The 139,838-nt window shown below is 36.7% G+C and overlaps 9 protein-coding genes, 3 long non-coding RNA genes and 3 other non-coding genes across 26 annotated transcripts; 5 read left to right on the top strand and 10 right to left on the bottom strand.

Annotated features, from left to right (window-relative positions):
* Positions 1-242: 242 nt before the first annotated feature.
* Positions 243-3,892, bottom strand: LOC128236443 (uncharacterized). The gene is made up of 4 exons (XR_008261357.1): positions 3,758-3,892; positions 3,320-3,424; positions 2,266-2,616; positions 243-931 (listed from the first exon to the last, which is right to left on the bottom strand). It is a non-coding gene; the product is annotated as an uncharacterized LOC128236443 (long non-coding RNA).
* Positions 3,893-4,487: 595 nt separating this feature from the next.
* Positions 4,488-8,340, top strand: LOC128236442 (uncharacterized). Its single transcript, XR_008261356.1, has 3 exons — positions 4,488-4,621; positions 5,533-5,660; positions 5,963-8,340. It is a non-coding gene; the product is annotated as an uncharacterized LOC128236442 (long non-coding RNA).
* A 684-nt stretch (positions 8,341-9,024) lies between these two features.
* On the bottom strand, positions 9,025-10,811 carry LOC128236444 (uncharacterized). 2 transcript variants are annotated; one of them, XR_008261359.1, is made up of 3 exons: positions 9,881-10,811; positions 9,587-9,676; positions 9,025-9,458 (listed from the first exon to the last, which is right to left on the bottom strand). It is a non-coding gene; the product is annotated as an uncharacterized LOC128236444 (long non-coding RNA). The 2 variants fall into 2 exon arrangements; XR_008261358.1 differs by having other exon boundaries at positions 9,025-9,676.
* Positions 10,812-21,678: 10,867 nt separating this feature from the next.
* LOC128236491 (protein CEPU-1-like) lies at positions 21,679-24,040 on the bottom strand. The gene is made up of 2 exons (XM_052951376.1): positions 23,886-24,040; positions 21,679-22,989 (listed from the first exon to the last, which is right to left on the bottom strand). Exons 1-2 carry the CDS (start codon positions 23,932-23,934, stop codon positions 22,076-22,078), a joined length of 963 nt encoding a protein of 320 aa, XP_052807336.1. The 5' UTR covers positions 23,935-24,040; the 3' UTR covers positions 21,679-22,075.
* A 3,819-nt stretch (positions 24,041-27,859) lies between these two features.
* LOC128236536 (opioid-binding protein/cell adhesion molecule-like) lies at positions 27,860-30,399 on the bottom strand. Of its 2 annotated transcripts, none has more exons than XM_052951453.1 (2): positions 30,271-30,399; positions 27,860-29,037 (listed from the first exon to the last, which is right to left on the bottom strand). In XM_052951453.1, the coding sequence occupies exons 1-2, from the start codon at positions 30,305-30,307 to the stop codon at positions 28,097-28,099; spliced, it is 978 nt and encodes a 325-aa protein (XP_052807413.1). In that variant the 5' UTR covers positions 30,308-30,399; the 3' UTR covers positions 27,860-28,096. The 2 variants fall into 2 exon arrangements, with proteins under 2 accessions (XP_052807413.1, XP_052807414.1); XM_052951454.1 differs by lacking the exon at positions 30,271-30,399 and adding an exon at positions 29,524-29,547.
* Positions 30,400-34,120: 3,721 nt separating this feature from the next.
* LOC128237818 (cytoglobin-2-like) lies at positions 34,121-34,627 on the bottom strand. Its single transcript, XM_052953402.1, has one exon. It carries the CDS (start codon positions 34,625-34,627, stop codon positions 34,121-34,123), a length of 507 nt encoding a protein of 168 aa, XP_052809362.1.
* Positions 34,628-40,554: 5,927 nt separating this feature from the next.
* LOC128239232 (T-box transcription factor TBX15-like) lies at positions 40,555-56,139 on the bottom strand. Its single transcript, XM_052955780.1, has 8 exons — positions 55,618-56,139; positions 53,836-53,935; positions 53,315-53,431; positions 52,818-52,974; positions 52,390-52,527; positions 43,626-43,690; positions 42,013-42,107; positions 40,555-41,305 (listed from the first exon to the last, which is right to left on the bottom strand). The coding sequence occupies exons 1-8, from the start codon at positions 55,823-55,825 to the stop codon at positions 40,725-40,727; spliced, it is 1,461 nt and encodes a 486-aa protein (XP_052811740.1). The 5' UTR covers positions 55,826-56,139; the 3' UTR covers positions 40,555-40,724.
* Trnai-uau (transfer RNA isoleucine (anticodon UAU)) lies at positions 47,498-47,589 on the top strand. The gene is given in 2 exon segments: positions 47,498-47,535; positions 47,554-47,589. It is a non-coding gene; the product is annotated as a tRNA-Ile (tRNA).
* On the top strand, positions 49,835-49,926 carry Trnai-uau (transfer RNA isoleucine (anticodon UAU)). The gene is given in 2 exon segments: positions 49,835-49,872; positions 49,891-49,926. It is a non-coding gene; the product is annotated as a tRNA-Ile (tRNA).
* A 2,965-nt stretch (positions 56,140-59,104) lies between the features above and the next one.
* On the bottom strand, positions 59,105-68,387 carry LOC128238482 (uncharacterized). Of its 4 annotated transcripts, none has more exons than XM_052954444.1 (7): positions 68,339-68,385; positions 67,719-67,765; positions 67,050-67,233; positions 66,691-66,832; positions 66,201-66,330; positions 64,898-65,037; positions 59,105-61,386 (listed from the first exon to the last, which is right to left on the bottom strand). In XM_052954444.1, the coding sequence occupies exons 3-7, from the start codon at positions 67,219-67,221 to the stop codon at positions 61,254-61,256; spliced, it is 717 nt and encodes a 238-aa protein (XP_052810404.1). In that variant the 5' UTR covers positions 67,222-67,233; positions 67,719-67,765; positions 68,339-68,385; the 3' UTR covers positions 59,105-61,253. The 4 variants fall into 4 exon arrangements, with proteins under 4 accessions (XP_052810404.1, XP_052810405.1, XP_052810403.1 ...); XM_052954445.1 differs by having other exon boundaries at positions 68,306-68,366; XM_052954443.1 differs by lacking the exon at positions 67,719-67,765 and having other exon boundaries at positions 68,339-68,387.
* A 3,295-nt stretch (positions 68,388-71,682) lies between these two features.
* Positions 71,683-74,625, bottom strand: LOC128237817 (uncharacterized). Its single transcript, XM_052953401.1, has 2 exons — positions 74,621-74,625; positions 71,683-72,391 (listed from the first exon to the last, which is right to left on the bottom strand). The coding sequence occupies exons 1-2, from the start codon at positions 74,623-74,625 to the stop codon at positions 71,683-71,685; spliced, it is 714 nt and encodes a 237-aa protein (XP_052809361.1).
* Trnai-uau (transfer RNA isoleucine (anticodon UAU)) lies at positions 74,218-74,309 on the top strand. The gene is given in 2 exon segments: positions 74,218-74,255; positions 74,274-74,309. It is a non-coding gene; the product is annotated as a tRNA-Ile (tRNA).
* A 2,296-nt stretch (positions 74,626-76,921) lies between the features above and the next one.
* Positions 76,922-90,070, top strand: LOC128238157 (uncharacterized). Of its 3 annotated transcripts, none has more exons than XM_052953760.1 (19): positions 76,922-77,062; positions 77,240-77,295; positions 78,912-79,012; positions 79,723-79,751; positions 80,003-80,453; positions 80,656-80,681; positions 80,806-80,892; positions 81,647-81,766; positions 82,055-82,177; positions 83,077-83,154; positions 83,587-83,711; positions 85,716-85,802; positions 85,969-86,058; positions 86,367-86,429; positions 86,595-86,796; positions 87,258-87,407; positions 87,664-87,758; positions 88,311-88,387; positions 88,549-90,070. In XM_052953760.1, exons 2-19 carry the CDS (start codon positions 77,260-77,262, stop codon positions 88,625-88,627), a joined length of 2,019 nt encoding a protein of 672 aa, XP_052809720.1. In that variant the 5' UTR covers positions 76,922-77,062; positions 77,240-77,259; the 3' UTR covers positions 88,628-90,070. The 3 variants fall into 3 exon arrangements, with proteins under 3 accessions (XP_052809720.1, XP_052809722.1, XP_052809721.1); XM_052953761.1 differs by having other exon boundaries at positions 76,974-77,062; positions 79,728-79,751; XM_052953762.1 differs by lacking the exons at positions 87,664-87,758; positions 88,311-88,387; positions 88,549-90,070 and having other exon boundaries at positions 86,595-87,061; positions 87,258-87,396.
* An 18-nt stretch (positions 90,071-90,088) lies between these two features.
* Positions 90,089-120,596, bottom strand: LOC128238156 (EF-hand calcium-binding domain-containing protein 6-like). Of its 5 annotated transcripts, XM_052953756.1 has the most exons (32): positions 120,511-120,572; positions 119,555-119,598; positions 119,093-119,218; positions 118,520-118,638; positions 117,209-117,328; positions 112,942-113,072; positions 112,613-112,679; positions 112,029-112,165; positions 111,576-111,694; positions 111,097-111,218; positions 110,558-110,706; positions 110,011-110,121; positions 109,766-109,886; positions 108,992-109,162; positions 107,501-107,575; positions 107,103-107,263; positions 106,327-106,494; positions 105,090-105,261; positions 103,806-104,066; positions 102,529-102,764; positions 102,173-102,269; positions 101,819-101,937; positions 101,368-101,601; positions 100,643-100,798; positions 99,964-100,159; positions 99,377-99,565; positions 98,819-98,872; positions 96,931-97,158; positions 96,222-96,410; positions 95,124-95,304; positions 93,399-93,589; positions 90,089-92,665 (listed from the first exon to the last, which is right to left on the bottom strand). In XM_052953756.1, exons 3-32 carry the CDS (start codon positions 119,214-119,216, stop codon positions 92,387-92,389), a joined length of 4,677 nt encoding a protein of 1,558 aa, XP_052809716.1. In that variant the 5' UTR covers positions 119,217-119,218; positions 119,555-119,598; positions 120,511-120,572; the 3' UTR covers positions 90,089-92,386. The 5 variants fall into 5 exon arrangements, with proteins under 5 accessions (XP_052809716.1, XP_052809715.1, XP_052809717.1 ...); XM_052953755.1 differs by lacking the exon at positions 119,555-119,598 and having other exon boundaries at positions 120,511-120,596; XM_052953757.1 differs by lacking the exons at positions 98,819-98,872; positions 119,555-119,598 and adding an exon at positions 98,705-98,719 and having other exon boundaries at positions 120,511-120,596.
* Positions 120,597-123,136: 2,540 nt separating this feature from the next.
* On the bottom strand, positions 123,137-134,353 carry LOC128239062 (uncharacterized). Its single transcript, XM_052955503.1, has 2 exons — positions 131,574-134,353; positions 123,137-128,809 (listed from the first exon to the last, which is right to left on the bottom strand). Exons 1-2 carry the CDS (start codon positions 134,019-134,021, stop codon positions 126,563-126,565), a joined length of 4,695 nt encoding a protein of 1,564 aa, XP_052811463.1. The 5' UTR covers positions 134,022-134,353; the 3' UTR covers positions 123,137-126,562.
* Positions 134,354-139,838: the final 5,485 nt, after the last annotated feature.

Here is a 139,838-nt window from a genome sequence, read left to right as displayed (position 1 = left end):
CTCTTATTGTATTGATTTTGATGGTGATACGGTGCTAGCATCGCATCCCCGCGGTGATATGGTGATACGGTGCTACGGTGTTAACTTCACGCACATCAGTAAAACCCACTGCAATGAGTGTACTGTACCAATAATTCGCCCACTTTTGAAAATTATAAATATTTAAAAAATAAAGGCTTAAATAATGTTCCCGACTAACAACAAACTTTTTTATTTATTTCTATTATCTATAAAATGTTACATGTTGCTCTTTTTGAATGATTATTTTTGGAAGAAACTCTTTTAATATGATGAGAGTTAAAAAGAGAGATATTCAAGTTCACAGGCCCAACCTGGTTCAATTTCACTATTGATGATAAATTGCTCATTTTCAGAGATCAATATTAGATTTCCTAATTTGAAGCTTTGGAACACAAATTACTATTTATATGAAAAGAAACCATAAGGAATTTAAATGCTAGGCGAATAATTGGTGAACAATTTTAAACAGTCGGAGCTGGTTTCTTGTTATACACAATATAAACAAAAAGACAGTTACAAATAAATGATTATATAGTATGGTTCGTATAAAGAGCGAAATCTCCGAAAATAAAAACAACTAATTTCTTAAATATTCTTTTCGTAACATACTGGTGGAAACGAACGACCCATGTCTGTCACATTGATAATGTTGTCACCATGTCTGTCACATTGATAATGTTGCCACCATGTCTGTCACATTGATAATGTTGCCACCATGTCTGTCACATTGATAATGTTTCGAGTCGAGCAGATATTAATCAAATCTTTACATGTCGGCCATCTCCGGTAAAACAAAGCCGATCGGGATCCGATTGGGATGGTCCTCAGTTTTGCTGCCCTCCGATCAGCGCCACATGCAGGGGAAGCAGAACAGCTATCACCAGCGACATAGAAGGGCGGCTTGCTGGCGCTGGAATATAGACCATGATGTTTACATTTTATTTGCCATGTAACTGGCGCCCTCCGATCAGCGCCACGCATACCAGGGGAAGCAGGACCGCCCCCAGAACAATAGACCGGCGGCTTACTTGCGCTGGAATATAGACCATGATGTTTACTTTTCATGCGCCATAAAACTCTTTTTTTTTGGAATCCACGAAGCAGCAAATATACGTGCATCTCTGAATCATTGGCTTTCAACGCGTTTACTGAATGTAAATTCCTTACTTGTAAGTATTCCAACCCCAGGTGTTAATATTTTTAACTCCGTCATTACATTTAATGTATTATGCTTATACTGTGGATACAATGACCCCTAGGCTCATAAACAGACACAAGACTTTTAAGTGTATTTTTATTTAATCCAAACATAGGTGATACTATTAGCCAAAGATTGGGATATGTCTTGATATGATGATATGCATAATTATTTAATATACATTGGCAACCATTTTCGTTAAAACAACTTAAGAAAAGGAACACACTATACATTTCTATTTATAACTTATTTTCTTCTGTTTTAACTTCATGTTATCCGGTTTAATACTTGAATTTGCTTTGTATTGTTATATCTATCTGATCCCTATTATGACAATAACAATCGAAACTTTGTCATTTGTAAGTGTCTATTTTGAACAAATAACGTCCCGTAAAAATGTATGTGCTCATGATTGGCTCTCTATTGGCCCGCATCCGTTTCCGATTGTTTTCTGCAAAAGAGAATTAATACGCACTTATGTTTGAAAGGCCCAAGATCCGCAAACGAGGAGGAAATACCGGAAGCGAGGAAGAAGTACCGGAAGCAATATTTTTTATCGTAATTCTCATCATCAAATTACAAAAATGGACAGCATAGTTTTTTTTTATTTCATTTAATCAAACGCTATGTTACATAACAACACAGGGGCCAGAAACAAATTATTTTTGTTTATTTAAGCCTATATGTATATATAGAGAACAAGAGAATATAAGAACAAGCTCATACACAAGTCAAGTTGTTCAGGTATATGTAAATGCAGTCTTATTCACTAAAAATATTTCAAACCCTGGATGGTACGTTTCTTTGTTTAAACATTACCATTCACAATGTTAGGCATTTTGTCGCTAATTAGGGCCGTGGCCCCATTCACAAAATGGTAACAAGCTTTATTACGTAACCTTTCTCAACCTGGTTCCCATCTTGAGCCTTCACGTTTTACCCCGAGGGTGTTTTTTCCAATGGTAAATGAAATCGTTTATTTAATAAGTTCAGCAAAATTCTATCATTTTTAACAAGAACAGCGATAACTGCAATGTAATATTTACCATTCGAGCCAAGACCATCTGTATGCGTCACACAAACACCCGATCCAAATGCACAGTTGGAAGACGTAGTTGATGGGGTAGTTGACGTCGGTGACAACGCAGTTTTGGACAAACTTGATGAAAATGTTGATACACTCGATGACGTGGTTGATCGTGTGACTCCAACCGCTGGTGTCTGTGATGGTGGGATCATTGATAATACGTCTATGTAACCTGTCAATATCGTAGTCTAAGAGTTTAAAGACTCATTTGAGGACGCAGTTGACGTCGTTGAAGAGGTAGTTGGCATAGTTGAAGAGGCAGTTGAAGTCGATGACAACGTATTTGGTGACACACTTGATGGTGAAGTCTCTGTTAAAAAGTGAAAAAGTTGACATTCAAGTAAACGTTTTATCATATAGCCATAATACATTACCTTTTCAACATGTTTCCACTCTTTCAAGTTTATGTTTGTCCTTATAAAGAAAAACCATAATTAATATTCAATTGAAATTTGGATAATTTGGTAAATAAGTTCAGGAAAATACGATCATTTACATAAATTGCATTTAAAGCGGGCTTAAGACTACAGTGACGGTTACACGAGTTGGTCTTAAAGGAAAGGGAAACATAGGAGCGCGACCAGGGACCTGCGCCCTTCACACAGAACCGAAACAATACATAGTTTAAAGTTAAATGTAATTATTTTATTTCTGAAATGGTGCAGTCCAGTGTATTTTATTTATGCCAGTGATATAATTGGAATTGTTAAAAAATCTACCAAGACGTCGGTCAATTCCAGAAGCTGTGCAATGCGACAAAAGTTAATTTTGATGGAAAATTGGTTTACGTCCAGAGGCGGTTACTGGACTGGATGTAAAAAGGTGTGGGGTGCCGTACATAAGGCGCGCACCTTAAGACTTGCGTCCACTCCATAATACCGACATATAGTGTCACATGTGGTAAGGGGAGAGGAGGTTACCGCCAATAACATTTAAGCATTTATTTGAGATTTAAGGAAGTGAAAAGACCAATCATAACATTATTTATTTACCAGATCAAATTTTCAACATACCGTTACAGGGCGGAACATCGCAATATCCCCATTTCACGGATGCGAAACAGTGGCTCCAGCTCTTTTAGGAGCTGTGTATAAAAAGGATCCAATGACACTTCCGAGCTAGACCAAAAGAACGGATATCATCGTAAAACGTAAGTATGACTCGTTATTTTATCTAATATCACAATTATGAGGGCTCATTTGAGAAATCGGGGAATGCAGTGCCATAAAAATATGTTTAATCTTCACACGTATTTGGGTTATTTTGTAAATATATTGTTTATGAAGTTATTAAACCGATTCTCCCATCAAACACATCAATGTTTACAAACGAAAGTAGAACATTTTCACCAATTTTCAGCTGAATTTTACTCAAGAAGCTTACATTTAAGATAAAGTCAGTATTATCGAGTGCTTTTATTTTGTCGGGAATAAAAATGACCGCCTGATTACCGGAATAAGCATGTTTATACTCCTATTCTGGTTTGAGCCAAAGCCAGGGAGCTGGAGCCAAAGCGTGGAGGCTGAGCCAATACGCTGTATAATAATGCATTCAACTGGTCTTATTTGGAATAAATTCAGATTTTTTATTTATAACTAGTATTAAGATAGTGTTGTATTTTTTAAATATATAATTATTTATGATTATTTAATGCAATTCATCTGATAATGGGCGTTGCAATCTCAGAAATGCCGATGGAGCTAAACAATCCTTTCACAACATCTGTATAATTATATGGTTACTGTTTCATCATGTGCCGGAAATGTAAACATTCGGAGGAGTTCCGAATGAAATGTAAAATGTGTGGACCGGTAATTATGTGAATGGGAATAATTATGTTTCATGTTGTTTTGTTATGTTTACTGCATTAATAAACCATGAGGTAAGCTGTTTTCTTTAATTTAATCTATATTGGAATTAAATGTTTACCTAACTTTATTTGTTAATGTGTTGAAGGTGACATTAGTAAAATTTTATTACGATTGCCCCCGAGTTGTTTTATTTTTAGAACACTACACATATCCGGATGTTGCTATTTTTAGAACCAGAAGGTATTTCCCCGCTATTCATAGGTCAATAATGGAATTTCTACGTCGTTGATTAATAGTTGGAAACTCGTAGAAGTTTTCTCATGAATATACGTTTAAAATAAGTAAACACTAAAAGTGTACACTGACAGTTGATTACGATACATCTAATTACAGTAAAACATGGATTATAAGTGAATTATACGCGTAAGAGAAGATTTTCTGTTGAAAAAACTAATGTCAACAATCAGCATGGAACTGGGATATTCGTATCAAAGGGCTATTCATGTAAGTATCCTTGAGTAGTTGTGTACGTTTATGTGTTCAAAAATGTTTTGTTTTTTTAATTTATCTTTGGAATACTTAAATCATTTTTATTTGCTAAATGTTAAGACAGCGTTGTACTATAAATATATATGTTACATACTTTACATCTACTTATAATGCACCAGTCAATTGTCACCATGCCCCCCCCCCCCCCCCCCCCCCCCAGGTCCGAGGAATAGCTGGGACTTTTGACTTTCGGTCCAGCCAACCTCGGGTAAAATCCTCGTCCTGCGGGGATGAATTGGTGGTCAAATCCTCGCCATATGTCCCCGTACCCCAGGGAGCCTAGGTAAGGCATATTCCCTGCTATAATTTGCTCAAAGACAAAACCACCGCATTCACCCCGCACTGCGATGCCACCTGAAAGGTAAAAACACAGCCCATTTCCCCGACTATCCCTGGCATATCCCCAGACCTGGGGAGCCGTGGTTACAATTGACTGGTGCATTATGTACATGTACCATATTTTTAAATGTACTTATGTGCATCATTTATGTATATGCTATGAGTATGTAATCTTTTATTTGATTGTTTTATCTTAGAAAAATATTAGACTTAAAAATACCCATTATTTGTTTACAAACTGCATATTTTCAAAATAAAACTGTATTAAAAGATGTACATGGTTTCGGGCTGGAAGCCACGACAGCTTGGACACAAGCGACATTCATTTGCTTGGTGTAGGTCTCGTTGAACGCCATACTGTTGTTCATTATCAACCATATGCACAACAACTACACATTTGTGCCTACCAACCCTTACTCCTGGCTAAAACGGTTATTAGTGCAGAATGTATAAGTAATACATGTGCATTTGTATTTTACGGTTGTAGTTTTCTGTTGGTTGATAATCAGAAGTCTAATTTCTTTCAGGCAGGAAAATGACTGAATATTACTATTATATGAAGAATTCCAGCCTGCATTAAATACTTTGTTGGATCATTGAGACAGATTTGACATCCATGTCTATCCACAAGGCAGTCACATCTGATAGAGATGATGTGAGTATTTCATATAAAACATATTTGAGTTGGTGTTTGTTGTTTTATAAACTCACTGTATTCAATAATCCAGTGGTGGTGGTGGTGGTGGTGGTGTTGGTGATGGTGGTGGTGATGATGAATTTTATTGATAAATTTAGTAATTTTCTTTATATTATATACAGTCATGTATGTATCAGCTTATTGTTGTTGTTTTTAAATAATGTTGAGAAATTTTAAACTGTTTATATTTTATTTTGTATATGTATGGCAGTATTATTATCTATACAAATTAGTTAGAAAGTACTTTTTTTCTTTTACAGCACTAAACATTCTAGATGGGTAAAGAACCTGAAGGGGCATGAAAACCAAATCAGCATTGACTCAGCATTGAGTAATTATCATCTGTGCACACACTACAAGTACAAACGCATGGGAACAAACCAAACTTCAAATGTTGAAGAGTGAAGAATTATTGTGAAAGATTCTAAATGTTAGAATACCATTGACTAAATAAAACAAATAGACATCGATTACCAACAAAGACTGTTTACATGTTATAATATTAAAAAGACATTAGTTGAGAACTTTCACTCTGACATTTTTGGAGGGGCATTACCGCATACTTAGTGTTCTTGTTTCTTTACATATTTTAATTTACATTTAAAAGTACATCCATTGTTTTTAAATCTGAATTCTGAGTTAGTATCATAAGTAAAATTCATTCATTTGAATGATTACATTTTATGAATAAGTCCAATTAAGCTTTATCAATTTTTACAAGAAAAAGGTTGATTTTTAAGCATTTTATTAGTTATAAAAATGTATATTTACATGACATTATGTATATTTTCTTCAAAACTGAACGGTAAACTATCATAAATTGTCTTTTAAATTGTTCATCAGACATCATAGAAAATATTTAAAATAATTTCAGCAGGTTGTCTTATTATTAACTTTTTTTATGAATTTATAAAACTGCAATATATTTTCAAACATCGAAATACTGCTCTGTTCCTAAGACTCACAAGATCAATCAAAATGATTTTTTTGCATGTGTATAAATAATGCTGTTTGGTTGAACTTATGTTTTCTGTTAACTGAAGTTTATTTCACCAAAAACTGTTGTGTTTATTTAATAAGCTCTGATAAAATATTTAAATAGGCAAAATATTTTTAATTCATGGTAAAAAATCTTCAAAATTTGGATAAAAGTCCCATAGTGTGCCATGATAATAACTATGTTGTCAGTAAAAGCTTTATAAAAGAGTGTATTACTTATACCTTAATTCAGTTTAAATAATTATGGCCTTTAAGGATTTGTGTTTTCATATAGAATTCCTGTTATATTGAGCTTTGTCGATTTTTGTTGTTGTTTTGTATTATGTACAATTACTACTTCTATTTCCTAACTTTTGTCTCATTTGTCAAATTGAATTGTTACATATTTAAGTGAAAAAAACACACACACTATTTTCAAAGATGCACTCTTACTCCCAAATAAGACTTATCACAATTAATATTATTGTATTATTGTTTTGATTTTTTTTAAAATGGGTTGATAGATGTCAACAACAATGTTTCTAATGAAGGATCTTGAGTTCAATTTGCTAATAAGAATGAACATAAAACATGCTATTTCTGCCTTGAGATACTATAGTAGACCACACTAAATCTTTAAGCAATCACCAATCATTTAATATTTGTCATGCTTTCTGCTATTATAAACAGGGTCACAAGCTTGTTATCAGTAAACAATATTTCAGTAAATACATTATTTAGTAAGTAGTTATTGTTTTATCATTCAATTTGATGTGTGTTATAAATACAATTATATGTATTGATTTCAAATTTCAAAGAGTTTCACTTTGAAGATGCTCATTTACGATAATGAACAGACACACAAAAACTAGACACATTTGATACTAATTATATGAATGATTATTGTTTAGGTGACCTCTGATTTGTTTTGGAGATATTCATAAATGAGTGTTATTCTTTATTGTCTTCAGTTTCTTATACATTTAAGGATTTTTATAATTGCTTTTCTGGTATATATTTCAATGTAATTTAATGCAAATGAAAACACACTTTAAACTACACACATTTAATACTAATGATATAAATGATTATTGTTTACATGTACTCTGATTTGTTATGAAGATATTCATAAAGGGGTGTTCTTCATGTTATTATACATTTTGGACGTGATTTAGTATTGCTTTTCTGGTATATATTCATTTAATGCACAAAGAAATTATTTTAAGTGTTCAGTATCACTTTCACACATTGTTTACTATTATTATTTTTTGCATATTTGGCCTATTTATGCTTATATGTGCATTGCTGTATTTCAAAACCTTTGTGAAAAATAGAAACGGTTTTATTTCTTTCATACATAGTCTGATACATATTCAGTTTGAATGCGTTATTTTTATCATATTTGAAAAATTTGCCATTGTCCAATAAGACACATGCTGTTTTTGTGTTAATATCGTCTAAAAACATCCATTTTCAACTCTTCTTTACTATGTACATTTTAGTATTATTAAACAGCTAAAAACAAGGCATGTTATGTTATAAATGCATTTCATCTAGTAAACAATGTTCACTTTTTATATAACAGTTCAATAATTATGTTCTATTTATGTTTGCAACATTCAGACGAAATGATAATGTTTATTAAAGTACTACAAAAATTGTTAAATTGTTATTTCATATCACTTTTTCATGATGAGGAAACTTATTCTTCCCTACAAGTTGTCATTCCAGCATGGTGACGTTGCCCCCTCCCCCTATATGATTAGAACTGCAGTGTACATGAACAATAACTCTATTTCAGCGTATTGCAAGAGTTATTCCCTTTGTATCTTTCCCTGTCCGGAACATAACTAGAAAACTACTTTTTTGGAATTTCATTAAACATCATTCAATGGTATTTAGCACAACGAGAGGAAGTGCAGTGCACAATGACTATAGCTGTTTTTAAGCTAATTACATAATTATTGCCCTTTGCCGTTTTGTCTTGACCAGAGCATTACTTTAAAACTGCTTATGGTATTGAAATAAAACTTGGTATATGGATAGGTGGCAATGACAAAAATTACAGTGCACAAGCACCCTAATTATGTCGTGTTCATTAATGTACCCCACCCCTAATGAAATGTTCAACTCTTCAATTTCAATGCTTTTGCCTACGTTGTCAAGCAGAATACTACAATATTTTGAAAATTTCATAGATGCGGTTCAATGCATCATAATATGCTTGTTGGCCTTGACATTCCTTGTTTTTCAACATATAACAAATGCATAAACTATTAAACGGCGCCCTTTGATGCTTTGCATCAATGGTCTTTCTTGTCTTAAATGTAAGCTTCTTGAGTGAAATTCAGCTGAAAATTGGTGAAAATGTTCTACTTTCGTTTGTAAACATTGATGTGTTTGATGGGAGAATCGGTTTAATAACTCCATAAACAATATGTTTACAAAATAACCCAAATACGTGTGAAGATTAAACATATTTATATGGCACTGCATTCCCCGATTTCTCAAATAAGCCCTCATAATTGTGATATTAGATAAAAATAACGAGTCATACTTACGTTTTACGATGATATCCGTTCTTTTGTTCTAGCTCGGAAGTGTCATTGGCTCCTTTTTATACACAGCTCCTAAAAGAGCTGGAGCCACTGTTTCGCATCCGTGCATTTACCGCCAAGCGTATAACACCACAGGTAGCCACTGTCGCTTGGGTCCCGACAAAAGTTTGCCGCCGGGAAAATTCGCGTCACCATGGTATTCATGTGCGTGTGGAACATTCTGAAATCGAGGTCACATTCGCGAGTAAAGATGTTATGAATGGGTTGTGCATTGCCGAAATTAAAACAATCAAAAAACGAAATACAGCTCATTTTCACCTTTAGATTCATTAATAAAATATATCATACCCAAATCCAATTCTGACACGGGCTCCCCGTTATGGTCACATTCACCGTCCCATTGTAGAACTTGAACGTTTCTCCGACATTCCTGCATATCTTGTTAGCCAAAGTAAGAAAAAGTTTAAAAGCTTGAATTGAATCACTGGAGTATCCATTGCAAAAAATAGACAAAACCAATTGATATTCCAATAAATCAGTTTAACACTGAATGTCCACGTGAATAACATATCGATTTTTAGTAATTCATTTTTAAAGAAACTGTGCGAAATAACCGCATGGAGATTTTATTTACGTCCAGACCTCGTAAATAGCGTCTCATGAACCCCCTCGCTCGTAGATAGCTTTGGTTCCGATCTCGTCCTCGTAGACCGCGTCTCATTAAATCCCGAGCTCGAAGTTAGCGTCTCTGTTATTCCCGTGCTGGCTGATAGCGTCTCCATCGTTCCATTGCTGTCTAATTGCGCAATGTACGAGGTGGAGTTTATGGACGTGGGAGAGGCTACTAGCCCTCCCATCAAACCTAAAATCATTAAAATGAAGAATTATTGCGTACAAAATATATATTTGATTTTAACCGTTCGTGTTTGTGTACAATGCTTTATTGCATTAACTTGATGTATCGGTAATATATAACTATTTAGTGGCATAGTTTTGATCAATACTTCGATCGTGTGGAATAAATGTTAAACTCACCCAGTCGTATGCTGTAAACCTAGCTTTTACTCGTTCTTTCAAAATTTGAATGTAAACGTATGCGCATTGCATTTAATGTTTTGTCTGTATGTTTTTGCAAAACAAGTGATTGTAACACAAAATCATATTAAAGAAAGAACTTACATAATACAATTAGGCATGTACAAACACATGATATCTTCATACTGTTGAATCCGGAGTTCGGTCTGAAATAAAAATAAATATATGCCCTTTTTGGTATTTCAAGTAGATCCGTAAAAACCTTACGTAATGAAAAACTACAGCCACATCCGTTTTTGGGATCTTGGAAAACAACCAATGAAATTTTAATAATTCAAATTACAATTTGTCTTCTTTGTTTCAATTGATTATGAAATCGGAAGTGATATGACCGATTTTCCAATCTTTCAAGTTTCCAAAACGTGATTATGGGGTCACAGGGCATCAAGAGTTCACATTAATTATTAAACTCCATTGACTATATACATATATATGTATGTGTGTGTACATATATTATTTTTGTATAAAATATAAATAAATATTGAGCATGTTTAGAATTGTCAATATTTATTGATCATGGACCTGTCTGTTAAGATGATCATGTGGAAATCGTGTCCGTTTTACCAGGTTTTTTTCCCTTTAATATATTGTTCATTTACTTACCAAACAGCGTTTGGCATAACATGTATCTCTGGTACCCGTTTGGCATAACATGTGTCTCTGGTACCCGTTTGGCCAAACATGCATCTCTAGTACCCGTTTGGCATAACATGTGTCTCTGGTACCCGTTTGGCATAACATGTGTCTCTGGTACCCGTTTGGCATAACATGTGTCTCTGGTACCAGTTTGGCATAACATGTGTCTGGTACCCGTTTGGCATAACATGTGTCTCTGGTACCCGTTTGGCATAACATGTGTCTCTGGTACCCGTTTGGCATAACATGTATCTCTGGTACCCGTTTGGCATAACATGTGTCTCTGGTACCCGTTTGGCCAAACATGTGTCTCTGGTACCAGTTTGGTCATACATGTGTCTCTGGTACCCGTTTGGAAAAAATGTGTCTATGGTACCCGTTTGGCATAACATGTGTCTCTGGTACCCGTTTGGCAAAACATGTGTCTCTGGTACCCGTTTGGCACAACATGTATCTCTGGTACCCGTTTGGCATAACCTGTATATCTGGTACCCGTTTGGCATAACATGTGTCTCTGGTACCCGTTTGGCCATACATGTGTCTCTGGTACCCGTTTGGCATAACATGTGTCTCTGGTACCCGTTTGGCCAAACATGTGTCTCTGGTACCCGTTTGGCCAAACATGTGTCTCTGGTACCCGTTTGGCCAAACATGTGTATCTGGTACCCGTTTGGCATAACATGTATCTCTGGTACCAGTTTGGCATAACATGTATCTCTGGTACCCGTTTGGCATAACATGTGTCTCTGGTACCAGTTTGGCCAAACAGACATCTCTGGTACCCGTTTGGCCAAACATGTGTCTCTGGTACCCGTTTGGCATAACATGTGTCTCTGGTACCCGTTTGGCATAACATGTATCTCTGGTACCAGTTTGGCATAACATGTATCTCTGGTACCCGTTTGGCCATACATGTGTCTCTGGTACCCGTTTGGCATAACATGTATCACTGGTACCCGTTTGGCATAACATGTGTGTCTGGTACCCGTTTTGCCAAACATGTGTCTCTGGTACCCGTTTGGCATAACATGTATCTTTGGTACCCGTTTGGCCAAATATGTGTCTCGGGTACCCGTTTGGCCAAACATATGTCTCTGGTACCCGTTTGGCATAACATGTGTCTCTGGTACCCGTTTGACCAAACATGTGTCTCTGGTACCCGTTTAGCATTACACGTGTCTCTGGTACCCGTTTGGCATAACATGTGTCTCTGGTACCAGTTTGGCATAACACGTGTCTCTGATACCCGTTTGGCCAAACATGTTTCTCTGGTACACGTTTGGCATAACATGTGTCTCTGGTACCCGTTTGGCATAACATGTGTCTCTGGTACCCGTTTGGCATACATGTGTCTCGGGAACCCGTTTGGCCAAACATGTGTCTCTGGTACCCGTTTGGCTAAACATGTGCCTCTGGTACCCGTTTGGCCATACATGTGTCTCTGGTACCCGTTTGGCATAACATGTGTCTCTGGTACCCGTTTGGCATAACATGTATCTCTGGTACCCGTTTGGCATAGCATGTATCTCTGGTACCCGTTTGGCATAACATGTGTCTCTGGTACCCGTTTGGCCAAACATGCATCTCTAGTACCAGTTTGGCAAAACCTGTGTCTCTGGTACCCGTTTGGCATAACACGTGTCTCTGGTACCCGTTTGGCCAAACATGTGTCTCTGGTACCCGTTTGGCCAAACATGTGTCTCTGGTACCCGTTTGGCATAACATGTGTCTCTGGTACCCGTTTGGCCATACATGTGTCTCTGGTACCCGTTTGGCATAACATGTATCTCTGGTACCCGTTTGGCCAAACATGTGTGTCTGGTACCCGTTTTGCCAAACATGTGTCTCTGGTACCTGTTTTCCCAAACATGTATCTCTGGTACCCGTTTGGCCAAACATGTGTCTCGGGTACCCGTTTGGCCAAATATGTGTCTCTGGTACCCGTTTGGCATAACATGTGTCTCTGGTACCCGTTTGGCCAAACATGTGTCTCTGGTACCCGTTTGACATAACATGTGTCTCTTGTACCCGTTTGGCCAAACATGCATCTCTAGTACCAGTTTGGCATAACATGTATCCCTGGTACCAGTTTGGCATAACATGTATCTCTGGTACCCGTTTGGCATAACATGTGTCTCTGGTACCCGTTTGGCCAAACATGCATCTCTGGTACCAGTTTGGCATAACATGTATCTCTGGTACCAGTTTGGCATAACATGTATCTCTGGTACCCGTTTGGCATAACATGTGTCTCTGGTACCCGTTTGGCCAAACATGTGTCTCTGGTACCCGATTGGCCATACATGTGTCTCTGGTACCCGTTTTGTATAACATGTATCTCTGGTATCAGTTTGGCATAACATGTATCTCTGGTACCCGTTTGGGCTAACATGTGTCTCTGGTACCCGTTTGGCCAAACATGTGTCTCTGGTACCCGTTTAGCATAATATGTATCTCTGGTACCAGTTTGGCATATCATGTATCTCTGGTACCCGTTTGGCATAATATGTGTCTCTGGTACCCGTTTGGCCAAACATGTGTCTCTGGTACCCGTTTGGCATAACATGTGTCTCTGGTACCCGTTTGGCCATACATGTGTCTCTGGTACCCGTTTGGCCATACATGTGTCTCTGGTACCCGTTTGGCATAACATGTGTCTCTGGTACCCGTTTGGCATAACATGTGTCTCTGGTACCCGTTTGGCATAACATGTGTCTCTGGTACCCGTTTGGCATAACATGTGTCTCTGTTACCCGTTTGGCCATACATGTGTCTCTGGCACCCGTTTGGCCAAACATGTGTCTCTGGTACCAGTTTGGCATAACATGTATCTCTGGTACCCGTTTGGCCAAACATGTGTCTCTGGTACCCGTTTGGCTTAACATGTGTCTCTGGTACCCGTTTGGCATAACATTTTTCTCTGGTACCCGTTTGGCATAACATGTGTCTCTGGTACCAGTTGTGCATAACATGTATCTCTGGTACCCGTTTGGCATAACATGCATCTCTAGTACCCGTTTGGCATAACATGTGTCTCTGGTACCCGTTTGGCGAAACATGTATCTCTGGTACCCGTTTGGCATAACATGTGTCTCTGGTACCCGTTTGGCCAAACATGCATCTCTGGTACCAGTTTGGCATAACATATATCTCTGGTACCAGTTTGGCATAACATGTATCTCTGGTACCCGTTTGGCATAACATGTGTCTCTGGTACCCGTTTGGCATAACATGTGTCTCTGGTACCCGATTGGCCATACATGTGTCTCTGGTACCCGTTTTGTATAACATGTATCTCTGGTATCAGTTTGGCATAACATGTGTCTCTGGTACCCGTTTGGCAAAACATGTGTCTCTGGTACCCGTTTAGCATAATATGTATCTCTGGTACCAGTTTGGCATATCATGTATCTCTGGTACCCGTTTGGCATAATATGTGTCTCTGGTACCCGTTTGGCCAAACATGTGTCTCTGGTACCCGTTTGGCATAACATGTGTCTCTGGTACCCGTTTGGCCATACATGTGTCTCTGGTACCCGTTTGGCCATACATGTGTCTCTGATACCCGTTTGGCATAACATGTGTCTCTGGTACCCGTTTGGCATAACATGTGTCTCTGGTACCCGTTTGGCATAACATGTGTCTCTGGTACCCGTTTGGCATAACATGTGTCTCTGTTACCCGTTTGGCCATACATGTGTCTCTGGCACCCGTTTGGCATAACATGTGTCTCTGGTACCAGTTTGGCATAACATGTGTCTCTGGTACCCGTTTGGCATAACATGTGTCTCTGGTACCCGTTTGGCATAATATGCATCTCTAGTACCCGTTTGGCATAATATGTGTCTCTGGTACCCGTTTGGCCAAACATGTGTCTCTGTTACCCGTTTGGCATAACATGTGTCTCTGGTACCCGTTTGGCATAACATGTGTCTCTGGTACCCGTTTGGCATAACATGTGTCTCTGGTACCCGTTTGGCATAACATGTATCTCTGGTACCCGTTTGGCCAAACATGTGTCTCTGGTACCAGTTTGGCATAACATGTGTCTCTGGTACCCGTTTGGCAAAACATGTGTCTCTGGTACCCGTTTGGCCAAACATGTGTCTCTGGTACACGTTTGGCTTAACATGTGTCTCTGGTACCCGTTTGGCATAACATTTTTCTCTGGTACCCGTTTGGCATAACATGTGTCTCTGGTACCAGTTGGGCATAACATGTATCTCTGGTACCCGTTTGGCATGACATGCATCTCTAGTACCCGTTTGGCATAACATGTGTCTCTGGTACCCGTTTGGCGAAACATGTATCTCTGGTACCCGTTTGGCATAACATGTGTCTCTGGTACCCGTTTGGCATAACATGTATCTCTGGTACCTGTTTGGCATAACATGCATCTCTAGTACCCGTTTGGCATAACATGTGTCTCTGGTACCCGTTTGGCCAAACATGTGTCTCTGGTACCCGTTTGGCTTAACATGTGTCTCTGGTACCCGTTTGGCATAACATTTTTCTCTGGTACCCGTTTGGCATAACATGTGTCTCTGGTACCAGTTGTGCATAACATGTATCTCTGGTACCCGTTTGGCATAACATGCATCTCTAGTACCCGTTTGGCATAACATGTGTCTCTGGTACCCGTTTGGCGAAACATGTATCTCTGGTACCCGTTTGGCATAACATGTGTCTCTGGTACCCGTTTGGCATAACATGTATCTCTGGTACCCGTTTGGCATAACATGCATCTCTAGTACCCGTTTGGCATAACATGTGTCTCTGGTACCCGTTTGGCCAAACATGTGTCTCTGGTACCCGTTTGGCATAACATGTATCTCTGGTACCCGTTTGGCCAAACATGTGTCTTTGGTACCCGTTTGGCATAACATGTGTCTCTGGTACCAGTTTGGCATAACATGTGTCTCTGGTACGCGTTTGGCATAACATGTGTCTCTGGTACCAGTTTGGCATAGCATGTATCTCTGGTACCCGTTTGGCCAAACATGTGTCTCTGGTACCCGTTTGGCCATACATGTGTCTCTGGTACCCGTTTGGCATAACATGTGTCTCTGGTACCCGTTTGGCATAACATGTGTCTCTGGTACCCGTTTGGCATAACATGTGTCTCTGGTACCCGTTTGGCATAACATGTGTCTCTGTTACCCGTTTGGCCAAACATGTGTCTCTGGCACCCGTTTGGCATCACATGTGTCTCTGGTACCAGTTTGGCATAACATGTGTCTCTGGTACCCGTTTGGCATAACATGTGTCTCTGGTACCCGTTTGGCATAACATGTGTCTCTGGTACCCGTTTGGCATAACATGTGTCTCTGGTACCCGTTTGGCATAACATGTGTTTCTGGTACCCGTTTGGCATAAAATGTGACTCTGGTACCCGATTGGCATAACATGTGTCTCTAGTACCCGTTTGGCATAACATGTATCTCTAGTACCTGTTTGGCATAACATGTGTCTCTGGTACCCGTATGGCCAAACATGTGTCTCTGGTACCCGTTTGGCATAACATGTGTCTCTGGTACCCGTTTGGCATAACATGTAGCTCTAGTACCCGTTTGGCATAACATGTGTCTCTGGTACCCGGTTGGCATAACATGTATCTCTGGTACCATTTTGGCCATACATGTGTCTCTGGTACCCGTTTGGCCAAACATGTGTCTCTGGTACCCGTTTTGCATGACATGTATCTCTGGTACCCGTTTGGCATAACATGTATCTCTGGTACCCGTTTGGCCAAACATGTGTCTCTGGTACCCGTTTGGCCATACATGTGTCTCTGGTACCCGTTTAGCATATCATGTATCTCTGGTACCAGTTTGGCATAACATGTGTCTTTGGTACCCGTTTGGCATAACATGTGTCTTTGGTACCTGTTTGGCCATAACATGTGTCTCTGGTACCCGTTTGGCATAACATGTGTCTCTGGTACCCGTTTGGCCATACATGTGTCTCTGGTACCCGTTTGGCCATACATGTGTCTCTGGTACCCGTTTGGCCATACATGTGTCTCTGGTACCCGTTTGGCCATACATGTGTCACTGGTACCCGTTTGGCAAAACATGTGTCTCTGGTACCCGCTTGGCAAAACGTGTGTCTCTGGTACCGGTTGGGCATAACATGTGTCTCTGGGACCCGTTGGGCATTACATGTGTCTCTGGTACCAGTTTGGCATAACATGTGTCTCTGGTACCCGTTTGGCCATACATGTGTCTCTGGTACCCGTTTGGCAAAACATGTGTCTCTGGTACCCGTTTGGCCAAACATGTGTCTCTGGTACCCGTTTGGCATAACATGTGTCTCTGGTACCCGTTTGGCCAAACATGTGTCTCTGGTACCCGTTTGGCATAACATGTTTCACTGGTACCCGTTTGGCATAACATGTGTCTCTGGTACCCGTTTGGCATAACATGTATCTCTGGTACCCATTTGGCGTAACATGTATCTCTGGTACCTGTTTGGCAAACATGTGTCTCTGGTACCCGTTTGGCGAAACATAAGTCTATGGTGCCCGTTTTGCCTCAATTGTTTCTCTGGTACCCGTTTGGCATAACCTGTATCTCTGGTACCCGTTTGGCATAAAATGTATCTCTGGTACCCGTTTGGCATAGCATGTTTCTCTGATACCCGTTTGGCATAACCTGTATCTCTGGTACCCGTTTGGCATAACATTCATCTCCTGTACCCGTTTGGCATAGCATGTTTCTCTGGTACCCGTTTGGCCTAACATGCATCTCTGGTACCCGTTTGGCATAACATGTGTCTCTTGGGCCCGTTGGGCATAACATTCATCTCTGGTACCCGTTTGGCATGATATGTGTCTCTGGGACCCGTTGGGCATAACATGTGTCTATGGGACCCGTTTGGCCAAACATGTGTCTCTGGTACCCGTTTGGCATAACATGTATCTCTGGTACCCATTTGGCATAACATGTGTCTCTGGTACCCGTTTGGCCATACATGTGTCTCTGGTACCCGTTTGGCCATACATGTGTCTCTGGTACCCGTTTGGCATAACATGTGTCTCTGGTATCAGTTTGGCCATACATGTGTCTCTGGTACCCGTTTGGCGAAACATAAGTCTATGGTGCCCGTTTTGCCTCAATTGTTTCTCTGGTACCCGTTTGGCATAACCTGTATCTCTGGTACCCGTTTGGCATAAAATGTATCTCTGGTACCCGTTTGGCATAGCATGTTTCTCTGATACCCGTTTGGCATAACCTGTATCTCTGGTACCCGTTTGGCATAACATTCATCTCCTGTACCCGTTTGGCATAGCATGTTTCTCTGGTACCCGTTTGGCCTAACATGCATCTCTGGTACCCGTTTGGCATAACATGTGTCTCTTGGGCCCGTTGGGCATAACATTCATCTCTGGTACCCGTTTGGCATGATATGTGTCTCTGGGACCCGTTGGGCATAACATGCATGTGTCTATGGGACCCGTTTGGCCAAACATGTGTCTCTGGTACCCGTTTGGCATAACATGTATCTCTGGTACCCATTTGGCATAACATGTGTCTCTGGTACCCGTTTGGCCATACATGTGTCTCTGGTACCCGTTTGGCCATACATGTGTCTCTGGTACCCGTTTGGCATAACATGTGTCTCTGGTATCAGTTTGGCCATACATGTGTCTCTGGTACCCGTTTGGCCATACATGTGTCTCTGGTACCCGTTTGGCATAACATGAGTCTCTGGTACCCGTTTGGCATAACATGTATCTCTGGTACCCGTTGGGCATAACATGTATCTCAGGTACCCGTTTGGCATAATATGCATCTCTAGTACCCGTTTGGCATTACATGTGTCTCTGGTACCCGTTTGGCCAAACATGTGTCTCTGGTACCCGTTTGGCATAACATGTGTCTCTGGTACCAGTTTGGCATAACATGGATCTCTAGTACCCGTTTGGCATAACATGTGTCTCTGGTACCCGTTTGGCCAAACATGTGTCTCTGGTACCCGTTTGGCATAACATGTATCTCTGGTACCAGTTTGGCATAACATGTGTCTCTGGTACCCGTTTGGCCATACATGTGTCTCTGGAACCCGTTTGGCCATACATGTGTCTCTGGTACCCGTTTGGCAAAACATGTGTCTCTGGTACCCGTTTGGCAAAACATGTGTCTCTGGTACCATTTGGGCATAACATGTGTCTCTGGGACCCGTTGGGCATTACATGTGTCTCTGGTACCCGTTTGGCATAACATGTGTCTCTGGTACCCGTTTGGCCATACATGTGTCTATGGTACCCGTTTGGCAAAACATGTGTCTCTGGTACCCGTTTGGCCAAACATGTGTCTCTGGTACCCGTTTGGCATAACATGTGTCTCTGGTACCCGTTTGGCTTAACATGTATCTCTGGTACCCGTTTGGCATAACATGTTTCTCTGGTACCCGTTTGGCATAACATGTGTCTCTGGTACCCGTTTGGCCAAACATGTGTCTCTGGTACCCGTTTAGCATAACACGTGTCTCTGGTACCCGTTTGGCATAACATGTTTCTCTGGTACCCGTTTGGCATAACATGTGTTTCTGGTACCCGTTTGGCCATACATGTTTCTCTGGTACCAGTTTGGCATAACCTGTGTCTCTGGAACCAGTTTGGCATAACATGTGTCTCTGGTACCCGTTTGGCCAAACATGTATCTCTGGTACCCGTTTGGCAAAACATGTGTCTCTTGTAACAGTTTGGCATAACATGTATCTCTGGTACCCGTTTGGCCAAACATGTGTCTCTGGTACCCGTTTGGCATAACATGTGTCTCTGGTACCAGTTTGGCATAACATGTGTCTCTGGTACCCGTTTGGCATAACATGTGTCTCTGGTACCCGTTTGGCATAACATGTGTCTCTAGTACCCGTTTGGCATAACATGTATCTCTAGTACCCGTTTGGCATAACATGTGTCTCTGGTACCCGTTTGGCCAAACATGTGTCTCTGGTACCCGTTTGGCATAACATGTGTCTCTGGTACCCGTTTGGCAAAACATGTATCTCTAGTACCCGTTTGGCATAACATGTGTCTCTGGTACCCGGTTGGTATAACATGCATCTCTGTTACCAGTTTGGCATAACATGTGTCTCTGGTACCCGTTTGGCATAACATGTGTCTCTGGTACCCGTTTGGCATAACATGTGTCTCTGGTACCCGTTTGGCCAAACATGTGTCTCTGTTACCCGTTTGGCAAAACATGTGTCTCTGGTACCCATTTGGCATAACATGTGTCTCTGGTACCCGTTTGGTATAACATGTGTCTCTGGTACGCGTTTGGCATAACATGTGTCTCTGGTACCCGTTTGGCCAAACATGTGTCTCTGGTACCCGTTTGGCCAAACATGTGTCTCTGGTACCCGTTTAGCATAACACGTGTCTCTGGTACCCGTTTGGCCATACATGTGTCTCTGGTACCCGTTTGGCCATACATGTGTCTCTGGTACCCGTTTGGCATTACATGTGTCTCTGGTACCCGTTTGGCCATACATGTGTCTCTGGTACCAGTTTGGCATAACACGTGTCTCTGGTACCCGTTTGGCATAATATGTGTCTCTGGTACCCGTTTGGCATAACATGTGTCTCTGGTACCCGTTTGGCATAACATGTGTCTCTGGTACCCGTTTGGCCAAACATGTGTCTCTGGTACCCGTTTGGCCAAACATGTGTCTCTGGTACCCGTTTGGCATAACATGTATCTCTGGTACCCGTTTGGCATAACATGTATCTCTGGTAACCGTTTGGCATAACATGTGTCTCTGGTACCCGTTTGGCAAAACATGTGTCTCTGGTACTCGTTTGGCATAACAGTTATACCTGGTACCCGTTTGGCATAACATGTATCTCTGGTACCTGTTTGGCATAACCTGTATCTCTGGTACTCGTTTGGCGAAACTTAAGTCTATGGTACCCGTTTTGCCTCAATTGTTTCTCTGGTACCCGTTTGGCATAACCTGTATATCTGGTACCCGTTTGGCATAACATTCATCTCTGGTACCCGTTTGGCATAACATGTTTTTCTGGTACCCGTTTGGCATAACATGTATCTCTGGTACCCGTTTGGCATAGCATGTTTCTCTGGTACCCGTTTGGCATAACCTGTATCTCTGCTACCCGTTTGGCATAGCATGTTTCTCTGTTACCCGTTTGGCATAACATGCATCTCTGGGACCCGTTTGGCATAACATGCATCTCTGGTACCCGTTTGGCATAACATGTGTCTCTGCGGCCCGTTGGGCATAACATTCATCTCTGGTACCTGTTTGGTATGACATGTGTCTCTGGGACCCGTTGGGCATAAAGTGCATCTCTGGTACCCGTTTGGCATGACATGTGTCTCTGGGACCCGTTTGGTATAACATTCATCTCTGGTACCTGTTTGGCATAACATGTGTCTCTGGTTCCCGTTTGGCATAGCATGTTTCTCTGGTACCCGTTTTGCATAACATGTGTCTCTGGTACCCGTTTGGCATAGCATGTTTCTCTGGTACCCGTTTAGCATAACGTGTGTCTCTGGTACCCGTTTGGCATAACCTGTATCTCTGGTACCCGTTTGGCATAGCATGTTTCTCTGGTACACCTTTGGCATAACGCAATCGACACGAGGTTATTCAAACTCACGTATCAGCCGACTAACTAATATTTCTCTCATATACTAGTAATATAATGATGTGACTTTGATAAACACGAAACACCCTCATAAAAAAACATTTTTATTTAAAGGCTCTTACTTATTGACAGAAATGTTATCGGTTTAAAACTGATGATTTTTCGAATATACAAATTATTCTGATAGTACTGGGTCAAAAAACCAAAATGTTCATTTTACAACATCTCGTGAACAATAATCGAAAATAAAATACATTTTAAGGCATGTTTACTTTATTTTTGATCTTTAGTTAAAACGCTTATAATAAAACAGGCTAAGTGTCTCAATGGTCCTCAATCCTGAATGACTCCCTGACTTTTCCAAAGTTATGCAGTTAAGTTAGCGACATCAAATATATCTTAGTCCAGCTTTTGTAAATATTTCTAAAACGCGACCCATGTCAGTCATATTTTATCACATTTCCGTTGTTGGTGCTAGCTGGTGCAGGTTATTTGGATTCCTTAAGTTCTACGACCTCCACGGTTGCCCTTGCCTCGTGCCCCTCCCCTTCCGCCACGCATGTGAACGTTCCAAAGTCGTGAGCGGTAAAGGTACCCGGTTTGGTTTCCAGGGTGACGAACTTGGCCGGTACATGTGCACCTACGGGCTCCACGACAAACTTATATTTCCACGGTGTTGCTGTCACCTTTGTTCCACTGTTGTCAATCCAGTACGTGTCGTACAACGGTGCCCCTTGCGCGAAACACGATAATGTAAACACACCTCCTTTCATGACCTTAATGGTCTTTTCCATAACGTCAACTTCGACAGGAAACTTCACGGTAAGATTCATAGTATAGTCCTCGTTGTTTTTGACGGAATTTTCTCCACGGCACGTGTAGACGTCGGTAGCGTAACGCTTGACGTCACGCAGAACTAGTTTTCTTCCCGTGATGCCGGTTGCCTGTTTGTCGTCACCCCTTAACCACGTAATTCTCGGAACCGGCTCACCAGTAAACGCGCACGTGAGCTCCACCGTGCCGCCTTCATCGACGTTCACTACCGGTGAGCTTGTACCGCCAAAGTCTATCTTAGGAGCGACCAAGATTAGCAGCTGCACGTTAGACAGCAGTACTTTTTGGTCAGCCATGCACGTGTAATTTGCCGCGAATGTGTCCGTGGCGGACTTAATCAGAAGATTCCATTCCATTTTGGACATCTTGACGACCTCAATCTGGTTCACGTATTTGAGGACACGTAAACCGGAAGTGATGAAAGAGTCCTTTGATGAACTCCAGCGTACGGAAACGTTGTCGGGGTCCATATCGGAATCCAGGCTGCATGGCAGCAAAACTTCCACCCCGCGGCGGGCGGAGATTGTAACCTCTATGGGTTTGGCGTCGCTACCGGACAGTAGCAGAGCTGAAAGCGGATAATGACAAGATAAGCATCATATGAATAAGTAATTCGTAGTAGGAACAGTAATTGGTTGTATCACATACGAAAAACCCCAAGTTATCTGGTTATAAAAATGTTTTTCTTTGAATAAGTTTTTCCAGTTACATATTCAGTAACAGTAAGCATGAACAATACCTATATCCCTTGAATCGAATTATTTCTATTAAAAAGTCTACCAAACCAGTATAAATACACGATTACATCTGCAGGATCGCTTCAATCAGAGATGCTGTATAACCAGATAGTATTTTGTGTCTATAACTCTTACTTTACCTTCTGGTGATTATGTTACCAGCAATTTATCAGAAGTACACTCAACATTTAGATTGATGCTGTTTGATCTAATAAAACTTTGAAATGTTGTGAATGGGCGAGAAACAATAACTACTTTCTCCAAGGTCAAGGCCGGGTCGAACTCGTATGCCGGATGAAAGGAAAACGTAACACAAGCTTTGAATGAAAATAGGGCATTTATCAATTCCATAAAAATTAGACCCAATAGCATGTGCATTTTAACATTTCCCTAAATACATATCTGCGTGAACCAATCCGCCCATATAGGAAATATTATTATGTAAAAAGGGGTGAACCTGACAATACTAAACTAATGTTAAACTCATGTTTGAACAATGCTATAAATAATTTAATGTTAAAATACAATCTTATTTATGAATTGTTCAAGGTCAAGGTACTAGGTCTCAGGGTCGAACTCGTATGGATGAAGGGAAAACGTCATAGTGGATCTAACTAAGAAGCAATGCCAACAATTGTGTCGTATTTATAGAAAACTTTATTAGAACGAATATAACAGTTATCTTTAAATGCTAAAAGAATAAAAACAATTCAGCACAGTTTCTTACCAATGAGGAAAAATCCAGCCAACAAAACCCTCTCCATATTTATTCCCATATTTCTTGTTTCTAAGCCATCAGATCATTGTTGTGAATGAGTGATTGTTCGGAGTCCTTCTCACTCCAGGCAAATGACCTTTTCCGGGATACTTCACAACAACGCCACTTATGTTGTTGATATGCTCACTTAAGATGTTCTAATCATGATTTGCATATTGAACTTGGAAGGCACTTAAGCATTGCACTGCATAATCGTTTATGCAATACTGTCTACTCAACTATAATATATTTGACATTGATTGTGAATATCATGCCTTTTTTCTTTGTAATAGATATACACATATAAGGAATCAATATTTGTTAAATTGTTATGAATCTAGTGGTGATATGAATAGTTTTTATGTCCTATTATTCACAAATGACTTTAACACAATAAGAAAATTAGCAGAGTACATATTTCTTCTTAAGAAATGTATAAAGGAATAAGAATAATTATTCTTTTTGAACACATTTTCATCTCATGTATTATGACACAACTATAAGCATTACGTATGATGTTTATACTAGTTTGAAATATATTTTGGTCCGGTGGCCTTTATTTACAAAATAAATTCTTGACTTGACTTGACTTGACTATATTGTGATAGATTGCACCATACTGCAAAGTGTTTCCTTTGTTTTCGTCCTCACATTAACTCAAATATCGGAACGGTAACAAACGGAATTGACTTAACCGTTCATTAATTATCGTGTGGATAAATTACAACGCGTATAAATTTACACTTATAGTTATACCGCTCGCTTTTTATTAGACGTTGCCCATGACAACATTGCCAGTACAAAACAGTTACCTGCATCCCTTTAAATAATGTTTTTGTGCTGAAGCCCTCGTGTATAATTTCAATAACGTTGTGTCGTCACTTTATCAAGTGGTAGGATCTCAACGGTGCAATAACCAACTTGCGTACACATATCAATCACCTACAACTTAAAGTAAAAACTCGCTATGTCGAAGTCGTTGGGACCTCTAACATACGTCGAGGTAACAGACATTCGATATAACCGAAATATATAGAAAGTGTATAATTTAATCGAAAATCTTGCAAAAAGTTCGACATAACCAGGACATCGAGATAACAGAGTTCGACATAGCGAGTGTCGACTGTGTATGCACGCTTGTGTTTTTTAATTTATCCCTGTTCATTATCTAACCTTGTCCCCTCTCAATAGTTTATTTCTATGTTTTACACGTTTAATAATTTCAATATAAGAATGATAACCAGTAGGTTTGGCGTAACCGTTCATTAACTCATGGGTGGAGAAATTACAACCGTCATACTTCACGTGACTTTGCCTTTATAAAATAAGTAAATTATATATAGTCATCATTCGTTATTCCGTTATGTCTCATAAATGTCATGCATACCGCTACCGCTGGTTCGAACTCGCTTGGCTCGAATTGGATGTAAAGGACCGAATTCTATATATTGAAAGTAAGAATTCTCACTCGGCTCGAATTATCCGGGGCTCGATGTATTTTCGAAGGTCCCTGAGTGTTCGAGCCAACGGGGATCGACTTTACTATATAAATATCAAATGCAATGGAGGGTGATAGAATATTTTGTTCACCCCAAAAAAGCTAATGTCAACCGAGGCTATGGAAAGGTATTGAGGCAAAAATCACATCTTGCTTACTGACTTCTACATCCTGCATTCTGAGTTGTACATCTTGGTGTTTTACTTGTAACAGTACACCTTGCTTTCTTACTTGTACACCTTGCTTTCTTACTTGTTCATCCTGCTTTCTTACTTGTTCATCTTGCTTTCTTACTTGTACATCTTGCTTTCTTACTTGTACACCTTGCTTTCTTACTTGTTCATCTTGCTTTCTTACTTGTACACCTTGCTTTCTTACTTGTACACCTTGCTTTCTTACTTGTACATCTTGCTTTCTTACTTGTTCATCTTGCTTTCTTACTTGTACTATTGCTTTCTTACTTGTTCATCTTGTTTTCTTACTTGTACATATTGCTTTCTTACTTGTTCATCTTGCTTTCTTACTTGTACATATTGCTTTCTTACTTGAACATCGTTCATTCTTACTTGTTCATCCTGCTTTCTTACTTGATCATCGTTCATTCTTACTTGTTCATCCTGCTTTCTTACTTGTACATATTGCTTTCTTACTTGAACATCGTTCATTCTTACTTGTTCATCCTGCTTTCTTACTTGTACATATTGCTTTCTTACTTGTTCATCTTGCTTTCTTACTTGTACATCTTGCTTTCTTACTTGTGCATCTTGCTTTCTTACTTGTTCATCTTGCTTTCTTACTTGAACATCTTGCTTTCTTACTTGTACATCTTGCTTTCTTACTTGTTCATCTCGCTTTCTTACTTGTACATCTTGCTTTCTTACTTGAACATCGTGCATTCTTACTTGAACATCTTGCTTTCTTACTTGTACATATTGCTTTCTTACTTGTACATCTTGCTTTCTTACTTGTTCATATTGCTTTCTTACTTGTACATCTTGCTTTCTTACTTGTTCATCTTACGACTTCTTTTCAAAAAAATAGTTTGTCATTTCTGTGTCCAGGCGGCAATCGGGCGTATTCATCACTCCTTTGAAGGCTCTAGTTTTTAATGTTTAATATGTCACCCCTAATGAATGGGGGGAGACATATTGTTTTTGCCCTGTCCGTCCGTCAGTCATTCCGTACGTCACACTTGGTTTCTGCTCAATAACTTGAGAACGCTAACACACAGAAACTTCATACTTGGTATGCATGTTAGTCATGACCAGTAGATGAGACCTATGGATTTTGAGATTAAAGGGTCAAAGGTCAAGGTCACGGTGACCTTGAGGTGAAAACACGGTTTCCGTTTAATAACTTTAGAACACTTGTATCCAGGATATTCATACTTGGTATGCCAGTTGAACATGACTTGTTGATGACCTGTATTCACTTTTGGGATCAATAGGTAAGGTCTAGGTGACCTTAAGATGAAAAAAAATGTTTCCCGCTGAACAACTAAACAGCGCTTGAACAAGGAACTTAATACTTGGTATTCCAGTTGGTCATGACTAGTTGATGACACCTACTGATTTTGGAACCAGTTGATCAAAGGTCAATGTCGCAGTGACCTTGAGGGAAAAACAGTTTCAAATACTAACTAAAGAACACTCTTGAACCCAGGAACTTAATACTTGGTTTGCCAGTTGACCATGACTAGTAGATCATCCCTATTGATTTTGAGATCAGTAGGTCAAAGGCCAATATTGCGGTGAACTTTCGGTGAAAAAACGGTTTCCGCTGTAACTAAAGAATACTTACACCTAGAAACTTCATACTTAGTATGCCAGTTGGTCATGACTAGTTGATGACCCCTATTGATATTAGGATCAGAAGGTCAAAGGCCAAGGTCGTTGCATAGGTCGCAGTGACCGTGAGGTGAAAGAAAACGGTTTCCGTTCTACAACTAAAGAACGCTTGCACACAGGAACTTCATACTTGGTATGCCAGTTGGTCATGATTAGTAGATGACCCCTATTAATTTTAAGACCAGTAAGTCAAAGGTTGACCTTGAGATAAAATAACGGTTTCTGCTGATTAACTAAAGAAAGCTGGTGTCCAAGAACTTCATACTTGGTTTGTTAGTTGGTCTCGATCAGTAGATGACCCGTTTTGATGTTGAGGTCAGTAGGTCAAGGTCACAGTGACCTTTAAGTGAAAAACAATTTGTTGGTCAGCAGTCCATACGTATTTCTTTCCGCTCAATAACTTTAGACCGCTTGGACCCAGGATTTTCATTCTTTAAGCCCTGGAACTCATACATGGTTTGCAGATTGGTCATAACCAGTAGATGACCCATATATTTGTTCGATTCTAGTCCAAAAGTATAAAATTCATGTCCATCATTGATTAATTCTCACCTACGACCACACAATGGGGGAGACAAGCGCTTTTCAAAAAAAACAAAAACAATCTCTAGTTTACTAAAATATGATCACGAACAATTATCGAAATAACATGTTATTTTTTGAGACATGTTTACTTTATTTCTATTTTGCATTAAAACACTTTAATAGTGAAACAGTCTAAAGTGTCCTCAATCATGAAACTCCTTGACTTCCAAAATGATCTAGTTAAGCCATCGACTTCAAATTGACAACTACGTCTACTACGTTTCAGCTTTTTTTAATATCTTAATTGCAAGTCAGTTATATTTGATCACATTTTCATTCTTGGGGTTAGCTTTGGAATCCTTAAGTTCAACGACCTCCACGATTGCCCTGGCATCAGGTCCCTCCCCTTCCGCCACGCATGTGTACGTTCCGAAGTCGGAAGCGGTCAAGTTATACGTTGTACCCAAGGTAACGAATTTAGCCGGTACATGTGCACCTACGGGCTCCAAGTCAAATTTATATCTCCACATTGTTGCCGTCACCTTTGTTCCACTTTTGTCAATCCAGTACGTCTCGTGCAACGGTTCCCCTTGCGCGAAACACGATAATGTAAACATACCTCCAGTCGCGACCTCAATGGTCTTATCCATAACTTCAACTTCGACAGGAAACTTCACGGTAAGATTGATAGCATATTCCTCGTCTCTGACAGAATTTTCTCCACGGCACGTGTAGACGTCGGTAGCGTAACGCTTGACGTCACGCAGAACCAGTTTTCTTCCCGTGATGCCGGTTGCCTGTTTTTTGTCACCTCTTAACCACGTAATTCTCGGAACCGGCTCACCAGTAAACGCGCACGTGAGCTCCACCGAACCGCCTTCATCTACGCTCACTTCCGGTGAGCTTGTACTGCCATAGTCTATCTTAGGAGCGACCAAGATTAACAGCTGTACGTTAGACAGCAGTACTTTTTGGTCAGCCATGCACGTGTAATTTGCCGCGAATGTGTCCGTGACGGACTTAATCCGAAGATTCCATTCAATCGTGGACGTCTTGACGACCTCAATCTGGCTCACGTATTTGAGGACACGACTACCGGAAGTGAGGTAAGCCTCCCTGGATGATTTCCAACGTACTGATACCTTTTCAGGGTCCATACCATCAGCCAAACGGCACGGCAGAATGATGTCCTCCCCGCGCTGGACGCTACGTGTTACCAGGGTGTTGGCGTCGATGCAAGACTGTAGCAGACCTACAAATGGAAATCAGGAAAACATCATTTCAAAATTAACAAACAGCACAGAAATGTATAGTATTAATAAGAGTTGGTGTGTGTTTAAGATATAATGCATGGAGCAACTTTAAAAAGCATACAAGTACAAGTATATACAATTGCATTTTCAAAGCACCATGGTACCTAGTGAATTTTTATATCAAAACTTGCTGAAATGGATCCAACTCTTTATCTCGCTTCATATGTGGTTTAATTGAAAGGTTTTAAAAAATCCCTCAAATGTCTTTTTGATAGAAAATTGTTCATTTGAAATCCATCCTTCATTTTGAATAGAAACTAAAATGAAAGATCAATATTTCTCCTAATCGACCTATCAAATGTTTTAAGCCTTACGGGATGTCTAAGTTATGGTTAGATGATATGAAGTAAAATCTTAATTATTAAGAATGGGCGGAGTAAGCTTAGTTAAATCATAAAGATTTTACTTCAGATCATCTTACTGACTTTGAATTCAACCTCATTGGTTGCCCCACTGCCAACGCAAACTCCGACGCAGGGAGTATGTATCGGATGAACCTGAAAACACCCGCGAAAGTTTTGAAATTCTGAATTATTCAGCCAGTAGTACTTAATGAATCCCTATCTGCATTTTCTTTGGCTGAATGTGGGTTATATTCTAAGGATTTTTTTTCGTAAATTATTCATTACAGTTTTATTATAAAATTTGTTTCTTTTAATGTTCTTAAATTTTGAAATACTTCTTTCACTGATTTCATGATTTGATTATATGATTACAAATTATATTATTAATATTTGAATGGTGTTAATTTTACTAGTATAATGAATCTGTTCCTGGATGATTCTTATTTGAACAGAAATAGTTATGAAGTTTTAGCGTAACTCACTGTGTCTAACTCTTTTCGGTGAAATGGAGTATATTCTGTCATATATTTAAATATTTAAGAATAAAATATTAAAATATAAATCAGATCTTCTTATGAGGACTTACCATTGTTAGGAAAGTTTTACAATACTCAAAATCATATTGTTTTTTTACCTGATGGACTGTGAGGAAGTTCCTTTAAACTATTTTAAATTGATGAGCAAGCTACAGCGAATTTAGCAGCCAAAGTCGACGATTGTTGTTGTATTCATATTTTAAAATAAATAAATTAGAATGGATCATTTTAGTTATAACGTTTTTTACTTTATTTTTTAAATGTCAAAATAATATAAACATTTTTTTCATACCAACAATAAAATATCCAGCTAACCAACATATCTCCATATTTATCTCCACATTGCATCAGACCATTGTCTGTTTGAATTTCGTCCCGCCGCGGTTTAAGTGGCTTTTTCCGGAATGCGTCATTACAGTGTCTCTACAAGTATTTGGTACTTAGGATGTATGCATCACAAGCACCATGTCCCGGCAGAACACTTTCAAACATAATCTTGTTGTCACAGTTTTGTCATTTTTTTCATCTATACAATAATAACATATTAGAACCATGCCCAAGTCATCTACGAAAATCTTAAGGTTGGCTTCCGCAAATGCGTCAAAGTATTCCGACTTGCCGCTGGCCGATATTGACTCACAGTGGGCCCATGGTGAACCCCGAACAGTCAATACTGTCAACGGTGGCTCCCACCACTTGCACGATCCCCTCTCCGGCTCCAACATGAAGCGGAGGTCATGATTAGATATTAATGAGATTGGGTTCTTCCAAGCGAAATGTTTAGGTGTGTATGAGCTCCCGAGAACCTAATTTAAACAATTTACGTATTATAACCGTAGACAATGAAAACGAGTTCAAAATTACATCCCTGTCATTGTAAAGAGAGTTAATAGAACTGTAATATTGGAGGCTTATATGCAAGGTTACCTACTTCAACATGCCATACTAACTATTTCTAATGAAGATATACACAAAATGACACCGGTATAAGTATTCTTCAATAAACTCTTATTTATTATTTAGTGAAATAAATCTGAATTTCACAAACCAGATGTACAAGCTATACTCAGAAGCTCCTTGTTTCCAAAATAATTAATTCAGTTTTTTTGAATGACAATACAAGTAAAGAACAGTTTAAATGAATATGTATCATGTTCAATTTAATTTCATTCAGTAAAAAATAACATAAGTTGTATCACTTTAAATTATTTACAAAACCGAATGGTTCCTTTCCAGAAAATCAGATATTTGCAATACACACTAGAAAAAAAGTTCTTTAAAACCTATTTTACATTTGTCCATAACCATTTTCAATGTAAGCAGATGAAATGGATTGTGAACATAATGGATTGAATTTAATGCATCAGGACACATACGTTTACAAACAGCATGGTCTGTAACACAACTTAATTACAAACAGCACGGTCTGTACCACAACTTAATTACAAACAGCACGGTCTGTACCGCAACTGCATTACAAACAGCACGGTCTGTACCGCAACTGCATTACAAACAGCACGGTCTGTACCGCAACTGCATTACAAACAGCACGGTCTGTACCGCAACTGCATTACAAACAGCACGGTCTGTACCGCAACTGCATTACAAACAGCACGGTCTGTACCGCAACTGCATTACAAACAGCACGGTCTGTACCGCAACTGCATTACAAACAGCACGGTCTGTACCGCAACTGCATTACAAACAGCACGGTCTGTACCACAGCTGCATTACAAACAGCACGGTCTGTACCACAGCTGCATTACAAACAGCACGGTCTGTACCACAACTGCATTACAAACAGCACGGTCTGTACCACAACTGCATTACAAACAGCACGGTCTGTACCACAACTGCATTACAAACAGCACGGTCTGTACCACAACTGCATTACAAACAGCACGGTCTGTACCACAACTGCATTACAAACAGCACGGTCTGTACCACAACTGCATTACAAACAGCACGGTCTGTACCACAACTGCATTACAAACAGCACGGTCTGTACCACAACTGCATTACAAACAGCACGGTCTGTACCACAACTGCATTACAAACAGCACGGTCTGTAATACAACTGCATTACAAACAGCACGGTCTGTACCACAACTGCATTACAAACAGCACGGTCTGTACCACAACTGCATTACAAACAGCACGGTCTGTACCACAACTGCATTACAAACAGCACGGTCTGTGCCACAACTGCATTACAAACAGCACGGTCTGTACCACAACTGCATTACAAACAGCACGGCCTGTACCACAACTACATTACAAACAGCACGGTCTGGTTCAAAGTTCGTTTCTAGTTCTAAATGGTGCCGTTATTGGTCGCATTTTATTACTTTGCTTCTCCTTAAGGGGAGCCGGGCGCCCCCCCCCCCCCCCTCCCACCCCCGCAGGAGCCGCTAGTGTTACCGACACTGCATTAGGGTACAAAGGTGCGACTTGAAATTGAAAGTTTTGAAATCTAGGAAAGGCTTCTTAGACAAAGATAACGCAATACAAAATAAAACTCGATGCTACCGAACTGTCATTGCACACAAATGTTAGGTAAATCAAGTCATGATCATTTAAAGTTAACGTGAAAAAACTACCGGAATACCTGAATTGACTTTGACTGCAACTTTGACATGGTTTTGGTTAGAATAATGGATTAATGGGCAATAATTACCAATGCTTTAATATTGTAAAAAGGGGTTTGACCTGTGTATATCATTAAATCCCTCATGCTTGACTTACAAAAACAAATATTAAGTAAATTATTATTTAAAGATGAAGAACAAAATAAGAAGGTTGACCATTGCTGATTATTTATTAAAAAATAATTAAACAATGATTATTCCCATTTCAAATCATTTTATAAGCATACGTTTATCAATAAGTTGGCAAATAAGCCAAGTAGGAAATTGCATTGTTTCGTTTAGATAAATAAAAGAGTTTTATCAGTAAAATAACAGCAGTGTAAATTTCAAATTTTCATTTTTAAACATAGTAGTAAAAATAATAACTTGAAGAACTACTTTAAAGATCAATTGGAGTTACTTCCCTTCGATCAAAACTGATTACCTCAATTTTGAAACTACAAATAGCATAAAAAAGTAATAATTTAAAAGAAAAGAGAAAATTAAAAAAATGCATATCTCTAAAGAAAGATTGTTTTGATTATTTTTTGGAAATAAACATATCTTACCGTGTATTAGGGAAATTGAAATCCTATTTTTCTAACGTTTTTGAAGCAGAGTGCTAATCTCTTTGTGTTCGTACAAAAGCATAAAAACCGAATCTGGTACTGTATCATCTATTTCATATATTTTTAGACTGACTTTGTAATACAAACTTCCCGTAAAATTCACACAACAAAAAACTGACTAAAAAAGAAAAATACCACACACACGCCAAATGACATGTCAATAAACTAATTTGGATCTAGAGAACGAGTCGTCTTCAAGCGAATCAGAATGGCCCTTGGCAGTGAAAGAGATAAAATACCAACATGCTGGTGGAATCCGTTTTAATCCACTTTTAAACCACATTTGTATTTTAACACTTTTGACCTTTATTTGTTTCATTCATTTAATGGCGACCATTGTAATTCTGTCATATGTATTCATAAATTTGTTTTGCACAATTTGAAACATAAATGAAATAATCAAAGTTTATTGATCATTTTTTATAACATGTTTGAACTGAAACAGGAGTAAATAATAAACCACAAGCCCGCGTAGGAACTACAGTCTATGTCATCGGCGGTGAAAATTTTGCGTGCATGACTTTGCATATTTTTTTTTTAAATAAAAACGGTTATTCAAAGAGTAGTCGGCTTAATTGCTGAAAAAAACAACATGCGAACATAAATAAAATTTGATGTGTTTATCTAGTCCTCATAGCAAAATTTATATGAAGAATCCATAAAGAGAAGAAAAAAACATAAGTTTTGTTGGGTGAATCTCGTTAACGAAAGACGGACGGACAGACAAAGGCGTACCATTTTACGTCAAAGCTTATAACAGCGTATAAAAGGATAATAAAGTATAATCAGTATTTAAATAAACATACACTTTATCTGCATAATATGAACACGAAAAAAAATTACAGTTCTGGCAATACATCATTTGTCCTTTGATTTATCTTGGTTTTTAATCCAACCTCTCTTTCTCCAATGCATGCACATATCCTTCCTTCAGTTTTGATATAATGAACTCTACCACTCTTCTCCAAGCAGTTGCAACACCTTCCGTGTATTTTGACCCAAGCTCTTCAGCGAAAACCTCCAAAATTGCAACTATGAATATGTCAAAGTACTCCGGCTTGAACCCGCTGTAGTGAATGTGTTGGGTTCCAAGTCCGAACAAGAGAGGCGCCATTGCTTGATCCAGGTCGTTGATATTGTCAACAGCAGCTCCAACCGCTTGCATAAACCTCGAGGCGTGACCCCGGAAATGGGTGTCCCTTAAAAGGTCTTCACCTGTCACATCTCGACATGGAAAAATCTGTTTTACTTGCGGTCTTAACGAGAAGATTTTCAGGAAGATTTTCGCCCCAACTCCGGGCATGTTGTTCGACACCACTCTCCATGTCTTTTTGATTAATGCCTTTTCATGGTCAGTAAATCCGTGGACCGAGTTCCGTTGGACCTCTGGCATTCTATTCTTGTCGTTTTGTTTTGACACAAACGCAAGACCGGAAGGAGAACACCCCATTCAAACACAAAATTTGTGTCCTTAATCAACTAAATTTGCATATTCAGCACAAATATATGATTTTTTATTGTTTCTCTGGTAGCTAAAAACATACATGAACTTTCACGTTGTTCCATTAAGTAAATGTATGTCGCATCATATGGGAAGGTGCCCATGGGCAAACCGTTAATTCAAAAACTACAAAGAATTTAATTCCATTATTCCAAGTCAAAACCTATAAACCAGCGGAGATAAGGTCGCTCCACGCTTAATCACCGAACTGTGTAATGGATAATTGTGTCGTGAAGAGTTATATGAAGATAATGTCCAAGAGCATTTCTGGAACATGTCAACGTACTGCACAATTTCCATAGAATATCTTAAACACATGACGTCAGACGTATTTTTGCTTAATTTTGTCAGGAAGCAGGAATTTGCTTTGCTAATTTCTGTCGTGATTATAGCGCATCCATTACCAATGACGTTTTATGAGCAAACAGTGTATAGTTCTGTCATTTCTAAATTAACTAATGAGACTTTGAGATATTGATTCCATGTTTGTGCACTTAGCCTATTTTTCATTGACAAAACTTCCTCAACTGTAATCAAGACCTTACAAGTCTATGTTCTCTCAATCAACACCATTTCGATCTCCTGGCCTCGACATCTTACCATTCTGAATGCAACCCTGTTCGATAAGGTTAGCAAGTAATCATCACTATAGAAACATTCACACTTCATGGTTCCATTGCTCTGTCACAAGAGTGACGCATACCCACACACGCCGCCTGAACACTGGAATGGTATTTTAAGATGGGCCATAACTCCGTCAATAATTGATAGTTTGTAACCAAAGTTGAACTTGACCAGTACTTCATGGACCGAACATTATTTAAGTCCTTCAATCCATTCATCAGTTATTGTCCGGACAAATATATGTTCGGCATTTTTGAGAAAGGAGCCATAACCAAAGTCGAACTTGTCGACCTGTATTTCAAAAAACAACAACATTATTTAAATCCGTAAACAATTTAATGAGTTTTTGCCCGGACACCGTATCCTTGGCAAATTCTGGGTCGAAAAGGGGGTCAAATCTTCATACAAATAAGGGTTTGTAACCAAATTCAAACTCAACCTGTATTTATGTTGTTCAACGTGTGTACCGACACTTACTTAAATCCATTTAGACTTAGAGTTATTTTTCGGACACAGACATTTTGGCAAATTCATTTTTTATAGTTTGTTAACAAATTCGAGCTTGACCTTTGTTATAGTGTCAAACATGTCAACATTGAAAAAGTCGATTTTTTCATGACAAAGACCCGAATCTTTTAAGGGTGTATAGATTGTCACCCAATGATTGTGCCCAACAGAAGTATTGCAAACAATCCCCTTAGCTCATTAGTGGCTTTCTTGTTCCAAATAGTCCTTTATGGAACAATTGCTTGTTATTTGCTGTTTATCTAGGTAATCACCGATGTCTTTTCCAATATAGTTGTCTAATGTGCTGTAATGATGGACTAACGATTATTGTCACTTTTTCTTTCTGAAACTGGATCTAGGTATATAGTTGAAATAAATGATGAAATTATGTCACAATGCAGTGCAAGTATTATACAATTATTTCAGAATAACCATATCCCCCCCCCCCGAATAAAACAATGTTAATAATTTATGTTGAAATTCATTCAACATGTACGTTCTTATACGCGGTATAAGAATGCAGTAAATCAACTGTTTAACCCTACCAAAATCGAAATACATACTGGGAAAATCATTTTTTGAGTTTTATATGACATAAACACCCACGGAGGCCAAATTAACCCAACCTCCAGACTTGGGGTAAATAAATAAATAAACGGCCTGAAGTATATGTTTGCATATTGACATGACCGTGACGTAGGAACTATGTTCAACAAAACCTCTAAATGATTAAATAACTGAAAGTGAAACTAGTTGTTCAATTATTGACATTGCCTTTATGCAAGTGGGTTGCAGTAATTTTGTTTGAAATACAACCAGGACAAGTGGAACTTATGATGTATCATTTTTTTAGAATTTATCATTTAAACTGGGAGTAGTGTGAATTATTGGTTCCAAATTTGAACAACGACCCTGCTATTGAGCAACTAAATAAGACTGACACTGAATGGCTTATGCCATGCTTCAGCAGGGCCTAAAAAGCATGGTGGGGCACCCTGCTGCCTTGTTTCTACACCCTGCTGTGATATTTTTGTTTGATAGAGTCAATTTTCGGAAATAAGTATAAAAAAATGATAAATATACATAATTTTGACACTAAGGTAAGATAACAGCAATGGTATTCATAAACTATTAATTTTGAAAGTAGTTAAAACACATACACACAAATGAACATTGACCCTTGCAAGTGCCCAATTAAGGGTTATGCGTATCAAGAGTGTCCTTTATAACCGAGCACCCTGGACTTTTCAAATCCTGGCTGGAGCACTGCTATACCCTTAGCCATGAACGGTATGCTAGCCCTTAGTATATGAAACCCGATTATGCGTGGCAACTCAGTTTATCTTTATAGATGGAAACACTTTTTCACAAAAAATACGTTTCGTATGAACTATCTGCATACCTTTTGATGTGGTAAAACATAATCGCATTTGGCATCATTAGGCGGATTTTTTTCGACGTAAACGGTTGACGCGGATAGGTGTTTCAACTGGATAGAAAGATCAAATACATATTTATTTTACAGGGCATGGTAACGAAAGTGTCATTTTCCTGTGTAATTTTCCTTTAATATCATATACAAACAATTTAATTCAGTGACATTTTGGTGTAATCTGTAATAGGCTTCATTAAAAGGCTCTAATCTTGTCGCGTGCCTAGGATGATCAGGGTTCCGTGTATACACAGGTGACAAATGACATCATTAACGCCATATTAATTACTGCCTTTCTCTGACTTCTAAAAACATTTCACTATCATCTGGCAAAACTGTAGCACATTATCGCCGTATATTTGAAAAATTCGTGCACGGAAACAACACTGCAAGAATTCCAACGTTTTCATGCTCGGGAACTTTAATGCGGGTACCAATCCGAAGGATGGTGGTGGTAGCCCTGATACACAGCAATTTGTTCGCGGTACCCAAGTGTGATGTTTGCCAGCCATTACCGTTCTTACGAAAATGTTACCAAACGTGAGTAATTTATCAAGGGTTATCTTTTGCCAACTAAAGACACTGTCAACAAAGGGTAATATTAAAATACACCTTGTATTATACTGGTATTAACACCATATTTGGTCTTAGATAGTGTCAGCTTACTTCAGAAGGAATTCAAAAAATACAGGTCGATAACGTATTTGTCGCTTTAACAAATACTAAGTGCGATTTTATGAGAGTATATTTAGGAAAAGAAAATATTTTGAATCACAAATTATCTACAGCCAAAATATATATTAATATAAAGGAGTACTACACCTCCAATCGCCTGCTTATGCGGCATTTTCGAGTAATATTTAAAAACAACATCATCAAGAAATATTCAATAGCCTCGAAGTATCAGTTAGTACTCTAACATGCCCCGTCAAAACTGTTGTTGGTTTTACAACAGAGCCTCGACTTTTCCATATACGTGACCATAACCACGTCTATGCCAACATATTTAGAGGCAAGCACAGCTGCGAACATAAAGTCCAGAACGGCCAGCGTAACCACCACGGGCTGTCTTTGGACTTGGTGCGTGCCTTACACTTAATTGCGTTCGATACTGAAAAAAAGACCCATGCTATACTTTTGACAGAGAACACTCAGTCTGTATTATTTTTTAATTTTACATACACTCCAGACATGGAGACCCGTAAACCGATCGGCGACTATGTATACATCGTTGACCATTCCAATAAGAACGACCCAACACCAATGTTAACATTGCTGACCATTCTCAGTGGTTTATATTTAAACTGAATTTATGTTGTCTTGTATTTTTATTGTTGTTTATTTCGCCTGTTTGAATGCTGGTTGTGCTCCATCTTCAATTTAAGCACACTCCCATTTTATTGAGTTGGCTAGACACCACTGTAGTTTACAAAGTTTGTAATGAAATCGTATCATTTCAAACACATAAGATGTCATATGCTGTGGTTTTAAACATGATTGGGTTGAATGATGCTAACATTTTTGAATAATCAGAAGCAAAACCTAAGCCAAACATTAACACTCAAATCCAATAGTCGCTAATCCCATTTTTCTGACCAAGGTATTCCGACCTAGTCCCCACACAGAACTGGCTACAATATTACACAACTTTCGGGAAGACAAATTACATTTAAACGCCACAGACTGACCCCGGGATCCCTCGTGTTGGCATAGGGATTATACTATTACCATCTTGGTATTATCTGAAGTGACAAACACATACCAGATTGTCACAGAAGGTTCGGCTATAATCTCACATTGTCAGGAAAGTGAGGATATTAATGAGCCCTGATATGGTTATGATGAAGGCATGATTAACCCCAGGGATTTGTTGAATTTGCTTACACGGGTATCGGTGTGGGCCATGACAGGTGCGGCTTCCCTCTGGCATGCTGGTTATCAATATCTCGGATGATTAATGCTGTATGTATTCATATGACCAATAATATGGGTAGTACGTTACTGCCAAAATAATCGTGTTTATGTATGACTAGTAAGAATATGTTTATCATATGACATTTTATTAAATGCTTATTTTATTTTTGCTATAATCTGGAATGCTCAGATTTGCTAAACTATTAGACTGTTTCATTAAGTGTATCACTATCCACATCCCTTTTCAAGATCTCTCTTTAATTCAACTTCAAATTATATCATGTTAAATACAACTTTGGCGGGTTTTTGGTATTCACCTAATTGATATTATTGTAAGTATTGACATAGAAAGTAACCGTCATAAACATGACACGACAGAGTAAGCCTATGCGGCATTATCATTTCTTGCATACCGGACATGTGTTTCCGGTCATGTGACCAGTGCTGAAAAAACCCATCTTACATACCCCATGTATGATGAGTCACGCGCAACAACGCGCCACTTCTTATTTCATTAAATTGTATGGTTTATGAAAAATATATTATGCCATTCTAATAAAGCGCAATCAAAAATGTATGTTTGCAAGACTTTTAATTAAAATTGAACATAAATAAACGTTAAATATCGCTATTTTTAGTTATTCAAAATTACTGCGCTCTATGACGTCACACGCGCTTTTTGGTGTACTTGTACAAAAGTTCGTTTTCAACGTCAATTTTCCCACAAATTCATAATTTAAGGTATGCAAGAAAAAATATAAATCATGTTTTTCCGATACGGAAACACATGATAGATACTCATTCGGAACTCCTCGGCCATTTTTTCTCGAAAACAACCTCGGATGTATGCCGGTACATCAGTTAAAGTAGTTCGTATTTTTTTTAATTAAATCATTTTAGAAATGTAGTGTTTTAGAATTGTATTTATTGATCTAAGTTTAAACTGATTGCCATTGAAGTATATTATTGCAAACATAATTAAGATTTCCTAGAGTAAAGTCATAAAGTTTAACTGCTAAATAAAATCACTACGCGATCTACTTGCAGCGGACTTAAACGTACCTCTTTTTTAGTATGTAAACTTACCAAATACATCCGAGGTTGTTTTTGAAAAAAAATGGCCGAGGAGCTCCGAATGGATAGATACTTACACTCTCGCTTAACGGGACACGACAGAGAAAGCGTATATGTCATTAGCATCCCTCAAACGGCAAGACCCTGCAACATTCATTTCACTGTTGAAAACAAATTACAACATACTGATTTAGTCAGTTCCATTAACGCTGTAGTCAGCTTGTAAGTTTACTTCCATTCCCACGTTCTTACTACTATGAACACAAACTTCCAAGTCAAATATTTATTTCTATAAGTTTCACGTCTTACGGACTCTTTATGAAAAGTCAAGGGAATGGACATAGATTTAAATGTGTAATGTATTGTGATTCAAACTGATTAAACCGTGCAAAGTTGAGGAGCTGCCTTTTTCCCAAAATGCAATACATAGTTAAAGCACTAGGTCTTACATAAGTTTAAAGCACCGTCACTTTCATGTTTATATGCACTTCCTGAGTTTGTTTCTATATTTTCTTTTTTAATGTCACCATTAAATAACTGAGTCGTGTGACCAGCATACGAAGGAACTAGCATGTGGGGCAAGGCAGCATATGAGGAGCAAGTTTTGTAATACGAATTCAGAAGATTATAGTCCAACTGTGAATTAGTCTGACACCTGAACGCAGGGTGAACTTCTGTAAACGGAGCGTTTGGTAGAATGCAAAATGGCAATGAATGAAGTTGCTGACATTGCATGTCCTTCTGATGTGGCGAGTGTCCGAGATCTAACGAATATGGAAATGGTAGTTGAACTCCTTTCCCTGAATCTAAACCTGCCGATGTATTTGGACTTGTAAACTGAGCCACAGGGAACGGTAAAGATAATGGTGATGGAGATGAAGGAACAAACGAGACATTGCCAGTCGTTGGGAACATGTTTTGTAGTTGAACTGGAACTGTGTGACCAGCGGCTCCGTTCAGACCAGGACGAAAAGTATGCACAAAGTTTGGACTAGAAGATGAGGACGGATTATCTGGACCTGAAACACGATATGGTCAATTAAGTGATCATAACATGTATTTAAGAAATATTACACACTCACTGAGGGTCATATAAGATTATAAGAACCGGCCAGTCAGCCCCCGAAAGTGTTTAGGAACCGAAGCGTTAGCCGATGTCGCTTTACCTTTAAGGGCTTACTGATCAGTCCTTGTAATGCCATATGGTCCTAAGTGGTGTGTTGCATATCTTATATCATAATAAACATTTTACCATTCAATATTGTTCAAGTACATTTGATGCGTATTATTGAACAAAGCAAATCAGGCACAAGCGACAATTTTTCGCCGTTGTGAAAATCGCAAAGCCACACTCAACAGTTTCAGACATCAGCGGTCCATAAAAAATTATTTTAAATCGTCCGGACCGTCATCAAATGTTTAATAGACCGCTGACGTCATAAAACTGGATTTGTATTGATATGCAGTGACCTATATACAAAGTAACGCATTTAGATAAGGCATAATAATCGTTTATACCATTCTTTTCTTTGTAGACTCAAAAAGTTAATCTGTAGTCCTAACCTTTATCATGTTATTAAACGCTTAACAAAAAATATGTTTTGACTACAACCACATACAACGGGTTCAAGCACATTATGTCATAACGCAATTAAGTTATTTCTTTCATATATATTTCTATAGAATGTAAAGCATGCAATCATATGGCGATGACATGTATCTGTACCTGAGTCTTCGTACTTTCTCTTCACAGCCGGTGTATGCCCTTTGTTACTGTCAATGACAACACCGAACGATGCCATCATTGCCTCCAGGGAACTTCTGAAAATAGTGTAGTTATTCGGCCTTAATTATCAAATTCTATCGAACAGAAAAACTCATTTGAAAGACAAACAGGGTAAAAACTGTAGCTAAAGACGCATGTTCAGTCTCAAATGTTCAAGCGTTAGATTAAAACATTTTTAGAACCAAATTCCATGTGATTAAAATGGTAACCTCATGTTAATATCACTTCCAAATTTTAGATGCAACTAAAGCTTTTATTGATGTGATTAATATTCCCATAACACCAACTTGTCAATAAGCAAGTGCCTTTGCGTCAATAGCCCGGATTTACCTGTAAGAGTGTTTCTATGATTTTATTTTGAAATTTTAAAAACAATGCGTTTAAGTACTTTAATAAAAAATAACTGTGGAAAATTCGGGATTGGTTCAAATGCGCTTAACACGTTTCGCCCTTTTATATTTTGTGATTATTTAGCAAAATCCTTTTACCATTTTTTGCCGGATAAGATATTTCAATTGTATTTTCAAAATAGTTTTATTTATTAAATTTGTTTTTTTTTTCACTGAAAACCAGCAGTATATCTTCTAGTATTTATCGATGTAAAATAAATCTTTAAAATTCTGTAAACATGTCGTAGTTATATTCCTTCTTAATAACTGTTGAGATTTGGAATGATATGCTGGTTAGGGCTTGTTTTTCCCTGACATTGTTTTTTTTAAATGAAATGAAAATGACTATAAAAAATATTTCGGCCCCACGTCAGCGAAAAACCGCTTTCATGGAATATCTAAATATGGATTTAATACTTCACAATCAAGTTCATTGCAAAAACCTGTCCTGACAAAACCACAACTACTACCACTATTATTATCTTATCTCCGTCTGAAATTACCGAATATTTATTTGTAAATATTGTCCCGATTGCCGACTGTTGCAAGAGAGTTTTGAGTGCGATGGAAGCCCTTAATCAGCAGACAAATGAACTCTGACATGAAGATAAAACAAAGAATGAATGAACAAAAGATTGTGACAATTGACCCTTTCCTACTTTGGTCGAGATTAGAGGACACACCATATCATATTCGCACTATGATAGGTGTTACTTCTCACGCGTTATCAGACGTACAGACTCGCTTGACGATGGGCCACACTGTTTAGGTCCCAGATGACTTAAGTTGGCTTGCTGTGCAGAAGGACATGCACAGCATATGCGGTTGGCACAACCTGGTAATGGTCTTTCGTGGTTCTGGTGATTAAGCTTTGTTTTAACGATAATCTTGGCCATTGAGATTTGTTTTGTTCGTGTGGTTTGATCAAATCAAAATAGAGTTTGAAGCGCTTTCATAAGTTTCATCCGAAACAGCTGACAATTAAGATATTTAAGGTTGATTTTTTTTTCAACCCCTATCTAATGTTTATTAGTATTAAATTGACTAGTCAGCGATTGGTCGCAATAATGCACTTTTACTTAACACTTAATCGAAAAAAATGACCGAAAAGCAACTTTAGTACAGTAAAGTTGGTTATCAGTATAACTATGTAGATAAATTTACCTGCACTTTCCAGCTTCTCTGAAACCTTTTGCAAACGGGTTCCTTGCAATCTTCAAACGTGTTATCTGTAAAATAGAGGAAATGGTTCTTAATGAAACACGCTTGTGCATGTTAGCATTGTTAAGCTACTTTTGATCTGTTTAAACCATATCTTAGATCTGTCAATTAGTTGATTTCTGTGTTCAATTTGCACAAAAGGATAGTGGAATGATGCTCAACCCATACTTGAAACAATGAGTTATCATATGGGGGATTTCAATAGCCATTCGTACCATGAAGTTTCTAATGTGAAGAACCCAGCCACTCGAAATGACGACAACCATATCAGCAGTCATAACTTCTATCAAGAAATTTCCGACGTGACAGATATGTTAATCTTTGTGGACATTAGCGCTAATCCAATATGGAACAAGTTTAAGTCCAACATCCGCTCAATGACATAATGCCTCATTGTTTTAGATAGTGGTCAGCCTGGTTAAAAATGCTGAATGGTACATGTATATACTGCTTCGACCAAAAACTGCTTCAAAACATATTAGGATTTCTTTCTTGAGACAAAATTGTAAAGAAAGCGTGGTGTTCAATTAAGGCTAACAGTTACTTCCATTAGCCAACTGTTATTTGTATCAATGTTTCATCGCCGCGCTTTCACTACAAGCAGGGAAACAACTCGCAAACGTTAGCCAGCTATTTTGTTGTGTATCCCTGCTGCATCGCCACGCATACACCGCAAGCGGGGAACCAACTCGCAAATGTTAGCCAGCTATTTTGTTTTGTATTCCTGCTGCATAGCAGCGCATACACTGCAAGCGGGGAACCAACTCGCAAACGTTAGCCAGCTATATACACTGCAAGCGGGGAACCAACGCGCAAACGTTAGCCAGCTAGTTTTTTTTTATATCCCTGTTGCATCGCAGCGCATACAGTGCAAGCGGGGAACCAACTCGCAAACGTTAGCCAGCTATTTTGTTTTGTATACTTGCTGCATCGCAGCGCATACACTGCAAGCGGGGAACCAACTCGCACACGTTAGCCAGCTATTTTGTTTTGTATTCCTGCTGTATAGCAGCGCATACACTGCAAGCGGGGAACCAACTCGCAAACGTTAGCCAGCTATTTTGTGTTTTATTTCTGCTGCATCGCAGCGCATACATTACAAACGGGGAACCCACTCGCACACTTTAGCCAGCTATTTTGTTTTGTATCCCTATTTATTTATTATACGTTAGCCGCAAACACATAAAGTTAGCCTCAACTTTAGGGCAGGTCTCCGTTAAAATGACTTACTAGTAGCTGTTTGCTAGCCATAAAATGCTACAATACTTTATTGGTAATTTACTAGTTTTGATTTTATATTGATTTCACAAACTGTGTATTTATTGTGACAGTTTCAAAAGAAAAACAACTTTATCGTTTGTTTTACGAAAACCGAAACTGATTTTTGAAACTACCGAATCCCCACGGAGGCGGTATCGTCGATTTCTATCCGAAAACTAGCCCACTTTGAAAAATAAACCAGTTAATTAAAACAGGCAAACGACCATCTGCGGTATCATTGCTTTGAAGAAATTTAGAAATAATAGCTACATGCACAGTGTTCTCAATAAGAACCGGCTGCCGGCCAAAATGGATGGTTCAAATGGCAATTGGGCCGGTTAAAATTTGGAAAACTAAATGAATTTTAAATAGAATAAGTAGAAGCAGGTCGGTTACTTTACTCTTTGAGACGGTTCAACTGAAACTTATTGAGAACCCTGCAGTGATGCAGAGGCTCCATCATGTTGTTTAAGCTGTTCACAAAACCATGCAATTGTTACTTCAAGCAAACCTTTCGAAACAGGCTACCATACCGCCCTTGCATCCAATAAGAAATCACAAAACATTTGCATTTTTATAAGAGAAAAAAGGTGCATTCTGATTATACGAATCGTTTGTTAAATAACTTTAAAAAAACTATACTAATAACAATATGTTTTTGTATATTTAAACAGAATATAGGTGCAATATCTACATCCGATTACAGTTAGCAATGCCAGTTGCATTGTACATGAGGTGAAATTTGATTTAAACAAATAGAAATTACTGCTTCGTTGGAATGGATAAAAAAAGACACAAAAATGAAAAAAAAATATGATAAATGTGCAAGATTTATCTTTAATGTATTTGTGGTATTGAGAAAAAGTATGTTTAGTGATTTGTATATTTAAATAATATATCCACAAAGTACTGTGATGTATACGATTACTTTTTTAAGTTAGAAGTTGCTTCCATATTCAATTTTACGTTTTTGTTAGGAACATTATTCGAAAACAACAAATACACACCATACTCTCAATTTTTCTACCATGTTTGTTTTTGTTGTTGTAGAAAATAAGTCCTAAATGTTAATCGGATTGGACAAACAAGTAGTTATATCAATATGAATGTGTTCCCATTAATATTATTTGGTGTTTGTACTACATGTTATACATAATATATGCCATTTACAATTGTTTGTATGAATGTATATTTGGGCAATAAAAACAGAAACCAGAGAAGAAAACAATCTATTAGCCAGCAGCAAATCTTAGAACCAGTGCTTCAAGGTGTACATATATGGTTTAAGTACTTGCACATTAACATGCGGAAAGATATCGCAGCCATATATACAACTGCTATTATGTGTAAACACTGTGTTAAAGGAAGAAAATGTTTTGTAACAGTTACGAATGGACATCGTACCACAAATGCTCATGAATAATTTGACCCGTTAACAACTGATGTCTGATATTTATCTTGATAATCTTTGATAAATAGTTAACGACTAAAGCAAGTGTTGATTATGTTCTGATTTTTGGTTTTAATCACGTTGTATGTCAACATGTTACTGATACCTGGATGTGGTGCGCTTGATAGCAGCATCAGGCCATATTTTGTTTGTCCATGTGACAAAAAGTGTAAAACCAAATTGCATCACTGTCTGACCTTTTCTATGTTATGGTCTGTGTTTACATAGCTTGTCGCGACTGAAGGAATTTTAATATCATTGACATCCAATCTACACCATTCCAAAAGTTGAACACACATTTATATTCAAATTAGTATTAAAGGAAATACGTTTCACTCTTTGCAAACATTCATTGAATTCATACTAATGCCAATAGTTTCATCATATGGTTCATAATACAGTAACTTTTGGTAACCTTTTCCGAACCAATTTCTGCACGCTCTATAATTACAAGAAGACTTAGTGAAATGGAATGGAACATAGCACGTCGGAAGGTCAACCCACGTTAGTACTGGGTTCTACAGAGCCTGGGTGATTTACATCAGCTTAAACTAAGCTTTGACCGGGCTAATACAATAATGGACTATGACGCATATCTTAACAAACGGAATATAAGTATGCAAAGCAATCTTTTGCAATCGTCAGCCCCGGTGGCGCAATCGGTTAGCGCGCCGTACTTATAGACAGTATAGGCTATGATATGCGTAGGCTGTGAGTTCGAGCCTCACCCGGGCACTTGTTTTAGCAGTTCATTTATAGTGAAATATAGCTTGAATTTAAGCTAATACCAATAGTATCATCAAATGGTGCATAATGCAGAAACTATTGTAACCCTGTTTGCAGCGCTCTATTTCAACATAATCTTTAATAACAAAACGCCCATTGAAGTGAAATGTAATGTTACAAAGCACGTCGGAGGTTCAATCCCCGTCCGTTCTGGCTTCTACAAAGCCTGGGTGATTTATACCGGGCTAAAACAAATCAATATAAACTTATTGGACTATGACGCATATCTTTACAAACGACATATAAAGAGTATAATTATTATACGAGTATATTTTAGGCTCGATCTTTATTTCTGCAAAGTAATCTTTTGCAATCGTCAGCCCCGGTGGCGCAATCGGTTAGCGCGCCGTACTTATAGACAGTATAGGCTATGATATGCGGAGGCTGTGAGTTCGAGCCTCACCCGGGGCACTTGTTTTAGCAGTTCATTTGTATAGCTTCAATTAAAGTTAATACCAATAGTTAAAATATAGAGTGTATAATGCAGAAACAACCTTGCGGTAAGTTTACAATACACACGTGATTATGTCGATTTAATAGTCGTACTATTTGTATGTCACGCAGATGGCATTAAGTTCTTTTCAATAACCCCTGCCATTATTAGACAGACAATGCGTTAGAGAATAGTCTCATACCTCCGGTATTAGATAGAAGAAAAAAAATGAATAGACCCGACATTGAGTAGGAAATAAAAAGCACGTGTGATTGAAAATCATGAACCTTAATTGCTGTTCAGTTGGTGTTTAATATCTTATAACAAGCTTGCAACATTAACAAAAAGATCACAATTTCCAATATTTCGGTGAAACGCTTCACCAGAATCCATGACAGAACGCCTAAGTGAATCCATGACAAAATACCTTAGTGAATTTGTGACAAAACACCTAAGTTAAGCCATGACAAAATACCTTAGTGAATTTGTGACAAAACGCTTCAGTGAATCCATGACAAAACGCCTTAGTGAATCCACGACAAAACGTCTTAGTATTTGTGACAAAACGCTTCAGTGAATCCATGACAAAACGTCTTAGTATTTGTGACAAAACGCTTCAGTGAATCCATGACAAAATACCTTAGTGAATCCATGACAAAACGTATTAGTATTTGTGTCAAAACGCCTTAGTGAATCCATGACAAAACGTCTTAGTATTTGTGACAAAACGCTTCAGTGAATCCATGACAAAACGCCTTAGTGAATCCATGATAAAACGTCTTAGTATTTGTGACAAAACGCCTTAGTGAATCCATGACAAAACGTCTTAGTATTTGTGACAAAACGCTTCAGTGAATCCATGACAAAATACTTCAGTGAATCCATGACAAAACGCCTTAGTGAATCCATGACAAAATACTTCAGTGAATCCATGACAAAACGCCTTAGTGAATCCATGACAAAACGTCTTAGTATTTGTGACAAAACGCCTTAGTAAATCTATGACATAACGCCTTTAGTAATTCTGTTACAGAACGCCTAAGTGAATCCATGACAAAACGCCTTAGTGAATCCATGACAAAACGCCTTAGTGAATCTGTGACAAAACGCTTCAGTGAATCTGTGACAAAACACCTAAGTTAATCCATGACAAAAAACCTTAGTGAATTTGTGACAAATACCTTAGTGAATATGTGATAAAACACCATAGTGAATTATTGACAAAACGACTTAGTGAATCTGTGACAAAACGCCTCAGTGAATCTGTGACAAAACGCCTTAGTGAATCTGTGACAAAACGCTTCAGTGAATCTGTGACAAAACGCATTAGTGAATCCATGACAAAACGCCTTAGTGAATTTGTGACAATACGCTTCAGTGAATCTGTGACCAAACGCCCTATTGAATCTGTGACAAAACGCTTCAGTGAATCTGTGACAAAACGCCTTAGTGAATCTGTAACAAAACGCCTTAGTATATATGTGACAAAACGCCTTAGTGAATCAGTGACAGAACGCCTTAGTGAATCTGTGACAAAACGCCTTAGTATATATGTGACAAAACGCCTTAGTGAATCCATGACAAAACTCCTTAGTATATATGTGACAAAACGCCTTAGTGAATCAGTGACAGAATGCCTTAGTGAATCTGTGACAGAACGCCTTAGTGGTGAATCCATGACAAAACGCCTTAGTGAATTTGTGACAAAACGCTTCAGTGAATCCATGACAAAACGCCTTAGTGAATCTGTGACAAAACGCTTCAGTGAATCTGTGATAAAACGCCTTAGTGAATCCATGACAAAACGCCTTAGTGAATTTGTGACAAAACGCCTTAGTGAATCCATGACAAAACGCCTTAGTGAATCTGTGACAAAACGCTTCAGTGAATATGTGACAAAACGCTTCAGTGAATCTGTGACAAAACGCCTCAGTGAATCTGTGACAGAACGCATTAGTGAATCTACATTTAAACGCTTCAGTGAATATGTGACAAAACGCTTCAGTGAATCTGTGTAAAAACACCCTACACTGCTTTTAAAGGTTGAAAGTCTAGATGGATGCAATACAAAAGCAAAATTGACTTTAATACATTTATATTATTATGTTTATCTCATTTGCATTAAAAATAATGCGTTTCTTTTGTGCACCTCTGATAATTATAAGAGTATATTTTAGGCTCTTGAGTAATTATTTTGTGTCATGCAATCAGTTACGATTACCAGCCCCGGTGGCGCAATCGGTTAGCGCGCCGTACTTATAGACAGTATAGGCTATGATATGCGGAGGCTGTGAGTTCGAGCCTCACCCGGGGCACTTATTTTAGCAGTTCATTTGTATAGCATCAATTAAAGTTAATACCAATAGTTAAACTATAGAGTGTATAATGCAGAAACAACCTTGCGGTAAGTTCACAATATACACGTGATTATGTCGATTAGTCGTACTATTTGTAAGTCACGCAGATGGCATTAAGTTCTTTTCAATAACCCCTGCCATTATTGGACAGACAATGCGCTACAGAAAAGTCTCATACCTCCCGTATTAGATCAAAGACAGAAATGAATAGACCCGACATTGAGTAGGAAATAAAAAGCACGTGTGATTGGAAATCATGAACCTTAATTGCTGTTCAGTGGTGTTTAGTATCTTATAACAGGCTTGCAACATTAACAAGAACAAAAATATCACAATTTCCAATATTTCGGTGAAACGCTTCACCAGAATCCATGACAGAACGCCTAAGTGAACCCATGACAAAATACCATAGTTAATTTGTGACAAAACACCTAAGTTAATCCATGACAAAATACCTTAGTGAATCCATGACAAAACGCCTTAGTGAATCTGTGACAAAACGCCTCAGTGAATCTGTGACAAAACGCCTTAGTGAATCTGTGACAAAACGCTTCAGTGAATAAATGACAAAACGCCTTTGTAAATCTGTGACAAAACGCCTCCGTGAATAAATGACAAAACGCCTTAGTGAATCTGTGACAAAACGCTTCAGTGAATAAATGACAAAACGCCTTTGTAAATCTGTGACAAAACGCCTAAGTGAATCCATGACAAAACGCCTTAGTGAATCTGTGACAAAACGCTTCAGTGAATCCATGACAAAACGCCTTAGTGAATAAATGACAAAACGCCTTAGTGAATCCATGACAAAACGCCTTAGTGAATCTGTGACAAAACGCCTTAGTGAATAAATGACAAAACGCCTTAGTGAATATTTGACAAAACGCTTCAGTGAATAAATGACAAAACGCCTTAGTGAATCTGTGACAAAACGCCTTAGTGAATAAATGACAAAACGCCTTAGTAAATAAATGACAAAACGCCTTAGTGAATCCATGACAAAACGCCTTAGTGAATCTGTGACAAAACGCCTTAGTGAATAAATGACAAAACGCCTTAGTGAATCCATGACAAAACGCCTTAGTGAATCTGTGACAAAACGCTTCAGTGAATCCATGACAAAACGCCTTAGTGAATCTGTGACAAAACGCTTCAGTGAATAAATGACAAAACGCCTTAGTGAATCTGTGACAAAACGCCTTAGTGAATCCATGACAAAACGCCTTAGTATATATGTGACAAAACGCATTAGTGAATCAGTGACAGAACGCCTTAGTGAATCTGTGACAGAACGCCTTAGTGGTGAATCCATGACAAAACGCTTCAGTGAATCCATGACAAAACGCCTTAGTGAATCTGTGACAAAACGCTTCAGTGAATCCATGACAAAACGCCTTAGTAAATCCATGACAAAACGTCTTAGTATATATGTGACAAAACGCCTGAATGAATCAGTGACAGAACGCTAAGTAGTGAATCTGTGACAACACGCTACGTTGAATCTGTGAGAACACGCTTCAGTGAATCAATGACAAAACGCCTTAGTGAATATGTGACAAAAGGCTTCGGTGAATTTGTGACAGAACGCCTTAGTGAATCTGTGACAAAACGCCTAAGTGAATCTGTAACAGAACGCCTAAGTGAATCTGTGACAAAACGCCTCAGTGAATCTGTGACAGAACGCTTCAGTGAATCTACATTTAAACGCTTCAGTGAATATGTGACAAAACGCTTCAGTGAATCTGTGTAAAAACACCCTACACTGCTTTTAAAGGTTGAAAGTCTAGATGGATGCAATACAAAAGCAAAATTGACTTTAATACATTTATATTATTATGTTTATCTCATTTGCATTAAAAATAATACGTTTCTTTTGTGCACCTCTGATAATTATAAGAGTATATTTTAGGCTCTTGAGTAATTATTTTGTGTCATGCAATCTGTTACGATCGCCAGCCCCGGTGGCGCAATCGGTCAGCGCGCCGTACTTATAGACAGTATAGGCTATGATATGCGGAGGCTGTGAGTTCTGCTTCACCCGGGGCAATTGTTTTAACACTTTACTGAAATATTCCCACGCGCAGTCGTTAGCCCCTAAGGGCCTTTCACAATGCAATGTGAATTCGGGAAGGGACAAGTGGGGTATTCGATGAAATAAATGTATAATATGTTTTTGTCTAAAAAGGTGTTCAAGACTAAATATATTTCTTAAAATAGAAGCCGTCACTACAAAACCATAAGTCATTGTCTGTATAATATCATTATGGCACATATTTCGTATATTTTATGCAAATTTTCATTTGGATGCAATTGCTGTTAAATCCTTTTAACGTTTTCTTTCGTAGAATTCGCTAAACTAACAAAAACGCCTTAATAGGAACGAGAGAAAAAATGAATAGCGTGTTATTAGTTAAATGTTACCTCTTGGTTCTGGTAGGCGGTGACGGCTATGAAGGCAGTCTGTGAAAACGTGAATGCCACGGGCGAGGAGCCGCCGGTGTCGCTCTGCTCTTGAATGCGGATACGCGGCTGGAACTTCTGCATCGACAGCAGTGACACCTTCATGAGAAAAAAAGTCACGTTTGGTAATAGTATTGTTAAGAGTGCACCAGAAAAAAAAACGTATTATCATTATACTTTCTTTTTGCAGGATTTTATGATTGAGTAATTACAAAATAAACAAAACCACAGTGCATTGTACCGCATTAGAAAGGAAAAATTTATATGAGCATTCTTTTCACTTTGTATACCTTTATTAAGTTTAATTTGATAACATTTTAATTATAAATTATCGAAAAAGGCCACTGTTGCCCTGAAATATTTTCCTTGAAACAAATACAACCACCCACCTGCCCGGGAGTAGGTACATCACTGTTTGTGAGTTTGATCTTCTCAAAGGAGAGAACCTGGGCGGTCAGAGCCTCCCCCGTCAGTGGCGATTCCGGGTGCTCATAGTTCTGGTCCGCCCGCATCGTCTCCCCGTGCCCCGCGATCATCCACCGCGAACTGGATTCATCATAATAAAAAAGTCCAATTCAAAATACTGTTTCTTCCACTACCTTCCACAGCTGTAATATGTCTTTATTATTTTACTAACATGTTTGCTGCAAACAACTTTTTTAATAATTGCTACTTGTATGATGATGATGAAAATGATGATGGTGATGATGACGACGACGATGACGACGACGACGACGACGATGATGATAATGATGATGATGATGATGATGATGATGATGATGATGATGATGATGATGATGATGATGATGATGATGATGATGATGATGATGATGATGACGATGATGATGACGATGACGATGATGATGATGATGATGATGATGATTACCTGTGGTAGACGTATCTGTACTTGTGTTTATCCACGGGAATGAAGTCCATGGAGGCCCGGTAGCGTGTGTGTGGTTTGAGGCCCGTCACCCGTACACGCACCGCCGGGAACATGCGCCTGGAAAACAATACGTCAATTAAGTAAGGATTGCTATTAGTATTAGTATAGGTATGCTAATGTCTAAGCTTTATCAGGTATGCTTTTTAATTTAAGTTTAAACAAAGTCATATCATTTTATACAATACAACTAGTATTAGTATATTGATTGACTCTAACAGTTATTGAATTATGTCACATATTTTGCTTCAAGAACTGTTTCCTTTTGTCTCCTAGTAATACAATTCTAGAAGTAGTTCATATTCATTTGTATGGGGTCTAGTTTATATTAGGGTCAACATGAACTTATTACCTCCTGATTTTATAGCATTTGACAGTTTCCTTGTTTTAAAAGAATAGTTGTGGAAAATACTAGAACCGGCTAACACCAAGTATGGCATTTTTGAAACATTATCTCATTGTACCTGCCGGTCTTGGTGATGATCATTTCGGTGCCAAGGTCATGGAAGGCCTGCCAGAGGTCTGCCTGACATAGCTCCACCCGCACACACGCCCCACCCACATCTACGATGAAGAGAGAAAAATGTAAAACAGTCTTTTAAGTATATCAGTATAATCATTAATGTCAGCCGTAAAGGGCGCTTACAACAGCACCGCTATTGATCTAGCTTTTATAGCGACGCGGTTGTGGTGTAAGCTGCTGGTCGAAAGGTACGGAGTACAAGCCTTCGTTCGGGAAAACACTCTATCTTTCTCTTTAATGGTGCCAAAAGTTATTCGATAGTGCCTGAATGTAATGGGATGGCAACAGGTCAGTACATCAAGGTCAAGGGGCACTTCCAACAGCTTCCCATGTGTTAGCTTTTATAGCGGGTCAAAAAGTACGGGGCTCAAACCTCCGCTCGGGAATACACTCTCTCTTTTACTTTAACAGTATTCTTTATTTTATTATATTATGTATGTTGCTGTATGCAGCACGAAAAATCGTACACAGTACTCGCTCTATAAGCAAACTTTGTATGGCGCGTTATGACACATGGGATACCCATCCCCCGAGAGGTAAATGACTGCATTTATACTTAATATACATGTATGTAAATTGTATTTTGACTGATAAGTACATACAAATGTACACCAACATTGTATGGCCTTTCCTCCGAGTAAAAATAAAACATATACATAATATTTTTCAATTAAATAGTGGCAAACGAATTAATGAATAGTAAAAGTTACATTCTTTTTATAACAAAAACAACAAACATTTATAAGGTTGATTGATATAAGATTATATCCACATTTCTTTACAATACACTTGCTTTTTTCAGAATAATTGTTCACGAATATTAAATATATGTTTTTAAAGTAAATGCTCATATAATGAATTCTTGAATTAAGTTTTTAATGTGAAGCAATATGGTAATTTTGACTTATGAAAATACATGTATTAACAACAGACTATTTGAATTTTAAAAGAACAAAAATAAACGTGTTACCTAAAACAAGGAATTCCATATGTTTAGTGTATATATACATTTAAAAAGTGCACGATGATTTTCAAAGTTCAGACATGACACACATACCAACAACAAGAAATACAAAAGGGCATTTGCAGAAAGGGAATGTATTGTGGCATACCACATCATTTGTATGTTTACGAGAATGATTAAAATATTCATTTTTTTGTTTATTTGAAGGAGACCAAGTAGTCGCGTTTTACGAGTTGAATTATGATAAACTTTTGAAATTTAACTGATTATGAAATAAAACATAATACATAAATTACTAAATAATAAAAGTAAACATATGCACAGATTAATTAACCTTTCAAAACATAAAATATCAATAAACATAAAAAATAACTAAAATTAAATTAAATAAAAATTGGTGATTGAGTGAGTGAGTGACTGACTGACTGAATGAATAAATGAATTACATGTAATTCATTTAATTGATTAATTAATTAATTAATTAATTAATTAGTTAGTTAGTTAGTTAGTTAATGAACTAATTTATTAATTAATAAATAACAATAAGACGTTAAGTAAATAAAAAAATAAAAATATATAGATTAATTAGTAATTAAATAAGTGTATAAAGGGTTTTGCGAAAAGGCATTTGACCTTGTTTATTTTGCAGTTTGGTGCTTCAGCTAGCAACCAGATTATCTACAATACTGTTATGGTGATTACTATAGATACAATTACTGTTATCAAATGTCCGAACGACAAAATAAAAGGATCGTATACCTGCAACCTCTGCCACCTGCCCGTGGGTGTCAGTTGTCTCTCCCGCGGGGTCCGGGCGTATTCCGTCCTCCCGGACCTTCTCGGGCGGGCCTCCGTGTTGCACATTGACCGGCCCTTTCGGTCCTTTTTCCTGAATCTCACGGCGATTCAGTAATTCGTCCACGGAAAATGCACGTGCTTTCGGGCTAAGCATTTTCGTCTCCATCATAATAAAATTATAAAGTTGAAGCGGTATGCGTTACGTTTCCTTGCGAAGTCTTGAAGTCAAACGATATTGGTTTGGGTAATTTCACACATATTTAAAGTTATTTTAACAATTGAATTTTAATTTTTACACATGCCTAATTAACTTTGAAATTATCTTTTACTGCATTCAAAAAGTAAATCCTACCAGATATGCTTTTGCAAGAAGGATCCCTCAGTTTAAACAAAATAACCCCGAAAGTTCAAAATTGTCAATGAAGAGATAATTCGCACCTCCAAATTACAATTCGCTAAGTATGTTGATAAACAGAAATCTCTTGTTTTAGTGGTTTGATAATGATACAAAGTTGTATGAGAATTTTTGAATGGCCGTCAGTTGTTGGATAATTATTTGTCTTCGCAGGTCCTATGGTATCGGATTGGTTGAGGTTTGACACATGGTAAAGATTAAAATGTTCATCAAGACAGTTAGCCACGTCCAAAAATCCTGTCAAACGGACTGGGTTAAGATAATTGATTTCTTTAAGTTTATATTAGTATTAAAACAATGGGGGAAACCCAAAGCGTGCACGTTTAATTAAACAATGCTAGATAATGTTTGGAAAATTGGATTTGCACGAGTACGATTTAAACAAGAGGATTGATATGGGCCTTGATCGGCCACCTAGCTGAATGGCTATGAAAAACTAGGCACAAACTTTCATGCAAAATATGTTAGACTTTCGGAAAAATCGTAGCATTAATTTTGGTATCGGGAACACTACTCAACAAAAGCTGTCACGGTAAATGACGGATGCCCCCGAAGTACGATCCAGTTTAATGGATTATACAATTACTTATACGCATATATTAAGGAAGAGCTATCATAAACTGTAAGCATATGCCGACCCCGTGATGTTTGAGTCAAGTGTACAGGTGTGATGCAGTAAGATGGGTCTTGTATCAGACACGCCTGAGCCAATTAATTGAGAAACCCTCCGTGCATGACAAAATACCGGGCCGGATACGACCAACTATAGTGTCGTGCATACATGTAGCATTCCGTTATGATTAAACTCCAAGTGTGACCTTGACCTTTGAGGTATGAACGTACGTCGTCTTCATGTACTGAACAAATGTGCCAATTTATTTTAAAATCCCTCTGTGTATGACAAAGTTGTTACCCGGACACGACCAATTATGCTGTGTATGTTTGGCCATGGACGTTGGTCTTGGATAGTAAGTGTGGCTATGGACGTTGGTCTTGGATAGTAAATGTGGCCATGGACGTTGGTCTTGGATAGTAAATGTGGCCATGGACGCTGGTCTTGGATAGTAAGTGTGGCCTTGGACGTTGGTCTTGGATAGTAAGTGTGGCCATGGACGTTGGTCTTGGATAAGTGTGGCCATGGACGTTGGTCTTGCATGCGACACGCCGTCTTTATATTAATACTGAACATTTGCGTTAGTAATTTAAAATTCTTCTGTGCACGACAGAATTACAGTCCGGACACGACTTATAGTACTCGATGTGGATATATGAAGCATACCATAATGAATAAACTCTAAATGTTACTTTGAACTTTGAGGTAGGGTAGTGGGTCTTGCGTGCGACACGTCGTCTTGATATCCAAAGAGATCTGCCAGTTAATTGTAAAATCCCTCTGTGCACGACAAAAGTACAGCCCGGACACGACCAACTATACCATACTGTTTAAGCAAATGAGCAGCATTCCATAATGATAAACCTGTAAGTGTGACATTGATCTTTGAGGTAGGGATGTGGGTCTTGCACGTGCACGTCGTCTTCATGTACTGAACACATGAATTTTAAGATCGCTCACTGCATTACAAAGTTACCACCCGAACACGACCATCTATATTCTGTGTGCATAATATGCAGCATTCCATTATGATTAAACTCTAAGTGTGACCTTGAACTTTAGGTTAGGCTTGTGGAGTTTGCACGCAACTCGCAGTCTTTATGTTCTAAAGAAATTAACCAAGACGTTTTAAAATCCTTTCCTGAATGAAAAAAACTAACTGCCCGGAAACAAAAAATGGACGGATGGACGATACGATCGATAATATCAATCTTTTAACAGTTTGACGTTTTTTATTATAACGATAATTAAAATGCACCAGTCAATTGTAACCACGGTCCCTCCCCCACCGGGGATAGCGGGGGAAATTGGCCGTGATTTTACCTTCCTGGTGGCGCCGCAGTGCCGGGTTAATTCATTTTTTGCACCGAAAATAGCGGGGAATGGGCCTCCCTATGATGTTCCCGATGTGCGGGGAGATTTGGCGGGGATTTTACCAGCAGTTCGTCCTCTTAGAGCGGGGATTTTACCCGGGATCGGCCGGACCGAAAGTCAAGTCCCAGCTATTCCCCGGACCTGATGGGGCTGTGTGGTTACAATTGACTGGTGCATGCTATAACATAACAAGAAAGCCAGCACGAAACCGAACTGAGTAACAACTTAAATAGGAGGAATTTAAAATCTGACAAGTGTTTACTTTCCGCTGCACTAGCCAATCGTTGAACAACCTTGAGTCAATCATCAATCTTGTGAAGTTTTCTTCAAATAAGTATAAGGAGCAGTTGTTAGGAGGACGGTCAAACAGAAGCTCTCTAAAAGGAAACAATCAGGTAGAATTGTTTAACAAAGGGAGGGAAATGCTACAATTATTCACAGCTTAAGCGTATCTGGTTGATTTAAGAAAAGTACCGAGCTCTCATGTGTATCGAACTAAGTTTGATTGGTGTAAAAGCAGAACTGAAGAATGTATCGCCACCACACGCAAATGTTTAAGGAATGCACGTACTGATGATGGACACCGCGCCATGACATAACCTCTTTTGGCCTTTTGCAGCTAGAGCTTAAAAAAACAAGAGCCACACAGATCATAAGTCTAACAAGGGGCATAACTCGGACGATTATTATAATCAGAGTGTTGAGCTTTCCTGTACATGTGCACAATTTATATAACAACACGTACATAAAGTTTCATTTGAAATATCTTGAATGGTTTTTGAGTCAAGTCCAAGGTTAAAGTTCATGTACGATGGCACCGACGAAGCTGACAACAACAACCAAACCACGATTATGACAATACCTGTCACTTATCTTCCTCAAAAGACACGAGCTAAAATCATAAATGTGATATATGTGGGTATGCATCATGAAAAGTAGATCTGTCAACGCCGCCATTTCAGACAAAGCTGTAGACGAATGTAAATTGTCATTATATTCAGCTTGTAATAGGGGTAAGATGGCACTGAACTTCAGAAACAACCAGGTGTTTTAATAAAAACGTTTATTAAAAAGTATAAAGCTTCTATAAACGGTTATTGCATAATAAAAAAGCAACAGATACAAACAACAATCAAAACAACTACATACTAAATAATCGGTATACCATGCAAAAAAGTAAAATAAAAACAAACCATTATATCAATATACACTAGGGAAATCAACCCTTAGGTAAACTCTAAATAAAACAATCCACATCATAATAATAGAAGATCTATGAGGGTTGATCATTAATTAACTTAAAAAAAAGTTATTTTATTTAAGAGCGCTGCAGAGAAAATACCAATGCTCATCTTTTTTGCCATAACTCAACAGTATCGCAGCTAGAGTTATGGGTCGTGCTAAACATGTGCGTAGTGTTCCTGGCAACATATGCACCAAGTTCAATTGAATATGGAAAAGGCTTTTGCATCATAATGCTGATGATGATGACACAACGACTATGACAATATTCTTTTATTTATTTTTTAAAAGAGACGAGCTAAAAAAGTTTATCCCTATGCTTTGATGCATGGTAAAAATTCAGCTTTAAAAGTTCAGCTTTATGTATACATGTACATTTCTACTGGTAAACCTAGGCATAACCAGGGGTCCTAACAGCCGATAATTGTCAAACCTGAAAAAAGCAGGGCGTCTGTTTCAGTATGAGGGATTCATGCTTAAAGCAGTGTAAAGGGGCTTAGATCCCATTAAAAAATCAGCATTAATAACTGTACAATAGTCTAAAGTTAAAAAGCTCTCAATCTCAACATAAGAACACCTGTATTACAACAAGAAAGTTAAATGGCACAAAAACTGGCAACTACAAAACATGATGGTTAATTGTTTCATTTATGACAGGCAAACAGTCATACATTCTTGAAAATCTCATCTCCTACAACTCTCTTTCTTTCATAAATATAATTCAGCTCTAGAAATCTACCGTATACATAAAATGGACACAATATACAACAAGTAGCATGTTAATACATTTATAACCTCAAGAAAAAATAACTCTTAACTATTTAGATTTTATATTCCATGTCAGTGAAATATTGAACACTATTTTTGTAACCAAATTTAATGATAATTTAAATAGTTGAAATATTGTGATTTTTTTATACAGACTGATAATCATACATAGGTAAAGTGCTTTATTTAACATTTACTAGTAACGTCATTAAGTACTTAGAAATCCTTTATATAAGTGGAAACACGAATAAGTACTTCAGCTAGCTCAAGTACCTAACTTACAAGTACAAATACTCACTAGAGTGCATCTCAATCAATAACAAGGTACATGTAATCCCAAAACTAACCACCAAAATAACATGTTATTAATCAAGTGATCAATTGTTGTTGTGATGTTTAAATACGACGAAATAAGAGGCAATTACATTGTATTCTGACACTTAAGAGACTGAATACAATGGTGGTTTTCTTCTGGTTGAGATTTCAGTTTCAAGTAAGCAGTTCAAATCTTTATCAAATATCTCTAAATGAAAACAAACAGTTTCATTGTCACCACATGGAGGACATCTCAAGCTATCACTGAATGTGATAAATACCCCTGAACGCAGCCCAAATAGGAAATGGCATTGAAATATTTGGAAACCCCACCTAAAACTGACAATGCTTGGAGGGGTAATCTTATTTTGTATGGGGTACAAAAACTTCAATAAGCAAAACTGCATGCTGAGATTCTAATATTGCTGAAGCATAAATATAATAAAAGATACAAAAGTAGCATCTTCTTGTTGATATTTAAAGTGTAAGTTTCACAGAAGTAGCAAACTAAAATGTTCAAAATACCCTGATAAAAAACCCAAAAAATTCAACAATACAATGTTTACAATTCAAGTATATCCCAACATTTTTGGCAATATGGAACCGTGACTTACAAATAAAGTTCAAACTTTTTGAATCAAGGTTGGAATCCATCAATACATGTATTTACACATAACAAATCTACATGTAAATGCAACTAGATTTTCTGGTTTAAAAGCTTCTTACAAAACAATTTATGAATTCATAGCATAAGCATGTTCATATCAAATCTCATTAAAGTTAATCTTGAATTAAATTCATAGTATTTGGTAATTCATGTGAAAATCACAATAACTATTTTTTGAAAAACCAACATTGCAATGTTTTGATCTAGCAGAAGTAAATGGCGAGTAATGTTGTGATGATGCTGGTTGCTATGGAGATGGTCGCCATGGCAGCAGTGCTATGGATGGGTGTGTCAGCATATAGCACAGGGGAGTACTTGTAGTTGTCTAAAACATGCCTGAAACACAAACAATCTTTTTGTTTTGATGTTTATTAAACTGTCAGAATTCAAGCTGGTAACATTGACAGTTGTCATGTTATCACATGTCAGGTTGTGCTATAAAGCATATTCTCATTACAGTTAAACACACATAAAAAATTATACAAAGATTAAAGCCATGTATATGTCAAAATAAAATTGAATCCTTCTATAATTCAACATTGTAAATATGACTGAAAAATTTGTGATTGGATCACTAGAAATAAGAATAGGATACATTTTAAAGTGAAGAAAGACCATGGTTAAGAAACTTAAGTAGGTTGTTTTTAATTCAATCAAGAAGGATTTTTTTTTACATTATTTTGTATTCACTGTTTTCACATGGCTAAGATTTCACTATTAAGTACTGGTAGTCCTATTTTACACATTGAGCTGTGAACGTACTTTTGTATTTATAGATTTTTGGATTTATGCATAGTTCTGGTAAATTAATTTATAACATAATTATATGATAAATATGATAGTTTGTTTTGTAACCCAATTATTTTTTAGATCAAGGCAGCATGGCCGTATTGATAGTGTTGGACATGTGAATGCCAATAGTTGTGTATGGCTAAGTGTCTAAACCCTATATTTTTCATTTTCTATTATTTATTTTTTTAAATAAAACTTAAATAGAATGATATTACAACACAAACAAGAGCTGTCACAGAGATAGCGCGCTCAACTTTTCCGCCGCTTTTCAGTGTAAGGATTGAAAAGGTTTGGCGAAACATGCATGGATCACTGTTAGATTAGACTTCAATGCAATACATGATGTGCTGAGATATTTACATAAATGCAGTTATATGCAAAATTTTAACCAGAATTTCTATGTCTAATAATAAAGGGCCATTATTTGAAAAATACAGTTATCTAACTTGGTTATTCAAGTAGGTTGAGTGGTTGAATACCATTGTATAAAGTCTCAATGCAATACATCAAGAAGTTGCTGAGATATTATCCTAAGTATGCTAACATGCAAGACCTTAACCAGAATTTCTAAGTGGCATAATAAAGGGGCAAACATTATATAATATGAAATATAGAGTTTTCTAACTTGAAAATATTTAGAAGGTTGAATGGTTTGGAGCATGTGAGTAAAGTTTTAAAGCAATACATGATATTTTTGATGAGATAGTGACTTAAATCTGGTTACATGCAAAACCTTAACCAGAATTTTTATGTCAAATTATCAATAAAAAAGGGGCTATTATTTGAAAATAATTCAAATTAGTGTTATCTAACTTGATTAATTAAGTAGGTTGGATGGCTGAGTACCATTGTATAAAGTCTCAATGCAATACCTCATTTAGTTGCTGAGATATTATCCTATGTGTGCTTACATGCAATACCTTAACCAGAATTTCTAAGTCAAATAATAAAGGGCAATTTTTTGCATTAAATGCAAAAGAGAGTTATCTAACTTGATTAATTAAGTAGGTTGGATGGCTGAGTACCATTGTATAAAGTCTCAATGCAATACCTCAAGTAGTTGCTGAGATATTAACCTATGTGCGCTTGCACGCAAAACCTTAACCAGAATTTCTAAGTCGAATAATAAAGGGCAATTTTTGCATTAAATGCAAACTAGAGTTATCTTTTTTGGTTAATTAAGTAGGTTGGATGGTTGAGTACCATTGTATGAAGTCTTAATGCAATACCTTAAGCAGTTGCTTAGAAATTAACCTATGTGTGCTTACATGCAAAACCTTTACCAAGGTATGACGCCGACCCCAGGATGAGTAGTAAAGCTCTCCTTATTCTTCCAATAGTTTCAAGCTAAAAATCAGTCAAGAACTTGTACAGTTACAACTTCAAACAGTTTGTGCCAATCAGACCAAGCTTAGGGGTAAGACTGACCAGGCAGCTGAAGGGCTGAAACCATTTTGATTATTGGTTTGGGTGGCATTGTATGCCCCCAATGGGGATCAAAGTGGGTGAAGCATCCTGCCGCAGAAGCAAAACTTTCTATTTACTCTTATTAGGGCTCTCCTGACACCAAGAGTGTACAGAACGTCATTGGCAATCTAACACTTTATTAAAACACTAGAGAAGGGATGTGCACAGCTCATGCATACATGTGATAACGTCCCGGACGTCCGGGATTGTCCCGGAAATCGTATCTCTGTCACGGAGTCACGGAGGGTGCATGTTTGTCCCGGAAAGTCATAAAAAAAAAAAAAAACGAAAAAAAAAATCTCGGAATCGGAATCGATTATCTTAATTTTACCATTGTAAGTCAGCTATTTTGCCTGTCCGGGACACTGGTCGTAAAACACAGGACATGTTGACACTAATCCGTTAATTGGTACGTGTGTCGTCGAGGTCATCGTCAATCACCCGATAATTGATCTATCGGCCTATTGTTGTGCTTAACGAGTGGGGGAGGGTTCTTGTATACTAATTCATTGTTTTCATATGGATTTGTTTGGTCTTATGAATGATAGCTTTTAATTGATGAATTGATATTTTTCACACATTTTACCAACAAACGAGCATGAAGGTAAGTTCAAAGAAAGTGACAAAATGAGTAAAAAAAACAAAATTAAAACACGGAAAACAAGGAATTTTAGTGTTTTGACCGTTTCCGAACTATCGTGTGTATTTTTACGCCGAAATAAAACTGACGATATGGGGTTTACAGACGGTTATATAGAGTGCTTTAATCACGTGACCATGGTAAGTCACGTGATCGCTTTATACAGCTGATTGTTGACACGTCTCTATCAAAATTATATGCATCTCCAAACGGAAAAAAGCTCATCGACTGAAAAATCTTCTTTATCGTCTGGAAAATATTGTGTGTCATTAATTGCAAACGTTTTAAATGTGATGAAAAAATAAATATTTCGTAACGCATGTTCTCAAAAGCGCGGGAAAACAGGTGCCCGTATAGTTGTTTATTTCCTGTTTTGATGAAACCGAAAGTAGACTGCATATCCTCCTGGTTACCACTTCATTTAAAGCCTGGGAAAATATCTGGTGGTTTTATTTTTTCAAGAAAATGCAGAAAAAAAAACAACCATGTCAGGTATAAAATACGTCTTGACAGTCAAAATAGGTACATTTTCTCGACGTTAAAAACGACTAAAATAGCCCCAGATATGCTATGGAATGCACCACAGACGTTCCCCATTTAAAAAAAATTCCGGGGGGGGCATGCCCCCGAACCCCCCTAGTGTGCGTTGACATTACGACGAGTGTCCCGGAATCGACCCAAGAAATTATCACATGTATGGCTCATGGGACAAAATTGGACTAGACAGCATGATTATGAATTGTTTCATTAAACATGGAAGATTATTATTAACAAAAGATCTGAATTCTTGATGTCAGGGAACCACAAATATAGCAAAAATCCACGGCCCCCCTCATAATTATCAAAGTCTACAGTACACACTCCATTATTCCATATCTTTAATCTAAACAGTTAAAGCTAAATTGCTGTACTGATTATTTGGGAGTGAGAGTGCATCTGTAACAGTACCTGTAGTTGATAGTCAGGTAGTGGAGACCCTGTCCTACATTCCCGCCTTTCTGGAAGAATCTCACAAGCTCCTTCTGTATGTAATTGGTAACCTCTCCAGTCAGTTTTCGTGCCGGGGTTACACCCGTGGTTGTCATCAGCTGTAGCACAAACATATGGAGAACTTATGAATATAACAAATACCTTAAGCTTGAGTTTCTGCCATTGAAAAGCAATTGGGAAATTAATTTTCACTAACTGATGGGAATTGCCTTTAAAAATTATACATGTGTTTTCAATTACCAATCTCAATCATGAATGAAATAAAATATAATAATATTTCACAGTTACAGAAGTACATAAAAAAACAAAATACACTGCAAAAACTAACATCTAAATATAACAGCTTCATAAGCAAACGTAACAGAACCATTTTAAATGATACTTATTTTTAAATGATACTAATCCAAACATTATAAAATCGGTTACTAGACATCAGAATTTCACATTCATTGCCGGTTAATAGGGCTTACTATGAAAGCCTGAACAGTCTGATATCTTAATAACTAAAGTGAATGAAAAACAAGAGCTGTCACAGAAAGCGATGAATGCCCCCCGAAGTGGTTCTAAAGTGTGATTCAAAGATCATTTAGAAATGGAAAAAAGAAGCCATGAAATGTGCTTTAAAAAAAGGAATGTTTATGAAAAAGTGGATTATACACCAAAATATTACCTCTCATTGATGTTTTGAAAAATCACCTGACCCATGCATGGTCACTGTATCAGTCTTCAAAATGAAAAATTTGTGAGTGGATAAAGCTCGAAATTCGAGTTTTCAATGTTCTATTAATAGACAATAATTTGCACACCAGAAATATGCTGAGGATTGCTTCATTGCATAAAAAGAGCAGTATTTCGAATGTCATGCAGTGGTCAAAATTAACACAAGCCCACAAGCCCTTCACTGGTAAAATGTCTTCTGGGCTTGCTCAAATTTTGAATTTTATATAGCAGGGCTTGTTTGAAAATGTGATGCCAAGCAAAAGCATAGGAATTCGGGCTTGTTCATCTAAAAGTCTAATTTCTATGACTGGTCATGTGATCCATTCCGGAGTACCATAGAGGAAGGGACACAGGTCTTGCACGAGACATGTTGTCTTGATATGTTGAACACATGTTGTCATGTGGCAAGTTATTTCAAATCTGTCCATACAAGAGAAAGTTACAGTCAGGACAGGAGAAAATAAGCCGGATGCACAGGCTGACTGACAGTACAATTTTAATATTGCCCACCTTCGGGGGCATAAAAACCAGTAAGACATACAATGCCATCATCCTTTGAGAAGAAGATGATGGTCACTTCATCACACTTTCCCCAGACCCAGTGTTTACGCTGCAGATCATACACAAATGTTTGTGCAAGTCCCATTCGGCCCATCTCATTATCGGGGACACTGAAATTAATATAATATATTGATATAATATCAATAATTACTTTCAAAGTAATTATTAATATTATATTTTTATATGTCAAAGTTTGAATGCAGTGGTTGAAAATTGCAAAGGCAAACAGTATGGCAAGGAGTCGGGCTTGTTCATCAAAATTGTTTATCTGATGACAGACACATGTTGTTTAGACTTTGTAATAAAGCTTGTCAAACAAATAGTGATAAGTTGTATCTAGACTGGAATATTGCAATAAATATTTACACAACAAACACACCAGACAGTATTTCAGTTTCTTATTAAGTTTTAATCTTTCACATTACTGTTTCACATTACTGTTCTGACTATGCTGCCACAAATATTCATACTTGTCAGGTCTCTTAAGTTTCTTGACCAGGGCTATAGCTATGATGTAGCCTTTACTGTGTGCTCGACTTTCACAGTTGTTTGTAGAGCAGGGACAATCAGTCTCATTCTGCATGTTCAACAGGATGTGGTCCAAAAAGTCGGCTGCAAAGAAAATGTAGTCAATACCATTTACAAAGAAGAAAAGAAACACAATGCAGGGCATAAAACGGACTTTAAATTACATTACTACTTTATCAATTTAGAATTCAACATAATCATAATGTTAGCAAGTAAATAAGCTGTAAAAAATATCACAATGACAGATATCCTCACAGGTAAATAACAGGTTTAATCAAAGCAAAAAAAGTTTAACACAAACCTTGTCTAACAGTAATTATGCCATTAGGGTCGCACACGTATGAAGGACTGCTCTCATGTCTGCCACACTTTTCTGGCTCCTCCAAAGGGTTGAAGAACTCATCTGCTGTCCACTCCACAAGCACACATCCACCAAGACTTACAAGGGCAAGCAAGAGCAGTAAGGCCTTCATGATGAACTTCAACTGTAAAGGAATGAAAACAAATTTAAGTTCATGAAGCTTTAACTGTCTTGAGTGTTATAAATTAATCTGACAAATTTAGAGCAAATATATTTCAGTTCTGAGGAGAAGGGTACATGTCATATGTTGTTTCCCACCCACCCCTCCATTGAAAGTAAATTCCAAGATCTCCATGATATTATTCAAAATGATCATCTGTTTATATTTTTATTTGAAAGTCATGTTATTGGATATGAATTTGAATTAATTACAGCCAATTAATTAATATCATAATAGGTTCAGAACTGTAATACAGTAGAATATGTATATACAGTTTTACTTATATGAGAGCAAGTCTTATCTTAGTCCATATAAACAGCCACTTCAGAGTTTTTGACGATTTTTTATTTGGCGACTCTATGTGTCCATAATTATCCCACTTGTTGTTTTCCAAGCCAAGAATGACAGATCCCAGCGCTAAGTATATTGAGTGGAAAGATAATGGGCACCTGCTAGAAAGGTTCAAAATGGCGATGCTTTGTTGACAGAAGTCGATCTGAATTAGATTAATTATTTGTGTTTCATTAAACACTTAAGTGTAATAAGAGAAAGGTATTGGCTCAAGGTAATAAAAAAGCTAAAATGTGTAACTTTTGTGTTTTTATTTAACAGTGAAGTGTTAAGTATAGTGGAGTTACAATTGAAGAATATATTTTACATTGGTATGGATCAGACTTGTGGCAATTAGGGAACAAAATGCACATCCAAATGTTAAAAAAGTTCCCTTAACATGCATTATTGTGGCTAATCTTATCTTAAACTGGAAAATGTGTAAGCTTAAGATCTTTAGCTACATAATATCATGAAAACTTCACCTCAGTCTTCATGAATTAAACGAAAGAGAGAGGTAACACTCCCTAAAGGCATGTACAACAATGACAAATAGGGTGATTAACCGCTTGACAATAAACAGTCTACACCCACACACATTATCAGTCGAAACTGAATAAGAAACATATACCAGCAAATCTAACGAAATAAATATATTTTAAATAGTATTAAACATTACATGGAATCACAACTTTATCACTTATACCATGTTTTTTAAGTTGAAATGTATAATCTTTACCCGAGTATCAGCCTCAGCAACTTTGCAAACTTTTTACAGGAGCGCCACCTATTCTTTTGATCCAAAAGAAAATAATTGACCAAAAAGAAAGTTTTAATGGTTACAGAACACTAAATTAAGCACAAGCTAACCAGGCCTAATTCGAGATGCATACAAACTTATTGAAATATTGAATTGCACATATAGTGGGGCAGGGTGGTGGAGGTGGAGCTGTACCTGTCACACGCACTGATATTCGTCATAACATAAAACATTTGATATGACTTGGAAAGTTAAATTTGATAGGAATTTGGCAGCAAATAACATGAAAGTCTTCAAGTAAACCATAACAAAAGCATAACACAGTAGTGGTAAATATAATAGAATCCGCAATCTGCAATGTTGCAGTTAAGTAACTCAGCACATTTTTAATCAGGAAGACACACGGTCAAGTAACTTCGGAATTTAAAATGAAAAAAATGAAAATAAGGATTGCAAATGTGCAACATCAATATAATATAACGCTACATGCATGTACATATATATGCTCATTTACTCTCAAAGAAATTATAATACAATAGTCAGAATTGAAAACAACAACACACAAAACAATACCAACAACAACTCAAGCACTAGTTCTTACAAATTTTGCCGGACATAAACTATTTTTAGCAAGCCCTGCTATAACACATATAAAATATTTTTGTTAAAACCCCGGAAAGCATTCTATTAGTTCAGAGCTTATGTCAGTTTTGAATTATTTTCTTTTTAAATTCTTAACTGTGGCGTTCTTAATCTAATAAAAAAAGAGCTGTCACAGTTACGTGACAATTGCTCCCCGTTTGGGCCTCTCGGACGGATAGCCATTATAAGAGCACAAGATATGTTTGTTAAACATCTATGCCTCCCTCCCTAATGGCAGACGATTATATAGTCATCTCGCATAAAATGTATTTGGGTTAATTTAAGGCAGTACCCAACGTCTCCACCAAGTTTGAAGTTTGCGATAGTTGAAATAGTTATTGATCCGTTCTAAATGATGTCATGAGAGTTGAAGAATTACAGGTTCAAAGTAAAATTATGAAATTACTTATAACTCCCGGAAACTTTGTTTTATAACAGGTGTAAGCATTAATACGGTATTATTATATAAGTATTATGCCCCACATTTTTGCTACATAAATTAAATATAAATTTATGTAAACATGATAATTGTAATTACAAATATTTGTTTTTATTTGGATAATATGTGTATTTTGTTTAACTCAGAATTACTTATTTAGATATAGTTTAAGAATAACTATTATGACTAAAACTCCTTTTCGAACTTTGCATGTCTATACATCATGTAAACATATTAATGCCTGCAGCCTGTATAATATTTTTGGCAGTTAATAAATATCTTTTTAGATTCTTAACTTGTTTTTAAGTTTAATAATTTGGCCACCTTAGGCTAAGTGGTTTCCTTTAATTACCTTAATTGATGTCAACCTATCATATATTTTTCTTCAAAACAGTAGCACAATCCCTCAGGATACTCAGCTTCAATTTTAGAATTTTTGTACTGACAAGTTAATGACTTAATGATGCTTATCAAATCTGAGATCTGTATCATATTGTTAAAAACTTAGTATTTAAGATGAAGCCTGTGTCCTGAAAATCATAAAGGACTTGATTTTCAAATAAACTTCATCTTCATTATTCAGGTATGTTGTCATTATTTTTATATATTACTTTTTTGTGTTTAACTCAATTTATTTTATCAAAGTACTTTTAAATATAATAGTTTTAATATTTTGTGAATTTATTGTTAAAACATTTAGAAGTTATATTCATATAATAACAAGTTTGAATTATGTGGAAATTATGTTATTCAATTATTTGTCTTAAAATATGAACTCACTGAGAAATGTACAGATGTTATTTCTGTTTGCAAGTATTTATAAAGTTCATTTTATTAAAGTTATTAAACAAACAATTATTAAATTAAACTAATTGTAATATGAAATGTTGTCAACCAGTTAACCTTTCACATGCATTTTTAAAAGCGAGTTGTATGCTAATTTCCCCAAATTAGTTTAAGTATTTGTAACATCTATTTGTACTTTGTGTTTATTGATATATATATATATATATATATATATATATATATATATATATATATATATATATATGTGTGTGTGTGTGTTTGCTTTCAAGATAAATAAAGGACTTGATTTTCAAATAAACTTCATCTTCATTATTCAGCTCAGTCAGTGAAGCTCCCATTTTCGGGAACAATCTCCTCAACGAATCGACAACTCCCGCGACCTCCTATTTGACATACTCTCGACAGCCGCACTAAGCTCGTCCCGACCGGCATAAAATAAGTATAATCTGGTGACGATGATTTTCGTTCAAGGTCAGTGTGGTCCTGATTTTTGACCTTCTGACCTCAAAATCAAGGGGTCATCTGTGTTTTATATTTGTAGTAGTGCTAATGTAAAGTCAACACAAGGGTGAAGGCAAGTACAAAAGGCTATGTCTATTTAACAGTTTAATACACAATCTACAGTTGCATGTTATCCTATCGAGCTATAGTTAATGACTGACGCTGGAGCGTGCCGGGCTCCGCGGGCTCTGGCCAATCACGTGGTCAGTCTATCTATAGTCCGTTCCATAGATATAGAACAATCTGCAGGTCATGATCAACTCCCCTACACAGTTTGAGAACCGTTTGCCTAAGCATACTCTAGTAATCAATCGTACAAGCTTTTGTGTCCACATTAGCTGCGACTCGATCTGACCTTCGACCTCAAAATCTACTTGTCATGATAAACCTAAACTTACTGCCAAGTTTAAGGAATGTGGGACCAAACATACTCTAGTTGTCAATCGGACAAGCTTTTTGTGTCCACTGTCACAACGATCGTGACCTTTGTCCTACTGACCTCGAATCATTTAGGGGTCATCTGCTGGTCTTGACCAACTTCCCTTTAGAGTTCGAGGAACTTAGTCTCAAGCATACTCGCCTTATCAATCGGACAAGATGTGGTCTACCAACTGACCGACACGTGCCAAGCAAAAATACTCGCTTTTTTGAAAGGAGCATACTAAATACTGATGTCAGGATATAATAAAGCATGCAAACATACAATCACAGATATTCTTCTCGTAAATTTGAAGTTGTAAAACCACTCATAAATTTCTTTGTACAAAAGAAATGATTATACAAAGCTCAAACCTAGAGAATTTTTTTAATATGAATATACCTAGAGCTATCACTGGATGTAATAAATAACCCCACCACAACACCGGCGAAGCTCAACTAGGTGTTAGGACTATATCATCTGTAAATTAAAGCATGCTTTTTCCATTTTAATTTTTTAAAAGCATACCACAGATTTTAATTGAGCCGACTGTTCGGTTGACTGTTTGGTTGACTGTTCGGTTGACTGTTTGGCTGGCTGTTCGGTTGACTGTTCGGTTGACTGTTTGGTTGACTGTTCGGCCGACTGTTCGGTCGACTGTTTGGTTGACTGTTCGATTGACTGTTTGGCTGACTGTTTGGTTGACTGTTCGGTCGACTGTTTGGCTGACTGTTTGGTTGACTGTTCGGTGGACTGTTTGGCTGACTGTTCGGTTGACTGTTCGGTTGACTGTTTGGTTGACTGTTCGGTCGACTGTTTGGCTGACTGTTTGGTTGACTGTTGGGTCGACTGTTTGATTGACTGTTCGGTTGACTGTTTGGTTGACTGTTCGGTGGACTGTTTGGCTGACTGTTTGGTTGACTTTTCGGTTGACTGTTCGGTTGACTGTTTGGTTGACTGTTTTGGTGACTGCTCGGTTGACTGTTTGGTTGACTGTTCGGTGGACTGTTTGGTTGTCTTTCGGTTGACTGTTCGGTTGACTGTTTGGTCGACTGTTTGGTTGACTGTTCGGTTGACTGTTTGGTTGACTGTTTGGTTGACTGTTCGGTGGACTGTTTGGTTGTCTTTCGGTTGACTGTTCGGTTGACTGTTTGGTTGACTGTTTGGTTGACTGTTCGGTCGACTGTTTGGTTGACAGTTCGGTTGACTGTTTGGCTGACTGTTACTGTATTATTAGCAGGGCAACAATAGGTCATAATAAAAGTGATAATTTAGTAAAACTTCATAATATTAGTAGTTGTTCAATCAGTGTAATCAAAATGAATGCAAATATAAAGACTAAAGAATTGAAAAGTAAAACAAATATTTCAATTAAAAAACTAGAAACGTTTTCGAAGGGCCGCTTTTGAAAGCTGATTTTAGTTGAAGAGAGATAATAAACAATGGGAGTTAACTTTTGCAATAATGTGTCCCTGAGATATAAATGTTTCACGTAGCACAAAACTACCTATCTATGTAAGTTTTAATGAATTCCAATCCCTTCAAGTAGTATTTGAGAAAGTGCCAGGACAAAATCTACATTATGAAAAAATAACAAGAGGAGATAACTCTGAAATAAAGTACTACAGGGTCGTGAAGGGTGCACAACCTACTAATATTCCACGAGCAAACACTCAAGAACACAGAGATCCAATTCAAGAATCAAGACCTATTCTGATTACAAGAGAAGACGATCAAGTACAAAGATACATGGTTCAAGAATCAATAGCAACTGAGATTCCAAGAGAAAACACTCAAGAACTAAGAGATGGTCAACAGGATCCTAAACATCGGGGACTAGTTCAAGAGCATACCACTACTGAGATTTCGAGTACCAACATTTAAGAACAAAGAGATGACCATTGGGATCCACAACCTCTAGAATTAGTTCAAGAACTAAGATATATATATATATATATATATATATATATATATATATATATATATATATATATATATATGAGGGGCAATAATTTGTATTTACGATAATATGGAGTTATGTAACCTTATTGTGTGATGGACCTAAACAGCTGTATTATTTATTAAATGAATTGAAAGTAGGGTATTGGAGTTGAAAGTGAAAATGCCAGCTTGCCCTAATACCTTAACCGGAAGTCGAAACTGGGCGAGAAGTAAGCCTCCTAGTATTCTCTCAACAGTCGAGCTGAAAATATAACTCCGTGACCTTTGAAAATTTAAATAAATACAAAATCGCAACTCGTTTCGTCGCTTAGACAAAGCAAACTGTACATCTCTCTTATAACCCGGGTTCTTAGTCGGTATTTGATCATTTAATTCGTAATTGATAATGTTTATTTATGTACGTGTATGTATTCATTAAGTGTGTAAATTGTGACCCGAACAGTCGCCGACTTCCGTATTTTTTTGAAGATTTCAATATCACAAGTAAATGAAAAGCCGCGTATTGGAAAGCACGGATTTATTAGTGGACGTGTCAGTTACAAGGGATATGTGGCCGTTAATTAGTTCCTAAATGGTTTCAGGGGATCAAATATCAGTGACTGCGGCCGCGTTGTACAGTTGACCGCTGAATGCAAGTACTTTATACAGTAAAGGCCGGAAACTACAGGTTGCCGCTTAATACAGGTGACCGTTCTACCCGATGTGACTGTAGTATTATACGAAATACGTTTTACACTTTGCAAACGTTGATTGAATTCATACCAATATCAAAAGCTTCATCATATGGTGCATAATGCCGAAACGATTTTTAACCCCGTCTGCACCGCTCTTTTTCAACAGAATCTGTAATGATAAAACAACTTGTGAAATGAAATGGAACTTAACACGTCGAAGGTTCAAACCCGTCCGTACTGGTTTCTACAGAGCCTGGGTGATTTATACCAGCTTTAGCTAAGCTTTGACCGGGCTAAAACATATCAGTATACTTATTGGAATATGACGTATATCTTAAGGTGTATAAGTCGTTTAATAATTATAAGAGTATACGTTCTAACTATATATGTGCAAAGCAATCAATTGCAATCGCCAGCCCCGGTGGCGCAATCGGTTAGCGCGCCGTACTTATAGACAGTATAGGCTATGATATGCGGAGGCTGTGAGTTCGAGCCTCACCCGGGGCACTTGTTTTAGCAGTTCATTTGTATAGATTGAAGTTGATATCAATAATTACAATCTTGAAACAATCTTGCGGTAAGTTCACCATAAACATGTAATTATGAAAATCACTCGTACACTTTCTAAGTCACGCAGATGACATTAAGATCGTTTCAATAACCCCTGTCATTATTGGACAGACAATGAGCGAAAGAAAACTCTAATACCTCCGGTATCAATTATGAATAGACCCACATTGAGTAGGAAGTATGAAGCACGTAGGAAATCACGAACCTTTGCTGTTCAGTTTGTGTTTAATATATTTTGACAGACTTACAGCATTTGCAAGAACACAAAGGTTAAAATTTACAATATTTCGGTGAAATGTTTCACCAGAATCTGTGTTTGTGCCTTAGTGGATCCATGACAAGGTACTTAGTAAATATGTGACATAAAGCCGTAATTAATCAATGACAACCACCGTAGTCAAATCACTGATAAAATGCCTTAATAAATATGTGACAAAACATCTTAGTGAATCCATAATAACGCCTTAGTAAATCTGTGACAAAACGCCTCAGTGAATATATGACAAAAAGCCTAAGTGAATCCGTTACAAAACGCCTTTTTAGTCGAATCTGTGACAAGACGCCTTAGTAAATATGTGACAAAAACATAAGTGAATCCATTTCAATGCGCCTTAGGCTTAAGTCAAATCCGTGCAAACACGCCAAAGTTAATCTTTGACACAACGCTTTAGTACATACTAAGAATGCAACAAAAAGCATCAGTGAATATATGAAAAAAAGATCTCTTAATCTGTGACAAAACGCCTCAGTGAATCTTTGACAAAACGCCTCAGTGAATCTGTGACAATTCCCCTCAGTAAATCTGTGGCAAAAAGCCTTAGTGAATCTGTGACAAAACGCCTCAGTGAATCTTTGACAAAACGCCTCAGTGAATCTTTGACAAAACGCCTTAGTGAATCTGTGACAAAACGCCTCAGTGAATCTGTGACAAAACGCCTTAGTGAATCTGTGACAAAACGCCTCAGTGAATCTGTGACAAAAAGCCTTAGTAAATCGGTGACAAAACGCCTCAGTGAATCTTTGACAAAAAGCCTTAGTGAATCTTTGACAAAAAGCCTCAGTGAATCTGTGACAAAAAGCCTCAGTATATCTGTGACAAAAAGCCTTAGTGAATCTTTGACAAAACGCCTCAGTGAATCTTTGACAAAACGCCTCAGTGAATCTTTGACAAAACGCCGCAGTGAATCTTTGACAAAACGCCTGAGTGAATCTTTGACAAAACGCCTCAGTGAATCTGTGACAAAACGCCTCAGTGAATCTTTGACAAAACGCCTCAGTGAATCTGTGGCAAAACGTTTTAGAGAATCTGTGACAAAAATCTGTGACAAAACGCCTCAGTGAATCTGTGACAAAACGCCGCACATTCGGAGCTCCTCGGCCATTTTTTTCAAAAACAACATCGGATGTATATGGACGGTTTACATACTTAAAAAGTGGTACGTTTAAGTCCGCTGCAAATAGATCGCGTAGTAATCTTATTTAGTAGTTAAAATTTATGACTTTACTCTTGGGAATCGTAATTATGTTTGCAATAATACACTTCACTGGCAATCAATTTAAACTGAGAGCAATAAATACAACTCTTAAACACTACATTTAATTAATGCTTTTATTCAAAAAAATACGGACTACTTCAACAGATGTACCGGCATACATCCGAGGTTGTTTTTGAAAAAATGGCCGAGGAGTTCCGAATGAACGCCGCAGTGAAATTAATTCCTCGACCACTTTTCGACATTATATCGTTCCACTTGCGAAAAGTCAACGGAATCCAAAACATGGGCACGATACAGAGAGATGAGCCCATTGTTATCCTTATAAATTGATACAAAAACATCAACGTCTTTTCAATCACCACTTCTGCCAAAGACGAAGATTTCTATTGACGAAGTGAAGAGAATAATTGTTCTGGTTAACGTTAAGACACGTTAGTGATATCACTTTCATTTAAGATTCTCATAAGTTCATTTAAATATCTTCGCTATTATGATTTAGTTTAAACATATACATTTTAATTCGAATATGATGCAAACTCAGAGCTGATATGAATCACTATCGAGTCTGTTTCTTGTGCAGAAACCAAGGATGTGTCCTGTTTGAGAGTCAAAGAGCCCGACCGTCCTTGCAGTTTGGGGTGGAATCCCGACGTCGTTGATTAGAAGCATACATCTGACCACTCCTTCATTCAAATCGCGCCAGAAATTATACATGTATACATGTATTACAGATTCGTTATTGCAACACATTGTTAAAGACGAGTTCAAAAAGTCACGGTCATACAGTAAATATACAAAGACGTCGTTTTCTTATTCTAGTTAGATTTGTACCTGTATACAACCTTTTAAAATCAATGGCTCAGAAATGAGTTTACTTAGTAAGCAATCAGGGCCGAAAAGACTGATAGTTCCTTGATAATTGTATGTGATGCCATGAGCGGCAATAATGTTATGCATTTAAGGAAGCTGTTTCGAGAGAGCAAGGCAACGTAAAAATAATTCAACTTATTTAAACATAGTAAAGAAGGTTTACAGCAAAAGAAAGAAGATGGGAAATCATCCCATATGTCAAGACAGACGGGAGATTACATTCTAATAGATGTTCTCCCTTGCTACGCGACCACTATTGCGATTGTCTCCCTTGTTACACGATCTACTTCCTTGTTAGGTGTATAGCCTTAAGGACTATAATCAGTAAGTTGTTTATTTCTCTATCTATTAAATACAGTTTTCATTAGTACAAAATAAACAATGATGAAAACATAAAAATCATTTTAACTCTAAATTAAACATTCTTTATTTGAGATCTTGATATATGTATACATGTTTGTTTATGTATGATGTGTTGAAATGATCACGTTCTATAAATAGTCACGGAGAGTGAGTAGAACATGGACATGGGTGAGAGCGATCGATTGAAAACTCGGGTAAGTACATCTTGTTTATGTTTATGATTGATTTTATATGAGTTCATAATGATGATTATGACAATTCCATAATAATGTACTTTTGGTTTTGTGGCAAAATATACTACTAAGTATCTATTTTTAACAAATTCACTTAAAATACGTAATTATGTAAATCAAATAATATGTATGTAAAATATCATATATATACTGTATATACAATTTAAATGTAACACTATAACACTGCTGCCACCGATACAAACACTAAGCATTTTAAATACAAAATAAAACAGCGCACACAAAAAAAACCCAACACACCCACACCTGTTTCGTTACAAATTAACCACAGGCATCTGGATCATTGTTTGTCACTTTTAAAAATGTTGTTTAAAACCATTTTGGGTACATACAATGAGATAAACAACACATCTGAAGATATTTAGTGTCTTTCATATACAAAAAAGAAACAAGGTATGTAACTCAAACTTACCCGATTTTACGGTAGAGTCCAGTTTTATGCAAATTTCTCAACCAACATAAAAACAATCCATTTTTAAATAAGTGACATGGAAAGAAGAGTCAATTACCTTTAAAATGGTGTGCGATATGTTGGTATATCTATAATGTCTTTAGACAAACAATCATAATTCAATGTCCAATTCTCGTGTTTTTCTTTAGTCGGAAAGAGTACAGCAAATTCAAATCTTCAATTTTCCCCGTGTAAACAGTACTAATGACAGTCCTATTGAAGTTATTTTATGCTTTAGTGTACAGATAAATTAATTCCATTCCTTAATATCACCATAAGACTAACACCACAGTTTAAGAAACAACCGTATCAGTCTTCAAATTAAATCCTCTTTAAATTTCGTAGGCAGCCTGCCATTTTACCGACAAGCGCCCAGATGATGTCATTGACATGTACATTTAACATCTTTGTACCGGCTTGAATGTGAGCCACACAAGCTTGGATGGGTCAAATACTCTTCTTTGGAGGTTGATCAGAAACATCTGAACGCTGTCAGGAAAATGGCAGCCTCAAACAAAATTTTAAAGTGGATTTAATTTGAAGACTGATACGGTTGTTTCTTAAACCGTGGTGTTAGCCTTATGGTGATATTAAGAAATGGAATTAATTTATTTGTACACTGAAACATAAAATAACTTCAAATGGACTGGCATTAGTACTGTTTACACGGGGAAAATTGAAGATTTGAATTTGCTGTACTCTTTCCGACTAAAGAAAAACACGAGAATTGGACATTGAATTATGCTTGTTTCACAATGTTTGTCTAAAGACATTATAGATATATCAACATATCGCACACCATTTTAAAGGTAATTGACTTTTCTTTCCATGTCACTTATTTAAAAATGAATTGTTTTATGTTGGTTGAGAAATTTGCATAAAACTGGACTCTACCGTGAATCGGGTAAGTTTGAGTTACATACCTTGTTTCTTTTTTGTATATGAAAGACACTAAATATCTTCAGATATGTTGTTTATCTTATTGTATGTACCCAAAATGGTTTTAAACAACATTTAAGTGACAAACAATGATCTAGATGCCTGTGAAATTAACATGTGCACGTCATTCATGTCATGATAATGATGAGGAAAAGAGCTTTCTAAATAGTTTTCAGATACCCATCGTGAAATAACTGAAACAAAAGAGACGTGTGAATGTATATTGAGACGTCTACATGAACTTCTGGAAAGGCCACACATATGTTCTTGGTAAGATAGCATATATGTATATTAAGACGTCTATATGCTTTTGGTTTATATGGTGTAATTTCCCCTCGTCCCTTCCGTAACGAAAACTCGTTCATATTCTACATCAGAGTATACGTAGCTGATAAAGGCCTAAAATAATACATTTACGAAAAACTAAAAATAAATTTTGTATGTTTTGATATGTTTAAAACCTTGAATGCTTTATACTGAAGCTTGCTTTAACACCGTTCTCAAATGAAGAAAATAACGTTCTTATATACAGCCTAATATAAAATAAATAAAAAGCCTACCTACCCTACCAATTTTCGAATATTATTTTGGCCTAATGCTTATTATTGAGGTTTGACCCTCTTTGGTCCATAGTACTCCGTAAAAAGGTCCAAAAGTACCGGGTACAAGGGAGAGGGGCGGGGGGGGGGGGGGGGAGGGTGCTGATAGCGGTGGGATCAATTTCATATAATAGAACTGTTTGTAAACGGCTTGATCTCCTAGCTCTTACGAGTAAAGTACCTTTATATAGTTTTAAGACAAAACATACTGTACAATTTTAAGTTAATGTGTACGGCCTTTCTTCATGAAATCGACTTACACTATTGTAACTATTTAGTATCATCTCTATAACTTCTTCATATCATAGAACTGTTGATTATTTTAAAATTTACAAGTCAATATTATTAGATGACTACTCATGCTTAATTGCTCTTTTTTAGCACAGATGATCTATTTCAGACGAAAGAAGGTAATAAAAGCTTTTTTAAGTAACTCTTGCAATTAATTGATAACGAACTATTGTTTATGTGATCTTGTAGCTTAAGGCTATTTTGAGACGTTGTGTGTCTCGTTTGACGTCTGTTAAAACGCTCGGCTGTTCGCCAAGCATGATGCACCTGTAGTTTCCATTTCATTATGTTAAGTTTTAGCCTTACAAAAAGTGCTATAAGATCATTTAAGTATCTTACAAATCAAAGCGTATCACGCATTTTATTTCAGAAATTAGCCGCCTTCAGATAAAAGTCCAATGCCTGGAGGACACGCACACGGAGAATGAACGGCGGTGCTCAGAGCTGCAAACGCAAGTATCAGAACTAAACAGTAGTTTGACATTATTACAGAGAGAATTGACATGTTTAAAATGTCCTGACGATTCAGTGGCGAACACTAAAAATGTGCCTGTTTTGGATGGTAAGAACAAAGTTGCTGCTGGTAATTCAGCTCATTCTAAAGATCCCACTAAAGATGACACTGAAGATGACACTCAACAAGTCCTTGGGAATGAAAGTAAGACTAAACAAGGAATCGATCAACGCCAAAGAGAAATACCTCATGACATCCAAAATAAAGACGACAACGCGCTTGAAAAGAAACCTGCTAAGGTGGTAACTAAAATCAACGCATTTGCAACTGCAGGAAACAAAGCTGATCAGACGTCAAGAAAGAAAGGGTATTGCTGCAATTATTATTTTTAGAAGATCTTACCCAATGATATGAATGTTTTTGAAATACCCTGATTTCTGGTTTCTGTTACTGTTTGGTTTTTGCTTTGATAATCGTAATTTGTATACATTGTTTTATAAATGTCCATGTTCCTTCATGACGTCATTGATAGGACTAAACAATCAAAACCTTTCTCAATGTTTTTGCAGATCCAGCGAGTCTTGTAAAACTGAAGGTAATGTTACACTCATTATATAGTTTAAAAACATTTTAACTTATATCCTCTCTTGTACAAGCTTAATTATTTGGATTGATTCAGTGAAAGTGATATAATTTGAAAAGGCCACAACTACTTTCAGTGGAAGTTGTTCGTCAAAGATACCAGGGTCACAAGACGATGGCTATGATGGAATGGCATCTCCTCATGCGCAAAGAAATGGGAGAAGGTACATGTTTGTTAGCTACTGACTTGGCCTTACGTTAATTGGTCTCATTCACAGAGTTAATGTTTGTAAATATGTGTGTGTGTGTGTGTGTGTGTGTGTGTGCGTGTGTGTGTGTGTGTGTGTGTGTGTGTGTGTTTTAAAGGAGTTGAAATTGAGTTATTTTGCTTACTTTTGTTAACAAACAGCAGCTGGAAGATACTCATTTGTGCAGAATTTTGTAATTCCAAGCTTAAATAGTTCAGCGTCTAGTAGCGTTACTAACGCTTTTCGGCATACTAGAGCAATTTCTGTCAATTTTTTTAAATATTTTTCAACAATAGCTAGAGCTCTTGTACGTTATATTACTGTTACAGACATTTTATGCACATTTCACACAATATAAATATGTCTGACCTCATTAAACATGAACGAGGTCCTTTAGATTTACAAAAATACATATGTAAGTACTGTTTAAAACGAAACCCCTGAAATACATGATTTCCGACATGATCAAAATAAAACGAGCAAATATAATCTTGATCGGAGCTAAGCTAATGTTTAGTGAATTGATTTATGTTTCTATAATATTTTGAAATACAGTGGAAACTTGCTATGTCGAACTCTGTTATCTTGATGTTCTGGTTATGTCGACCTTTTTCGATTGTGTTGGGATAAGTTATACGCTTTTTGTATTTCGACGACTTCGACGTAGCGAGTTGTTATGTATGTTAAGCATATTTATTATGGACTTCAGTTTTTAAACCATTTATTTAAGGTCACGATTCTGGAATTAAAGATCTCGGAGGCGTCCATAATATCATTTTGGTAGATATCTCTGAGAGTATGGAAGGAGCATGGCCGGAAGTGACCGCATTCTTCAACGACTATATTTCCGGTTGAGCATGCAGTTTTTATTGGCGCATGTAGCCCATCCATGCATATCCATTCATTATACATAATATATGCTACTTTTAAGCACAGTTTACTTACAAATTGGAATCTAAAATGGAATTTTTAGCATGTTTAGAATATAACTTAATGGAAGTGTATGCACGTTACCCAACAACGTACGTTGAGATTAAAAAACAAACAAACAAGAAATGAAGACTTCATGTATTGCTTTTGATTATTTGAAAACTTAATACATTACAGTTTTATTTATTTGTTCTGTTTGCCTTTACAGGTTTAGAGTTTTTTGCAACTCAAGGGATTGATGAAGAACACGTTGCTTTAGTTACGTTTGGACATGAAACCAAAGTTCAACAACGGTTAACGAACAAATACAGAAGTTTGAAAACGGCGTTCAGTATGTAACTATGAATACCATCTATGTTTTTAATATGTCATTGAGCAAAAACTGAGTAAGTATTTGGTGTTCGCACATATTTGTGGGCCAATAACAATCGAGGAGCAACACCACATCCGTTATTTTTTTCATAAATGAGCAAATATCAACATTTGCTGAAGGGTTCCAGCTTTTGGTATTTTTGTTTTAACACTCTTTGATTTGCCACACTTAATTCGTAATAAAAAGGGAATTTTACAAACCATGAGCGAGTCACTTTAAAGCTGCACTCTCACAGAATGACCATATTTACAACTTTTTTTTTTGTCGTTGAAAGAGCAAATCTTTGCGTAAATATCTGCAAACTAATGATATAAGGTTGCTGACAAAAAAAGATCGTATATTTTCATATTTCCGTTCGAAAATTAATGTTTTATGGTTACTTACGGTTTAAGGAAAATGAATAAAACATTAATTTTTGAACTTAAATATAAAAATCTGCAATCTATTTTTTGTCAGCAGTCTTATTTGACTAGTTTCCATTGATTTTCGCAAAAATTGCCTCGTTCCAAGACAAAAAATAAAAAAAGTTGTCAAAACGTTCAATTTGTGAAAGTGCAACTCAAAAGGCTGTGTTTCATGTCAATTCATTTGCGCGTACTGCATACAGCTATCGAAATAAAAGGAATACCATTATATTCCGAAAACAAAAACGCACAAAAGAAAATATCTCATATATTTCACATTAAAATTGAGCTGTTTTATCCTGATCATTATCTATAGATAAGTCGGAATATGAACTATATAAAAGTATACTGAAGTAACCGGAAGTATCATTTCAAGACTTAAAGGTACGTGAACGAATGCCTCATGTAAACGAAATGTGCATGTACCCTTGTAAGACTATTTTGTGTTTGCAGGCCAACTAAAGGTAGGCGGACCATCACCACTCACGGCAGGGATATTGATGACGTTTGCAGCGGCTGGGTCGTCTGAACGTAAATAAAAAAATAATACATCATTTGTAAATCTCTAGCCGTCTCTAGTATTTTTCCAATTACACTGTAGTATGTATGTTAAGAGAGTGTTTTGATTGCGGGTATATGGTACTGACGAATAATTAACGTATATAATGGGGTTGCAAACGTTTGCATCCCTAGAAGAGGTGGAGCCTTGTGGCGTATGCTCAAGTTTGTGTTTATACATTTCCACTCACAGGTCTCCGCCACATATATTGGATCCTAAAGTATGACCCTTCAGTCCTTTGATATTGTTTAATAATAATAAAATGAGTCTGCGCATATCGTCTGATTATGTAAGATTTGTATACCAGGAACTATCATAAATGCTATGTTTTGGTCTTGCCAATATTCCGTCCGAATATAAAATGGAAACATTATATAAGTAATACACATTTTCGATGTTTGCAGACCAAATCTGTGTTATGAACGGCATCGTAGTACCGTCAAGGGTGATTCTAATCACGGATGGTGAGCCAACTGACACATCTCTCTACATGGGACCCGATGAAGCTACTCCCTCTCAATTAGATGAGGCAAGAGTTCGTTTATGACAATGTGTACAATATACGTACATTTAATCAACTGCAATTCTGTTCGTTAATTAAAAAAAACCTAACCGAATAACTGTACACATGGCTGTGTAAAATGCATTTTTCTTCTTGTGCTATCTTAAGAGTAAAAATACTATTATGTATGGAGTGCTTTAGCCCCCCCCCCCAAAAAAAAAAAATAATAATAAAAAAAAAAAATAATAAAATCAGAATGTGCACTGCATCTCGTTAAACATAAAATGTACAGAAAATGTCAAGCAAAAAACAACAACTGGTCTTTCGAATTTAACCAAAGCGCTTAAAGCGTTCAAAGGCTTTCGGTCTGCTACGTTTTGTGAGTATAGTCATGTTATTGTAAAACCAACAAACATAAACGTCTAAAGATAGAATATGCATTCATTCGCAAATACTTAATACTAAAGCTTTTTTATGCTGATACTCAATTAAATAAAAACCATGGAGTATCAGTCACTTGACATACTCATTTAATATGCGGAATACCCAAATAACTGCTAAGGAATGGAGTTTATTATAAGACTTAATTGCATATGAAACCTCATCAGGAACTTTGGTTTCATAAACAATACAATGCAATGGATAAAGCATTTAGGCATTATTTTTTTTAGTAAAAACTACTCTATACTTAAAACATGACTGAGTAGAGTTTAATTTACTACCAGGGTGTGACCGCTAAACCAAATGCATTCAACAAAATGCATTGGACAAGCTAATTAAGTTATGTTCAAGGTTTCTTTTTACAATGACAAGATCCTCGCTCAAAATTCTTCTGGATCGAATCACCCACGTATACTACCTATTCCTTGTGTGTATTGATGGATCTTAATATTGCTCTCTACCTATGCCACTCGTGGACAAAATGAATATAAATGGTTTATAAACATGCACATGCAACATGCTCAAGGCTCTGAGCTGAAAGTTCTAAGACGAACTGAGAAATCTTCACACATTTTCCGTTTCATTCATTATATGACTTTACTCACAAATTGTAGGAGTCGAAAGCCTTTCAGCGCTTTATGCGCTTTGACTTTAATTGTAAAAGTGTATAAAATGCATTTAGTAATGGTGAAACGTTGTTCGTATGAACTAACACAGTCGCATAACCCTTCACTATGTGTAAGTACATACTAACAATCTTAAAACAATGTTAAGTAAGAGCCGATTAAGGCTTTTTTAAACATAGAAAAAATACTTATGAATGAACTACTCTCACCTAAAAAACTGATTATATGATAAAATAAAATATTATTCATTCATTTAAAAAACAACACTTTGGTTTCATACCATACGCCAATTTTATATAGTTTTAACGAGTTCTCCGAGTTAATGTCCGGGGAATAAACCTGTCCGATTCCGATGAACCAGATTCTATTTTTAACCGATAGTAGCTAGTTCCCGGACGCGGCCAAAAACTAAACACATAAATACATGTATTTGTTTGATTTAGTTCGCGTTCATTTTGAAACTGTTTGCGTATTCTGCTTTTTATGTGGCGTTTGTAACTCGTCGATATTAATATATGTGCGTTTTCTATGATTTTAAATGCGTAATTATGCAAAAACGCAGCTTACTCGCACTTTATTAACCGCATTACATATTATGAATACTCATTACGACGCTGCTCTTAGCAAACTGTATATGCAGAACGCAGTCCGTAGCTTTTTGAGCAGACTGGTACTAGGTTGATCATATGTAAATGTTAATGGAAATTAGGTCGTTGACCACCGCAGTTCTAACAGCGCTTGGGTTAATACGCCCGTGCATCAGGTCTGTGCCCCGCATTATTTTTGTCAAACGTTAAAAAGTTATGTCGATATGCCGATGGTAAATAACGAGACACGGTTATTAAATTCTGCAGGCCTATCGACCTTTAGTCTAAAAATTGCCTTCAATATTTATCAACATGCAATTAATGCAAATGTTTTTACAAAAGTACTCGGAATTAGATATGTATCTGTATATATTCAGACCAGAAGTCAAGTGATAAGTGAAATGGAACAGGCAAGGAAGTTCAGCTTAGATGTTTTCTTTGTTCCAGTTGGGAGGGCTAATCGTGTAAGTAAAATAAAACTAAAAAAAATGTTTGACTGAAATACCTGACAGAACGTAATGTCGATTATGAAATCAACCTAAAGTACTGTTTCATTGATGTTAAATTTTAAATGATCCTAATTTAGCTAATTTAAAACGTGATGCTTGTTTTAATTTATTACTTTTGCAGGAGTTCATAAACCTGATGGCAGCAGTTGTCAATGGGAAGGTAATTTCACACCAGGATGGCAATCAGATGTCAAGGAGGACCTTCTTGACGGTAAAGTCTTAATCTGTCGTTTGACGTTGAAGTCGTTTGTTTTGACTTTCCACGTCATACACCTTCATTTTGCTTTTGCATAGGCTTAAGTGAAAGTGAAAATGTAATTGTATTTGTGAGGAACATGCACCATTGGCAACATTAGCTTTTTGCGATGGATACATGTATACGAATTAATTATTTTTCCAGTGCAGTTTCAATGTCGTTGGTTTGACTTCATCGAGGTTATCGGGTTGATTGTAAGCCTTGTAAATTAGTACATCATAAATGTAAACAAATCAAGATTTAATTTTCTATTTGCGCTTCAGTTTCAGTGTGGTCGTCTTGGCGGCCTCATTTCATCTTCAGTGTCTTTGTCAGAAAGAGACAAGGTACGTCGGGCAAATCAAGTTTAGATTAACATATGCTTATGATAGGGTTAAAGTTTGATTTAAGACGCGATTCTGCAAACTTATCTTGATCTAAAAGTACATTTCAACAAAACGTGCATGTAGCTTTTTTCATACATTTTACACGATAAGCAACATACTTTGCAGAGTGACATAAAGGAAATAAAAGAGAAAGCCTTCGAGAAATTAGTGAGAAACCCAAGTGACGACGATGATTCCTACAAGGAGAAGTCGGACTGTGATTTGCCCGTTCAGGGGTCAAGAGTAAGACGAGGCCCAGAATGGCGTTACGATGACGACCAGGACAAAGGGTTGGCTGGGACGATCGTTGGACATTGCGATGATGGACGTAAGTTGTATGCAAGCAAAATCAGGCGTAATAACGTTACCTTACATCTTTTTTTTCATTTTTGTACGGCCAAAGGCAGTGTGATACCAATTGAGACAATGATTTCGGTATACTTTAAACAATATGTGTTTTTATTTAATTTAAATGGCTCAATAGCAATTCACTACAACTGCAGGCTAATCAAACGATGTCTAATACTTAATGGCATGGAGAATTTCAGAGAAGGCGACAATGGAGAAGGCAATACTGACAGGCTTAAATAAATGTATGTCATGCATATATACTTCACAAACAAAATAATATTCTCTCTTAAGCTTGACATGCTTGTTACAGGGGAACATTTACTAAACAACTATGAGTACTCGGACATGCTTACTTTTGATTAGATTGAAATTATAAATGGGAATTTCAATTGCAAAGTAAAAAACTAAGGCTATCTTTGTTGTAATACGTGTCATCAGGACGCGTGTGGGTGGACTGGGACACACCAGGATCCTTCCTGTTCCACTACCGCTACGGGCAAGGCGGGGCTTATGACGTCATCTTGGTGGACGAAAAGCGGCGTCTTGGTGTCGGTGAAATTATGGCCGTAGGCTGCCAAGTCAAACCAGGTACAGTTCTTTATTCAAATCTCCATTCCGACAAGGTGACGAAATTAACCAGCATTTGTTTCTAAACACTGAAAGATATGTGACGCTCGCAATACAATCAAACGCGTTCAATGTTATTGCAGTGAATGCTTTCCATTTGAAATCTTTTACTAAACACTTCTCGAACTCAAAGGTCATGATGACTTTTTTAATTATATTAATAATGAATAGTAAAGTGTCTTATTATATGGTAAAGTCATGCATAATACATTTTCAGGCCCGGGATGGAAGAGTTCAAACACAGATATTGGCCTACAATGTATCGGTGTTGTATTACGTATTCACATGGCTGGTGCGGTCCCAAAGGCGCTGGTAATAAATGGCATGGAATCATTACATTTGTATAGTTTATACATGATATTATGGATAATGATTAGGACTCGCAGGAGTTTTCTCACATACGAGTTTCTCTATGTAATGTATATTTTGTAAAGGTATTTCCAATTCGTGGTAAATTTGTCGAAGAAGAAACCAGTATGGTTGTTTCTAAAAATGGTGAACACAATAATTAATGTGCATGTCCTTCGAGACCATCGGATAAACATTATAGTGGTTTTTGCTGTTGGCACTAAATTATTGTGTTGAACTTAATTTTTCATCAACAGTCGATAACAAACCGACCCTCAGAAAGTACATGTATTGTGTTCTTCTGAATGTTCGCTCTTAACATTATAAATATTTTATTTTCATTGAAGGTACATTTTTGTTTTCATGTCATCGGATAGAACATCTAGGTGGCGCTCACAGTGTCCGACTTAACCATAATTGTTTATCAACAGTCGTTAACAAACCGACCCGTTAAAGTACCTTGTGTTCTTCTAAAGGATCGCTAATTACAGCATAAATCTACCATTTCCTTTGAAGGTACGTTGGGAGAACGGTGCAAGGGGGGAGTACTCGTACATGACAGAAAGCCATTCGTTACCGGAAATTCAACTCGTGTATGTACAAAATCATCTTGATTATCCAAAAACTGTCTTGTGTTTCCTTATTGTAGCACATTATTCGATATTCTTTCGAAATATAAGAATAAGAATGAATGCCACAACATGCAGCGTGTATTTTTTTTGTATTTAGAGCATGTAATGCTATTGTTTTGCAGATCTGATGACACAGCGACAAGCACACGCCAGGATTTAAAGCCTGTAGTTAAACGAACTAGAAACAAAAACAAATTTTAGTAGCACTCCTGCGTCAAAGAAGTAGAAGCACTCCTGCGTCAAAGAAGAGGTAGCTCCTCTGCTTGGTCTCCTGCGACAAAGAATCATTATCACTCCTGCATCAAAGAACATGTAGCTCTTCGGCTAGTTCGCCTACGACAAAGAATCATGATCACTCCTGCTTCAAAGACGAAGTAGCTCCTCTGCTAGGTCTCCTGCGACAAAGAATCATTATCACTCTTGCGTCAAAGAACAGGTAGCTCTTCGGCTAGTTCGCCTACGACAAAGAATCATGATCACTCCTGCGTCAAAGAAGAAGTAGCTCCTCTGCTAGGTCTCCTGCGACAAAGAATCATTATCACTCCTGCGTCAAAGAACAGGTAGCTCTTCGGCTAGTTCGCATGCGACAAAGAATCATTATCACTCCTGCGTCAAAGAACATGTAGCTCTTCGGCTAGTTCGCCTACGACAAAGAACATGTAGCTCTTCTGCTAGTTCGCATGCGACAAAGAATCATTATCACTCCTGCGTCAAAGAACAAGTAGCTCTTCTGCTAGTTCGCCTACGACAAAGAACATGTAGCTCTTCTGCTAGTTCGCATGCGACAAAGAATCATTATCACTCCTGCGTCAAAGAACATGTAGCTCTTCGGCTAGTTTGCATGCGACAAAGAATCATTATCACTCCTGCGTCAAAGAACATGTAGCTCTTCGGCTAGTTCGCCTACGACAAAGAACATGTAGCTCTTCTGCTAGTTCGCATGCGACAAAGAATCATTGTTACTCCTGTGTCAAAGAACAAGTAGCTCTTCTGCTAGTTCGCCTACGACAAAGAACATGTAGCTCTTCTGCTAGTTCGCATGCGACAAAGAATCATTATCACTCCTGCGTCAAAGAACATGTAGCTCTTCTGCTAGTTTGCATGCGACAAAGAATCATTATCACTCCTGCGTCAAAGAGCATGTAGCTCTTCTGCTAGTTCTCCTTCGTCAACTTTGCTAGCTCTTGTGCGTCAAAGAATTAGAAGCAGTCCTGCGTCAAAGAATATGTAGCTCTTCAGCGTCAATGAATTAGTTGCAACTTTGCGTCTTACTACTTACAGTGTCGGGGCTAAATTTGGTACGGTATCCAAATGTTGAAACACGTCTCAGTACGATACAGGGTTTGAAGTTTTCATTTTATGTTTGGATTTATACTTTGTGCTTTAATTTGTATTACCAAAAGGACATTGTTGTCTCTCTTATGTTGTTTAATGATATTGATAACACATTTCAATTACATATAATGGTATGATAATTTAGGATGTTTGGATGTTTGACTACGTCTTGAATTGTCAAGAAACGTATTCACATTTTTGTTGAGTTTTGTAAGAAGTAAATTGACAGTATTTTGTAAATATGCCACAAATGTATTTTGTGTGTGATATTTTACTTTGATGCCAAAAATAACGAAACAAGAAACAGTCGTCAAATGGTTGTGTTAATCCACATTATGAAAGTACAAAACAAAAGAAAATCATTGACACGATGTTCCGCGATAGTGTTGTCTTTTTGTTGTGGGGGAAACCAGATTACCCGGAGGAAACCCACTTGTCCGGATTGGTGACCACTAATCAAACTCACATGCCCCCAGGCCAGGAATCGAACCCGGGTCACTTTTTTGGTGAGAAGGGAGTGCTTTAAACACCGCGCTAACCGGACAACCGAATAGCCCAAGCTAGTTGCTATTATCGACAGGTCTTGCTCGAGATTCATACAAAGATTGAAACACATTTATAGTTTAGTACTTAAACTCTTTCAGTTGCATGTTTTCAATGGATGAAGGAGGTGGGAATCACAAGTCTCGCGCGGTAGACGGACATTGGCATCTTAGCTTAAATGTGCATAACAGCACATTCGACCGCCTATGTAAAATTGGGGTCAGGGGCTTCCCAAATGAACCTGTTTGAAAAGTGTGTGTGCGTGTGTGTGTGTGTGTGTGTGTGTGTGTGTGTGTGCGGGGGTGGGGGCATTCCAAACCACCTTATAGGAAGGACAAACCCACCCTCTGTCATTCTTAATGTACCTGCACTTTTAGAGAGCGCAATTTTCCTCTATAAAAACAGTCAATTTCTCAGTATGAACAGAGCCAAACTTATTTTGAAGGTATTTATTTTGAAATAAGTCATAGTATAAAAACACTTGATATTACTTGGAAACTAAAATTAAATAAGAATTTGGCTATAATAAAATCAAAGCACATAACATGAAAGTCTTTAAATTAACCATAACAATGGCATATCACAAACATGATAAATATCACAGAATGAGCTAATTGCAATGGTGAAATAAAGTAACTCAGCATATTTAATTAATACAGTAAGACACAGTCACGTGATGATTTAATAGTGAACAAATGATTATAAGGCATGAAAAGCATAGTAAACAGGTGAAAACATCACAAGACTTTTACATGGAAATTATAGATATAATAACAATTATTTGAAAACAACACCATTAACAACTTTTGGATAACAAGAACAAATTCTTAACTACTGATTGAAATACACATCTATACAAAGTTTGCTATTGTATATAAGATAAAAACTAGAGAATATCATTTTTTTCTCACTTAATTAAGTACATAACTCCAGGAGCATTTTTATAAGAGTTATGTGCCTTACATGTACTAAGTGATACTTGGTTTGTTTTACATGTATTCTAACTGTTTTCAAGTGATGTGCGGTTTAATAAACAGATGATACGAACATGATATTATTCCTGAAAAACAGATAATCAGCTAAAATTCATAGACTCTGGTGTGAATACAAAATGTAACTATGATGAAGAGCAAGGCAGAGTAAACAAAACAAAATAAAACTGGCAGCATTTCAAAGGAACAGGACAAATCGTAACACAATGCAAGAACATGAAGTTGTCTTTAACACATACATTAATCTGTACTGATAGTGGAGTGTTGAAATACATGTAAGAAAGGATAAATAGAATGGACTGTACTTGCAGTTTAATATAGGATTTTAATACTGACACCTATCACATTTATGATTGCATGCATATTGTATCTGCATAATGGGAGTGTATATATCACAGGCTGAAATATAAAAAAAAACAATCATAAAATTTCACAGAAAAAAACTTCAATAAGCATTTGATTTTAGCTCTCTATCAATGTATTGATTTTATCATCTTTTTTTAAGTTTCATGAAGAAATTCAGAACGTTCAATGGAATCAGCATAAAGCAGGTAAAAAAGATGTGCTGCATAACATTAAATTAATTCATAAGTTAGAGTTGCTGGCATATTTGACATGGTGATTTCCTAATTGAGAAATTATATCAATAATACATTTCAAAATACCTAGAATGTAAAAAAACAAAAAAGACTGGTGTCAGGATTTAATAAACCAAGAAAATGTACAATATCACACGCATTCTTCTTGTAAACTTGTATAATAAAACCACTCATGAACTATTCGTACAAAAGCAATGATTATACAAAGCACAAACTATGAAAATCATTCTTAATTGAATACAGTTATAACAAAGTCTGCGATATCCAGTATTTCTATTCAAATTCTGTCTTCTTTCCTGTTCAGCACTTCAAATAGATTCAATACAAAATATATTTTCTGAATTAGGAAAACTGCATTTACCAGAATCGGAAAAAAATTTCTTTGCATAAATAAATATAGAAACATTCTTTTCATTAAACATCTAAAACAAATTCAAACACATCACATGTAATACTGATAACATTGGAATCACAGCTAACTAAACAGCCTCTCATGTCTTGTTCAAGTATGTCCTTATAAAGTCATTATAACTCATCTTCCCGTCCATATGCTTATCATAGTACGAGAGTAAGTGGTAAAATTCATCTTCGTCTAAGTTGACGCTAAACTGTCGCAGAACATGTCGAAACTCTGCAGAATCGACACAGCCGGAGCCAGTGGGATCATAGGATCGGAAAAGTCGCCTCATTTCCTTCCAGTTCGACATGACAGATTCCCGTAGACGCATCATGGCTTCGAAAAACTGTGTGCTGGTACTGCCTGCGCTTCTCTGTAGGCATAATAATATAACATTAGAATGGATTCCGCAAAAAAAATCATTTTTCTTTTTTTACAATATGCAGTATTACAAACATCACACAAATTACTTGATCTAATTTAAAATTTGTGAATTGTTTTGGTGTTGAAAATCAATTAAGAACACATCAAAACTGCAAATAAGCTTATGAATGGTCAATTAAATCAATTGTGAAAGTCTTTCTTAAAGCTGCACTCTCACAGATTGAACGTATTGACAACTTTTTTTTCTTTCTTGGAACAAGCCAATTTTTGCGAAATCCATGGAAACCAGTTATATAAGACTGCTGACAAAAAATTAGATCGCAGATTTTTATATTTAAGTTCAAAAATTGATGTTTTATGCATTTTTCTTAAACCGTCGGTAACAATTTAAGCCATAAAACATTAAGTTTCGAACGGAAATATGAAAATCTGCAATCTGATCTTTTGTCAGCAATCTTATATCATTGGTTTGCATATATTTAGGCAGAAATTTGCTCTTTCCAAGACAAAATATAGAAAAGTTGTAAAAATGGTAAATCTGTGAGAGTGCAGCTTTAAAAAACAGGCAAAAGAAAAGTATCATTCGCAGAAACCTTTCAATGATACTGTCTTTTTTTTACATCAGTAATACATTGTACAGGTATATTTATATACATTGTAAAAATGTACATGTGCATAGTTTGACCTTTGAGCCTTTATACAATTAGAGAAATAAATCTTACAACGATCTTGGGTGTCGCTATCTGACGACGCATCAGGAGGGACCGGGGCTCCTCCGCAGGTTTCAAGTTAATGATAAAGTGCCGCAGGAAGTCTTGGTAGCAGAAGCGCCCATTCTCTTTCAGGTCGTACTTGGTCATCAGGTTGAGGAACTCGTCACTTGTCAGGTCTACACCATATCGAACCAGGATCTCTGTGAGGGGAACAACAGTTTAAAGGGGCTGTACTCCGTATGAAGAAATAGCGAAAAAAAAGAAGAAAATTGTCGAACACTGACATAAACTTGGTATCGATGTGTACAATGCATTGAAACTTACTAACTGAAGTACCACATATTTTACAACAAATTTATTTTTCGCAGTTTTTTCATATTTTTCCATTAAAAAAGATTACTGGGTATGTCTATCTAGTAGAATTCATTCCTTATTCGTGATTGGCTAGTCGATGTTATCACGTGATATTACCAAAGTATATAGCTTAAATATTCCGACCGTTTAGGGTAAGCCTTTGTAGCACAGTGGATTCTACACTGGACTACAATTATGGCGACACCTGTTCGAACCCAGTCTCCGGCTCGATTTTTTTTTACATTTTGGTATTTTTTTTTACAATTATGATATCAAAGAGTAAAAATTTTTATTAAATAATTGTCCCGAGATTCGTTTAAGAAAAAAACATTTTTGGTGCCAATCTGGTGTACAGTCCCTTTAAATTTTTATTTCCTATCTACCTGAAATCTCTATACTTATTAAAACCTTAGATGCAACCTTTTTTAATGCCTATTTAAAGCCTAAGTTGATTTCGAAAACAATATAACCTGCAGTCAGAGAATGTTGAAAACTTTGGCAGGATCACTTTCCTAGAGAAGCAATAAATTAATCCAGTTGGAAACCATAGAATTACGGTTCTTGCATCGTGGCTGACCTGACAAGTTATTGCATATCCAAACCACAGCTATTACTATCGTGATGAATACCCTTAGAATTGCTAATTATAAAAAGGAATCATCAATTCAATCAATGAAATGAGACTTTTGGATGAAGAAGCCCGAATTCTTATACTTTTGTTTGGCATTAATTTTTTTAACAAGTCCTGCTATATAAAATTCAGAATTTGAGCAAGCCTGAGACATATTACCAGTGCAGGCTTGTGTTAATTTCGACCACAGGGAATGGTTCAATGTTGTTTTTGAATAAACAATGATTGCATTTGCATTACTATCATTGTATGTGATTCATTTAACATTTTTTTCAGATAATTTTTAACTATGTAAAGGGCCATTTCTCTTGTTAGCCCAAGTGAAATGTGACAGAAATAGCAGGTGCACCACAACCCATGGTGACTAACATACCCATGTAGTTTCATGAGTGTAGATAGAATACTGTCAGGGCTACATGCAAAACATTTCCTACAATATATTTACTCTTTCAAGGGCCATAACTCTTGTAAGACCAAGTGTAATGAGACATAAATGGCAGGTGCATGCTGACCAACATTTCTATGAAGTCTCATGTGTAGGAGCAATACTTTACAAGCAATATATGACAAAATATTTTCGTAACATGACATGTTATTGGACGTGATGAATGCAACTCCTTTATAGCCCTGGCTACATCTATACTGAATAATAAAACATGCTTGAAGTCTCTGTTTCTTGCACAGAATAGAAGGTTGCAAATCTTCTAATCATATTCATGCAGAATGCATTTTATAGAATAACAACCCACCTTTGAGGTCAACAACATTAATGGAACCAGAGTTTTCCGTGTCCTTCTGTCTGCACATCTGCTGGATCTGTTTCCAGTTACGGAAGATAGTATTCTTCAGTACACTCTCAGCCATCTCTGCGTTCACGAGTGGCGTAGCCATACGGGACTGGGCACGAGATCCTCGACTAGGCATGTCCAGCTAGAAACAAGAAATTGGATGCAATGTAATATATTGTAACAACAAGTAAACTAAATTGAGCTACTCATGCCTAAAATAAATAATCAACAAGGGTGCAGCTAGAAAATGCTAGATTTGCAAGGCTGCTCTGCTTGCTTGGTACATGCTTCCCCCAAACATTTTTGTCATAACATAAAAAATCATTAATATTTTGGGGTTTCACAGATAGCAACATTTGTTTTTTTCATCTCCTTAACTTTGTTTTCCAATTTGATACTACCAATACTTCATTTCAACCATATGCATTTATAGCAAACAAATGAAGCTATGACACTAAAATCTTTAATGTAACAGGCCCGGGACCTAAGCCCCAATGCTGAGCTACACCAGTGACTAAACAACAGGTCCCAGGACCTAAGCCCCAATGTTGAGCTACGCCAGTGTCTAAACATAACAGATCCCGCGACATAAGCACCAATGTTGAGGTACACCAGTGACTAAACATAACAGGTCCCAGGACCTAAGCCCCAATGTTGAGCTACGCCAGTGACTAAACATAACAGGTCCCGTGACCTTAGCCCTAATGTTGAACTACGCCAGTCTCTAAACATAACAGGTCCCAGGACATAAGCCCCAATGTTGAGCAACGCCAGTGACTAAACATACAGGTCCCGGGACCTTAGCACCAATCTGAGCTAACCCAGTGACTTAACATAACAGGTCCCGGGAGCTAAGCCTCAATGTTTAGCAATGCCAGTGACTAAACATAACAGGTCCCGGGACATAAGCCCCAATGTTGAGCAATGCCAGTGACTAAACATAACAGGTCCCGGGACCTTAGCACCAATCTGAGCTAAGCCAGTGACTTAACATAACAGGTCCCGGGACCTAAGCCTCAATGTTTAGCAATGCCAGTGACTATCCATGTTTTGTCATACCCTAGTAACTGATCTCCTAAATGCCATGCTCTCAGGTCTTCGCTGTAGGTTGGTGTTGGACCTCTGAAGGGGGGTTGGGGGAGGGGGCAGCTTACGGGGACTGGGATCACTGGAAAACCGCTTGATGAAGTCGTGGTAGTCCACATTTCCAAACTCATTCACATTCACTACTGACCATAACTTCTCATACTGAAATATTGAATATAAATACACTGTGAAAATGTTTACAGTTTCCAAAATGATAATTACAGTAATATTTTTAACTTATATTTATTTTGTGCAAATAGAAATGCATGAAAAATGAACAAAGCGAAAATAAATTATTTCATTGTACATACAGAGACTGTTAAAAAGATTCTTCTTTCACAATTTTCACATAGATTTACAATACAACTTCACCATATCATGCATATATGACATGAATAAATAATGATTATTTACTGATACCACATACAGGGATCATACCTGACCTAAAGTCTGAATGATATAAAAACAAGCGATTTTATCAATGCTTGCGCCAGTAAGCACGTGTCCACTAGGGTTCACTGTAAATCAACAAACAATGGGATTATCATGAAAAAGATAAAAACCATTTAATGTACAAAGGCTGACAATTGATTTCACCAAGTTTCATGAAAATCAGCCAATACTCAGTTTTTTTTCAGAAAAGAGATCTTGAAAAATGATTCTCATACAGCTGTAGTCATACCTGATCATCAGTCATCCGGAACAGATTCTTATTCACAATCGTCTTAAAGTCATCCTTTGAAACCACGCCCATGTTTGCATAGTCCGACTCTGTGAACGCCTGAGCAATGTTATAAGGGTTGGATGAAACCGCCTCTCTCAATCTTTCCTCAACTTCGTCAACGGGCATCAGGTGGGGTGTCTGGGAGCGGATGGACTTCGTGAGTGATGCTAGCCATCGTTCAGAGTCCTGCAGTAATGTATATACTTAAACATGCTATGGAATCTTTATTCCGATTTTAAATATATAATAGTTTCTACTTGATCAAAGAATGGTATGTAAGGCATTTTCTTTGTAATTAAGTTACTAAAGAAACTAGCCTGAAAAAGAGTGTTCACTAAAAGTCTTGGTGGTTAGATGCAAAGATGATCTCTTCAAAACAATTACTTAATTATCAGCAAAACAATATCATATATACATAGCAAACAAATTTCTTTATAAAATATCTGGTATAACATACACTTTAATACTTTAATTGCTGTTATTTAATAACGCTTCAAATTGCAGAATCTTTTTCATTTCTTTTGAATCACTTAAGAACTGATCAACAGTAATGGTTTAAATAAACTTGCTGTCTTAGTTTGAGATGTACGAGTATACATGTATACTAATATGCATATATACCATTAAACTGTATAAAATTGATAAGCTGAAAGGCTGCGAACTGCAAAATATGTGCAAAACTCACACTGCTATATGCCATATGGTTATTGGATTTCACTCTTAAAAGACTTGAACAGGGAAGTTAGAGGAAAAATGGTGCTTTAAAATGGCAAATTTTACAATATCATAAAACGGAGCAATTCAGTTACTGATGGATAAAACTCGTATCTTTAAAACACGACACTATTTTCCTAAATAATTCACTGTCCTTGATGATATAAAGTACTAAAATTCCAAAAGTATCATTCCGCCAAATTATTTACCACATAAAGTTTTGTCCACAATTAATAACAATTTTGCTACTAAAACAAAAACATTATATCAACTTGGACATTCTTGTTCTAAATATTACAACAAAATTCAGCCCATTATCCAAAATACATTTAAATGACTAAAGAGAAAGAGTACTAATGTCAACCAACTAACGAAATCTTTCACCAAAAACATATAACCCTGCGAGTGGCCCCAATATCATGAACATTACACTTAAGTCAAATCTCAATCTTGATCTTAACTCATTTTGAAACATACCAGGGTAACATGAAAGGTACGTTATTGAAAATCATAACATCAAGTGTCAATTCCCTTATAGAATAGGTTGATTAAAACCATTATTCAAAACAATAAAATCTACAGCAAGAAAGGTTTTTATCAACACATTCTATGAAAAAAATATGCTTTTAAAAATAGTATAAACATATACAATTTTATATAAATTTTGATGTTTTATGGTTGAAAACCAGAAAGTTGAGATTGAGACTTGACTGGAGTATTTTTGTGATATTGGGGCCTGTTTTCATTAACAAGGTATATGTTGAATACAAGTAATTACTATATATATCTCAATTTGACACACTACTTAAAAGTATTTTTTACTACTAGTTAATCAAATACCCCCTTGAGACATGCTATTAATAACCCAGACAAAGAAACCTTAATTGAATATATAGGAAATTACCCCAACTCCAATACCGAAACTATACATGAACAGCAAATAAATCAGTTTTTATAAGGCTATTTATCCATCAGTCACTAATACTAAGGATGTTTCACACAGCGATTTCAGCAATACCTTCATAGCTCGACCCTGGATAAAGCATAGAAAAACATTATGAACCACAGCCCAGGAATAAGCATACATAAAACATTGCAACAAATATCCAGATTGTGCAAGTGCAATTGGCACCTTCCAATCAAGAGCTGTATGAAGCAACTTGTATCTGAGTTGAGCCCTTGAGCACTGAGTAAAGAGCACAATATTAAACAAAAATAAAAAATCAATTTTATAACGACACAATTTTTTCTCATCATTTTTATCATAACTATAACACTACACAGCTATAAATATAAAATCTATAAAATACCACTACAAATGCCAAACTACACAATGCTATGGTAGTAAATCCAGGAGTAACAAAATATATGAAGGGTCACAACTTTACAAATCTTAAACTGAGTTATGGGACTTGCTAAACATCTGTGCGTGGCTATTAGGAAGAACATGTGTACCAGGTTTTATGTCAATGTCATTTAATGGCTTTCAAGCTATGGCTATCAAGTTATGGCTATCATTTAACTTTTTGCATGAAAATGACATTATTGACATTTAAGGCTTCTTTTCCTAACCCCCCCCCCCCCCCCCCCCCCCCCCCCAAAGAGAAACTGAAAAAGGAAATAAAAACTAACTACAACTGAAAAGTCAAAATCAATTATTAAATAAATGATAATCATAAAACATGCTCACCTCCTGTTCAGACATTGTGAAGGAATCTAAGAACATGCAGTAGTTTATTTTGTCACCAGTGATGGTCAGTTTGGGAACTATATGTTTCCACTGAGCATCTGACATCTTTAGACAGAACAGGTCCACCACTCGCCGAAACTCGCTCACTGGTATACGGCTACATCCATCCTTGTCAAATGCTCCAAATGCCTGAAATTTATGGTAAAATATTTCTTCTTCTTGCACAAATAAGGCAACACACAAAATAATGACATGTACGTGGTTCCTTCAACTTACCATGACATAAAAGACAAGTTACTTGAGTAGTTTGTGACAAAGGCTTTATACTAAGCCTGATTGTGACAATATATTATAGAATCAGGCTAGAGTTATATTCCTGACAAGAAACAAGTATTATTGTCATTTGTCATTTGACAAAGTGCCCTGGTAAGGTTGGGATCCACAGCCTCTTTAAGGAAGCAGACACTTACATCACTAAACCACCTGACCCTCCAGACTCTATTTTGGATTATTGAAGATGAATAACAAAGATGTTAAGCTTTTAATTATTAGACATAAAGTTTACACTATCATTTTGATACACATACCCTCTCCAGAATTTCCACTTGTGAAGCAACTAGTTCTCTCAGTTTATGTTCTGCCTCCTGATTGGTCATTTCTGGATCTTCCAGTATCTGCACATCCTCCCTGCGTCTGTGGCCGTAACTTGATTTACGCCCCTCCTCAAAAGCTGCTAGGAACTGGTTGTAGTTGAGTTTGCTCTTCTTTGTGGATAATCCACACCTATTGTGGAAGTAAGATCAACATTATGCCTTAATGGTTAAGTTGTCCCATACATTCAATTGTATGGTTCAGAAATATAGTGGTCACAAAGAAATGGAAGTATGGAAAGAGTACATACATGTACTTCAGGACTTATGGCTGCAAAAGGTCTGGGGCTGTTCTCTAATTTCAATTCAATGCTCCAATTTTTGGGGAGTGTTTGTGGTCTTTACCCATTCTGTATATTTTATTTGGTAAATGTACCCTATGGTTAAACATTCTATGCTTGCCATAATTTGTGTATATATTCTTTGTTATGTTGAAATATTTAATCTTGCTTGGAAGTGTTTAATCAACTTGGTAACCCATTTCAGACATTTAAGTGAAGGTGGCTATGCTTATAAAAATGAAAGAGAGCTTTTTATGCAAATGTGAAGCCAAATACACTTCATCAAGCTTAACAATTTAGATATGTTCATAAATAATTGCAGCTGTTTTCCATACCTGTCCAGCAACGTAAAGAACTGGTCGTCGTCAAGGAAGAGGTTGAAGTCAATGAGGACCTTTTGTACCTCTTCAATGGAGAGTAGTCCCTTCTTGTTCGTGTCATATTTTCGGAATGCCTTGTTGAAATCATCATAGTTGTCACGAATTTTGTCCCTAAAAAAAAGGTCATTTTTAAATTTACCATGGTGTATTTTTCACTGACTGTGATGCTATTTTTTTAAATTATATAGTACACAATTTGATGTGAGTAGTGCAACTTTTTAAGATATCAATCTCACGCAATACACATCAACGACTATTAAAAATGTTCTCACATCTTTATCTAGTAAACTGATTTAGAAATGACTTATTTTGAAAGGAGAACAGTTATGAATACAAATAAATAAATGCAGATGGTAATGAATAACTCAACAATGTTTTAGCCACAGTGTTCGGCCATGCTAAGCATATGGGTAATCATTGTCATCATAAATATGTGTACATATTTCATGCCAACATCTTATAAAATTTTCCATGTTATGGCCAAGGTCTATGTATTCACACGACAATTATGCAGTTGCCCTTCACACCTACTATTACGGGTACAACACCTAGATTACAATATCTTTGATTTTATTCACAGAAAAAACAGATGAATCACTAGGTGTGATCACTGCTGTCAAGTTACATAATGATGGCCTGGTATCTGTATAAAGTTTAAATCAAGTTTGAAGAGAACATACTTGAGAGCCTGTTCCACCTCCTCAACTGTCATAAAGCCAGCGCGATTTGCTTGTATCTGGGTTATTCGCTCGTGTTTACCCTGCTGGGTCTCGTTATGTTCATCCAGGAACTGACGACTTTGGTCAATTATTTGGGTGCTCGGCCCAAACAGGTCACCCGGGGTAAACTCTGATGCTCCAATCTTTTGGAGGAATTCTTCATAGGAGATATAGCCTTGGTTATAGGTATCAAACCTGGAAATTGTATGCAAATGTTATGAATCAAGCTTTTAAAACATATCTTGATAAATTAAATTGAACCTTTGGAATAAGATTTAATTTAGGGTATCCCTTTATAAAAGCTGAGACAAAGGTATTTCAAAAATTACAAAGTTAAAGTTGAACTGTAATAAATTTTTCTTCTAAATTATTTCAATTTTCGGATCTATTTATCACTTCTTATCTTATTTACATTTTCCACAGCTTAGAGAACTGCTCATCATTTACAGGCATGACAAATGTCTGGAGCAGTTGTCGCAGATCACGTCTCTTTAGCGTACCATTGGCCTTTGTCCCGATCTTAATGAATGCCTGAAATTAAGCAGAGGAGAATAAAGATTAAATCACACATTTGATCCAGAGTCTAACATACCGTAATTTCAATATTGCAAAAAAATGATGCCAGTACATTGCTTATGTCAAATATCTGAACAATTTTGACAACTTGAAACCATGTCAGAGTTTTCAGAAACTCTTTGGGAAGCTTGCTCAAAGTTTTAATTTCTATGATTGTATTTGAAGAGTGTTATATGAACAATGTTGTTACGTGAGAGAGATCTTTAAACTGCTGATGTGCCTTCCTCCTAATCATGTCGAAGGCATCTTCTGCCGACATTTCAGGGGTTGGTTGGACTTCATTGAATCTGAAAAACAGTTGGATTTATGGATATTTTATGACTATATGATCTATAGAAGTGAGGTAATTACATACCAATTCAGGTTAAACATGTATAACATCATTCAATTCCTGTCTTATTAAATTTTCAACTACAACTTAACTCAAACATATTATAGATATACATTTCCTGTTAAAGCACTCTTTATCATGTTAAATGTGTTGTATTTAAAACGCCTGTCAACAATTAATGCACCTATGAATATCTTGTTCAACCATCCACTCACCTATGAACTGAATTAAGCCATTTGTGTCCATCTACAGAATCTCGAACTTCAAACCTATCCAAGAACTCGGAGTATGTAATCCGTGTTTTCTTCATTATTCCATGTCTCTTACAGAACTCCTCAAATTGTTCATCAGTCATAAAACACATGAAAGAATCTAGGAGACGGCGGAAACTTTCCTTCGTTAGTTGTCCTGTGTGATTGTCATCAAACTTGTAGAAGGCACCGCGCAAGTTCTGAAATGATAGAGAATTCCATATTAAATGCAAAATGTAGAAGAAAGCTGCTAATTTCGTTTTCATATCAACGGTACATTTTTGGATAGTTTAATTGAGGCATATATGACATACAAATTTTCAAGAATGTTAGTGTCAAATAAATCACTGTGATTAGTTGCTTATCATGTATGCACACAAATAATAAAAACATCTAAGCATTCAAAAATATCATTTAAAGAACTGATTAGATATTTTTTCACTGGGATATCAAAAATTGAATGCTTAAAGGCAAAAATATACCATTCAAACTTGATATTCATATCAAAACAAGAGCTGTCACTGTAAGTAATGAATGACTTCAAAAGCCAGACAGAATAGAATATGCCTACAATCGGGAGGAGCTAACATAAACTGTAAGCATATATTATAGGCCCCATGATGTGCATATATGCAGCATTCCATAATGATTAACCTCTTAGAGTGACTTTAACCTTTAAGGTAAGAAAGATGGTCATACATACGACCGTAGCCTTTACGTGACAAACATCTTTGTGACTTAATTTCAAATTGCCCCAGGCATGAAAAAGGTCATTACCCTAGAGACACAACCAACTTAACTGGATGTGCATATATGTAGCATTTAATTATGATTTAACCTTTAAATTTGACCTCAACCTGCAAGGTAGTGAAAAAGGTCATGCGCTAGACCCATCGACTTTTGTGTGCCAAAAACCTGTGGCATGTTATTATAAAATCTTTGTGCATGAGAAAGTTACAGCAAGGCTATTTCCTATGTGCAATATGCTGCATTCCATAATGATTAACGTCCAAGTGAGACCTGCATGGTAGGGATGTGGGTTTTTCCCACAACAACTGGACTTTGCATGCCTAACAGCCGTGCTAGTTTTTTCTAAAATCATACAGTGCATGGCAAAGTCAAATCACGGGCATAATAAAAATGGATAGAAGGATGGGGTACAAACATTTGGACGCACACACAGACGGACAGTCAATTTTAAGATACCATCATTTGGGAGCATAAAAGTGATAGTGACTTACTGCAAAGTTTTCTCTCAGTTTGCTGGCCAGCTTTTTCTCCACCTGTTCAATGGTCATCCCAAACTCATCCCCACGTATCGGGTTGACACGATGGTTTCCTGATCGCTGTATTTCCTCACCTGGTCCTCCACCCTGGCGTGTGTCGTAGAAATTTGATATGAAGTCGCTATATTGCATCTGGCCTTTCTCGCTGAAGTTCAGCTTCGAAACTAGGATGTTGTACTGTTCATCAGACATCGCGAAGCCAAATGATATCAGCACCTAGGAAAGAAGTCATATGGATCGAGTATTTTCAGGTTAAAACGACAGTTGAAGTTCAGGATACGGTATATCGTAAGACGTTTATAATTTAAAAAAAAATGTTGTACGATTAAAATTATTAAATATTATTTTGAATATAACAATAATTAAACATGCATATAAAAAAGCAAAGTTGGGCACTGTCAAAATATTTTTTGTCAGTTGTATGATAAGGTGTGAAAAACTTGCACTGCCTTAGACCTGTTTAACATACCAATACTACAAACTGATGCGATAATGGTCGTGTTTTTTTCACACTTTTCCACGTTCTTTATTCTTTTCTGTAGGTGTTGACATTTTGAGAACAAATCCGTACAATATAAGGTTTTTGCAAATACTTAACTTTTCATTCTCGACAGGTTATCGTTGACGATATACTGTCAGAAAGAAATCTTACAAATTGTCATAAAAGGTACTTTTCAGTGCCATCAAGAAACAAATTGTCACACTCAGTACTTTTCAGTGCCTATCCTGACATGAAACAAATTAAAATGAAACATATTTTGCATTAACATTGTATGGTTTTAAAGATAACCATCGCCATTTTCACGAAAGAATTTTTTTCGTCACTGTCAACAAACATGGTGGCCGAAATTGACAGATGATTTTGACATTTTTCTATGCGTCCTTTAACCCAAAACAGAGATTAAAAGAATTTCCTCAGATTTTTTTTGCTTGCGTCTAATACTCCCTATCGTCTTATACCTAGTCATTTACGGTACATGTATGCTTTATTCAGTACTTGCATACAAAGTGACGATGAAATGAGGGATAACGTTTGGCACAAGAAATTTAATCTACACCATAGCTAAAATCATGTAATAGTCATTGCTTTTTATTTGAGTAAGTAGAATTTCCATCTTTCCTTCTCCCATTCTTCTGATTTCAAAAATTGTGTTCTTTTTTAGCTTTCGCTGTTTAAAGCTGTCAGTGGCTTATCTTAACCATAAATTGGCTTAATCTGAATAAATCCACCAAGCTCACCTGTCTGAAATCTCTTTTTGACACAGTTCCTTTGCCCCTCCTATCATAAGCAGTGAAGGCGTGTCTAAATTCCTGGCTGTGTTGAGCGATTCGGTCCTTCAGTCGAGTAATCACTTCTTCTGCCGTCATCTCGCTGGTTCGAACATGAGATAACACTGCTATCTTCGCGTTCCTGAATATGATGGTTAAAACAATAAAGACATCCACGTAATTAGATGTTAAACTGTTCTGAACACCCATCATAGGCAAACCAATTGCGATATCAATTTTAATGTAAAAGGTGCAAAACTTTGTAATAAAATAAAAATAAATCTGATAATCATCATACCTTTTAACAATTAAAGTAAACCAGCTGAATTTTAATGAGAAAGGGGCATAACTCTAATGTTGATGAGGTGACTTACCTCATGATCCAACTTGACCAAGACATAATGCCAAAAACACTGTCACCAAGTTTTATAGTTATTGGATAATAAATGCTTATTAAGTTATTTTCTGCACGAGATATAAACCGTCTTTTTTGTTAGGTTAAAGGGGTTAGCTCTGGAGTTAATGAGTTAACTTTACCATTGAAATTTGCTCAGATATTACATCCAAAAATATTGTCACCAAGTTTCATCATCATTGGATAAATAAAGGTCTACCTAACACATAAACCTACTGTTTTAAAACTTAGAAGAGACATAACTCTAGAGTAACTGAGGTGATTTGACACACAATCAAAATTGACCAAGACAAAATACCCTCAAAAACTGTCACCAAGTTATAACATGATTCGATTATTAATACTCAATTTATTGTCTGTATAGGACTTTGCTGACATGGCCAAAACTGCAAGCAACACCATAAAAAGTAATGCCTATTTGTCCCATTTTCAGGCAATATAATATTAACCTTGTCTTGAACTTTAAGTAAAAAAAGTACACACAAAACAGATGATGTGCTGATCAGTTTTCCTAAAATTGCAAAAAGGGGCATCACTTTACAATTACTATAGTCAAAGTTATGGTCATTGTACACATTCATGTGCATATTTACACTCAGCCATCATTTGTACCAAATATCATGTGAATATCTTCAAGTTGAATGATTTTGAGTTATTGTCAAATTTAGGAGCAGTCCACTGCCAATGTGATTTATGAGAATACTTTGACTTTTTGTTTTTGTTTGATTCTTCTAAAAGAAATTCAGGCAAGCTAATAAAGAAGAGCAACATTAATTCTTCCTCCTAACCAACCTGTAGTTAAGGTCATCCTGCCTGCGTCGTTCCCTGTCATGACTGCCGTCGAAGATCTGTGTGCTGAGTCCATTCAGATCCCCAGGCCTCACATCCACCTTAAGTTTCTCCAAGAACTGCACGTAATTCACCTTGCTCTCTGTGCGGTCTTCACACCGAGATATCATACTGCATAACAAAATCAATCATTAATCAATTCACGTTTTAAACGATATTTATATAAAGACAACAATTGTATAGTCTGAGTGTTTTTTAAAATTGGCAATCTCAAATAACGATATCATTGATTTGGAAACAAAGTGGATAGGTATGACTCAACTAGTTTGAAATTGCAAGTTATCTTAAAAGTATTCTTTAACTTTTAAAAATCAGTGAAATTATTGATCATATGTTCTTCAAATGTTCACAAATGATGTCATAATTCATAATAGTGCTGTATTTGATGATATGCTAAAATATTTAAATAAAACAAATACAGCTGAAACAGTTATCTAAAGTTAAACATATTGTCAACGCAAAATATGACACAGGGAGTGTGTCTCAGATGAGTGGCAGTAGCTGGACTTTTAATCACCCGAGAAAGTTGAAATTCTTAATGCCTAGTACTTTATAATTTCCTATCTGAAATTTCATTGGCTGAAAATATTGATTGTATTATACAGCATTATGAAAGTCACATAGCGAAATAAACAAAATGGAGGACATATAACTCAAGGTGCTGATTGGCTGAGCTGGGACTGTTTGAGTATGAATTCAGTAAGGACATCATTGCCTACCTCTGCAGATGTTCATCAGACACTGGCAGGACATAGTTATCAAGGACTTTCTTCAGGTTTCTGTGACTGATATGTCCATCATTCTTGTAATCGTAGTCAAGGAGCGCACTCGACACATTCTTCCAGTACTCTGTAATCTTCTCCTTCAATATCTCTTCAATCTGGGCAAATAAAAAACAGTTTTGAAACAAAATTAACATGATATGTTTATCATAGACTTAAGTACATAGCAACTGACAAAATGTTTTGTAATCCAAAATAGAAAGACAAAAAAAATTCAGTCGTGAAACATTAACTATGGAGAGCTAAACTGCTGTTTTCACACTGGTCAGAGTATTGAATAATTACTAGTGTCAAAACCTGTTTTTCAGTGTAAAATAGTGGTTAATCTATCTCACCGTTTCCCAAGCCATTATAGCCGGCTTTGTGTGTTCATTCACTTTGTGCACTGAGTTCAGCCACTTGTGCCCCTCCTGAAACCAAACAAACATCAAAGTTACTAATATGCATAAACATGCTATCGCTATATACGTTTGATAAAATAAGCACCGCTTATCATGATTATTTTATAAGATACTATCATGTTTGTGATCTTTCAATAGGCAAATAGGTTCATTTTTTTTTATCAATTTTAGAAAACTTGTTCACAAACTATGCATTTAAGTGATATCCTTTATATCAAGTGATGCAAATTAATAATCATGAAAGGGTGTCTTTACTATAACTTGTGACAATATTGATCAGTTACATGCACCTGGGATTATAACACCAACGCTTGTCTGTTGATGTGTTATTTTAGTTAAAACTAGGGGCATAACTCAACAATCAAATTTGCCAGAGTTATTAGCCTTTCTTCAAACATGCATTTTGAGTTATGGCCAAAGCTGACAACAATACCAACCACCAAAACACTAAGGCTACCAAAATTTCTTGACTTATTTTTCTTTGTCAACAAGAGCACGGCAAGTAGATATCAATGCTCCTTCAGTTTACTCAATAAATCAAGGGGCATAACTTGACTAAAGCCAGTGTTATGGGATTTGCTACAACATATGCTTTTCACTGGTATCATGCACACATGGTGATTTCTACGGAAAAAATCTTGAAAAATATATCATTTAGTTTAGGTCAAAGGTCATACAAAAATTGCACAAACTTCAGTTACTTAGTAATACCTTGAATATATCCTTAGAAAAACAAACAAGCGATAATAATATATTCTTTAATATTAAGAATTGTAGTATTTCATTCAGATTGGTTTGCACACGGCTTATCTCTCCAGTTTAATTCAGGCACTCGATCTTTCCTTCTGTCAAAGTTTTTGAAAAGACGTAGATATCTGATACAAGGTGCAAATATGCGCATATTGAGAATTTGGGAACAAGGCAAGGTGATACAGTCATCAAATACAATAGCTATTTTACCTTGGAACCAACATATCTATATAGTACAAATAAATTTTTTATAAAAATAGTTTTTATTATTTGCCTAATAATTAGTTATGTATTTGCGAGAAAGGAAGTTTTACAACAGCAACTACAGATTGCTATTCCACTAGTTGAATTTAACTGAGACTACACTCTTATTGGATTTTAACCTCATGTGATCTCACAAGATCTTTTCCATTTAACATCATGTCAAAATGGCTTCAATCTTACTTCAACCCTGCCTTTGTCCAATTGTTTAATAGACTGGTTGACACTTAATAACAGATAATTTGATATACTGCTTAATGACCTCTGACTTCAAGTTCTAGGTTTAATCCCAAGCAGTGCCACATTCTTATCATTACCATAATATTGGACTGCGACTCTAATATTCTTCTGTTGACAGTTAATTTCATGCTCATGAAAATTTGAATTACCGCAAATTATTATGACCAATCTTACCGGTCCATCAGTTTCTTCAAACAGCTCGAGGAACTTCTGGTAGGAGATGTTGTTGGTATGATGCGGGTCAATCTTCTCCATCAGCTGCTTAAACTGGCTGTCTTGGAGGCGAATGTGAAACTTCTCAAGGATGTTACGTAGCTCTGATCGTGATACACGACCCTTACGGTTCTGTAGTATGAGAAATATTAGGTACATGTAATTAATATGCTACCACAGGCATGATGGTTAATCCTATCCTGCTCAAAAAAGAAACAGAACAATTGACCTTGTCAAATATGGAAAGCATGGATTATTGTTACTACGTGCCATACAAAATCCTTAAGGTTCGGAGGTATGGAAACAAGGTTTATGGTACGTAGCGTCAAGTTTGAATTACCCTTTACAGTACACTTATATGAAAACATGTTGATGTAGGTCTGAGCATGATACATAACATTAATGGTTCTCAAGTATGGGATTAATGGACTATAGTTACACAGCTCAATGTGTGAGATGCAACATAATTACATGGCTCTAATGGGAATATGGTGAATGGTTATTGGTGCAGTTCTGGAACATGGGAAACACAGCAAGTCTTAGCACCAAACAAGATACAAGAAACTTTCTATTACGGAAATTATGATTCGTTGGAAGCAGCTCATGGCCATTGACAGATATTTATCTGATGTATAGGGTGTGTTTGTTTAGCTGTACAAGAAAAATCTACTGAAACCATTATAATTATGAATATTTCACAACATCTGTTATGTCATAATTTGTTGGAAAACTTACCACATCAAACTCTAGGAATGCCTGTTTGATGGACCGGTAGTTAGACTGTACATGCTTGTATAGGAGCTTCCAGATTTCATCAACCGCAACCGTCTGTATACCCTCCTTCACTGGGAAAAACCTGTACAAAACAGAGAAAGATGTTGACAGAATTGATATCATACGGTACAAGCTTACGGCAATTTCTGGACTTTTTTTCTATAAAAATCAAACTTAATTTAAATGCTTTATCACAAATGCCTTACTTGTGGTTTGGCCTGATGGGAAGAGTCTGGCCATTGCCGACCATAACCGGGTCTTGGAATTTCTCCAGGAGGTTCTCCCAGTCAACCCGACCAGTCGCATGCACTCCACACCTGGAAAGGCAGTTGTTATAATGATACCATGCAATGGGCATGATGGGATGTATTTGTATATTTCAATCTATTACAAAACAGTAGTTGTTATACCATGTGGTAAGAGAATCAGCATCTTTTAAGAGGAAACACCCTACAGTCCTCATTGAACATCAGAGACATCACAGTAATGCCAATGTCAGTTGAAATATCTAAAAAATGCATGTCAACGCAGTGGCTGAAGTAAGCACAAGTTTACAATCAAGCCATAAATAAATTTAGTGAAATTCCCGCTAGTTGGTCCTATTTCACAATAAGCAGAAGAACAAGTTGAGTTGATTGAAACTGCCCAGTAAATCAGCTTATAATAAGCAAACCATATATAAAGATGATATATCTGCAATAAAAGGACAAAAACAAAACAACAAGTAATATTCCGGACAACATCAACACTCACTTGTCCATGAGCTGAGAAAACAGTTGTTTGGACATGGGCAGAGTGAATTGTGTCAGGATGGACAGAAGGTCGTCCACGGAGATGAAACCATCTAGGCGCGTGTCAAATGACATAAACGCTTTCTTCAGGGTCAGGTAATTGTCACGCATCTGGAAAATGTGAGTATGGTAGCATATTCAATATTCATTAAAATTAAAATGTCCCCCATCTTTATTTAACATGGAAAAGTCAATTCAAATCGTTTTTCACCATATTTTAATATTATGAATGATCACTCAGTTATTTTTACTTGTAAGACAGTTATCTGACTTTTATTTAAAAAATAAAATCATAGTAATGGCTTAGTTTGACTCTTAACAAATAAATATATCACATAGTATTGATTATTGTTACCAACATAACATGTTTAACATTTTCATTTAAAAAACATTAATTCATTACTTAAAGGTAAACAGGAAATATGTGACCATGTAATTGCTAAGAAAACTCTATGTATTATCTTAAACAGCAGATGCCAAAAAGTATTGGCAAGCACCTACCCGTTTCCTGAACTCGATCTCTATCTCACGGAAGCTCATGGACTTGAGCATGTGTTCGTCCTCCTGTCTCTGTTTGTAGTTACGCAGGTGTGGGTGGGGCGTGTTCTGCTGCCAGTTTAGGGCTGCATTGGGGAAGAATATAGTTTGAACAAGCTTCATAAAGATAATGATCATATCAATAAGCTTATTGCTTCATTGCTCGAATAGCTTATCACCACTGTCTTCAATAAGATAATAACAAACATGAATAGAATGCCAACGTTCAAGGCACTTTTCTCTTTTATTAAAGGGGCATAACTCAACAGTTATTAAAGCATTTTTTGTTACTCTGTAACAAGTGTAAAAATCAATCAAGTCACCAGTGAAAATATTGAATGCCTTTTTAGTTATGGCCAAAAGTTCAGATTAAGAAAGACTCTGTTTCCACAGACGACAACTGTACTTTGACTAGGCTTTAAAAAACTAACATGTTTTCTTACCTGCCACAGTGCCGTCCTGCTGGGGCTTGGCTCGGTTGTTGACGGAAACACCAAGTCTGGCCAGGAAGTCCTTGTAGTTCACCATTCCTGAGTGATGGAAGTCGTAACGCTGCCATAACCTGCAACACGTGATATATATTTTTGCCCGTTTTTCATTCAAACGGTGTTTGTTTTCCTTCAATCCATACTAGTTCGACTTCCCTGTACATAACGTAACTTTGACCTTGGACAATTACATAAATTTTGTATTTTAATAGCCTATCTTAATGCTAAAGTCATTTAAGTTAAGAAAAAAATCAAATTAAATGCATTTAAAAGAAAAACACACGAAAAAAAACATTCAAGAAGAATTAATTACAATCTATGAAAATTTCCCTGGTTAAATCAAAATCCCCTGGGAAGCCTTGCAGAAAAATGGCATGTACAAAAATGTATCAGTATTCTCTGACTTACTTATCGTACTGCTGGTCTGAGAGTTTAAAGCAGTAGTTTTCAATGACACGCCTCATCTCATGTCGTTGGATACGACCATCTCTGTTGTAGTCAAACAGCTGTAAGGCCTTCACTACAGATTTCAGGTTAACTTCAATCTAGAATGAAAAAAGATGCTTCATAATTGTCATGTTGATTGAAATAATTAAAAATTCGATGTTTTTGTATGGAGATATATCAGTGTATGAAAACATTTTGTCAGACTGCACTGTTAGTGAAGTCCAAATGACTTAAAGATTATCTAAGCATTGACAAAACATTTTCAAACACAGGTTACCACAATGTTTATATTTACAGTTAAATCTCATTATTTGCAGAAAAACTATTACAATGCTGAAAACAAATGTTAGTACCTGTATGAATTCTGCCTTTTGAACAACGGCTGATTGGTCAATGACTTCACTTGTTTCAGCAAAAGAAAACTAATAACAGCAATACAACAGCTCTGTTTTCTTTGAACATTAAAAATAAATAAAAATAATCTCCATGACACACAACTATTTGATCTCCAAGTCTTTATGCCTTTAAAGAATTTGAGCCCTCACCTTTTCTTTCAGCAACTTTTCAATCATATCCACATTGATCTCCTTTGGTGTAGGTGGGCAAGGAAATCTGTGAACGAAATTGAAGGAAATTTACATGATTTATTTAGGTACTAGCTTTATGTTAATTCAAGTTAGAATGTGAAGACATCTACATGCTGTAGCTGATTTAAAAAGCCTTTAATTCTGCTTCCTGGATAGAAACTGATCCTCCTTTTTGAGAGGCTAATGTCAGGTCATAACATGACAAGTAAATGACACTTAATATAATGACACTGACAACACTAGCGAAAAAGACACCAGCAAACAACAAACAAGCTAAAATCGCCCACCTTGGCACTCCATTTGTCCACTTGTCGATAGATGACCGTCGTCCCGAGGGATTGCCAGCATTGGTCTGAGAGTGACCAAACTTGCTGAGAAAGTCAGTGTACTTCACCGTCCCATTAGGGTTTTTCTCCACCTGCAAATATGGAAAAATACCAACAATGCTATGATGACCTTCACCTTGAGTAGCCATGGGTATAACTGTAGACTGTTTTTAATTTGCAAGAATTTTCATATCTTTTAACCATTTCTGAAACTATGAGTTAGCTTTTGCAATATTTAACTTACATTTTACATAAAATATTACAATAGGGATTTCATTCTAGTATTTTATCATTTATTGTGGTCTCAAATGTGGTATCGTGAATATTCGCAAATATAAATCCCTTGCAAAATTCAAGCAATCTAGAGTTCATTATATTACAATCTATGTTGGCCTTCACCTTGCTGGTGACCTACAAGGAAATTTTACTTTCACTAACTGTTGTGGGAAAATGGTGATTATTCACGGTTATTTCATATTGGCTCTGTATGAATATATAAAATTTCATTTTTCTGTAACAAATGGAATCTTTTTCAGTATCAGGTTCTTAAATATTATCGTAATTGATGATATCAAAGAATTTATATGTCCAATTTATAGCTGAAAATTATTAAATTTTGTGGATATTCATAGCTGACTTCACTTTTCAATGAATATTTGTAACTAAAAAATAATATTGCATATATGTTACAAGAAATGTTCGTTAAATAAAAAGTAAAACAAATGAAAAATGAAATGTGGCTTTTTAACTAAAGCAAGATTTACTAGACAAAATACATGAGTGTATAACATAACAGTTATGATCCAGTACATGTACAATTTTACTGATTATAAATTAATGACCAACATTAAGCAGCCTTGAAGTTCCAGTTACAAAGACGTTTACTGGGAATGGATTATATAATGGTATTGAAAGATTTAACTAACAAATAAACAATCTAGTATATCAAACTACTTATTAATACATCTTAATATCAATTTTACTAGCTAATCTGTTTAATAACGGTTGTTAGTTCACTTATACATGTATCTCTGGTAGTTGAAAGATACATAATGATATAGTAAATAACCAGTATTTTCCAGGAATGATATAAATTAATTTCTACTCAACAAAAAAAAAGGCTGACTCTATTTTAAAACTATCTCTAAAATTATTTTCAAGTATTAAGAACAATACATAATTTCATGACGTGAATTTCCCTTTTTGAACACACGCAGTAAAAATGATCTTATAAGATATTCATGGTAATATGACATATGAATATGATAAGAGGATCCCTTCTCATCTTCAATAACAAAACTTATATGACAAAATCATTAATTTTCAGCCCAAATTTGCTCATTCCCAATCTCAAAAAATACATTTCTCATAAAAATTGCCCTTAATTTCTCAATTTTTTAATGTCTGTACAACTAGTACAAATATATATATATTTAAACTTAATCTTAGGCTTTTAAAATGAAAGCAAACACCAATAGCTTAAAGCTTGCTTTGTTCCCTGTAATCCTTACCGAGGTGCTGGGTAAATTCACTATTTGAGGCATTTTGTCATTATTTTGAGAATTCTATGGACCCTGGCCCGATTCAGAAAAGCCCACTCGTATTAATTGGTTTGCAAAACACTACTTGTACGGGTATGTGTACGTGTTGGCTAGTTTTGTGCACAGCGTCGTCCAGGTATGTGTACATTATACAAATTAAGAATGACATGTGCCATAGCAGGAGAGAAACGATTTACATGAATATCAGCAAGCCTACAAGTACAAGTTTAGAGTGAAATTTCACAAACACCTACTAAACCAAACCGCAACTTTTACATGTATGTGTAACCACACATACGAATACTGCCACGTCCTGTTTCACAACCTGCTTTAATTATCATGAAAAGGCGAGAATTGACTATCATTGCAGTATTTCTGCTTCATACCTACAATTTGCATGCACTCTTGATAAAGTGGAAATGAAACTTATCCAAGAACACCGCAAGGGGATGCCAATGCTCATCCATTTTTCTGTTTGCCAAGGGGGAAAATTAGACAAATGTTTAAGCCAGAGTTATGAACCTTGCATGAACAAATTGTCAATGGCAATAGCAGTACTAGGTATTTTCACGTGGATATCATATGGGCAATGGTCAAAGTTAAAGCTTTCCGCAAGCCTTTCAACAAGGCAATCAAGGACACCAATGCTATAACATTTTTTGTTTCTTTGAAAATCACAGAGGAGCTAATAATCTAGAGGTACATTCAGGTACAGTACTCATGCAATGCATGCAGAATATATAACAAATCTACGAATATAATAGCGGCCATCTTATCCACAAGCGTATCGTACCATCACTCTCTCAAATTGATATTTCTGAGAAGTAATTAAATGTTTTTTCAAAAGAAACAATAGTTTGATAAGTCAGTTATGATAAAGTTTATTGGGTTTTGCCAGCAAAGTGTTCAATTCGTTCTCCACTGAAATTTCTTACAATATTTTGTTGTAGGCTCGTTGATAAGATGACCTCATAGTTCTGGTTACAACATGCATTAAAATCATACTTGTATGACACAACAGACATCATGCCCAGAGTAACAACTTCAGCATTTAAGACTTATAACCAATGCTTAACAAAATTAAGAAGAACAGTTTTAATTAAGAAGAACAGTTTTAAATATAATTTTTTTTTTTTTTTAAATTTGCAAATCATATCATATCAAATTGTCTCGAAAAAATGATTTCATGAAGAGAATTAAGCAAAGAATTTACTTATTATTTAAGCAGTCACTTTAAGTTCGGAAATAGTTTTGAAGATATTTTCATAATTTGAAAAAAACACAATAATCTATAAAATATAAAATAATTTATAATAAATATTTTTATGAAATTTCAACTAGGCAAATTATGGTGAATGAAACCTTTTCCTACGATATGTTGTAAAACACCAACATTTCTCTACCGCGATGAATAACTCTGGATATGAAGTCGTAAAATGTTCCTGATTCCATAAAAAATGTTTTATATATCACCTTACCTTATACTGTGTAAAAAAAAAATAGAAATGCTAATTACATTTTATAAAGAATAACTATTATGGCAGCGGTTACAATTAGTACAATAAAGAATAGAAGGTATAATACACCAATCAATGTTTTGCTCAACCTCTGATGGACAAAAAAAAATCAAACATAGTTTTGATGCTCGGAACAAATCAGAGTCATTGAAATGCGCCTGCTCCATGTCCAGGATTTAGACAATACAATTTGCAGTTGGTCTTAATCCCCTGGGTGTGACCGGTGCTCCCCCACCCCCTTCTTGGGTAGGGCAAAACATTGGAAGGTGCAATGGAATATTACAGTAGGTATATTTAAATCAGATTTATTAAATAATTAATAAAGATATAAGATAAGCATTCAGCATAACAATAATTGTACCAAGGGCTTCGTGAGATGTCCTGGAAAAAGAATAATGGTACATAAAAATCAACCTTATAACTAGAATTCCTGAAAATGGATTTGTCACCTGTCAGGAGTGCCTGAGTCATTCTTTTTAGTATAGGTCACCATGACCATGACCTTTGACCTTGTGACTCCAAAATCAATAAGAGTTATCTATTGACCATGACCAATGAACATACCAAGTTTTAAAACTCTAAAAGTGTGACGCAGACAACCTCCCTGCCAGACAAAGTAATCTCTTCGTGTCTACTATGCTTCGCAGCTGACACAAAAAAACAAGGAAAATCTGCAATCATTGATATTCGGGAAGCATAATAAGTGTACTTATAAGGATGGGAATTTGTGGGTGTTCCTGTTAATATGGGCAGCACTTCATTCTGTTGTTATGTAGTTAAGTACCTATTGGTGGGTCATAGCTATGAAAATGATGTAGAAATGCAAACACACATATTTAGATAGAAGAATGATGAAGCTTATACATCATTGCAAATCAAATTTCTTAAGATAAAATTTGCTCAGTTTTTTTTTTAAGCCCAAAGCATTGTTCAAAATATAACTGAAGACTACAATCGATGCCCTGATGCAAACCGACACACGTAATTATTTGGCACACAATAAAAGCTTTAATAACATATATTAAAACTGCAAATCAAAACAGTATGTTTTTTCATAAAAACCAAGAATATCACACGAGTGAGTTGAGGACTTAGAGATTATAATACACCACACTTCACACGCGCGAGTTATACGGTGAGAGAGTTCAGAGTGTATAACACGCAAAGTACCTTTGCTACGACAGCATCAAATTGGTCGGAAGTAAGAGGAGTACAGAAGTTCTCAAGAACACGTCGAAACTCTCCTTTTGTGACGCTGGCAGTCTGATCAACATCATATGTGTGAAAGGCCTAGAATTATCGGAAACAGAAAGAAGCATGTTGGTTAGAGGATTAATGCAGCTATGATTTTGCTATACATATTAAAGTTATGTAGATATATATATGTATATGTATAAGTTATTTTAATAACATGTATGAATACTATTTTCCATTTTAAAGCCATAATAATTTGTATGAAAAAAAAAGAAATAATAAATAAGGTATTATTATTAAATCTATGGTTAATTATTAATGTCTATAATTTTATGTAAGTGAAATAAAAAGGACATCATACAATCATGTATGTTTTAAGTTGCATTTAAATTCAAATAATCTTCAAGTGTTTGCTTAAGGAAATTGAAAGACATTGAAATTATATTAAATCGAATCTTTTAACAATTTGATCAATAAATGTTCATTGTTTACAAAGAATGAAAAAAATAAACTATGGAGAAATGGAACTATTAACTATTTCAACATTATCACAATGTCATCCAGAGATGTATTGTTTGAATACAAAATATCAGATTGAATTATTTAGAGCTATCCAATAATCAATGGTAGAAAAGCAAACTAAATCATAACTGTTTTAGCGCATGAATGAAACTTGATATCTATACTGAAATATAGGCCATGAAATAAAATTCCATATGTTTAATGTGTTTGTACAATGACTGATTGTTTGTAAACATTGATACAAAACTACCAATCTCCTAATATTGTATTAAAAAAAACATAATAAGAATAAAAAGGAAAAGTCTATCATTCATGGACTGTATAAATAAACTTATTTTAAATAAAAAGAAGTTTAAAATGCTCTTTAAAACCTCTTATTTGAAATTACTTTAAATAATTACATTCCTTAATTATTTGCAAATCAAATAATTTTTGTGAGGAATAGATCTGATTAAAAACCACAAACATTTAATATTAGAAGTGTCTATAGTTGCAGAATGTCCGTTGACCATACACCAGTAATGCAAATCTTCTTATAAATACATATTCATAGCTGTTTAACATTTCAGGTAATTAATTATGCTCAACAAATCAAAACCAGACAGACTTAAAAATTTAATTTACTATTTCAATTTTGCCTGACATAATGTCCAACATAGGATAAAGCGTTCGGTGTGTGGTCAATTATGCTTCTATTTTGCAATGGATCTAGATTCTACCAGGTTATAAGTTAACTATACAAATATGCTGCAGAGCCTCACTTACCCGTATAATGTCGTCACCCCGGCCTCGCACCTTCTCCCTGAGAAGGGCCTCAATCTCGATACTTGACAAACTTGCATTGGGGGTCACAATACTGTCCTCCGACATGGCAGATGCTGAACCTGGTGGACAAAAAACATGAGTGATGTAGCCATGATTAGCAAGGGAAGTGAAAGGGGATGGCAATATGAAGGCTTGAGAGTTTACCTACTAGCATAACTCAAAAAGTAATTTAGTGAAAATAATGAGATTTGTCACAAGTACACTTATTGTCATTATAAAAGAAAACATGATAAGTAAGACATTAAGACAAGATAATTTATTTCATCATTATTGTTTTCAACATGATGAATATAAATGTTCATGTTAATGTATTTAATAGCTACCATGATTGTAATGATACAACAAGAGTAGTTTTGCTTGACAAAATAAATTCTTGATTGGGAAGCAATATTAAATAGGCCACTTTTTAGAACTTTACTAGATGTGCTTATCAGCTACAATGTAAATGTTCTCCAAAATTAACACCATGATGGAAATTGTAAAATCAAATGTAACATGAGCCATGCAGATTACCAATGGAGGATGAGCGTCCATTTCTGGCAGTGCTGCGCCCACCATCCCTGGTTCGTAAAGCAGGCCTGGCCGTGAACTGCACACCGTTAGTGTCCGGCAATAGGCCGGACATCACTGAGGTCATAGCTGCATAATGGAAAAAAAAAGTTATTCAAAAATATTGCTTACATCAAATCCAGCTAAAACTGCTTTTTAAAATCATGAGAACACATAAATAATATCCTGTATCACATCCATCATTCCTAGCTGATTGTATTTTTAAACATACAATTTATTTCATTTATAAAAAAATCCTGAAGTCCCATTTTTTTTAAATCAAATTAATGTGTCGTACCAATTTTATGCAGGGTTGACTTCCACGATGCACTACCAGTATGTATATTAATTGGCAATATAAAGTAATACAAATAGTAAAATACATAAAATGTTCTTAATTTGTTTTAATATTGATGAAACACCCACCCCACTGTAATTGCGGCACTATTCATGCACATCTGCTACATCTTCTAGTGAAAAAAAGGGAAAAACAAATTACAGAAAAAGTTCAGTAATTGTTCTCATGTATGGCAAATACTTATATGTACAAACTATATTTTATTACCCTTCCCAAAACACCTTACTAAATTGTATTTTTTCACTTATACTTGCTTCTTAAGACATTTTATTTATAAATAATTGACACAAATTTCACTCTAATGACAATTTCAAGAATCAAATCTCTGTTTAGGTCAGATAGTTTTAGAATGTTAAAAAATGATTTAAATGTAGATCAAATTTACACCAACAATGTGACTTTTAACAGACTAAAATAATGTGCCCCGTTTGGTCTCAAACTGCTGACTGCGAGAAGTCTAGCACCCCACTCTACCCACCAACTCACCAGTTGGCTGGTTTTTAACTACACACTACAATACTTTTTTAGACTGTTATATCAGTATAATATCCTTGTAAAATGATTAAAACAATCTTGAAATCACTTAATTAATTAATGGTTGAATCTAGTGTGTATAGTACGTTATAGAACTATTCACTTGGTTAGCTCATTAAGGTAGAGCTTTGTACCTGCGGGTTTAAGAGCTTTGTACCTGCGGTTTAAGGCCTTTACAGGGTCAGCCTACACATTCCCTTCCATGTTTATTTTCATCCGAATTTCACACCGACTTTAACAGAGTGTGATGCCATTTCGGTTAGATCACAAAGTAATTCGCAAAATTTTGTCATTGAGCAGACATACCTTTTGATGGTATCAAAACACAGATTAAATGTCTGAGATTAAATGTCTGTGCCCATGGCAATTTGCATCTCAATTATTTCAGAACATCTAGAGGTAAAGAAATCGTATAAAATGCATGTCATCTAAAAGTTGCACATGAGAACGTGAAAATAAAGTTTTCTTATACTTTGAGGATGTAACTAACCTTTTAGTTGTATATCAAACACATTCAAAATCCATTAATTTCATTTAGCATCTGCTTTCCTGCTTGGTTGCCATGCAAAATAATTCGGACATGTACTTTTTAGACTGCCTTATTATTATTCAGATTCAAAAATTAAATACTTTAGATTAAAGTCGTACCAGTCATACTTTTTCAACTCAAAGAAAAAATATGAAGGTTAAATACAACTATTAAATGTTTACGGTATTGTAAAATACCATACCGCAGTCATCTCCCTTGCACGAATTTTTAGTATTGAACGCTATACACTATAGTCAATAGTAACCACGGCCCCCAGGTCCGGGATATAGCGGGGACATTGACTTCCGGTCCAGCCAAGCCCGGGTGAAATCCCCGCCCTGCTGGGATGAATCGACGGTAATATCCCCACCAAATGCCCAAGCTCCACTGGAAACCTTGGTAAGGACCATTCCCCGCTATATTAGGCGCGAAGACAAAACCACCGCATTCACCCGGCATTGCGGGGCCACATGGAAGGTAAAAACATGGCCCATTTCCCCGGCTATCCCCAGTATACCTTCGGACCTGGGGGGGGGGGGGGGCATGGTTACAATTGACTGGTGCACTAATGTTGGAACAATAGCAACAAGGAAATATAAAAGAGAAATTGCAGGGAACGGGGAATTCTGATATTTATAGCAATTTTGAAAGGGAATATCGCGTGTATGGTTCTTAAGAAATTTGATTGAATTTCTCACAGCTCGAGCGGGAAATATGTAAACTGATAATGTTGATTAAAGTAATATTAGAACACTGAGCGATTCTGTACATTATGATAATAATAATAGTAAATATTCTCGCATCTTGAATGATCTGGCAAGCTGTTCAAAATTAACACGAAACAAAAAGTTTTACATTGAGCCCATTATGTATCTCAGCCGTTTTTTACGAAAAGGAATTTGTCTTCAAAACGATCAAAGAAAGTTATAACAGTAAGATTTTTTATTATGAAGTTATGTAAACATTTTACAGGCCTACATGGTACGAATTCGAAAATTTGAAAATTTACTTTAAAACTCTTTGAAACGTTTTGCACCAAAACCTTTTTATACAGGTACATAATGTTGTGTATTTCCAATTTTGCCAGAAAATAACTTATCAAAGGATGCTACCCCATCAAAACATCTTGCTTGTGAACAATATTGAGCACGCATTAAAATATTTTCCAGACACTGGTTGGTCAACATTGATTTTTTTTTCATTTCAAATCACCCCAACTGATTAGTTCAATTTTCCATTGTTGTGTACTTTTGTTTGTAGGGCTCGCAATTTCACCATTTTTAATGAATTCTTACATAAGACGATATTAAACATTAACAATTATATTTTACCAATGTTTAAAACAAGACTTGATTTGGGTGTTAAAGGAAACCTTTTGTACCCCACCCATAAAACTACGTGAGTTGTATCTTCTTTTTTTACGTACGTCCACCCTTCGTGGTTGTCGGCCGCGTTTTTTACCGTTCTCAAAACCAATTTGCCGCAAACTGCAAACTTATTGCTATTTTCCTATCAGCAATTTTAATAAAAATGAATGAATTGAAATTAATTTCGTTTAAAAATACGTTTTCATATTCGCGTTTGCTATTATTTGTCATGAAATGTAATACAAACAATCAGACTAAGGAACACATCAATTCTGTTAGATCTTTACCATTGATATGCTATACTTTATATCTTATGTGTTTACATTCTGTGTTCTTTGGTTTATTCAATGCTCTTGCATGCTTGTTACCGTTTGCAATAAATACTGGCTAACCAAATCAATTGTGCGACCAAAGAGATATGGGAGGTGCAAAATGTTGATCATTTTTGTTTGACATTACAATCAAATAAGAGAAAAAACATTCATATTTTTTTTGTTAATAGAAACCCCAATAACTACAGATATTTTCAATGCATTAATAATAATTATTTGGCTTTAGAACCAAAGGGAAATCGACTTATGAATATTAAATTGATGTATCCTCGGGATTCGACGCAAAGTCGATCTAATGTGAAACATTAATACCTTAATATCCCTGATACTTTTTTCATCCCATTTTCATGAAACGTTGAAACGTTACCGCATGCTGGGAAGTAATGTTTATTCTGATGTATGGATGGGAATAAAACGGAATCATTTTATCAGTCGGGGCGGACGAAAATTACAGATCTTATCAGGAGTTCTTCATAAACCTCTCAATCATCTACAGACAGCGGGGCTTATCAGTTAACTGCTTATTTAAGCGCACAACTCATCTTTTTCTTGTTACTGCGCACTCAGTGGTTTTCGTATTTATGATATATACACCCTATTGATTTCTGAAGGTTGTGCATCTTTGAAATGTTATATTTATTATTATTTTGTTGACAAGGTATTGCTTATAAACAAAACATTGATAAGATTTTCACAAACCTGTATCCAAATTGGCGCGTTCAAATAGATTCGATTGATATTTTAATAAAATACAGTTGCAACGTACGTAGCTTTCATATTCAGTTCCCATTGATTTAGATAGAATTTAGATACCATTTACCTTGATGTTTTCAGACGTAACACATGAAAAAGACACAATTCAAAATGTATATATTTATTGTGTGTATTGTTTTCCTGTTCAACAAGATGTCAGTTATTGTAAAGAAGACACATACATATGTATACACATGCACAAAACATTGATTTACTGTAATACCTGGCACTTTATAAATAATGATATTTATACTTGATTTAAAAACGACCAACTCTTAATCTTGTTTTATGAGGAGACATAACACGACATGTAAAAAAACACTTGTCCTATAAATAGTTCATTCTGTCAGATTCTGATCCGAATTTACACCCACTTACAAACATATTCACGAATAAGAGTTAAACATAAATAACTCAGTTAAAGCATATTTTAGTATATTTATTTTCAGCTTTGGAAACGCATGTGTAACTTATCTAAATTTTCTGATCAGAAGGAACCTTTAAAGCGTTATTAAGTTACAACCATAATAGATGTATCAAGATAAAATTGTTGGTTTTCTTCACGAATTATGCGGTCGAAAAAGGTAAGCGTAGCCTCCACTATGTTGGTATGTTATCAAAATATATAATCTACTGATAAGCCATACAATTGTGGCAGGAAATGATTGTTCATGACAATAAAAATATGATATACATCGCACACTGATATTCCTTGGAAAATCTAGAGGTATCTAAGTTATAGTATATCACAGAGTCAGTATAATATATTATAGGTTATACATCGTAGCTATAAAAAAGACTAAACTATAAACACAAACATATGAAGCAGTAATTCATAATATAAATTCAATCAAGAAAGTTCACAACATAATTGAACTTTCTATGTTGTGCTTAATTTTTAATTTCAGTCAAGCAACTTCACCTGAAAGAGTTGTTCCAAATCTTGTTCGAAATACAAGAGCTCAAGCATACCTATAGATGTAAATTCCAGCGCAGTAAATAACGGTGTCGTTAACAACGTTGTTAACTTTGACAAAGTTCTCAACTATTGGCTCAACTCCAGCTTTAAGTCATGTGTTGAAAATAATATTCCATGAATGTAAACTATCAATACTTAAGACTTATGATGACCTATCGACTAATAACAAAGGTTCGCAGATACACGCCAAAGCTCGTCTGTTTTTTCTTCTGTCAAACAAGGGGCATAACTGGACAATTATTCAAGCCAGAGTTATGGTCCTTCCTGTACATGTGTGTATTGTCTCTGGCAACATGTTTGCAAAGTTTCAGTTGAATATTTTGAATGATTTTTGTGTTATGAAAAAGGGTAATGTTTTTGTAACACGACGACGACGCCGACGACGGCTATCACAATATCTCGATATTTTTCTTCACAAGAAAAACAGACGAGCTTAAAAGGGCGGTATCATACATTGCATATCATGGGAGCTGCGTGCTACATCGCGTGTTGCTAGATATTTTCAAAAGTCGAAATATGATAAAATTATAAAATATCTAGCAGACGCGACAAGCAGCTGGTTCAAAACAATATTTAACATCTGCTTGGATGAATATTCAGGGTATCTTTAAGTTTCATCGCGAAGATCAAGAAAATGTAAAGCTTGATTTTTTTTCGATTTTTTTCATTTGATTAACCTACAAGTGAGCGGTTATATTGCATTATCATATTCTCAGTGATAAAATAATCAAATCCTAAGATGAGAAAATAACATATCTTCAGCTACTATCTTTTCTTTGCAGCCAATACAATTAATTTGATTTATTAACGTTTCTTAAAATTGAACGAAAACAACAAGAAAAACAACAACACCAACAACGTAACAAGTAAAAAAATTAGCAATACCATGTCTGTATTCCAATTGATTAATTGATTAAGCCCCATTCCCTATTTTCCACACATATGGACAGCTTAACTTCACATTGATCTCCAGCAATAAATGTTTCAAGGTATATAAAAAAATAATTTTACTCTCAGAATATTTTACAATTTATTAAAAAATAAATAAAAAAAGTAAACAGACACATCTTGTTTTGCCAATTTCGTTTTGCATCGTTGACATGAATAACCTACTTTCAGAATAGTTTACAATTTATAAAAAAAGAAAAGGAGAAAAAAATACAGGCACGTCTCGTTTTGGCAATAATTCTTTTTAACTGTTTGACATGAATAACCTAAAAACCAACACATTCTTCAGGGGGTATCACCTAGTTCAGAATTTCGAGGATTTTTTTTCACATCAGATATCAAAACCACACTCCTACTAATTTTAGAAAGCACACGTTTTTCCATTGAAAATCATAAAGATACCAGAAAACATAATCCTAAAAAAACACAAAGATCATTTCTGATATCACATGTAAGATTTTGGTACATAGTCAATACAACACACGTCTTTTTGTAATCATGCTATAACACATTAAAATCGTATTAAAACCAGGACGGTATGCCATTTTGTCTAATACGTCAATTATTCAAACGTAATTAGTCAAAGTTATACAGACGCCAATACAATTAATGATATTGAATTAATCTTCTTCTATTGACATAAGCAATTTGTATGATTCAAGTGGAATAATGTTAGTTTAAGCTCAATACATAAACTCAGACTTATTTCTGCGATTTTTCTGTCAGTTATGGGTATTCAATCAAATTGCAGACAGAAAACACTGGAGATTATGTTCGACCCACCCTTTATCATTCAATACTTCCGGAAATACATTAATCATAATTCAATCTTAGAGAAGCGGATTTCTTAAAACACGTTTTAGGTCGTGTAGTCACTTATCGATAGCACTTTCATCTATATTTACGAAAGAAAATGTTAAAATTGAAGAAAAACGCCCAGAAGGAAAAAATAACAAGTTTTCGAAGTGTTCTAAGGAAACAGCTGTGTTCATTAAACTTACGTAAAATGCGATATTAAAAGAAAAAGAAAAAAAAAGAGTTACAAAACAGCCGTAGATTAACACCAATGATAATTATTAAGTCAGTTTGTCCCTATCAGTGTTAAGTGTGTTTAACATGGACTAATGTCTCGTTCTCTTTTCCCATGAAAACAACCAAAGAACTAAATGATAAGGCCCTTCTTCATCTTAAACAACCCATGAACATGATTATACAATGATAATGCTAGCTATGTTTACTTTTCTGCAATGAAAGAAGATTCTTGGCAAATGTATAGTCTCTGATTCTTGCATGTCAAAACATTGGCAATGACCATGCTCTAGATAATTAAGCAGATGTTAACGACCTAGCTTTTGTTTTCCTGTGTAATTCAGAATAAAGCGTTATGAACTCAAACAGATTTGTGAGAAAAACGTGAATAAGCATTTGAAATAAATACAAATACATGCATTGTATATGCACTGTTATTTAAAACTGATGCACAAATAGAAGAAAAAAAACTAATATATAGTAAGAAACAAAATATAAAGCACTTTTCTCCGTTCACTACCTATTGATATTCAAATTGCACAAATAAATCAATATATTTTAATCACACAATTAGGTGACAAAAAATGCTGCGCCGATTGAATTGTTTATTTTTTCTTCGTGAAAGTTGCAGCAAAATCGAACACTGGTGGTTTCTCCTCCTCTTCTCTATTCACACAATACTTATTCACAATCGGTTTATTATATTTATCCTCGTCTTTCTGTTCTATCGAAAATATCCGGGATCTCATGTACACGAAAGCTTTTGGCTTCTCCTTGGGTTTTTCTGACGTCACTTCCGGCTTGGGATTTTCCGGTGTAGCTGCAAGCGTTTTGCGGCCAGGTTTTGGTGACTTGCTAGGCGATTGATGCCTTTTGTCCGCCGATTTTTTCTTCTTGGACCCGAAAAGCTTTTTAATGAAACCCTTCTTTTCTTGCGAAGGCTCATTGTCGGTCTGATCAGAAGAAGTACTTCCGGTGCGTATGCGTGTTTCAAGTGCTCCCTCGTCACTGGGAACAATCTCGATACGCGGCGACGGCGACGTTTTAGGACGCGACATGCGGCCATTCTGTTGCAGTTGGTGACGTGGCGGGGTCGGAGAGGCGGACGGCGCCCTCGGAGGGACGGTTATTTTTAGAGACGAAAAGTCAAGAGACTTATCAAGGGAACTTCCTGTCGCCCCTTGTTCAGAAGTAGAAAGTGTAGAGCCGGAAGCGGAGTGGCGGTTTTCCGTTATGCTGGATAAACCGTGTTTTGGGTGACGCGTTTTGGGCACCGTAGAGTAGCCCGAATCAGGTCCCTGGGATTGTTTTTCTATTTGAGGCGTTGGTGTTTGTGCAGGCTCAGCCGGCTTTGCTGTAGGTTCTTTTTGGCTCTTTTGGCTCACTCGTGGGGATGTTTTACGTAAAACTGTTTGATTTGGCACAGTGGCTATTCTCCCTGGCGTAGAATTGCTGCGTTTTGACGTTACAGTTTGACCATTAGAACGTTTCTGAACTGACGGTGTTTGGGTCCCAGCTTTGCTTGACTTCGTCGATGCGTTTGATTCCGTCGAGTCCTGGCGTTGAATCTGCTTTTGCTTTGGTTTATCACATTCGGCCGCCTTTTCCTGGTACTGCTTTGTTTTTAATGACGTCAGAGGTTGCGCTTTTCTCCGAACGGGCTCAGTTTTAGGTTCTCTTGTTTTAGACATTTCCTTAGACTTAGCGACCAGTTCCATAACATTTTTCTTTCTGTCAGCTTCGGAAACCTTATCAAGGTCTTTTATGAGCGATTCTGAACTTTCACCATTTTGCAGATCTGGTTTTCCCCAAGGCATGGACTCTGCAAACATTTTTGTTGTTGGGCTATTCAACCGTTCAGAAACTGTTTTCAGCTTATTAATACAGGCGATCATTTTCTCGTCTAAAAGCGAGTTATCCGTTTCAGTGGAAATGTCACGTTTTAAAGTTTTCAGTTTTGAAGATCTGTCCATTGTCGGAGACTGGGTAAAGTTCTCTTGCATAGCGCGCACGTAAGACTCAGTGCTTGTCGATTTATCAGATTTTTTAAACTGAGAGGTGTTTATTCCCTTGGAAAGTTGATGCAACGATGGTGTCCATGTTTCTTTATCAAACGTCGTTTTGTGCTCTGTATTAACCCCGACCGTTACCGTATTGAACACGGACGTTTTGAACAGACTTTCAACAAATTCCGGATCGAGGTCAGAACCAACCGTAACAGCCGACACTATCGTTTGCGCGCTTGAATCGCATGTCGGAAATGAATTCGAATATATTTTCTGGTAGTCTGCATCAGAGCTGATGACGTCAATAGCTATTCCCGGTACAAGAATCAGTTCGTCACAGTCCATATCGCTTAGCAACCCGATATACGGCAGGTTTTCCGTCGACGTCGATACGTCCTGGCAAAGTATACCTTTCAACGGTGTTTCTGGTACGTCATCAAAATCGAATGACGTAATTACAGCTTTGTCATACAATTTCTGTTTAACTGTTTGTGTTTCAGCATTTAAGAGCTTCTTTATCTTCAAATCCATTTTCATTTCATCGTCACTGATCGGTGACGTAGAAGAATCAACAAAAGCACGCGTTTCTTGGCAGACGTCACACGTGACGACATTAAACTCACGTTGGCCGTCCCAGAACCACTCGGCGTCCGTCATACATCCGTTATCAGTCATATAGCAGTTATCTGTCAGCGTTTCTACCGCCTGCATAAAGAGATCAACGCTCGTCTGGGCGTCTGCGTTGCTAATTCGTTCCGTTAACGTCTCGCCGTCACACACGACCAGCACCGTCTCGGAAGAGTTGTCCTGCAGTTTAACCACATTGGTGTGTGTCCCTTGCTCGACCTATATTGAAAACAAACTCATTATTTTGGGTAGTACACCAATTATAAGTAACGGAAAATAAGACAATGAATTAAATTGAGTAGACCTACATAATAGGCAGATAAAGTGACGAATTGACCAGTTGACATTCAGTTAGCCCAATATTTTATCTTTGCCCAGGAGTGTTCAATCGTGTATGTATGTGTGTCTGTCAGTATGCATTCATGCATTCTTGAGGGTCTCTAAAAGAACTTGTATGGTCCGCATGCCTGTGTCTATTTCTGTCTGTCAATATGGCTCCTAGTTAATGTATTTTTTCATTCAGCCCCTCTATTTGTCAGACCACTTGCCCGCCTAACTATCTGCTTGTCTGTCTGTCTGTCTGTCTATATAAATGTTTACTTCATTCTCTTCATGCTTGCTTGTCTGCGTCTTCGTCTGTTCATATTATAGCTTGTATGTCTGAGTTCTTGCCTTGCTATTCGTCTGTCTGTCAGCCAGTGCCTGCTAGTGTTAGTCTATGTGCCATATGTTCATCTGTCTGTTTGCCTGTGTGTCATATGTTCATATGTCTGTTTGTCGTATGTCGGCGTATGTACATAGATCTATTTGTCTTTGTGCCAACTGATCATTTGTCTGTTTGTCTATGTGCCAACTGATCATCTGCCTGTTTGTCTGTGCGTCGTATGTACATAGATCTGATTGTCTGTGGACCAAAAAGTTCATCGGTCTGTTTGTCTTTGTGTCATATGTTCATCTGTCTGTTGTCGTTTGTATATAGGTCTGTTTGTCTATGTGCCAACTGATCATTTGTCTGTTTGTCAATATGCCAAATGTTCATTTGTCTGTTCGTCTGTGTGCCAAATGTTCATCAGTCTGTTTTTCTGTGTGCCAAACGTCCATCAGTCTGTTTGTCTGTTTGTCATATGTTCATATATCTGTTTGCCCGTGTGCCAAATGCCAATCTGGCTGTATGTCTATATGCCACATGTTCATCTTTCTGTGCGTCTTTATGCCATACGTCCATCTGTCTGTGTGTCTATATGTCATACGTCCATCTGTCTGTGTGTCTATATGTCATATGTTCATCTGTCTATGTGTCTGTGTACCATATGTCCATCTGGCTGTGTGTCTGTGTGCCATGTGTCCATATGTTTGTGCGGTGTGTCTATATGCCATATGTTCATATGTCTGTGTGTCTATGTGTCATATGTTCATATGTCTTCATATGTCCGTGTGTCTATGTGCCATATGTTCATCTGTCTGTGTGTATATGTGCCATATGTTCATATGTCTGTGTGTCTATGTGCTATATGTTTATATGTCTGTGTGTCTTTGTGCCATATGTTCATCTGTCTGTGTGTCTATGTGCCATATATTCATATGTCTGCGGTCTATGTGCCATATGTTCATCTGTCTGTGTGTCTTTGATATCTGTGAGTCTATATGCCATATGTTCATCTGCCTGTGTGTCTATGTGCCATATGTTCATCTGTCTGTGTGTTTGTGCCATATGTTTATATGTCTATGTGTCTTTGTGCCATATGTTCATATATCTGTGCGTTTTTGTGCCATATGTTCATATGTCTGTGTGTCTATATGCCATATGTTCATATGTCTGTGTGTGTATATGCCATATGTTCATCTGTCTGTGTGTCTTTGTGCCATATGTTCATATGTCTGTGCGTCTTTGTGCCATATGTTCATATGTCTGTGTGTGTATATGCCATATGTTCATATGTCTGTGTGTGCATATGCCATATGGTCATATGTCTGTGTGTCTATATGCCATATGTTCATCTGTCTGTGTGTCTTTGTGCCATATGTTTATATGTCTATGTGTCTTTGTGCCATATGTTCATATGTCTGTGCGTTTTTGTGCCATATGTTCATATGTCTGTGTGTGTATATGCCATATGTTCATATGTCTGTGTTTGTATATGCCATATGTTCATCTGTCTGTGTGTCTTTGTGCCATATGTTTATATGTCTATGTGTCTTTGTGCCATATGATCATATGTCTGTACGTCTTTGTGCCATATGTTCATATGTCTGTGTGTGTATATGCCATATGTTCATATGTCTGTGTGTGCATATGCCATATGGTCATATGTCTGTGTGTCTATATGCCATATGTTTATCTATCTGTGTGTCTTTGTGCCATATGTTTATATGTCTATGTGTCTTTGTGCCATATGTTCATATGTCTGTGCGTTTTTGTGCCATATGTTCATATGTCTGTGTGTCTATATGCCATATGTTCATATGTCTGTGTGTGTATATGCCATATGTTCATCTGTCTGTGTGTCTTTGTGCCATATGTTTATATGTCTATGTGTCTTTGTGCCATATGTTCATATGTCTGTGCGTCTTTGTGCCATATGTTCATATGTCTGTGTGTCTATATGCCATATGTTCATATGTCTGTGTGTGTATATGCCATATGGTCATATGTCTGTGTATCTATATGCCTTATGTTCATATGTTGGTTTGTCTATGCGTGAAATGTCCATCATGCATTAAATGTATGTTTAAAAAATGCTGTACTGTTTTAGATCCATGTTAATTTTAGCAAATGATTTTTGTTGGAACAGCATCATGTTAACATTATTCAGTTTATTTTATTACTAGTTTCAGGAGCAGTTTTCATGCAAGCAATTAACTTGAAAGATGTCCTATCTTGAGTTTTGGCACATGCTGTAAATAAAGAAAGCATCTCGATAAAACTTGATAGGATCCACTTAAAATGCCCTTAATGTTCAATTTAAATAAAAGCTAAATATACCTGCACGACTGGGTTAGTTGCAATAGCCGCCTCTCGCGTGGCCGGGCGGTCGGGTGCAGTTCCGGTGTTGATTAGCTGTGGACACATTGTTTCCGTCCATGACTCCTTCATTTGGGCATGCGTGGTGGCCGTTTCTTTGTTATTACGAATAACTGGGTCAGTTCCCACGCAAGAATCAGAGTATTTCTTTTTCTCTCTCCTTTCTTTCTTTTCTTTAGTTTTCTTTTCGCCCGTTTTCTCCTTTTTCTCCCTATCTTTAGTTTTTGTCTTTCGTTCCTTTGGTTTCGCGCCAGAAACATTGCCGTCTGCAGCATCAGCAAATGTGACAGGGTCCGTGAGTGTTGCAATGTGTTTCATTTCCGGTTTGACATCGATTCCAAGGTCACACAAAGATGGCGACATTGTTTCCGTCGACATTTCCATAGTTTCTGCAGCCTCCGTGATCACTGATCTTTCGGTTGTTTCCACAGATTCTGTCCATGTGAACTTGTTTTCTTGTGATAGTGGAGTCATGTACGTTCCGCTGTCCATCTTAATTACGATCGGGGTAGATGTGCGCTTGTTTCGTTGTCCCGAGTAATCTGTACCAACCGCCTGATGACTTGTGATCTTATCAAACGTTTGTGTGTCAGTATTTCTGCAACTCGGAGTCGTCATTGTTGCTGATTCACGCAATGTTGTCTCTTGGGTATTGGTTCTCACCGACTTCGTCTCCGGGATAACTTTAACACTTTCTGTGGTATTCACTCCCTTGTTTCTGGTGTATTTTCTAGGAAAATCTAACAAAGGCTTTGGTTTCGGAAGTTCTTCTGGAGGGAATCCGATGGGGTCCGACCCAATGTCCTTGGTAATAACGCACTCTGCAACAGCGGTCAGTGAGTTTTGGCTCGATTTCCTAAACGACCCATTTAAACTTTCTTGGCTTGACATGCGCATGGGACTAAACACTTCGTCAAGACTTTCAGTTGATTGTGAAATATCTGTCTGAACTCTGCGGCTCTTAATAAAATTTCTCCTTCGTCGACGTTCCTTACCGTCGTTTGTTATAATAATGTCTTGGATAACAGGTGCTGTGCCATCCACAACTGGCAACGAGCTAGAGGAGCCGAATTCCTTTTTAAGTTCTGCTGAACACTTTACACATACGCTTGAACACGAGTTTTGGTCGTTATTGATTGTATTCACACTTACGTCAGATTTCGATGAAGACAATTCGCCAGACTTGATGAAATCGAAATTTATTTCTGGTACCACTGGCGTCTGTTCTGGCGTCGTGTTTGTTTGGGCGTCCCGTGTGACGCACTGACGTTTCCTGGGCTGGACGTCAGCGTCATCATTGAGCGTGTGCTTCACACTTCCGCCATCACACGCATCTTCCCCGTCATCCGAGTTCATTGAAATGTGACCTAGTTTCACATTTCCAGGCACAAATTTAATACTCTGGGAAACATCTTCGGGTACCTCTGGCAATGTTGGTTCTAGCAACATTGACAATTTTTTCTCTAGCTCCTTCTTAATCAATAGCATTTCTACTCCTTTGTCATTCATGATAAGCTCAGCTAATTCACAAGTTGTTTGAAGGCCCTCTAAGTTTTCTTTTAACCAATCTTTGTTTTGAACAAAACCGTCCACCTTGGACCCAAAATCTTCTTCGACGCGCTGCATAAGCTGACGTTCTGTTTGTCGAACTTGTGAGATATAGCTTATTGCCAAATCTCGAATATTTTCCCTTGTTTCTTTAAGAGAAGATTCAACATTGTTAATTGCAGTCACTTTTTGTTTGACATCTTTAAGCCTGTCCTTACACTTTGCCAGCAAAGTATCGAGTCCGGCCCGATACTTCGAAAACCCGTCACTGAAGGAACAAATCTCATGGTCCCGGTGTTCTTGAAATGTGCAGACGACACAGACGCATTCGTCACATGGCTCACAATAATACCTTACAATTTCTTCAGGATGAGTCTTACATTCTATATCTTTCTCACCTTCAATATCGATCAAGCTATGATGTTGAGTCACTTTTGTAGTGGTATGTAAATCCACGCAAGTTTTGCAAAGCAATTTTGTGCAGTCCAAGCATTTGTGACTGGCGTGGTTATTTGCCCTTTGGCGCTCTCCCGGACATATTTCACACGGCGGATTTTTTCCAATTCGTTTCCGGTCAACGACATCGGTCAAACTTGACAGAAGAAAATTGTCCGGTAGACGACGGACCCCTCCCGACGGTATATCAGTCTTAGCCCGACAGAGGGGACACGTTATAAATCGACTGTACAGCAAAAACCTCGAACTTCGATTTGTGTCAGAATCAACATGCTTTTGAATGCAATCTGCGCAAAACGTATGTAAGCATGTCAGCGTCTTTGGATCCTTGTAAGGTTCGTAGCAAATTTTACAATGAAGAAATTGATCAGTAATTTCTTTAACAAGTTTGTGTCCCGTCGCCATGATGATGGTTCCGCTATAAGCACTCAAAACAAATGTTCCCTGTTCTATATACAATCCAATCGTACGAGTTCATGGTCGAAGAATGAAGTCTATGGAAGTAACTGTCACACAATGTTTGCGCTAATCTTTTCTCCAGAACAGGTAGCTTATAAATCCAATACTTATGATGCTTATGGCATATATTTATAAATTTTCTCCCACGCGATGCGCTTTTCTGAATGAGCCTGAATGAATAAGTGTGATCGAATTAACACAAAAAGCTGGGATGCAAAACATTTCAATAATAGTTCCAATATAACTTATTATATATATTATTAACATCTACAGGTTACAGGTTCCTACTTCATACTATCACCCTCAAGGTATCTTTCTGGGTTTATATCCAGCAGAAGTCAACACCCCGATCTTGTCAGATAAGAACGAACACTTCCCATCTGAACTGCCTGTCTTCTGCTACATGACGTCACAGCGCGCGAGCTAATGCACGCGCGGAAGCAGACGATACCTGGAAACGAAAAAATAGATGTTTTAGTCATAGAATCATCTTCACCCGGTTTCAAGGTATGTTTTCATTATCCCTGGGGCCAATTTTGTAAAAAATATCAACATGATGTATTATTAGATTATGTCAAAATGGCTTATCAGTTAACATTTTTAGCGACGTCATTCCGACTGGAGTTTCTCAAGATAATTCAAGGTGTTCGACTATGAAATAATCTTGCGCCATGGGACTCTTAAATCCAGGCAAAACTTATGTTTATTTACACCAGGAGAACGATTCCGATGGATCATTAATAAGCAGAAACATTTATAATCAGGCGGGTCTGGAAGAAGCCATAATGTTTTATACTCCTGGAAAACCCGCTGTTGTTCTTGGCCATCAAGAGGTTGCTTTTAATGTTTTACCGGTTGACGCACTTTGAATTACAACTTTTTAGATTCAAATCAATGATAATCTCATAGGTGATTTATAGAAGGAAGTTGTAGATTAACTTTAAGCTTTAGCTTATGTTTAATACCTAGCTTACGAACATAAATATACACTACAAATAGCCTTTTAATATTCATGACATGAACTATCTTTTTCTATTCCGTCATGACAGCTGACTATCCTATATTCAATTGAGTTTCATACTTTTCAGGCAATCAAATTGCCATCATTGTACGAACAATGTTATAATTGGCAGATCCTGGCTATTGTTGTAGTGTAGCAAGTGATTGTACATTTCTGCAATACCTAACGTATGTTTTTGTAGCCCTGTCGATGTACTTTAACATATGTTTTAAGAACACTTCAGGCGTTCAAGCTCAGAATGCTTTTTAATGAGAGAAAAATGATTTGTTTCATAGACCAGGTGTAATTCAGTTGAAGCTAGAACGCTACAGATAATTCTTCGACTGTATATTATGAAAAAGTGCATTCAACGTCTACCTTATACTCGTGTGAGCTGTCTTGTATATCCGTGATTTTGTTGATGTATTTGATTTAATAGAGCTCTGTTTACATCTCTCAAAGTTGTGCCATTGATAAAACTTGATCATAGTGAAGTATTGGTTACTTAGGTTGTCCCAATGGTTTATATATCAATAGTTCGTTTGATACAGGTAGAATTGTTATCTGACATGTTTGAACGTTTTCAATTCAAAACTGTTGTAGGTCGAACATTTTGGCACGTAGACCCCTAAATATTTTTATGACATGCTGATACCACCAAGATGTACCACAACCCAAAAGGATGAATACATATCGAACACAGTGGTTCTTATGAAGGATACTGTGCTTCATTTGATAGAAAGGTGCAGGAAACACGGTGTTCTACCCTATGAGACATAGTTATTCGCCGTAAATCTTTTAGCACTCACCAGTCATTTAATATGTGTGCGTTTTCAGCTATTAAATACACGGTTACTATCTTGTTATCAGTAATTAATATTTTCCATAAATGCATTATTTAGGGAGAAGTTAAAGGTTTATCACTCAAAATTGATGTTCGTTAGATATGTGTATGTATTGATTTTAATTATAATAAAGCAGCGACGAAATGGTAAAACTTTATGAGAACTATGTGACCCCTGGCCTCTTGCACTGCCAGACATTGCAAGATATACCAATCCTCTGTCTTAACAGCTGTCTATGGTTTCGTCATTACTGGGCTTCATTTACCTTTTTTCTGCAACAGGTATCCTGGTAATTATCAGCTTCTGCCAGCATTAGGTTGGTCTTTATATGCTTGCTAATCAGGTGTTTAGAAACGTTTGCTAATTGGGTTTATCTTAGAAATAATATCATCTTTAAATGTGGTTTAATTTCATCAAGACGTATATTGTTCATTTGAAGACTTCTGTGGTTATTTCTGTAATTATTTTGAAAATAAATAATTGTGTAAATTAAGTTTTGATAACTTTTCATTTGATAAGTATCTACGTAAATACTGTTTATTCTGATCAAGTTCTTGTTTTTAAGCTGCACTCTCACAGAATTACCGTTTTGACAGCTTTTTATGATTGTCTTTGGAATGAGCCAAAATATCTGGAAACCAGTGATATTATACTGATGACAAAATATCAGATCGCAGTTTTTCATATATCCGTTCGAAAAGAAATGTTTTATGGTTAAAATATTTAACGCTTTAAGAAAAATGCATTTAACATCAATTTTTGAACATTAATATAAAGCACTGTGATCGGATTTTATGTCCGCATACTTATATCACCCGTTTCCAGTTAATAACGCATAAATTGGCTCATATCAAGAAAAACAAAGTTGTCAAAACGTTCAATATGTGAGAGTGCAGCTTTAAAATATTCATAGATATTGAACTATAATACGAACCGCACATGTATAACATGTACAATTATCAGTATGAAATTTTGTTTCTGAAAAACATATGCCCTGAACGATGGTTTTACGATATTAAACTTAAATCATTTTACCCTTTTTCATAAATCGCTTATCGGTTAAAACAAGCTGAAAATACTCAGAGATCACAGGTGGGGAACAGACAATTTATAAAAATGTCTTTTACGATAGCTTATCTCCCTACTCTGACTTCTGGCTTATCAGTAATTTTTATCAAGGGAGGTAATCTAAATATCTAAAGGTATGTGGATTCATCTAAAGGATTGCCGCTACCTTGTGACCTAAGCAGTACACCTACAAAGATAGAGCAGACGTGCATTGTTTTTTTTATCCAGTAATATATATGCTTAGTCATTTTATTACATTGAATTAGGTGAGATTTCAATCTCTTTGACAAATTATTAGGAAATCAGGAGATTAATCTTGATGCTTTTTTAATACAACATCACCATGTGAGTCATAGAAAAGTTGTGCAATGATTAAAAACTGTTTCAACTCTGGTGAGTGTTCATTGTCATTTGAAATAACCCATTCATTATTTTATTGATATAAACACTTTGATATTGATGTGTGTCGTGTGTATTTGTTTATTTTCAACTTGACCCTTGACCTTTGTGCCACTTAACAAGAGCATACATGCAGTCGAAAATATGACCTTTGACCTTTGACCTTCTTGTTGCTGGATACCATCTTTATGTGTTCTGTTTATATACATAAGCACTGCTAGGTCAGTCAACTATGGCCATACATGGCCCCTTAAATCAAGAAATCCTGGCAATTTGCTATAGGCCCACTTCCTGTTGCTGGGTACCATCTGCATGTGTTCTGTTTATATACATAAGCACTGCAAGGACAGTCAACTGTGGCCATACATGGCCCCTACAAATCAAGAATTCTTGGAATTCCTGGCTAGAGGCCAACTTCCTCATGCTGGGTACCATCTCAATGTGTTCTGTCTATATACATAAGCACTGCAAGGACAGTCAACTGTGGCCATACATGGCCCCTACAAATCAAGAATTCTTGGAATTCCTGGCTAGAGGCCAACTTCCTCATGCTGGGTACCATCTCAATGTGTTCTGTCTATATACATAAGCACTGCAAGGACAGTCAACTGTGGCCATACATGGCCCCTACAAATCAAGAATTCTTGGAATTCCTGGCTAGAGGCCAACTTCCTCATGCTGGGTACCATCTCAATGTGTTCTGTCTATATACATAAGCACTGCAAGGACAGTCAACTGTGGCCATACATGGCCCCTACAAATCAAGAATTCTTGGAATTCCTGGCTAGAGGCCAACTTCCTCATGCTGGGTACCATCTCAATGTGTTCTGTCTATATACATAAGCACTGCAAGGACAGTCAACTGTGGCCATACATGGCCCCTACAAATCAAGAATTCTTGGAATTCCTGGCTAGAGGCCAACTTCCTCAGCTGGGTACCATCTTTATGTCATCATTCTATATATTTTGGTTGGCGGACGACAGACAACCACTTATCATGCTTATAAAACCTCTAAAACAGGATTTAGTAACTGTCTTATTTAGTCTACAACATATTTTTAATCTATTTTCCTAGCTCTTCCGCAATAAACATACATCTAATTTAAATGTCGCTATGACATCATAAAGGCGATAACATTGTTTGAAACATACCTGAATATTCTCTAAAATAGAAATTGAATTATATTTAATCAGGATATATTTTGCAAGAGTTCTCATTTCGGTAAAACTACACGATGTGGGCTTAGTTATAAACCAATGAATGTGAGAATCAAATGTTCAACGTCCGCTTACCATTGACCACTTTTATAATTATGACTGTAAAATGTTCCTTGTTGACTTTCAAATTAGCACTAAAAATTCATACGTTTACAGTATAATTTATAGATAATACATTACAAGTTAAAGAATGTTTTCAAATGGACCGGCAGCAACCGCAAATGAAAGTGTATGGGCATTGTTCGCTGAGTGCTAACAAGTAGACACATGACTCAAAATACTTTATACACATAGAGGAAATTTGTTTGTTTCAGGGTAATATCGTAATAGATTTCACCAAGTGAGCACAAAAAGCTATATTTCACGATTGGCTTAGGCTAACAACGAATGATATATCTACCTTCGGTGTTCACGAGTTATCATGGATTATTTCTTTTATATATTCTAAAGCGCACCAAATTGTATGCGACCTTAACGCCATTCTGGAAATGATGCCGTTCAATTTGTGTTCTAGCCGTGTGAGCTGGCGTTTGATTTGGTATTGAGAGCGGGCAATAACTACAAAATAGTGAAAATGTTATTTCACCGTTTGAATCGACGAAGCGATCCCCGCGACCGTGGTCTCTTATTCACGAAGAATTACTTAATAAAATCTCACCAACTTAGTGTAAGCCCCTCCCAAGTTGCATCAGCTTTAAGATTATGGCGTGCGTCTGTCAAAAAGACCTGTCAATCAGGTAATCGAACTTTAGGCGCAATATAATGTTGAGTATATTTTTGCGTTTACGTTTACAATGGGTTACAATGCGGCATTGCTTTCATCAGCCTGAATAGTTTGATACTGTGGATATAAGGCCAAAATAGAAGATAAATACTTACAGTTCACACCTGTTATTTCCTATGTGGGCCCGTTCGTCATCGTGAATTATATAAAGTGTGTATCAATTTGTTGAAGAATTCACAGGAGATGGAGATAGACGTACATTTAGCTGATATATTTGTCAAAAATGTCAGGAAAAATGTCTGAAGTCCCAAATCTGTCGTAAAACCACTTGCTCAGAAGCAAAAACTTGTCTATGAATTTTTCAGAGAAATACATGATGAGAAAAATACATCTTTCGATGCAGAAGGATGGGGAGATGTTCGAAGGGGCGTTTTGGATACGTCATGGCCTGGAGCCGCCGCTGCATTCAATAGTTGCATGTTAGCTTGTTTGCCAACTATAATTTTCTA

The sequence above is a fragment of the Mya arenaria genome, chromosome 6 (genome assembly GCF_026914265.1).
Source record: "Mya arenaria isolate MELC-2E11 chromosome 6, ASM2691426v1".
NCBI classification, from domain to species: Eukaryota; Metazoa; Mollusca; class Bivalvia; order Myida; family Myidae; genus Mya; species Mya arenaria.
Note: the sequence above shows the minus strand (reverse complement) of the source record. Positions and strands in the feature narration are given on the sequence as shown.

Excerpts from the sequence above, each read along its gene's own strand:
- LOC128236491 (XM_052951376.1), bottom strand. The coding sequence starts at position 23,934 with ATGGGAATAAATATGGAGAGGGTTTTGTTGGCTGGATTTTTCCTCATT. Across the intron at positions 22,990-23,885 it reads GGCTGGATTTTTCCTCATTG|CTCTGCTACTGTCCGGTAGC; the intron begins GTAAGAAACTGT and ends ATCCGCTTTCAG.
- LOC128236536 (XM_052951453.1), bottom strand. The coding sequence starts at position 30,307 with ATGGAGATATGTTGGTTAGCTGGATATTTTATTGTTG. Across the intron at positions 29,038-30,270 it reads AGCTGGATATTTTATTGTTG|GTCTGCTACAGTCTTGCATC; the intron begins GTATGAAAAAAA and ends TTCCATTTGTAG.
- LOC128237818 (XM_052953402.1), bottom strand. The coding sequence starts at position 34,627 with ATGCCAGAGGTCCAACGGAACTCGGTCCACGGATTTACTGACCATGAA.
- LOC128239232 (XM_052955780.1), bottom strand. The coding sequence starts at position 55,825 with ATGATGGAGACGAAAATGCTTAGCCCGAAAGCACGTGCATTTTCCGTG. Across the intron at positions 52,528-52,817 it reads ATGTACCTACTCCCGGGCAG|GTGTCACTGCTGTCGATGCA; the intron begins GTGGGTGGTTGT and ends TTTCTCATGAAG. Across the intron at positions 41,306-42,012 it reads GAGAAAGTACGAAGACTCAG|GTCCAGATAATCCGTCCTCA; the intron begins GTACAGATACAT and ends ATCGTGTTTCAG.
- LOC128238482 (XM_052954441.1), bottom strand. Across the intron at positions 66,833-67,049 it reads CATAATTACTGTTAGACAAG|CCGACTTTTTGGACCACATC; the intron begins GTTTGTGTTAAA and ends TTTTCTTTGCAG. Across the intron at positions 65,038-66,200 it reads TCTCAAAGGATGATGGCATT|CTGATGACAACCACGGGTGT; the intron begins GTATGTCTTACT and ends TTTGTGCTACAG.
- LOC128238157 (XM_052953760.1), top strand. The coding sequence starts at position 77,260 with ATGGACATGGGTGAGAGCGATCGATTGAAAACTCGG. Across the intron at positions 79,752-80,002 it reads TCTATTTCAGACGAAAGAAG|AAATTAGCCGCCTTCAGATA; the intron begins GTAATAAAAGCT and ends ATTTTATTTCAG. Across the intron at positions 83,712-85,715 it reads CTCCCTCTCAATTAGATGAG|ACCAGAAGTCAAGTGATAAG; the intron begins GCAAGAGTTCGT and ends GTATATATTCAG.
- LOC128238156 (XM_052953755.1), bottom strand. The coding sequence starts at position 119,216 with ATGACCTCAGTGATGTCCGGCCTATTGCCGGACACTAACGGTGTGCAG. Across the intron at positions 112,680-112,941 it reads TGGACAAATGGAGTGCCAAG|ATTTCCTTGCCCACCTACAC; the intron begins GTGGGCGATTTT and ends TTTCGTTCACAG. Across the intron at positions 110,707-111,096 it reads AGATCGAGTTCAGGAAACGG|ATGCGTGACAATTACCTGAC; the intron begins GTAGGTGCTTGC and ends CACATTTTCCAG.
- LOC128239062 (XM_052955503.1), bottom strand. The coding sequence starts at position 134,021 with ATGGCGACGGGACACAAACTTGTTAAAGAAATTACTGATCAATTTCTT. Across the intron at positions 128,810-131,573 it reads CAACTAACCCAGTCGTGCAG|GTCGAGCAAGGGACACACAC; the intron begins GTATATTTAGCT and ends TTTTCAATATAG.